Source organism: Rana temporaria, chromosome 13 (genome assembly GCF_905171775.1).
Source record: "Rana temporaria chromosome 13, aRanTem1.1, whole genome shotgun sequence".
In the NCBI taxonomy this organism is placed as follows: domain Eukaryota; kingdom Metazoa; phylum Chordata; class Amphibia; order Anura; family Ranidae; genus Rana; species Rana temporaria.
Genome location: NC_053501.1, coordinates 116,394,321 through 116,538,499, shown reverse-complemented (window position 1 = coordinate 116,538,499; position 144,179 = coordinate 116,394,321). Strand labels below are relative to the sequence as shown.

Below are 144,179 nucleotides of genomic sequence, written 5' to 3'. Positions count from 1 at the left end.
AGTCGTTCGCGAATAGGGCTGGACGTAATTTACGTTCACGTCGAAACCAATACGTCGTTACGCCGTACTTGGAAGCAATGCACACTGGGATATGTACACGGACGGCGCATGCGCCGTTCGTAAATCACGTCAATCACGTCAGGTCATCACATATTAACATAAAACACGCCCCCTTACGCGCGCTTACGCCGGCCCCATTTACGCTACGCCGCCGCGACTTACGGAGCAAGTGTTTCGTGAATACTGCACTTGCTCCTGTAAGTTGCGGAGGCGTAGCATAAATACACTACGCCGCCGTAAATTATAGCGTAGCTACCTGAATCTACCCCACTATTAGTAGTATTCATTAAAATGTGCGCTTTGTCATTCAGGCTTTTAACTCTATGCTGCCATCTAATGGTGATTTAATAGAAATGCCATGAGTTTTACTTTCTCTGCTGGAGCTGGAAACGTGATACTTATTAGTTTATTTTTTATGGGGTACCTGATTTTGACATCCATTACACTAACACATGGTAGTGTTTATACAGAGCTCCACATCAGTGACCAGTGGCGCCAGGTGCTCAATAATGTGGGGGTGGCAAGCAAACCCCCCTGTGGGAGACACCCACTCAGCCCCCTCCTCTGTGGTAGACAGACACCAGCAATTAAAGGAATACTAAAGGCAAAAATGTTTTTTTCTTAAAATAACAAACATGTTATACTTACCTCCACTGTGCAGCTCGTTTTGCACAGAGTGGCCCCGAATCCTGTCTTCTGGGGTCCCTCTGCAGCCGTCTCGGCTCCTACTTGCAAAAGCTTTCCACCTTCATGCAAGCGAGCTTGCATGGTGGAAAGCTTTTGCGGGTGCGCTCCCGTGATACAGCGGTGGGCATAGCCGCCGACTGTATCTCTCGGCCCCACCCCCCGGCGCGCCGCGTCATCCGCTGTGATTGACAGCCTAGCCAATCAACGGCCAGGCTGGGAACCGAAGAGGATCACGAGGATGCGCGCGGGACTTTCGAGGGGTAAGGTAAGTAAAACGGGGGTTCGGGGGGGGGGGGGGCAGTACCGTCGGATGTTTTTTCACCTTAATGCATAGGATGCATTAAGGTGAAAAAACATTTACCTTTACAACCCCTTTAAACCCCCCCTTCGGGAGACGATCAAGCACCCACACAGCCCCCCTCTGTGGGAGACTGACATTTGGCAATAAAACCCCCCCTGCGGGAGACAGACGATGGTGATCAAGCACCCACCCAGCCCCCCCCCCACGGGAGATGGACACCGGCAATCAAACCACCCCTGCGGGAGACAGACGATGGTGACCAAACACCCACCCAGACTTCTCTCCCGTGGTAGACAGACACAGGCAATCAAACCCCCCCCGCGGGAGACGAACGACAGCAATTAAGCACCCACATAGCTCCCCCTCTGTGGGAGATAGATACTGGCAATCAAACCCCCCCGAGGGAGACAGATGATGGTGATCAAACCCCCCCCTGTGGGAGACGGACAACGGCAATCAAACCCCCCTGCGGGAGACAGACGACTGCGATCAAACCCACCCTGTGGGAAATGGACAACGGCAAATCAATCACCCACCCAGCCCCCCCTCTGTGAGATACGGACACTGGCAATCAAACCCCCCCATGGGAGACGGATGATGGCGATCAAGCCCCCACCCAGCCCCCCCTCTGTGGGAGACGGACACTGGCAATCAAACCCCCCCATGGGAGACGGATTGATGGCGATCAAGCCCCCACCCAGCCCCCCCTCTGTGGGAGACGGACACCGGCAATCAAACCCCCCCATGGGAGACGGACAATGACGATCAAGCCCCCACCCAGCCCCCCCTCTGTGGGTGACGGACACCGGCAATCAAACCCCCCCGTGGGAGACGGATGACGGTGATCAAGCCCCCCCTGCCGAAGATGGACCATGGCAATCAAGCCCCCACCCAGCCCCCCTCTGTGGAAGACGGACACCGGCAATCAAACCCCCCCTGTGTGAGATGGACGATGGCGATCAAGCACCACCCAGGCAGCCCCCCCTCCGCGGGAGACGGACACCAGCAACCAAACCACCTCCCCCCGGCGATTCCCTGCCCCCCTTTGCAATGTGAATGTGCCAATCAGATGCCTTACAGTTATGGAAAGACATTCTCCTCCCGGCCGAACAGGAACAGGAAGTGTATCCTGAGACACGATTGGCCAGGGAGTCCTAAGAGACCGGGGCTTCCTGATTGGTGTTTTTTTTTTTTAAGCACCGATTAGAGCCAGGGGCTCTAATAGGCTTAAAAATAGAGTGGGCTCAGGGCACAGAGAATGCAAACCGAGCCCACCAAGTTGTGTGAGAATATTGCTATTCTCATACTGAATCTCCTCTCCGGCCAATCAGGAAGTGGGTCTGAGACCCGTTTCCCGATTGGCCTGAATGGAGAAGCGTTCTGATTGGCCGCAGAGGAGGAAGGAGGAGACGGAAACCTGCCGAGCTAAAGGAGAAGCCCGGGGAGGAGAGCAGGGGGGTTGAAAAAATTCTCAGCTCAAAACACAGGCAGTCAATAATAAAAAGAAGAAAATGCCGGAGAGAATAAATGTTTGCCCCGAGGTGTATTCTACTGCCGGCATGTTCTGTAAAAAATAAAAGTGACAGTTGAGTGTTTGCTCTGGGAGCGGTTACATGGAAAGACAAAGAGCCGACTCCGGAGAGGACCCGGCGCAGTCACATGGATGAACGATGGGGGGGGGGCCCCGATAAGCAGCAGGAAAACAAAACACGCTCTTGTCATCAGCAGCCGTTTGCTCTGTGACGTCAACGTGCGAAAATCAACTGCAACCTAAAGGGCAACTCTACTCCCGATACATACAGTGACTAGAAAAAGTATTCATACCCCTGGAAAATTCTCCACATTTCGTCATGTGACAACCAAAAACGTAAATGTATTTTATTGGGATTTTATGTGAGAGACCAACACAGTGTGTCACATAATTGTGAAGTGGAAGGAAAACAAAGCTGGTAGAGACACCCCCAAAAAGACTTGCAGAGAAAGGGGGTTCTACCAAGTATTGACTCCGGGGGGCGCCATACAAATGTCCCTCCCCCCCATACTTTTCACATATTTATTTGTATCATTTATCATTTTCCTTCCACTTCACAATTATGTGACACTTTGTGTCTCTCACATAAAATCCCAATAAAATACATTTATGTTTTTTGGTTGTAACGTGACAACATGTGGAGAATTTCTGTCTCTCTCTTTTCACACTCTACCCCCCCCCCCTCTCTTTACTCTCTCCTCTTTTTCTCTCTTCTCACTTTAGTTTTCTTTTTGTCCCTCTTTCTCTCGCTCATGCTTTATCTTTCTCTCTCCTCCTCTCTTTTCTCTATCTTGCCTTCTCTCTCCCTCTTCCTTCTCTCTCCTCGCTTTCTCTTCTCTCTCCCCCTTTCTCATCTCCCCTATCTCTCCCTCCTCTATGTTTCTTCTCTCTCCCTCCCTTCTTTGTTCTCTCCCCATCCCTCTGTCTCTATCTCTTCCCCTCTCCCACCTCCTCCCCCCTGCTCTCCCTATCCATCCCCTCCCTCTATCTCCCCCCCTCTCTCTCCCCCCCTCCTCTCTTTTCTCTCTCTCTTTTCTCCCCCCTGCTATACCCTCCCTCTCTCAGTCTCCCCTCTCTCTTTCTCTCTCCCCTCTCACATTCTCTCTCTTTCCCTCTCTCCCCTCCCCTCTCACCCTGATCTCCCTATCCATTCTCTCCCTCTCTCTCTCCCCTCTCTGCCTTTCCCTCTCCCTCCCTTCTTCCTCTCTCTCCCCTCTCCCCTCTCCCTCTGTCTCCCCCTCTCTTTCTCTCTCCCCTCCCCTCCCCCTTCCTCTTCTCCCTCTGCTCTCCCTCTCTCTTTCCCCTCTCACCTCCAATCTCTCTCCCCTCTCTGCCTCCCCCTCTATCTTTTGCTCTCCCTTTCACCTCTTCTCTCTCTCCCCTCTCACCTCCTCTCTCTCCCTCTCCCCTCCTGCTCTCCCTATCAATCCTCCCCCCCTCTCTCCCCTCTCTCTCTCTCTCTCTCTCCCCTCTCACATTCTCTCTCTTTCCCTCTCCCCTCCCTTCTCTCCCCTCCCCTCTCACCCTGATCTCCCTATCCATTCTCTCCATCTATCACCTCTTCTCTGCCTTTCCCTCCCTTCTTCCTCTCTCTCCCCTCCCCCCTCCCTCTGTCTCCCCCCCTCTCTTTCTCTCTCCCCTTCACCTCCTCTCTCTCTCCCCCTTTTTCTCTCTCCCCTTCACCTCTTCTCTCTCTCTCTCTCTCCCTTCCTCTTCTCCCCCTGCTCTCCCTCTCTCACCTCCAATCTCTCTCCCCTCTCTTCCTCCCCCTCTATCTTTCGCTCTCCCCTTCACCTCTTCTCTCTCCCCTCCTGCTCTCCCTATCAATCCTCTCCCCTCCCTCTCTCCCCTCTCTGTCTCCCCCTCTTTCTTTCTCTCTCCCCCTTCACCTCTTCTTTCTCTCTCCCCTCCCCTGCTCTCCCTCTCCCTCCATTTTTCTTTCCCTACTCACCTCCTTTCTCCCTCCCTCTTTCACCCTCTCTCCCCCACCTCTCTCTCCCACAGTCTCCCTCCCACCTCTCCCCCTCTCTCCCCCTTTGGGGGTTACATAGCACACTGTACAGGACCTACACTCCCAGTGAACATGCAAGGTACTCCTGAAATGGGTTTGCAGTGTTGTAAAAATCCACTACCCTATTAACGCCCCCGTGAGGTGGTCTGAGGGCTCTGCAATTGCGGTTTGATTAAAGAAAAATTGCATTAGCTCAGCGATTGGATCTTCAAGGGGGAAGAATAATCTTCTTACTGGATTGCATCTTCCTGTCCAACACAATACAAGTATAGCCGGATAGTGGATCGGCATTGGCCCAAAAATGTTTTTTTTTTTTTGAAAAGCCTGTGGCGTGCAAAACACAGCCCAAAAACTCCACCTGGTGCAGGAAAAATGTGCACACACATAAAGAGGTGCAACAAAAAACTGTGACGGGTGCATCGTCAAACGGTCCTCCGAAGAGGACCCAGCTCTGATCCCCCGGGGCGTTAGGCTCCTGGCAGGGACTAGAGTAACTGTGGCCCATACAGCCGAAGCCATATGGACCCATCTTGTTCCAGGCAGCCGAAGCCACAAGGACCCAACATCCTCGGAGGGACTGCCGAAACAGAACCCTCCTCGGTGAGGCTCCCCCGAAGGGAGACCCCATGAGAGCTGGCGAACTTAGCCAGAAGGCCGGGTCCACCAACTCCCAAGACTTTCAGAGCAGGTCCGAGGACCTGCACCCTACTCATCACACATAAAGTGCAAGCACCAAACAAAAAAGTGACAAAACAGACAAACACGGGGAAAATAAAAAAAGAAAGTGGGGAGAAGGAAGATGGGAGAGTGAGGTAAAGTGACCAATGTGCTATACATTGGCCGGCCCTCCGGCCAGGAATCAAAAATTCCTCTGGTCCTAGCCAAAAGGCCTGGCCCTAGAGGCAGGTGTGAAAAGTGTGTTGTGGAGATCAGTGACCTGAAGGTGCCACACGATGAGTGCCCCTCAAACACTCGTGCAATGTATGGCACCCCTGGACTGCCACTCCAGGGGCACAATTTCCACAGGCTTTTCAACGGTCCCTAGCCCCCGGTCCAGACCGGCAGCACCCTTCCCAGCCAGGAAGGTGGGAGAAGAGGTCGGGGAAAGCCCACCTAAGCAGACTCTACCCACAACCCCTATCTCTCCCACCTAATCACGCTCTGGAAATACTACCCGCTCCTTCCCGGTTAAAGGAGGAGCAAGGGTTCCCTCCAGAACAACTGACTGGGGTAGATACCACCAAATCCAGGCCAACGGCCAGGGACCCGGCCTCTTGGCTTCGACCTCATGCCTCTCTGTCCCGATCAGAAGGCTTTCACCTCCACGCCAACAGGCCCTATCATTATTATTAGTGGGACCTATTCTTGGTGTCATTGGGAGGAATGGTTCCCCATCATTGGTATCATTTGGCGGAATTGTGCCCTAATATTGGTATCAGTGGGGCCCATTGTTGGTGTCATTGGGAGGAATTGTGCCCCATCATTGGGCGGAATTGTGCTCCAACATTGGTATCATTGGGGCCCATTGTTGGTGTCATTGGGAGGAATTGTGCCCCATCATTGGGAGGAATTGTGCCCCATCATTGGTATCAGTGGGCCCCATTGTTGGTGTCATTGGGAGGAATTGTGCCTCATCTTTGGTATCCTTGTGCCACATTGTTGGTGTCACTGGGAGGAATTGTACCCCATCATTGGGCAAAATTGTGCCCTATCATTGGTATCAGTGGGGCCTATTGTTGGTGTCATTGGGAGGAATTGTGCACCATCATTGGTATCAGTTGGTCCCATTGTTGGTGTCATTGGGAGGAATTGTGCCTCATCTTTGGTATCCTTGTGCCACATTGTTGGTGTCACTGGGAGGAATTGTACCCCATCATTGGGCAAAATTGTGCCCTATCATTGGTATCAGTGGGGCCTATTGTTGGTGTCATTGGGAGGAATTGTGCACCATCATTGGTATCAGTTGGTCCCATTGTTGGTGTCATTTGGAGGAATTTTACCCCATCTTTGGTATCATTGGGCTCTATTGTTGGTGTCATTGGGGGGAACTGCGCCCCACCTTTGTTATCCTTATGCCCCATTGTTGGTGTCATTGGGAGGACTTGTACCCCATCTTTGGTATCATTGGGCCTTATGGTTTCATTGGGAGGGATTGTGCCCAATCTTTGGTATAGTTGGGCCCCATTGTTGCTGTCATTGGGAGGGATTGTGCCCCATCTTTGGTATAGTTGGGCCCCATTGTTGTTGTCATTGGGAGGGATTGTGCCCCATCTTTGGTATCGTTGGGCCCCATTGTTGTGGGACAGGCAAACATACGCAGATTAAACATTCTTATTGGAGAAAGACGGACACAATATATATTTTTACAAAATATTTTTTTATAAACATAAATAGATTTACAAACTCTGTAACATCAAATTTACAAATAAAATGAACTCTGCGGACAGATTCTGTACAATATCTACAGAACAAGTTAGTGCGACACCCAGGGAGACCTTCATAGTTACACAATAGGTGAGGTTGGAAAGAAATGCTGAGTACGTTTTCTAACATCTTCTAAAGTTCTATAGAAGGAGGACAGGAAATTGGACCGTCATCCCAAGGAACCCACGTGACCCCAAACCACATTCTATATACAATATAAAATAATTCAACTCTGGTCTTGGTCATGGTCTGGGGGTCTCCAAACTTTTCAAACAAGGGGCCAGTTTACTGTCTCCATAGTTAAGGGGGGGGGGGGGGCTGTGACCAGTGTGAGTAAAACATGCCCCAATGCCAATGGAAGAAAACAAAGTCCAATGTTAGTGTCAGTGGGGAGAATTGTGTCCCATCGTTGGTGTCATTAGGAGGAATTGTGTCCCATCATTGGGAGGAATTGAGTCCCATCATTTGCGTCAGTGGAAGGAATAGTGCCCCGTCATTGGTATCAGTGGGAGGAATTGTGCCCATCATTGGTGTCAGTGTGTCCCATCCTCAGTGTCAGTGGGAGGAATTGTGCCCCATCATTGGCATCAGTGGGAGGAATTGTGTCCCATTATTGTTGCCATTGTGCCTATCATTGGTTTCATTGGGAGGAATTGCGTCCAATCATTGGTGCTATTGGGTGGAATTCTTTCCCATCATTGGTGTCATTGGGAGGAATTGAGCCTCATCATTAGCATCAGTGAGAGGATTTGTGTCCCATTAGGGGTTTAATTGTGCCTCATCATTGTTGTCATTGGGAGGAATAGTGTCCCATCATTGGGAGGAATTGTGTCCCATCATTGTGTCAGTGGGAGGAATTGTGCCCCATCATTGGCATCAGTGAGCGGAACTGTGCCCCATTATTGGTGTCATTGTGCCCCATAATTGAAGTCATTGGGGGGAATTGTGTCTTATCATTCATGTTATTGGGTAGAATTCTTTCCCCATCATTGGTGTCAGTAGGAGGCATTGTGCCTCATCATTGGCATCAGTGGGAGGAATTGTGTCCCATCATTAGCGTTAGTGGGAGGAATGGTGTCCCATTTTTTGTGTCATTGTGCCCCATTGTTGGGAGGAATTGTGTCCCATCATTGGTATCATTGGTAGGAATGGTGTTCCATTTTTAGTGTCATTGTGCCCCATCAGTGGGAGGAATTGTGTCCCATCATTGGCGTCATTGGAAGGAATTGTGCCCCATCGTTGGCATCGTTAGGAGGAAATGTGTCCCATCATTAGCGTTAGTGGGAGAAATGGTGTCCCATTTCTTAGTGTCATTGTGCCCCGTTCTCTGTGTTATTGGGAGGAATGGTGTCTCACTGTAGTCATTGGGCCCAATCGTTGGTGCCATTGGGAGAAATTGTGCCCCATCATTGGTATTGTTGTTGTCATTGTGCCTCACTGTTGATGTCCGTGGAAGGAATGATGTCTCATTGTAGTCATTGGGCTGCATTGTTAGTGTCATTGGGAGAAATTGTGTCCCAATAATTGGTGTCATCGGGAGAAATTGGGCCCCTTCATTGGTGTCAGTGAGGGGAATTATTCCCCATTGTTGGTATCAGTGGATGAAATAGTGCCCCGAAGGGTTGCAGTTTAGAGACCACCGATCTGGGTGATTAAGGGTCTAAAAGAGCCTTCACAGTAAGTGTAAGGGGGCAAACTTGCCTCCCTGGAGTAATATTTACATTATAGACATCATTAAGGAAAATAAAGACCCTTAAAATCGAAGAACAGGAATTGTAAGTCAGTTTTTTCTCCAGGTGCATTCACTTTGATGGTTGCCATTGCCCGCCCTACAATAGCCGTTACATTCACTAAAGATAAGTCAAGTTATCTTGCCCCATAACACTTAAACTGTCCCTTCCTAAGATGTTCTTGAGCTGGACCCAAAAGAAGGGTTGTCTGCTGCCCTCCTCGGGCCACTCCACGTAGGTCTTGGTCCTAAGCAATTTCCGTAGCCTATGGAATCTTTTCGGCAGGTCCTCCATACCAACGCTGTCCTTGACCACCAGGATGACATCTGCAAACGCGTGCCCAATGGCCCTTTGGTGGGCGAAGTACAACTCGTAGTTACACCACTCGCTGTTGATGAAGTTGTGGGACAGTATGAAGATTATCTTTCGGCTCTTCTCAATGTTCTCTATTATGTTATCGATAATCCATTTCCCTGGTTGGAAGTCCCTCTCGTGGATGCAGACTTTGTAGGGTGGGTTGGAGTCCTCCAGTTGAGGGAGAAGGACCCTTCTTACCCAATCGGCATCAAAGTAGCTATAAGATATGAAGGCGTGGTAGTCATAGTTTCTGATCTGGTCAGCCTTCCGGGCCCGATATCGACTTTTGATTATTTGACAAGTTGCTTTAATGTACCACAGGGCATTAAATCTCCAACCCAAGAGCATGCAGACAATGATAACAAAAGCCGTCACTGATGCAGATATGGCCACCACCAAGCCAACATTACATTCCAGTTTTCCAGGGCGGAAACTATCAATTCTGGTTTCCATTAAATTTTGGGGGTGATAGCAGTAATAATCGTCGGGCCAGTCAGTAAGAACCAAGGATCTATCCTCTAAAACGTCTGAAAAGAAGTCATAAAGGTCGCACATACAGTAGTAGGGATTGTTACCCGCCGTCAAGTTTTTCAGCTGGGGCAGGTTTTTAAAGGAACCCCTATCGATAATTCCAAAAGAGTTGCCTTCCAGTACCAACACTTGAATGCTGGGACTCCGCCAGTTGTATGGTATGGATTTGATTTTGTTGTTGCTAAGGTTTAGTTCCGTCAAATTCGTAGCCAGGTTAAAGTAACTCATATTCAGTTGCTCGAGCTGAGAATGGGACAGGTCTAAATATTCCACAGTTGTAGGTAGACACTGGAACACCTCGTACTGGAGCACATTGCCCCTTAAAATAACCACTTTGATGTTAGATGTCCACACGCAAAACTCGTCGAGTGTACCAAATTTGTTGGATGTAAAGTCAAGGTAGGTAAGTTTCGGCCACTGAGCCGTCAACAAAGAGATGGTCTTCAGACTGCGCATTGCATTGTAGCTAGCATTGAATATTTCAATATTGGGTAACACAGTGGTCTTGCACAACATGTTGTACAGGTAGGTGGCCAAGAGACGGTTGCCCGATATATTGAGCATGACCAAATTGGTCAACTGGGTCCAAATATTGCAAGGGAGTTGGTCGAAGTTCATGTTAATGACACTGATGTTGGCAACTTTGCCGAACCAGGGGAACGCCAAGTCAAATCCAAGAATATCTGGGTTGATGACGTCTTGGATCACAAGGTTTTCCAAATTTAGGTTGTCAATAGCGACATCTGATATATCGAGATATGGAGAACGGGCAAAGTCAAGAGAAGACAGGTAAAGGTTCTTCACAGAAGATATCTGGACATTCATCAAGAGCAGGTATAGAAGATTCTCATTAAATTTCCCTTTGTAGAAAGCCAGGTCTCGTAGATCAATAGAAGGTAGATAAGAAAATATATCTTTGTTGCCCACATAATAGGAAAACTCAAACAAGTTGATAAAATTGAGGCTCGTGAGAGATTTATTTGTCAAATCCTTCAACATATCGCTCAGCAGTGTTGCGTTGGTGTCCACAGCGATGTCAAGCCACAAATTCTTAGTGTTTAGAACAGAGAAGGCCCCAGGTTCGTAATAATCCAAGCTAGATTTGGAATTCAAAGAAAACCTATCAAGACTGATATTTTCAATAGAAGCAAAGTCATGTTTGAAGATGCCGGAGACCAGAGGACCTCCTATGGATAAATCTGTCAGATTCACCAGAGTGCCGAAGACGTCCCCGAGAGTGACGCGTTCGTAGAGGTTGTTGGACAAGTCAAGGATCTGCAGGTTTTTCAGATCGATCAAGGGAGAATTGGGAATCTCCGAGAGAAGGTTATTAAACAAACTAAAGTTCGACAAAAGTAAATTATACTGAAATGTCCCGTTCTCGATGTATGAAATATTATTGTATCTCAAGAGTAAGGTTTCAAGATTGGGGTATTTCATGAAGTCAGTGGCTCTCATCTCTGAAATTTTGTTATACGATAGATCCAGGTACTCCAGGCTCTCTGAAAGGTTTTGAGGGACTTGCTTGAGATCCTGTCCTTTGCAGGTGACCCTTTTCCCATCTGTGCTGATATTACAATCTGCCTGGCACCACCGTGTCAAAGTTCCAATCAGGACCATGAGGGTCATCAACCACCCAGTGACCTGGGACATATCTAGTCCTTCGACATCTTCCTTTTCTGAAAGGTAAGAATACAAATAGTTATCTGGGTGCCCCAAACTAAAAATTCAACCCCATAAACACTAGATTGGGAGATTTGTCCTACAAGCATTTTGTAATTTTCCCAAAATATGGCACAAAGTCTCACCGGGCATGCAATTGAATTGTTTGCAGAGAGTATGGCAGGGCTGAGTTCTACCCCAGGACAATGGAATGACAGCGCCAGGTAACTAGCATTTTCACCACCTCAAAAATATATCTAAAACCATAACTTTTTCTTTTGGATAGAGTGCTGTACGCTCACCCTAATTCCCCGCCCCCTGCACTCTGTACGCTCACCCAGTCCCCGACCCCCCTGAACTCTGTGCGCTCCCCTGAGCCCCCCCTGCACTGTGTACGCTCACCCAGTCCCCCTGCACTCTGTACGCTCACCCTAATCCCTGGCCCTCTGCACTCTGTGCGCTCACCCAGTCCCCCTCTGCACTCTGTGCACTCACCCAGTACCGCGGCCACCCTGTGCGCTCACTTGGTCCCTGGCCCCCCTGCACTCTGTACTCTCACCCAGTCCCCAACCCCCTTGCACTCTGTGCGCTCACCTGGCCCCTGGCCACCCTGCATGCTCACCTGGTCTCCGGCCCCCTTGCACTCTGTACGCTCACCCGGTCCCTGGCACCCCTGCACTCTGCGCTCACATGGTCCCTGCCCCCCTGCACTCTGTGCGCTCACATGGTCCCTGGCCCCCCTGCACTCTGTGCGCTCACATGGTCCCTGCCCCCCTGCACTCTGTGCGCTCACATGGTCCCTGGCCCCCCTGCACTCTGTGCGCTCACATGGTCCCTGGCCCCCCTGCACTCTGTGCGCTCACATGTTCCCTGGCCCCCCTGCACTCTGTGCGCTCACATGGTCCCCAGCCCCCCCTGCGCTCTGTGCACTCACCTGGGCCCCCGGCCACCCTGTGCGCTCACCTGATCCCCCAGCCCCCCTGCACTCTGTACGCTCACCCAGTCCCTGGCCACCCTGTGCACTCACCTGGTCCCCGGCCCCCTGCACTCTGTAGGCTCACCCAGTCTCCGGCCCCCCCTGCACTCTGTGCGCTCACCCGGACCCCCGGCCACCCTGCACACTCACCTGGTCTTCGGCCCCCGTGCACTCTGTGCGCTCACATGGTCCCTGGCCCCCTTGCTCTCTGTGCGCTCACATGATCCCTGACCCCCTTGCACTCTGTGCGCTCACATGGTCCCTGGCCCCCCTGCTCTCTGTGCGCTCACATGGTCCCTGGCCCTCTTGCACTCTGTGCGCTCACATGATCCCTGACCCCCCTGCACTCTGTGCGCTCACATGGTCCCTGGCCCCCTGCACTCTGTGCGCTCACCCAGTCCCTGGCCACCCTGTGCACTCACCTGGTCCCCGGCCCCCTGCAGTCTGTAGGCTCACCCAGTCCCCGGGCCCCCTGCACTCTGTGCGCTCAGCCGGACCCCCGGCCACCCTGCACACTCACCTGGTCTTCGGCCCCCCTGCACTCTGTACACTCATCCAATCCCTGGCCCCCCTGCACTCTGTGCGCTCACATGGTCCCTGGCCCCCCAGCTCTCTGTGCGCTCACATGGTCCCTGGCCCTCTTGCACTCTGTGCGCTCACATGATCCCTGACCCCCCCTGCACTCTGTGCGCTCACATGGTCCCTGGCCCCCCTGCTCTCTGTGCGCTCACATGGTCCCTGGCCCTCTTGCACTCTGTGCGCTCACATGATCCCTGACCCCCCTGCACTCTGTGCGCTCACATGGTCCCTGGCTCCCCTGCACTATGTGCGCTCACCCGGTCCCTGGCCAACCTGCACTCTGTGCGCTCACCCGGTCCCCAGCCCCCCTGCACTCTGTGCGCTCACCCGGTCCCCAGCCCCCCTGCACTCTGTGCACTCACCCGGGCCCCCGGCCACCCGGTGCGCTCACCTGATCCCCCATCCCCCCTGCACTCACCCAGTCCCTGGCCACCCTGTGCACTCACCTGGTCCCCGGCCCCCTGCACTCTGTAGGCTCACCCAGTCCCCGGCCCCCCTGCACTCTGTGCGCTCACCCGGACCCCCGGCCACCCTGCACACTCACCTGGTCTTCGGCCCCCCTGCACTCTGTACACTCATCCAATCCCTGGCCCCACTGCACTCTGTGCGCTCACATGGTCCCTGGCCCCCCTGCACTCTGTGCGCTCACATGGTCCCTGGCCCCCCTGCACTCTGTGCGCTCACCCGGTCCCTGGCCAACCTGAACTCTGTGCGCTCACCCGGTCTCTGGCCAACCTGCACTCTGTGTGCTCACCCGGTCCCTGGCCAACCTGCACTCTGTGCGCTTACCCGGTCCCTGGCCAACCTGCACTCTGTGCGCTCAACCCTAATCCCTGGCCCCCTGCACTCTGTGCACACAACCTCATCCCCGCCCCCTTTACTCTGTGCGCACAACCTAATCCACAACCCTCTGCACTCTGTGCGTGCAACCTAATACCCAACACCCCGCGTGCAACCTATTTCCCGACCCCCTGCACTCTGTGCGTGCAACCTAATCTATGCTTTACACTGTCTTGACCCCAGGGCTGCTGTTAGAAATCATGGGGCCCCGTACAGCCTACCTGATGGGGCCCCCTTTAATCCTGCCTTTAACCCCCCCCCCCAGGCCACTACCCTGCCCTCACCTCTGCAGATTTGTCACTGTTTACATATGCACACACGTTTATTATGGCTCATCAGTACAGGGGGACAGCAACGGTTTAAAAAAAAAAAAAAAAAAAATTATTTTATTTTATTAACAATAATTTTTTACACTGTGTCTTTCGTTTTTTTGTATCTCTTTTATTGCAGTGACAGTGACATGTCCCCTTTATGGAGAGATCTCGGGTCTATTAGACCCCATATCTGTCCTCTGGCCTCCAAAGCATCTGATCAAATGCAGATCGGTTTGATCACATGCTTGTTTAAGCCGGTCATTTCTACTGGTTTCTGATGTCACACAGTGGGAGGAACGACATCAATTCCACTCACTGTGTCCCAGGAACTGGATGCCGCTACTCACATCATTAACAGGACCCCTGATTGCATTGGAGAGCCCAGTAAAGGCAGTGGCAGGATGGTGGTGGAACCCCCTTCCACTGACTGCCTGTAAAAGTAATCCAGGGGCTTCTTAGCCACTAAGATTACTTTTACTTTGTGCAGAATCGCTGGGGCTAAAAAATTATATCTTGATCATTGCTGTAGCGATGATCAAGATATTACCCTTACAATCCAGCATTGTACCAGTATGTTGCTAGACAGGAAGTGGTTAAAGGGGAGTGGTTGGGGGGCACATGTTTACTGCCCCCCAATACAAGTGTAAAGCAGCATCTCACTTCATCTTCACCAGCATTATGAACAGGCAGCACAGTCAGCATGTGTTCTGTCGTGGATCTGTCAGTGTCAAATGGCTTTTGGGTTCTGACTTTGGCTGTACTGTGCGTTACAAACTTTAACCCAGTACAGCCATAACAAAGTAAGCACCCAACAGCAATATGACAGATCCATTACAGAGCACATGCTGAGTGTGCTCCCTGCATGAGTATCATAATGCTGATAATCACAAGTTGCCATGCTCTGTGTAAGGGATATACAGTGAGGAGTCTATCCTCTGTGCTCCACTCACTGTGTGTACTGCAGCCACGGTGTCCAAGTTCTTGCTCCCTTGCCAGCCACAGAGGAGCCTATGCCTCACATCAGTCTCGGCAAGTTGGTAAGTCGGCACATGAGGACGGGAGGTGGAGCGGAGGCATCGTAGCATTACTCCGTCAGTGAAGGCAGTGTGCATCGGCATCTGGGACTAATTAAAAAGCAGAGCAATGTGCGGTGCGGTCTTATGTACATCCGCCCGAAAAACAAAAAATAGTCCGACCACTGCGCTCACCTCCTGGGCCCCTCTGATGACCTGATGGGGCCAGGAAAATGTAATTACACCCCCCTTTCTTAAGCAAGTAGTAGCGGGGGACGGGGGTGAAGTTTAGAAAGCTATATTTTTTAATAGCCAGAAATTAACTGTCAAGTTGCCCGGGCCCCCCTGTGGAGCTGCTGGGGGCCGGGCCCGGTACAACAGGGCTGCCTGTACTGCCCTATCAGCGGCCCTGCTTGACCCATAGGTTCAACATTAATACATTCCTGTCTGGGTGTGGCAGAGTGTAAAGTAGATATTTTCTTTAAAAGACAGAATTGTAGCCGGGGATGCAGTAATTGTGTGTTTTAGTTAAAACACGTGGTAACGGCTGCCGTGTGTGTGAAAGGCTTAACCTGTCCTAGCGACAATCCGTCTACCGGTGATTAGAGGTGGAAAATCTCTGCACAAGGCGAGTCCGGAGGGTGTAATTGTCACAGTATGTATTCTACGAAGACGCAGGATTTATTTTCTTTAGATTTTCCACCCAGGTGAGCTTTTCCGGAAAGTGCAGCTTTGACTTAACCCTTTACAGTCTACTGCTGGTGTAATTAGCTTGATAATACTTTTCCCGCACTCTGAATACATTTCTACATCCTCAGGCAACGCAAGGGAATCATTCACACTTGGTCCCTGGTGGGCTATAATGGCGCTGATCAAGAAAACTGCTAAAGAAGCAACACAACATATCGTATGCTTTAATGATGTCCACTAAAAGAAACTTTGGTTGTGTAAAAGATTAAACAATTCTGGCCCCCTGTGGCCCTCTAACATTTATCCCCGACATCCCAAAGAAGGTGATCGAGAGTCTCACCTCACATCATTCATTATCAGGATTCCTTTGGTGTCAGAGGTGGGGTCATCATTAGGGAACCGCTGGGCTGCTCAGAGGATTATGGGTGGTGAAGGAAGGTTGGGCCATCTTGGTCTGCAGTACGGAACCTAAAAAGGAAGACAGTAGTGACCCGTGTCAGTTGGGTGGTGGTATTGATTAAATATATAGGAGACCTGATAACACCAGATCTCTACAATGTGTAAAATGTGAAATTTGACTTCTGTGGTCTCCATTAGATTGTAAGCTCCAGGAACTCAGCACAGGGATGGTGGGAACCCCTCATAATAGGCACAGCAGGGGTGTACAGACCAGGGAGCTCATCACAGGGATAGTGGGAACCCCTCATAATGAGCATAGCAGGTGTCCAGACCCGGGAACTCAGCACAGGGATGGTGGGAACCCCTCATAATGGGCACATCGGGTGTACAGACCCGAGAACTCAGCACAGGGATGGTGGGAACCCCTCATAATGGGCACAGCGGGTGTACAGACCCGGGAACTCAGTACAGGGATGGTGGGAACCTCTCATAATGGGCACAGCGGGTGTACAGACCTGGGAACTCAGCACAGGAATGGTGGGAACCCCTCATAATGGGTACAGCGGGTGTACAGACCCGGGAACTCAGCACAGGGATGGTGGGGACCCCTCATAATGAGCATAGCAGGTGTCCAGACCCGGGAACTCAGCACAGGGATGGTGGGAACCCCTCATAATGGGCACATCGGGTGTACAGACCCGAGAACTCAGCACAGGGATTGTGGAAACCCCTCATAATGGACACAGCGGGTGTACAGACCCGGGAACTCAGCACAGGGGTGGTGGGAACTCCTTATAATGGGCAGAGCAGGTCTACAGGTCAGGGAACTCAGCACAGGGATGGTGGGAACCCCTCATAATACAGAAATCTTTCAAGTCAATTATTTAGAGAGAATCCCAATGAAGATTAGGGATCAGGCTTGGCTTGCCTTTTATGTGGTGGTGCAGGACATTCTGGGTGAGGTTGGGAAGATTCGGGGTCTTGAGAAAGACGGGTGGCAGCAGGAGACCTGAATAAGGGCGTGGAGGAATATCAGGACTCTGTAGCTGCTGCCTGTTGATCTCGGGGTGTGCGGCTTTTCTTTATATTCTTGTTTCACTCCCCTAGATTTTCAGATCAAATATATTTTTGATAAAAGGCGACATGCATGGTGATGGTGATGTTCCTTAGGGTGTCCGCTCCGTGTGTCCGCGGGGATCCTCCGTCATCCCCGCTAAGCTGTCGGCGGATAGGGCGGTCCCCGCACACAGTGCAGAGACCGCCCTGTCTCTGCTCCGCTCTCCCCTATGGGGGATCGGATGCAGACGGACCGTCTGCATCCGATCCGTTCCCCCCAACGGAAGAAAAACAGGGTTTCTTCCGTTCACAAAAGCGGATCCCGACGGACGCGGACGCTAGCGGATGCTCCATCCGCTAACGGACGCGATCCCATAGGGATTCATTACAAGTCCGTTAACGGACTTGTAATGAACGGACGAACGGTCCGCTCGTGTGAAAGAACCCTAAGTCTGGCTCTCTCGTAGGGATTGTGTTGTACGCAATTTGGTTTGCACCGTTTTCTTTTTTCTTGTTCTTTCTGTTTTGTATAGTCATATTCAATTATTTTGTAAATATGCTTTATTTATTATGGTTTTATTGTATATAGTTGTTGTTTGTAAGATTTTTCAATAAACAAAACTAACCCCTCATAATGGGTACAGCAGGTGTACAGACCCGGAAACTCAGCACAGGGATGGTGGGATCCCTTCATAATGGGCACATCGGGTGTACAGACCCGGGAACTCAGCACAGGGATGGTGGGAACCCCTCATAATGGGCACAGCGGGGGGTACAGACCCGGGAACTCAGCACAGGGATGGTGGGAACCCCTCATAATGGGGCACAGCGGGGGGTACAGACCCGGGAACTCAGCACAGGGATGGTGGGAACCCCTCATAATGGGCACAGCGGGGGGTACAGACCCGGGAACTCAGCACAGGGATGGTGGGAACCCCTCATAATGGGTACAGCGGGTGTACAGACCCAGGAACTCAGCACAGGGATGGTGGGAACCCCTCATAATAGGTACAGCGGGTGTACAGACCCGGGAACTCGGCACAGGGATGGTGGGAACCCCTCATAATGGGCACAGCGGGTGTACAGACCCGGGAACTCAGCACAGGGATGGTGGGAACCCCTCATAATGGGCACAGCGGGTGTACAGACCCGGGAACTCAGCACAGGGATGGTGGGAACCCCTCATAATGGGCACAGCGGGTGTACAGACCCGGGAACTCAGCACAGGGATGGTGGGAACCCCTCATAATAGGTACAGCGGGTGTACAGACCCGGGAACTCGGCACAGGGATGGTGGGAACCCCTCATAATGGGCACAGCGGGTGTACAGACCCAGGAACTCAGCACAGGGATGGTGGGAACCCCTCATAATGGGCACAGAAGGTGTACAGACCCGGGAACTCAGCACAGGGATGGTGGGAACCCCTCATAATGGGCACAGCGGGTGTACAGACACGGGAGCTCAGCACAGGGATGGTGGGAACCCCTCATAATGGGCACAGCGGGTGTACAGACACGGGAGCTCAGCACAGGGATGGTGGGAACCCCTCATAATGGGCACAGCGGGTGTACAGACCCGGGAACTCAGCACAGGGATGGTGGGAGCCCCTCATAATGGGCACAGCGGGTGTACAGACACGGGAGCTCAGCACAGGGATGGTGGGAACCCCTCATAATGGGCACAGCGGGTGTACAGACCCGGGGACTCAGCACAGGGATGGTGGGAACCCCTCATAATGGACACAGCGGGTGTACAGACACGGGAACTCAGCACAGGGATGGTGGGAAGTCCTCATAATGGGCACAGCGGGTGTACAGACCCGGGAACTCAGCACAGGGATGGTGGGAGCCCCTCATAATGGGCACAGCGGGTGTACAGACCCGGGAACTCAGCATGTATAGCATAACATTTTTTTTAATAAAAATTCAAGGTATTTGGTGACCTTTTGAAGAGCGGCAGCAATTTCTGGGCAGAGCAACCAGGTTTGTGGCGGCTATCGCAGGCTCCATGGCTTCAGGGTCTGCTGAGCGTCTGTCACTTCTACAGCAAAACACAAACAGAACCTGAAGGTCCTGTTCTTCCAGAGAGATGACAATTGTCAACGCACCCCTCACCAGTCACAGTACAAAGACACACCAGGGGGCAAAATATCTCCTGTAACTGGTTAGGTCAGGAATCTGACACCATCCGCACCTTCCCCAGAGAGACATACCAGAGACTTCATTATCACATGAAGAGGGGACAGAGATGGGGGGTAGTAGAAGAGGATTGGTTATTGACCCCCCCAGCAGGAAGAGTCCATACATGGATCAAAATTCAGCAGGAACCAATTTTTGGTCCGCACTGGAAACGGATTACAGGTCCAAAAGTGTATTCTTCTACATGTCTTTGGTAAAAACACCAATAAGTGTATATTGATTGGTTGTAGTGAAATTGGTGAAAGTTATGGCATCTACAAATGATGGTACTGTACAGTGGCAGCCATTCATGCAGGGCACCGCCCCCCTAATCCATGCGCCTGAGCCCCTAATCCACATGCGGGGCACCGGACGCATGGATTCCAATTTGTTTTCTTTCGAAGCACAGGATTAGAGCCTGAGGCTCTTATAGGCTTCAAAAAGGGTGGGCTCGGGGTGCAGAGCCCTGCGCCCCGAGCCCACCCAGTTGGGTGACATTAGCAAATTAATATTCGCTAATGTCTTCCTGTTTATTCTCCCAGGCACCAATCAGGAAGCGGGTCCTGGGACCCGATTAGCCGGGAGCCCTAAGACCTGATTAGCCGCGAGTCCTATGACCCGATTGGCCGCGAGTCCGAAGACCTGATTGGCCTGCAAATCCGAAGACCCGATTGACCGCGAGTCCGAAGACCCGATTGACTGCGAGTCCGAGGACCCGATTGGCTGCGAGTCCGAAGACCCGATTGGCCGCGAGTCCGAAGACCCGATTGGCCGCGAGTCCGAAGACCCGATTGGCCGCGAGTCCGAAGGCCCGATTGGCCGCGAGTCCGAAGGCCCGATTGACCGCGAGTCCGAAGACCCGATTGGCCGCGAGTCCGAAGACCCGATTGGCCGCGAGTCCGAAAGACCCGATTGGCCGCGAGTCCGAAGACCCGATTGGCCGCGAGTCCGAAGACCCGATTGGCCGCGAGTCCGAAGACCCGATTGACCGCGAGTCCGAAGACCCGATTGACCGCGAGTCCGAAGACACCGAAGCCGCAACCTGGATAGGGTAGGTGCAGGGCTGGCGGGGGCCTGGTGGGCAATGAGCCAGTGGGGGGGCGCGGGCCGCCCCCTCAAGGAAATTGAGCACCAGCCGCCACTGGTACTGTATATACAGTATATATACAGATGTTTTTTTATTCTACTAATGGCGACGATCAGCAACTTATAGTGGGACTGTGATAGTGCAGAAGACAATCTGACACTAACTGAAGCTTGCTAGGGGGTACATTAAAGCAGAGCTCCACCCAAAATAGGAGAAGCTCCACCCATCTACCTCCACTGCCACATTTAGCACCTTATGGGAGGGAGAGGGGAGTGGGTACCCGGTTTTGACAAGTTCGGAAGTTCAGCCCCTCCCCCCGCGCGCAGCTGGCCCATTCAGAGAGCGCAGCGCGGTTCACGCATGCGCAGTAGGAAAGCGGCTGTGAAGCCGCAAGACTTCACTGTCGGTTTCCCTTAGCCAAGATGGCGGCGCCAGCACCCGAGAGCCAGTTCAAGAATCGGCTCAGATGAGGACACCGCAGGATCCCTGGACAGGTAAGTACCCTAATAGTAGCAGTCAGCAGCTACAGTATTTGTAGCTGCTGACTTATACATTTTTTGTTTGTTTTTTTGTTAGTAAACGCAGGGCTCCGTATTGCGATTCGCTAAGCCAATCAGCTGGTTCCCGGACCAGGCTGCAGTTTTACCCCCCTCCCAGCCACCGACCTATGCAAATTCCACACAGGGCTGTACACACGCTGCGCCCATCTTGCTTTCCTTTGCCGCTGCTGCGATTTTAGGTCGGCGCATGGAGTAGGGTTGGCGGCTTCGCCTGACAAACCTGCCCACTGGAGGTCGAAAGCCACAACACACGGCCCGTGGTTGCAGCGCTGTATGTTCGGTCCACATTTCACACTTGTACGACCTGAAAAAGTGGCGCGACTTGACGGATTTCCCTGCGTAATGTTGATGTTTATGGACCTCGAGTCGCAATCGAAGTGGGACCAAAATAGTGCAGGGACGACTTTGAAGTCGCACAGCCATGAACGGTACCCCTTGCTCAATGATGCCCCTTAATGTCTTTTTTTTGTATTAAAGGGGTTGTAAAGGGGGACGGCCCCCCAGCCCCCCCCCCCCATTTTACTTACCTGAGCCCGTTCACCTGCTGCATCGCCCCCGACGTCCTCTTCTCAATACAGTCTGGCTGTTGATTGGCGAGAGTGGATGTATTGAGAGCAGCACAGCCATTGGCTCGCGCTGCTGTCAATCACATCCAATCAATGCCGACGGGGGGGGGGGGCAAGTGATCACAGGAGCGCGCCCGCAAGAACTAACCCCCATGGGAGAGAGCTTCCGATGAACGGGGTTAGTTCTTGCAGGGGAGGAGCCGAGACAGCCGCCGAGGGACCCCAGAAGAGGAGGATCGGGGGCCACTGTGTGCAAAACGAGCTGCACAGTGGAGGTAAGAATGACATGTTTGTTATTTTTTTTTATTTTTAAAGGGAACCTTTAACCACTTCCCGCCCGGTCAATAGCAGATTGACGTCCGGGGAAGTGGTTCTGAAATCCTGACTGGACGTCTATTCACGTCCTGCAGGATTTCATGCCGCGCGCGCCGGCGATCGGTGATGCGGGGTGTCAGTCTGACACCCTGCATCTCCGATCTCGGTAAAGAGCCTCCGGCGGAGGCTCTTTACCACGTGATCAGCCGTGTCCAATCACGGCTGATCACGATGTAAACAGGAAGAGCCGTCGATCGGGTCTTCCTCACTCGCGTCTGACAGATGCGAGTGGAGGAGAGCCGATCGGCGGCTCTCCTGACAGGGGGGGGTTCACGCTGATTGTTTATCAGCGCAGCCCCCCCCTCTGATCGCCACACTGGACCACCAGGGAAGGGCAAAAAAAAAGGGGCAATAAAAAAAATAAAAAGTCAGTAAAAAAAAAAGGGCAGTAAAAAAGATGCCAATCAGTGCCCACAAATGGGCACTGACTGGCAACATGGAAACATCAGTGCCACCTCAGAGTGTCCATCAGTGCCACCCCACAATGCCCATCCATGCCCAGTGCCCACCTATCAGTGCCCATCTGTGCCACCCATAAGTACCCATCAGTGCCACCCATAAGTGCCACCCATGAGTGCCCATCAGTGCCGCCTATGAGTGCCCATCAGTGCCGCCTATGAGTGCCCATCAGTGCCGCCTATGAGTGCCCATCAGTGCAGCATATCAGCGCAGCCAATCAGTGCCATCTCATCGGTGCCCATCAGTGCCATCTCATCGGTGCCCATCAGTGCCGCCATATCAGTGCCCGTAATTGAAAGAGAAAACTTACTTATTTACAAAAAAATTAACAGAAAAAAATAAAAACGTTTTTTTTTTTCAACATTTTCTGTCTTTTTTTAGTTGTTGCGCAAAAAAAAAAATCGCAGAGGTGATCAAATACCACCAAAAGAAATCTCTATTTATGGGGAAAAAAGGACGCCAATTTTGTTTGGGTGCAGTGTCGCACGACCGCGCAATTGCCATTCAAAGTGCGACAGCGCTGAAAGCTGAAAATTGGCCTGGGCGGGAAGGTGCGTAAGTGCCCCCCGGTACGGAAGTGGTTAGTGTCCCTTTAAGGCCCCTTTCACACGTTTGCGACTTGGGACTGCAAAGTCGCACGAAAAAGTTGTACCCCACGATTTAAAAATCGGTTTCACATATCGATCCCAACGAGCATTCAATGTAGATGTATTTTTCAGAGGTGATTGATATGCGAAAGTGATTTTTATCTGTATCTATCAGAGAAGAATATCCAGGCATGCTCCTGAGGAAGCCGCAGGGCGAAACACGTAGAACATACAGTAAGTGTGGAGAAATTGTATAGAGGAAACGCATCTCTTTCTTTATATGCGATCGCTTTGTGTACTTTTTCTCCTCTTCTAACTTTGTAATAAAATGAACTTTTATACTATATGAGCTGTGATATCATTTCAATATTAAGTATCACCCGTAACGTCCCACGCTCCCCAATTGGGTTTCCTTTCATGTAAGGTGAGGAATGGCCTACACTAGGCTCCCTTTCCACTGGTGCGACTCTCCAAAGTCGCACAATTTAAAATGCGAATTTACACTCTCTGGATCACAGTCGCTTCAAAGTCGCACTGATTTTAACGGGTGCCATTGAAATCGATGGGCTGTGATTTGACACGCGACCCTTGTGTGTCTAAAGTCGCATGAAAAGTCGCACTAGTGGAAAACGAAGCCATAATGGTAAATTTGTATCCAATCGGGAAATTTCTCGCACTGTTGCTGAATCTATAAGAGATCCAATGGGCTGTGACTTGTTATGCGACTCTTGGGTGTCCAAAGTCGCACTGATTTTAACAAATGCCATTGAAATGGATGGGCTGTGATTTGACACGCGACTCTTGTGTGTCTAAAGTCGCATGAAAAGTCGCACTAGTGGAAAACGAAGCCTTCATGGTAAATTTGTATCCAATCGGGAAATTTCTCGCACTACAAAACCGTTGCTAAATCTATAAGAAATTCGATGGGCTGTGACTTGTCACGCGACACTTGTGTGTCTAAAGTCGCATGACAAGTCGCACTGATTTGAACGGGCGCCATTGAAATCGATGGGCTGTGTCTTGTCACGCAAACCTTGTGTGTCCAAAGTCGCATGACAAGTCACACTAGTGGAAAACAAAGCCATAATGGTAAATTTGTATCCAATCGGGAAATTTCTCGCACTGTTGCTAAATCTATAAGAGATTCAATGGGCTGTGACTTGTCGCGGGATTCTTGTGTGTCCAAAGTCGCACTGATTTGAACAAGTGCCATTGAAATCGATGGGCTGTGATTTGACACGCGACTCTTGTGTGTCTAAAGTCGCATGACAAATCGCACTAGTGGAAAACAAAGCCTTAATGGTAAATTTCATCGCACTTCATCGTCACGCGACTCTTGTGTGTCCAAAGTCGCACGACAAGTCGCACTTATTTGAACGGGTGCCATTGAAATCGATGGGCTGTGACTTGTCATGCGACTTTTGTGTGTCCAAAGTCGCACTGATTTTAACAAATGCCATTGAAATGGAAGGGCTGTGACTTGTCGCGGGATTCTTGTGTGTCCAAAGTCGCACTGATTTGAACAAGTGCCATTGAAATCGATGGGCTGTGATTTGACACGCGACTCTTGTGTGTCTAAAGTCGCATGACAAGTCGCACTAGTGGAAAACAAAGCCTTAATGGTAAATTTCATCGCACTTCATTGTCACGCGACTCTTGTGTGTCCAAAGTCGCACTGATTTGAACGAGTGCCATTGAAACCGATGGGCTGTAAATTGTCGTGGGACTCTTGTGTGTCCAAAGTCGCATGACAAGTCGCACTAGTGGAAAACGAAGCCTTAATGGTAAATTTCATCGAACTTCATTGTCACGCAACTCTTGTGTGTCCAAAGTCGCACGACAAGTCGCACTGATTTGAACGGGTGCCATTGAAATGGATGGGCTGTGACTTGTCACGCGACTCGTGTGTCTAAAGTCGCATGACAAGTCGCACTACTGAAAAACGAAGACTTAATGGTAAATTTGTATCTAATCGGGAAATTTCTCGCACTGTTGCTAAATCTATAAGAGATTCAATGGGCTGTGACTTGTCACGCGACTTTAGAGACACAAGAGTCGCATGAAAAGTCGCACTGATTTGAACGGGTGCCATTGAAATCGATGGGCTGTGATTTGACACGCGACTCTTGTGTGTCTAAAGTCGCATGACAAGTCGCACTAGTGGAAAACAAAGCCTTAATGGTAAATTTGTATCCAATCGGGAAATTTCTCGCACTGTTGCTAAATCTATAAGAGATTCAATGGGCTGTGACTTGTCATGCGACTCTTGGGTGTCCAAAGTCGCATGACAAGTCGCACTGATTTGAACGGGTGCCATTGAAATCGATGGGCTGCGACTTGTCACGCGACTCTTGTGTGTCCAAAGTCGCACTGATTTGAACGGGTGCCATTGAAATGGATGGGCTGTGATTTGACACGCGACTCTTGTGTGTCTAAAGTCGCATGACAAGTCGCACTAGTGGAAAACAAAGCCTTAATGGTAAATTTGGATCCAATCGGGAAATTTCTCGCACTACAAAACTGTTGCTAAACCTATAAGAGATTGATTGTAATGTGTGTGATATGCCGACAAAAAAACGTGACTTGCCCCTCGGAGGCCGATGTGGGTCGGCGCCGACACCGGTGCACCGGCCCCCCAAAACGGACATACCAGCCAATTGTGCTAAATGGGAATAAATTGTTAAAAATGATACAATGTTCTTTTTTTTTTCTCACAGCAGAGCGCAGATCCGAACGCTTACAGGTCGCAGGAGCTGCCAGATTTTATCACCGAATTGCACCAACACCGCGCATGCGATAATACAAAACTTGACTTACCTTCCCAGCAGAGCCAACGCCGGGCGCTCTTCTCTCCCCGAGCTCACCTTCCAGTCTGACGGGTGATAGTGGCTGAGCGAGCGAGGGAGAGGCGTGTCCCCATCCCTTTAACTCTTTCATCGGAGGATTAGTCACAGCGCAGCGCCAGACTCCACCACTGGGGAGCAGCACCGAGCTCATTTCACAAATTATCATACAATTCATTCCGAAACCAAAAACCAAAACAAAAGCTGCTAGGTTCACACTGCTGCGAATTAAAAAAAACATTGCGATTTTACCACAATTTCGCGGCTGTGTTTTTTCCCGCGAATTTGTCGCGATCGCGATTTCAGGGAATGCCAGTCTATAGAGCTGAATTCGCATCGTGCACCTTTTTTCCCCGCAGCTCATATTCGCAACGCATTCATGTGAATGGCGCTAATGTTAAACTTTGGCCCAGATTCAAAGAGAACTGCTCTCTATTTGCGGAGGCGCAGGGCAGCGATTTTGCCCTGCGCCCCCGCAAATATTTTGCGCTGCCCTCGATTCACGGAGCAGTAGCTCTGTAAATTGCGACGGCGCGCCGGCAAAATTGCCCGGCGTAAGCGCGCGCAATGTAAATGATCCCGCCGGGGGCGGGAATCATTTAAATTAGGCGCGCTCCCGCGCCGAGCGTAGAGCGCATGCTCCGTCGGGAAACTTTCCCGACGTGCATTGCGGCAAATGACGTCGCAAGGACGTCATTTGCTTCAAAGTGAACGTGAATGGCGTCCAACGCCATTCACAAATCACTTACGCAAACAACGTAAAATTTGAACGTCGCGACGCGGGAAGGGCGGTATACTTTAGCATTGGCTGCCCCTACTATTAGAAGGGGCAGATTTACGCTAAAGACGCCGTACGCTGATCACAATGGGAGCGCCCCCTAGCGGCCAACGCAAGAATGCAGCGTAAAATCAGCGTGGCATAAGAGCCTTATGCCACGCAGATTTTAGGCTGCAGTCGGCGTTACGATGTTCCTGAATCAGGAGCATTCGTAATGCCGGCGCAAGTAAGCAATTGCGCTGTGTAACCTATGGTTACGCAGGCGCAATTGCTTACTGAATCTGGGCCTATGTCATTTAACCACTTAAGGCAGGGCTTGACAAATTTGCTTGGAATCTAGGAGCCAGCTACAAATTTTAGGAGCCAGGAACGCGCTCCGTCCTGCCGAGCTCGCGTGCAGAAGCGAACGCATACATGAGTAGCGCCCGCCTATCGCCACGATTGGGAAGGAGATGGAAACAGGCAGGGGAAGCTCCATTAGCATCGCTGGTTGTCTTGTCATACCAAACAGTCACCAAAAGAGGGCGCCAGATTCCAGAAGGAACCATAGGACTGCAGAAGGCCGCAAACGTGATCGCGAGGGGGGGTGCGCACAGAGCCCAGCTGTGTCACCCCAGGCGCCAGGTCACCAATTCTAGTCGCAATTGCGACCTGGCGCCCGGGGGATTGTCGAGCCCTGCATTAAGGTGATAAACCTTCGTGCTGCAGCTGCCCCCCCAGAGCCCCCCCCTTTTACTTACCACTCCCAGGCTTTCCAGGGACGGGGACAAGCACATCAGCTGCAGCCGGTGTCTCGGGTCCTGATTAGATAGATTGATAGCAGCACAGCCAATGGCTCCCGCTGCTGTCAATCAAATCCAATAATGCGGGGGGGGGGGGCGGGGCAGAGTCCTGCTGTCTGTGTAAATAGACGCAGCAACAAGACGCGGGAGCCTGCCCGCACGAGTGTCCCGAGGGAGAGCGGCTCTCCAACAGGGCACTTGAAAAGAGACGGAGCTAGACGCGCCGCTGAGGGACCCCAGAAGAGGAGGATCTGGGCCACTCTGTGCAAAACCAACTGCACAGGGGAGGTAAGTATGACATGTTTGTTTAAAAAAAAATCTGAGATACGCTACGCCGCCGTACCTTGCCTGGCGGATCTTCGAATCCTCAAAGAATTTGCGCCTTAAGTTACGGCGGCGTAGTGTATTTATGGCGGCGGAATTCAAATTGGCGGGTAGGGTGGCGTGATTCATTTAAATGAAGCGCGTCCCCGCGCCGATCGAACTGCGCATGCTCCGTTTCTAAATTTCCCGCCGTGCTTTGCGCGAAATGACGCCTTGAACTTAGACGTGGGCTACGTCCTTTCCTATTCACGGACGACTTACGCAAAAAAAAAAAAACATTGAAATTTCGACGCGGGAACGACGGCCATACTTTAACATGGCAGGTCTATCTATACGCCGCAAAATAGCAGCTTTAACTACAAGCCGGGAAAAGCCGACTAGAGACGACGTAAGAGAATGCGACGGCCGCGCGTACCTTCGTGGATCGACGGAAAAAAGCTAATTTGCATACCCGACGCGGAAAACGACGCAAACTCCACCCAGCGGGCGCCAAAGTATTGCATCCTAAGATCCGAAGGCGTACGCCTGTCGGATCGAAGCCAGAAGCCGTCGTATCTTTGGTTTGAGGATTCAAACTAAAGATATGACGCGGCAAATTTGAAAGTACGCCGGCGTATCAGGAGATACACCGGCGTACTCTCACTGTGAATCTGGCCCATTGTTTCTATTAAAGATTAAGGGGCAGATCCACAGACATCTGCGCCGGGCGCAGCGAATCTAAGATACGCTACGCCGTCGTAACTTATCTTTTTTAATTTGAATCCTGGTCCTGCGCCCCCGTACCTCAGGCCAAATGCGGTACTGCAGGCCTATTTTCGGCTCTGCTCAGCTCCTGTGCCCCCGTACCTCAGGCCAAATGCGGTACTGCAGGCCTATTTTCGGCTCTGCTCAGCTCCTGTGCCCCCGTACCTCAGGCCAAATGAGGTACTGCAGGCCTAATTTCGGCACTGCTCGGCTCCTGCGCCCCCGTACCTCAGGCCAAATGCGGTACTGCAGGCCTTTTTAGCTTGAATTCTGTTCTTCTTGCGAGTCAACACTCGCAACCCGAGTCAGATTTTTTTTTTTTTAAAGTTGCTCGCAAATCAAAACGCTCTCAAACCAAGTTACTCTTAAACCGAGGTTCCACTGTACCTGAAATAAATAAATCAGTGAGGAGGGTGAGCTTTACTTATTGTAGAACTAGAGATGTGACTCAGCAGGGGGGGGGGGGGGGGTCTGGACAGCCGCACTCCAATAAAAACGTCTTTATTGTGCAAAATAACAAAAGTACAAACCACAGCAGGGCACAGGATAAAATAGCTGACGCGTTTCACACTGTTCCTTGCTGTGGTTTGTGCTACATGCTTAGCCTGCGCCTGCCGCTTCCACCTGGAGGAGGAGTGCCATTTCCACACATCCACCCGGAGCGGTGATCCCTTCCCCTTCAGCAGGGGGTGTGTGTCAGATCTCTGCAGAGAGACCACTGCTTCCCCACAGAGAGCAAGAGCCCTTCTCTGCAGCATGCTGGCCGGGGACAGGCATGTGCGGGTTGTTTTGTTCTGAATTGAAATACGGACACAATTTTTCATTATTCGGAGTTCCAGACGCATCCGAATGTCCTAAAGACAATAGGAACTAATTTGAACAAATGCAAAATAACAAAATAAAATTTCGGTTGAAATTCAAATTTGAAAAGCTTTTGACTCAAATTGGAATATTTTTTTTTAAAAGTTTTCGATTTTGAATTTTGAACTGTTTTTGAATCTAATTCTAATTTCCGAAGAGAAAATATATAATAGAAAATAAAGGAATAGAAATGAAAAGAATATAATATATAATAGAAAATAATAAAAATTTGAAAAAATAGAATAGAAAATAAAAATAAAATAGAAAAGAATAGAGTAAAAAATAAGAAAGTAGAAATTATATATATATATATATATATATATATATATATATATATATATATATATATATATATATATATATATATATATATATATATATATATATATATATGATAAAAAAAAGAATATAACCAGCTTCTGAAATTGAAATAGAACATAAAATGATAGACTAAAAAAAGAGTAGAATAGAAAAAAATTGAATAGAAAATAATGATATAGAATTGAAAAGAATATAATATAATGGAAAATAATAAAATTAGAAAAAATAGAATAGAAAATAAAAATAAAATAAAATAAAATAGAAAAGAATAGAGTAAAAAAGAAAATATAAAATAATAAAAAAAGAATATAACCAGGTCCGGAAATTGAAATAGAACATAAAATAATAGACTAAAAAAGAGTAGAATAGAAAAAAAATTGAATAGAAAATAATGGAATAGAATTTAAAAGAATATAATAGAAAATAATAAAATTAGGAAAAATAGAATAGAAAATAAAAATAAAATAGAAAATAATAGAGTAAAAAAGAAAAAAATAGAACAGATATATATAAAAAAATATAATGAAAAAGAATATAACCAGCTTCTGAAATTGAAATAGAACAGAAAATAATAGACTAAAAAAGAGTAGAATATAAAAAAATAATAGAAAATAATAAAATAGAAAATAATAAAATTTGAAAAAATTGAATAGAAAATAATAAAATAAAATAGAAAACAATGTAGTAAAAAGGAAGCAGAAAATAGAAAAGATATATATAAAAAAAGAATATAACCAGCTTCTGAAATTGAAATAGAAAAAAATTGAAACAGAACAGAAAATAGACTAAAAAAGTAGAATAGAATAAAATAGAATAGAATGAAATAGGTTATAACCTCCTTCCGAAATTCTAATAGAATAAATTCAAATTTGAATAGAATAGAAAATAAAAGAATAGAATATAACCATTTCCCAAAATTTGAATAGAATAAATTTGAATAGAATACATTAGAATATAAATTAATAGAATAGAACAAAATAAAAGGAATATAGCCATCCTCCAAAATTCCAATCTTAACCACTTGCCGCCCGCCAATGACATATTGACGTCGGCAAAGTGGTTGTAGAATCCTGACTGGACGTCATATGACGTCCTCAGGATTCTGAGCATCGCGGCGATCGTTGTTGCAGGGTGTCAGTCTGACACCCCGCAACACCGATCTCAGTAAAGAGTCTCTCACGGAGACTCTTTACCACGTGATCAGCCGCGTCCAATCACGGCAGATCACAATGTAAATAGGAAAAGCCGGTAATCGGCTTTTCCTCACTCGCATCTGTCAGACGCGAGTAGAGGAGAGCCGATCGGCTGCTCCTGTGACAGGGGGGGGTTTGTGCTGATCGATTATCAGCACAGCCCCCCCCCTGAGGATGCCCACTGGACCACCAGGGATGGCCATATAGACCACCAGGGATAAAAATAAGAAAAAAGGATGCCACCCTAGACCACCAGGGATGAGGAGGACACAAAAAATGGATGCCAATCAGTGCCGCAATGGATGCCAATCAGTGGGCATCACTGATTGGCAGGCATTGTTTGGCACTGATTGGCATCCATTAGTACAACACATACAATAGTGCCCATCTATGCCTATCCATGCCACCTATCAGTGCCAATCCATGCCGCCTATCAGTGCCCATCCGTGCCGCCTATCCGTGCCCATCCGTGCCGCCTATCCGTGCCCATCTGTGCCACCTATCCAAGCCCATCCATGCCGCATATCCGTGCCGCCTATCAGTGCCCATCCGTGCCGCATATTAGTGACCATCAATGCCACCACATCAGTGCCACCTCATCGGTGCCCATCAATGCCGCCTTATCAGTGCCTGTCAGTGCAGTACCATCAGTGCCCATCAGTGAAGGAGAAAACGTACTTATTTACAATGTTTTATAACAGAAACAAAAAAAAAAAAAACGTTTTTTCCCCTAAATTTTCGGAAATTTTTTTTGCAGAAAATAAATATCCCAGAGGTGATCAAATACCACCAAAAGAAAGCTCTATTTGTGGGTACAAAATGATAAAAATTTAGTTTGGGTACAGTGTAGCATGACCGCGCAATTGTCATTCAAAGTGCAACAGCGCTGAAAGCTAAAAATTGGTCTGGGCGGGAAGGTGTATAAGTGCCCAGTATGGAAGGGGTTAAAATAGAATAGAATAGAATATAACAATATAACCGTTTTCTGAAATTTGTATTTCAAATGAAAATCGATTTAAATGCAATTAGAATTTCCTGAATTTGGTCAAATTGGGTTCAATTCGACAGAATTTGGAAAAATGTTATCGATTCGAATTCAAAATAAATAAAAATAATCCCAAAAAGGAATGAAACGATTTGAATAAACGTAACAAAACAAATTTATGTAAATAACGAATCGAAACAAAACAAATGTTTCCGCTCTGCACATGTCTCAGGCTCCTCCCCTTGGGGGTGTGGCTTCTTTCTACAGACAATAATGGGTAAGTGTTTGGACACGCCCCCTGGAATGTACTTATCGGATATAAAGTGATATGACACCCAAACCCAGAGATGTCAGATATTGCAGATTACCGATCATTAGATGTGGCGGCTGCATTCCTTTTCTTTTTTTAGGATTTTTTTTTTCACCTGGTGATCTGACCAGTAACACCCATCCTGTATTAGAGCGCCCCCCCCACTCTGGAGGAAGGAGTACAGGGGGCACCTTTGGACAGCAGCATTGTCAGTCTGGGGGGGAGGGGAGGGTTGGACGGACTAGCAGATTTCAATACACTAACAAACTGAAACCAAACTCCATCTCACACTTTATAATCAGTTACAGCAACTTCTTATATTTTGGGATAAAGGATTTACATCAATAAATAAAATCTGATCATTGTAAGCACCCCTGTCAGTGGTCAATGGTTTGTCTCATTACAGGGGGTGGTAAACCCACAGCTAAATCACCACATTTTACCACCCCCCTCCTTCCCAACCAGAAGTGTGGGCGGGGCCTCGGGCTCCAATCACATCGGAGGGTTTCGTAAATGTGGAAAATTTAGATTTTTTTCTGTATATTTATAAAAGACGCTAAAATCGCACATCGTATTTGTGGTTCTATTCATTGTTAATGGCGCCCCGAATGCGGCAATCAGACGCACATTTTGTCGTGTGTAAAAATACACAAAAGTGACGGCGGCAGAAACCTCCATGAGCGACTTTCCCACATGAAGGGCGCCCCATTGAAATGAATGAAGTGTGGGGTGCGGGGGATGGGAAAAGGTGTGCGGGGGATGGGGGCTGTGAGAGGATTTCTACCTCAGAAGGATGAGGTGTCCGGTCTTATCTGTGCTTTCTGTATATTCATCAATAATGGAGAAGAAAACTCCATTCATTTTATAAATGTCACTGTCTCTAGCTATGGGGGGCGCCGTCCCTGGAGGGGACATTTCTATGGAAGATGAAGGAGAAGATTTCCCTCCAATGACCTCTGACCTGACACAAGATGGAGGACGGCTCCTTACTCTGAGGTGTCACTGAGAAACCCTTCCCCCTCACACACAGAGACGGAAGTAGAGTTCCCCCTTCTAGTGTTGTGTGGAATGTGTCCCCCCCTCTTCCCGCCTCTTATTACTGATTTTCCCTCCATTACTGTCCAGTGTAGATTGAGGTGTATTCCCTGTCAGGGAGCCACACACACACTCTATACCCGTCACCACAGCTGTGCGCCCACATTTCTCCCCCCCCCCATACGTTTTTCTAGTCAGGTAGTTGTGTGTTATACAAAAACAGTACAGTACTTAACTGTGGGGGGGGGGGGGGGGGGGGGGTGTGGCAGGCGCAACACTATAAAGTGCCTCATGCGCTGTGGCATTAGAAGAATTGTATTATCTCTGACTTTTCAGTCCAACAAGACTGTCTATTACTCTGAAATTCCTCTATTGCCGTTCTATGGAAGCAGTAGGTTTAACCACTTGACACCCGCACGCCGTCATATGACGTCCAAAACGGGGACCTGTTATCCTGGGTGGACGTCATATGACGTGATGGGCTTTGCGGGGGGATATCTCAATGATGCCTGCACCCGGAGGCATCATTGAGATATCATTTTTTAGCGGCGGCGATCCTGCGCACCGTAAGAACGATCATAGCGGCGGTTCCGCCGCTAGATCGTTCTTACAGGCGGCGGGAGGGGACATTCCCCCCCTCCCGCCGCCATCCGGTGCTTCTCCGGGCTCTCCCGTCCCACCGGGGGCCCGGAGAGATGATCGCCGTCCGCCGGATGTTTGCCATAGAGAAGACTGGTGACCATCTGGTCACCAGTCATCTCTATGACCGTCGGAGGCCCGGGCGCGATGTGATGACGTCACGCCCGGGTCCCGGTAAGTAAACAAACCGCAATTGCGGCTAGTTTGAATGAGATCTGTGAATTTTTTTTCACGATCTCATTCCTTCCAGCCTGCAGGAGAGATGTGGGGTCTTATTGACCCCACATCTCTCCTTAAAGAGGACCTGTCACACACATTCCTATTACAAGGGATGTTTACATTCCTTGTAATAGGAATAAAAGCGATTGAAAAAAAAAAAAAGTGTAAAAAAAGTGTAAAAAAAAAAAGAAATAAGTAAAATAAAAAAGAAAAAATAATAATAAAAAAATTAAAATGCCCCTGTCCCCAGTAGCTCGCGCTCAGAAGCGTACGCACACGTAAGTCCCGCCCACGTATGTAAACGTCGTTCAAACCACACATGTGAGGTGTCGCCGCGTGCGTTAGAGCGTGTGCAACAATTCTAGCACTAGACCTCCTCTGTAACTCTAAACTGGCAACCTGTAAAAATGTTAAAGTGTCGCCTATGGAGATTTTTAAGTAACGAAGTTTGGCGCCATTCCATGAGTGTACGCAATTTTAAAGCGTGACATGTTAGGTATCTAGTTACTCGGCGTAACATCATCTTTCATATTTTACCAAAAAATTGGCCTAACGTTACCGTTTTGTTATTTTTTAATTTATGAAACCATTTTTTTTTTACAAAAAAAAGCCGTTTGAAAAATTATTGCGCAAATACGGTGCAAGATAAAAAGTTGCAATGACCGCCATTTTATTCCCTAGGGTGTCTGCTAAAAAAACATATATAATGTTTGGGGGTTCTGAGTAATTTTCTAGCAAAAGAATGATGATTTGTACATGTAGGAAAGAAGTGCCAGAATAGGCCCGGGAAGGAGGTGGGTTTTAAAGCCCGGTATTGAAGTGGTTAAAGAGCTCACCAAATGCTTAAAAATAACTTCTTTATTAACTTCACTTTTCTTCATAGATAACACTGCTGCTTTGCAGCAGACAGTCCATGTACAAACGCGTGTTGAATAAGTATCACAAAATGGCGGTTCAAATATTCAATCTTGTCATTCAACATAAAATGGTGGATATATTTCTTTCTTCAGTATTTATACTCTCTCTCTCTGTAAGTTATCAAAGCATTCTTGGATTTCTCTGAAAGTTATAACTGTGGTTTGCAGTGTTGCTTTAGTTCGGTAATGAGTTTGGTGCAGTTAGCTTGTTAGAGTGGATGGATGGATGTGACTTAGTTCGGTGGAACGAATGACTGAATGCAGTTAGGGCGGTTAGATGACTGTTTGATGGCTTAGTTCGGTGGAACTACAAGTGAACACACAACTAGATCAGTATTCAGTTCTGATCACACTATGTACAATAAGAACATACAGTATATATAACTGACACATTCCTATTTAGGCCCTTGCTTCCATAAAACTGAACTCTGTATGTCTGCTCTGCTCTCTTTCTCCATGTGGAATGAATGCAGCACATGTACAGTATTAGGAACCTCCCAGACAGAATGGATGCAAAGGTGTCTGTGATAGGTCAAGACTACTGATGAGTCACAAGAGCTTAACTCTATGCTTTCTGGCATGAAATCTACTGTGTAATTTGAGCTTACCTTCACTGTCACACAAATAAACGATTCTTAAAGGCATATTTTTTCTTTTGCCTCTGTGAACACAACATACAACTATTATATGACATTCAAGCATACAATCACAGTGAATAACTCTGCTTTTGTCTCTCACATATAAACATGTGCATTACATTTAGGTTTTTAGCAGGTTTAGCTGTATATACATGTAGGTTATATTAGCTACCTAGGACAGGTTCTAGCTGGCCAGCTACAGTGATTGGGGCCCTAACTATGTGACCCCTCTGAGGTGTGATTGTGGCCCCCTCTGAGGTGTGATTGGGGTCCTAACTTTGTGGCCCTTAGGGTGACCTCATTTTCAAACTGCCATTCAGGGACACCCCTCAGCATGCACCGGTCGGTGATATCACAAGGGGCGGTGCCACCACGTGACATTGCTGGGTGGCCCCGCCCCTTACCTATTTAAGCATTTGTTTGATGTATGTTGGCCCAACATTGCAGGTGGCCACTTAGAGCCACAGGGCCGGATTCAGAAAAGAGATACGACGGCGTATCTCCTGATATGCCGTCGTATCTCTGAGTGCGGGAGGTCGTATCTATGCGCCTGATTCAGAGAATCAGTTACGCATAGATATCCCTAAGATCCGACAGGTGTAAGTGTCTTACACCGTCGTATCTTAGGCTGCAATTTCAGGCTGGCCGCTAGGTGGCGCTTCTGTATGTTTACGCGAGGAATATGCTAATTAGGTAGATACGGCGATTCAGAAACGTACGTCCCGCCGGCGCATTTTTTTACGTTGTTTACGTTCGGCTTTTTTTGGCATATAGTTACCCCTGCTATATGAGGCGTAGCTAATGTTAAGTATGGCCGTCGTTCCCGCGCCGAGTTTTGAAATTTTTACGTCGTTTGCGTACACGTCGATTCCAATACATCCTTGCGGCGTACTTTGGCGCAATGCACACTGGGATATTTTACGGACAGCGCATGCGCCGTTAAAAAAAAAAACGTAAAAACCGCGGGGTCAAGGCAAATTTAAATACAACACGCCCCCAACATCCCCATTTGAATTACGCGGCCTTACGCCGCAACACATACGTTACGCCGCCGTAAATAAGGGCGCAAGTTCTTTCTGAATACAGAACTTGCACCCAAAGTTACAGCGGCGTAACGTATCGGAGATACGTTACACCAGCAGAAAGATGCGCGCATCTTTCTGAATCTGGCCCACAGAGTGTAATTGTTCTTACAATGTTGAGCCAACAAACATACATGAATCAAATGCTTTTTATATCCAAGGCACTAAAGTTGTATATAAAACCCCCGTACTTTATACTACAAAGGGAATGCAAATAACACGAGAGATCGGGAGTAAAAACTGGACATACAGTGAGTACGGAAAGTATTCAGACCCCCTTAAATTTTCCACTCTTTGTTATATTGCAGCCATTTGCTAAAATCATTTAAGTTCATTTTTTTCCTCATTTACCACTTCATCCCGGACCATTATGCAGCTAAAGGACCTGGCCCCTTTTTGCGATTCGGCACTGCGTCGCTTTAACAGACAATTGCGCGGTCGTGCGACGTGGCTCCCAAACAAAATTGGCGTCCTTTTTTTCCCACAAATAGAACTTTCTTTTGGTGGTATTTGATCACCTCTGCGGTTTTTATTTTTTGAGCTATAAACAAAAATTGAGCGACAAATTTGAAAAAAATGCAATATTTTTAACTTTTTGGTATAATAAATATCCCCAAAAAAGATATAAAAATTTTTTTTTTTCCTCAGTTTAGGCCGATACGTATTCTTCTACATATTTTTGTCAAAAAAAATCGCGATAAGCGAATATCGATTGGTTTGCGCAAACTTTAAAGCGTTTACAAAATAGGGGATAGTTTTATGGCATTTTTTTTATTTTTATTTTTTTACTACTAATGGTGGTGATCAGCGATTTTTTTTCGTGACTGCGACATTATGGTGGACACATCGGACAATTTTGACACATTTTTGGGACCATTGTCATTTTCACAGCAAAAAATGCATTTAAAATGCACTGATTACTGTGAAAATGACAATTGCAGCTTGGGAGTTAACCACTTACCCCCCGGACCATATTGCTGCCCAAAGACCAGAGTACTTTTTGCGATTCGGGACTGCGTCGCTTTAACAGACAATTGCGCGGTCACGCGACGTGGCTCCCAAACAAAATTGGCGTCCTTTTTTTCCCACAAATAGAGCTTTCTTTTGGTGGTATTTGATCACCTCTGCGTTTTTTATTTTTTGCGCTATAAACAAAAATAGAACGACAATTTTGAAAAAAATGAATATTTTTTACTTTTTGCTGTAATAAATATCCCCCAAAAATATATAGAAAAACATTTTTTTTCCTCAGTTTAGGCCGATACGTATTCTTCTACATATTTTTCGTTAAAAAAAATCGCAATAAGCGTTTATTGATTGGTTTGCGCAAAAGTTATAGCGTTTACAAAATAGGGGGTATTTTTATGGCATTTTTATTAATATTTTTTTTACTAGTAATGGCGGCGATCAGCGATTTTTTTTTCGGTATTGCGACATTATGGCGGACACTTCGGACATTTTTGACACATTTTTGGGACCATTGGCATTTTTATAGCGATCAGTGCTATAAAAATGCATTAGATTACTATAAAAATGCCACTGGCAGTGAAGGGGTTAACACTAGGGGGCGGGGAAGGGGTTAAGTATGCCTGGGTGTGTTCTTACTGTGGGGGGGGGTGGCCTCACTAGGGGAAACACTGATCTTCTGTTCATACATTGTATGAACAGAAAATCAGCATTTCCCCTGCTGTCAGGAACGAGAGCTGTGTGTTTACACACACAGCTCCCGTTCCCCGCTCTGTACCGAGCGATCGCGTGTGCCCGGCGGCGATCGCGCCCGCCGGGCACACGCACGGGAGTCGGGGGCGAGCGGGGGGCGCGCGCGCGCACCTCCGGCGGCGCGCGTGCGCCCCTAGTGGCGGCTAATAGGCAGGACGTCCATTTACGTGGTCTCGCCTAGGAGAGCCACCTTGTGGACGTATTTCGACGGTGCGGCGACGGCAAGTGGTTAACCACAAGGGGGCGCTGAAGGAGTTATGTATGACCTCATATGTGTTTCTAACTGTAGGGGGGTGTGGCTGTAGGTGTGACGACATCGATTGTGATTCCCTATATAAGGGAACACGCCATCGATGACGGCGCCACAGTGAAGAACAGGGAAGCTGTGTTTACACACAGATCTCCCCATTCTTCAGCTCCGGGGACCGATCGCGGGACTCCAGTGGCGATCAGGTCCACGAGTCCCGTGGTCACGGAGCTTCGGACCGGGTCGCGAGCACGCGCCCCCGACCCCACGTGCCATTCTGCCGACGTATATCGGCGTGAAGGGGTCCTTAAGTGGTTAACTGACAATTGCGTGGTCATGCGACGTTGCTCCCAAACAAAATTGGTGTCCTTTTTTTCCCACAAATAGAGCTTTCTTTTGGTGGTATTTGATCACCTGTGCGGTTTTTATTTTTTGCGCTATAAACAAAAATAGAGCAACAATTTTGAAAAAAAATGCGATATTTTTAACTTTTTGGTATAATAAATATCCCCAAAAAAGATATGAAAATTTTTTTTTTCTCAGTTTAGGCTGATACGTATTCTTCTACATATTTTTGTTAAAAAAAAATCGTGATAAGCGTTTATCGATTGGTTTGCGCAAACTATATAGCGTTTACAAAATAGGGTATAGTTTTATGGCATTGTTATTAATATTTTTTTTTATCTACTAGTAATGGCGGCGATCAGCGATTTTTTTCCGTGACTGCGACATTATGGCGGACAGATCGGACAATTTTGACACATTTTTGGGACCATTTTCACAGCGAAAAGTGCTATAAAAATGTGCTGTTTACTGTGAAAATGACAATTGCAGTGAAGGGGTTAACCACTAGGGGGCGCTGTAGGGGTTAAGTGTGACCTCATATGTGTTTCTAACTGTAGGGGGGGCGTGGCTGGACATGTGACGTCATTGATTGTCTTTCCCTATATCAGGGAACAGACGATCACTGACATTGCCACAATCAAGAACAGGTAAGGTGTGTTTACACTCACCTCTCTCCGTTCTTCAGCTCCTGTGACCGATCGCGGGACACAAAATTACATTTTTAGGTGCAAATTTCAGTATTTAGGCTACAAACAAGTATGCTAGGCAAATAGATAGGGACACCGATTGGTCACCTCCCCCAGTCAGTCCCCTCCCCCCACAGTTAGAATCACTCCCTAGGACACACATTTAACCCCTTGATCGCCCCCATAGTGTTAACTCCTTCCCTGCCAGTCACATTTATACAGTAATCGGTGCATATTTAATCCCATGTTCGCTGTATAAATGTGAATGGTCCCAAAATAGTGTCAAAAGTGTCCAATCTGTCCGCCGCAATATCGCAGTCCTGACCAAAATCGCAGATAGCCGCCATTACTAGTAAAAAAAATAATAATAAAAATTTCATAACTCTATCCCCTATTTTGTAGGCGCTATAATTTTTGCACAAACCAATCAATATACGCTTATTTTACCAAAAATATGTAGAAGAATACGTATCGGCCTAAACTGAGAATTTTTTTTTTAATTGGGATATTTATTATAGCAAAAAGTAAAAAATATTGTTTTTTTTCAAACTTGTCCCCTATTTCGTAAACGCTATAAATTGTGCGCAAACCAATCGATAAACGCTTATTGCGTTTTTTTTTTTTTTTTACCATAAATATGTATCGACCTAAACTGAGGAAAAATAATGTTTTTTTTATATATATTTTTGGGGATATTTATTTTAGCAAAAAGTAAAAAATTTTGTTTTTTTTCAAAATTTACGCTTTTTTTTTTGTTTATAGCGCAAAAAATAAAAACCGCAGAGATGTTCAAATACCACCAAAAAAAGCTCTACTTGTGGGAAAAAAATGATCAACATTTCATTTGGGTACAGCGTTGTATGACCGCGTAATTGTCATTGAAAACGTGACAGTGCTAGCCCCCCATGCACACCTCCCACTTCTAATTATGGGGGACTTTAATGCTACTCTGGATGCAATGGACTCCTCCAATGTGGGTAGGTTGGGCTCGGCTGATCTAGTGGCCTGGGCTTCGGTTGCTGGGCTGTCTGAGATGTGGCGGGCGAAGAACCCCACTGCCAGGTGTTTTTCCCATCTCTCGCGGACGCATCGATCATCAGCCAGGATAGATTTTGCTTTTGGTAGTCCACTGGTGCTATCCTGTGTGAGAGACATTACTTACCTGGCGGGGGGGGGTTGTCTGACGATAATCCTCTTTCTGTCTCCCTGGCTCTCTCTTCCGAGAGGGAGTCCAGGGGGTGGAAACTTTCACCTGGTTGGCTTCAAAACGACACAATAAATGCTCATCTGATGGAAAGGGTTCTGGATTATTGGGATACCAACCCTACAACTGCCGATCCTCCTATAGTTCGGGACGCCTTTAAGGCGGTAGTGAGGGGGGGAATGTATTTCTGCAATTAAGAAAGAGAGGAGGGAACAACAAGCGGAGGTCCAGTTGTTGCAGGACAGAGAGAGGGAGTGCGCGGACAATAACGCCAGCAACTTGTCAGCCTCCTCGTATACGGCCTTGCTAGAGGCCCAAAAGGAAGCTCACTCTGCACTTTAACAATCTGGCACATACAGAAGCGAGACACAGGGCCGATACGTAATTTGCAGAGGGTGATAAGAACGGGAAGCTCCTTGCGAATTTAGTAGCTGACTCTTGGCAACTTGCGAGTATCCCAGTTATTCGACGTAGGGATGGAAGTCTGGCTAGTGACCCCAGTGATATACTTGCTGAGTTTCAGGACTTTTTTTCTGCCTTATATGCACCCATTCCTTCCTATGACAAATCGGCACTGGAGGCATTGTTGGGGGGTCTCTCCATTCCGAGGCTCTCTGATGAGGACCGGGGGGTCTTGGAGGCTGAGATCACTAATGGCGGCAATTTTTGCCTTTCCCCCACATAAGGCTCTGGGTCCCGACGGTTTTCCGGCGGATTTTTATAAGGCGTATGCGGATCAGATAGCACCCAGACTTACTGCCCTGCTCTCCTATTGTGTACAAAATCAGCAATTGCCTCAATCTATGTTAGATGCATATATGATTTTGCTTCTCAAGCCGGGTAAAGATCCTCTAGAATGCGCATCATATAGGCCGATCGCTCTGCTCAATATGGAATTAAAAATCCTTACGAAGGTTCTGGCCAAGAGACTGGCAGGCGTTATCTCCTCTCTGGTGAACATAGACCAGACGGGGTTCATGCCGGGTAAGTCTACTGACACCAATCTTAGAAGACTGTTCACGCACATGCAGATTCCAAATTTTGCCTCTCCCACTAGGATAGTGGTGTCCATAGACATCGAGAAGGCTTTTGACTCTATTGACTGGCAATACATGCAGGCAGTCTTGGAGAAAATGGGTTTTAGCCCAACTTTTCGAAAGTGGATCTTGATGCTCTACAGTAACCCCAGAACGGCGGTTCGCATAGGACCTCACACTTCTCCTTTTTTCCACATAGGTAGGGGTACTCGGCAGGGCTGTCCTCTGTCACCCTTCTTATTTGCGTTCATGATGGAACCTATTGCGGTTGCATTGAGAGCGGCTGGGGATGTGAGAGCGATCAGGGTAGGGTCCATAGATGAGTGTCTGGCACTATATGCGGATGACATGTTGCTATTTTTGCAAGACCCCAAGGAATCATTAGAGGCAGCGCTGTGCATTTTAAATACATTTTCACAGTTTTCCGGGTTGAGAGTCAATTGGACCAAATCGTCCATCTTGCCGCTGGACGCCGGGGCCAGGGACGTTGCGGACCCGGCCTTGCCGTTGCAGTGGGTTACGCAGCTTACGTATCTCGGGGTCAAGATTACGGCGAGGGTGGGGGACTATATGCCCCTGAATCTGGCACCACTCCTGCTTTTCTTCAAACAAAAGATACAGGCCTGGCAGAAACTTCCTTTATCGCTTATAGGTCGGATTAATTTGCTTAAAATGAAAATTCTCCCAGTCATACTGTACTTTTTAAGGGATGCTCACATCTGGATCCCCAAATCCTTTTTTAAGAAGCTTGATGGGCTCACGAGCACCTTCTTGTGGGCTCCCAAGCAGCCCAGGATAGGATTGAAGATCTTACAGGATCCCTGGGGAGAGGGGGGGCTGGCTTTGCCAGACTGGAGAAAATATTATTTGGCTGGACAATTGGTTTTCGTTCATCGGTGGTTAACGTCGGACGAGGGGGATTCGGCCACGGTGTTGGAAGCGGCGCATTTGGGTTCGTACGAAACTCTGCGGCTGGCCATTCATAGGGGAGTCAAGATGGACCTTCCACTTAATGTTTCTATGAGGGCCTCGATTAAGGCGTGGGGGGAGGCGGTTGCACTAGCAAACCCCAGTTATAGGGGATTGTCTCCATCCACCCCACTGTGGATGAATCCTAAATTGTCGCACTTCTACTCTTTTGAAGACCCTATGGGCTGGGCAATAAGGGGTATCAAGACACTCAAAGATGTCACGATGGATGGGGAGTTGCTAACTTTTGACCAACTTAAAGCTAGACATGATCTGCCAAACACTCAGTTTTTTCGCTATATTCAATTGCAGCATGCGTTCAAATCTCAATTTAAATCAATGTCCATAGCGTCGGTTCCCTCGGATTTGGAGGATTTACTTTCCACAGAAGATCTTCCCAAGACTCTTTCGGTTTCATATAAAAAGCTGTTCGCCACTGTAACGGCTACCCACTGGTAGTGAGGGGGTATCAGCCGTTGGAGACGTCCTTTTCCCTGGCAAGTTGCGATATGCAAGTACAGCTGGTATAACCCCATCCACGAGATCCAGAGAGAGAGAGAGAGAGAGAGAGTCCCCTTTCAAGAACGAGACGAGGCTGCGCGTTGAAGGGTCAAAATAGACTGATTTTTAATGGCACATTCACCTAGTACTGTATATATCTGGTTACAAGCTGTTACAGGAACAATGAAAATCTCCGCCCCCTCCTCACACAGGGAAGATTCAATATAGATACTTTGAAATAATGACATCCCCTTGAGCTAATCAGTCTCTAGACGGTTCGGCTCTGAGCTATGTTTAACATGACCCGATCAGACACATTCCTTTATCAATAGAATTCAATTAACCTTTAGAACAATACACACTCACAGATCATCCCATCAGCATACACCTGACAGGAGACTGCTAACTTGAACAATACACAAGAGAGAGTCAATTAGCTGAAGAAGGGACATTAGAATTTAGCAGTTAAAGAGTCACTCTACAATTAACCCTTTGTATGCCTCACTGTAGGATTATTATGGATGTACAGGCAGAATACATAGGTCCGTTACACTGCTCCCCTTTTGTGGAACACTCCGGCAGACCCGGATTGATCCTTTTCGGGTCAACTTGGGGGTGTCCGGTCTGCTGTTAGGGAAAAAGTTCAGTTTGCCTGGACAGTCCGTCGGCATTCCCATTGGCTTTGCCCTTTGGCTTACCAGGTCGGTAGCTGATGGTGAAGGTGAATAATGCAATTCAGTTCTGGAACAGTCACTTGCTTTGCTCTCTCAATGGCTCCCAAAACCTGTTGCTGATGCTCTTGGGACAGATAAGGCACCACCTGGATGCAAATCCCATTTAATCTTTTTTTTTTTTTTTAAGTGTATTTTGTGCGTGTACTCGAGAGAGAGGAGCCGGACTGCAGGAGTAGGAGTAGGCAGGCCTCCCCCAGAGGCAATCTGCCACCTTTCTCCATGCCCCGGGTGGCAATGGCGGGTGTGAGAGGGGGTCCTCCCACACAGCCCGCCCTACCTGCTCTGCTTTGAAGCCCAACGGGGCAGAGGGACTCCCTACAAGGGAGTGAGAGGATCTAGCCCACTCAACCAGCCCCGTTAGTCCTTCGCCTCTCTTTTTAGAGACCGCGTGGTCAAAGCGCGTACATGTTAACTCAATTTCGAGTGCGTGTGGGTGTGGTGGTTTTTGTGGGAGGGGGGTGGGCGTACTAAACGCAGGCTTACCTCGCATAGCACACCCACCGGGGAGCCGGGCTGAGACCACCAAACTCAATTCACATGTAGCCGAGACCAGGATCCGAACCCCTGGCTGCAGAGGTGAATGGCTTGTCAGTGCAGTGCCAATCGCGTTGAGCCACCGCAGCTCCCATTTAATCTTTTGACAATTTCAGCCTGTTTGTGCATTTCAATGTTCAAGCCACGGAACATCTCCTAATACATGACATAGTGTCGTTGCATCTCTGATTTCTCACTGGCCAACTTGTCACATTCCCATTTTAGACTGTGATATTGTGCCGGATCTACAGTACATGTCGGGGAAGGTAGTCTTACCCGGGTCTCACCAGCAACGCGGGTGGTCACGGGACAAGCAGCAGCAGGTGTAGGTAAATAAGCCGAAGTCAGAGGGCCAATGTCGTTGCCCAGCACAACCTCGGCAGGTAGGTTGTCCATGATACCAACTGTGGTCTTTCCTGACCCGGCTCCCCAGTCTAAGTGCACCCGGGCGGTGGGTACGCGAAATACAGCACCCCCTGTGACCCGGACGGCAACTGTGCGAGTGGACACGTTCTCTGGCTTTACCAGATGTTTTTGAATCAAAGTGATAGTAGTCCCGGTATCTCTTAAGCCTTGTGCTACTTGTCCATTCACCCGTACCTCCTGACGGTGATGCTGACGGTTATCTGGAGAGGCAGCTTGTATTGGGTCAGCCTCATAGAAAAATTCCCAGAAATTCCTCAGGGCCCACCTCGGTCTCTAGGCAGTGGGCCGCAGAGGGACGTGATGGAGTGACCTCTGTGTTGGGTGTTGTGCCTCTCCAGTTGTTATTTGTAGCTCTCAAAGGGCAATAACGAGCAATATGTCCCGTGTTGCTGCAGTGATGGCACGTCACCCTAGATGAATCCCGGGGATAGTTGTTAGGCCCCTGAGGACTTGGTGGTCCTGGTGGGACTGGCGCCCGAAACTCTGGGCGTGGGGTGACGGTTGGAGTACGCGGTTCTACCTTATGAGCCAGCCGTGTAGTACCCTGGCTTACTTTCCTTGTCTCCGCGTACTCATCTGCTAGCCGAGCCGCCTTGTTTAAGTTAGCGGGACGGCGATCTCGTACCCAGTCTTGTATGTCTGCGGCCAGGTCTTGGAAGAAATGTTCCATTAGGAACAGCTGCAATACTTCCTCCCCGGTGTTGGCCTTGCTCCCTTGGACCCAAAGGGATGCCACCCTTTGTAACCGGTTGGCCCATTCCATGTGGGAGTCCACAGCCTTCTTCTTGGACTCCCGGAAGCGACGGCGGTAGGCTTCTGGAGTTACGGCGTATCGGGTTAGCAGCGCCTTTTTAACTTGCTGATATCGTAAAATATCCTCTGGAGCAAGAGCCCGAAAGGCATCATTGGCTTTGCCCGACAATTTCCCAGACAAAATAGTGACACATTGGTCAGGTGGTACCTGGTGTAGTGAGCACTGCCTCTCAAAGTCCGCCAAATATCCATCGATTTCCTCCTCACTTTCTACAAAAGCTTTAAATGCAGTGAACAGTATTTTCTTTCCTGTAGCAGCGGGTGGGGGAGTAGGAACTGCCTGTGTAATGGGCTGTCTCGCTCTTACCAGTTCCAGTTCTTGGCCCCTCTTCGTTCGTATCTCCTCCCTTGCTTCCCGGAACAGCTGGTTTATTAGTTCCACGGACGTTTCTGGATACAAGGATAATCTCCGCTGTACAATCCCAGTAATTACATCTTCCTCGCTGACAGGTGCAAGGGGCTCAGTTCCTTCCATGGATCCATCCATTTCGTCCAGCTCCAGCAGGTCAGCTATCAGCTCCCTCCGTGGTCTGTTACTGGCACTCCTACCACGACTCTCCAATAGATCTTTTAGTGTGGATCTTTTCAGCCTGGCGTACTGAGACTCCATTCAGCACTTGCTGTCTGGATAAAAGGACCATCCCGCTGCTGCCAACCAATGTAACGGCTACCCACTGGTAGTGAGGGGGTAACAGCCGTTGGAGACGTCCTTTTCCCTGGCAAGTTGCGATATGCAAGTACAGCTGGTATAACCCCATCCACGAGATCCAGAGAGAGAGAGAAAGTCCCCTTTCAAGAACGAGACGAGGCTGCGTGTTGAAGGGTCAAAATAGACTGATTTTTAAATGGCACATTCACCTAGTATATGACTGGTTACAATCTGTTACAGGAACAATGAAAATCTCCGCCCCCTCCTCACACAGGGGAGCTTCAATATAGATACTTTGAAATAATGACATCCCCTTGAGCTAATCAGTCTCTAGACGGTTCGGCTCCGAGCTATGTTTAACATGACCTGATCAGACACATTCCTTTATCAATAGAATTCAATAAACCTTTAGAACAATACACACTCACAGATCATCCCATCAGCATACACCTGACAGGAGACTGCTAACTTGAACAATACACAAAAGAGAGTCAATTAGCTGAAGAAGGGACATTAGAATTTAGCAGTTAAAGAGTCACTCTACAATTAACCCTTTGTATGCCTCACTGTAGGATTATTATGGATGTACAGGCAGAATACATAGGTCCATTACAGCCACCAGTCCAGGGGCGGTTGCCAGGTGCAGAGACAGGTGGGTGGCTGAGGTACCTGATGTTCAGGGGGGAGGACTGGGATGAAATGTGGACACATCCGTTCCAACATCTGGTGGCAGCCAGGGATAGGTTAATCCATTTTAAATTTCTGCATAGAATCTATTATACGCCAGCCAGGCTGGCGGCTATATACCCATCGGTGCCTGCTGAATGCTGGAGATGCGCTTTTGCTCCTGCAGCGGCGGAATATGTGTTTTGGAGTTGCCCTCGGATCAAGCAGTTTTGGTCGGAGGTCACCTCTTGTATTTCAGCAGCTTTGTTGATTCCTATCCTGATGACGATTAGAATATGTTTACTGGGGTTGGTGGAGGATGTTGTGCCGTCCAGGGCTCATCGGACCCTGCTTAACATCCTTTTGTTCTATGGAAGGAAGGCCATTCTGTTAAAATGGCGCAGGCTGGGGGCACCTGATTTGTGCTTTTGGAAGGGCCTAGTTAATTCAATGATGCCATATTATAAGGCGACGTACCTTTCCAGGGGTTGTGGAAAAAATTTGACAGGGTATGGCAGGCTTCGTACAACTATGACCTGACTGTTGGATAGGGCCTGATGGCGGATGTGGGCTTCCTCATAACTTTCAACACCTTAGATAAAGGGTAAGGCCGGGTGATGTGGGGTGCCATGCTTGAATCCCGGGGAGGAATGGGAGGTGGGGCATCTGGCGATTTTCCGGTGGTTTATGGGAGGGAGAGTGGGAGCTGAGCAAAAGGGTGGGAGGGGGAGGGTTATTTTTTAATTATCTTAATGTTTTTTTTCTGTACGGTACAGGTTGTGTACTTAGGCCATGTTGGCCTGTCACCGGCCCAGTGTTGTGCTGGGTCGGCTGCCTTTATTGTTTCTGTTTTGTTATGTATATTGTCAAAATTAATAAAAAGAAATTTACAAAAAAAAAAAAGCGTGACAGTGCTGAAAGCTCTTGCGGGTGCACTCCCGTGATTCAGCGGCAGCCATAGCTGTCAACTGTATCACTCGGCCCCGCCCCCGGCGCGCCGCGTCATTGGATGTGATTGACAGCAACGCCAGCCAATGGCTGCACTGCTTTCAAACCATCCAGTGTAGCCAATCAACGGCCAGGCTCAGAACCGAGGAGGATGATGGGGACGAGCCCGGGACTTTCGAGGGGTCAGGTAAGTAAAACGGGGGTTGGGGGCGGGGGGCGGTACTGTCAGATGTTTTTTCACCTTAATGCATAGGATGCATTAAAGTGGAGGTCCGGTTTAAAAAAAATTAAGTCAGCAGCTACTAACACTGTAGCTGCCCACTTTTAATAAGGAGACTTACCTGTCCAGGATGCCCGCGATGACGGCAGCCGAAGCCGAGCAAACGCTCGGGTCTCGGCTGACGTGACGCGACGTGAATGGATGATGTCCATGCAGGGTCCCAGAAGACACCGCTCCCCCATTCCCTAGGAGGCAGCCGAGGAGCCGAAGAAAGAAGACGGACCACGGATCAGGAAGTGGCAGATTAGGACGATCTGCCTAGCAACAGGCACTTCAGGTATGTATAAAAAAAAAAATATATTTTTTGCAGCATTTTAGATTTTTTTTTTTTTCTTGGTGGAGCGCCGCTTTAAGGTGAAAAACATTTACCTTTACAACCCTTTTAATGACAGTTTTGTTCACAGATCGCAGTGCAAACTCACACAGGAATCGGATCGCATAGGTGAGAACACCCATGCGATCCGATTCTAGTGCGGGGGGAAAAAAAAAGTCCCTGCTCTATTTTCTGTGCGAATCCAATGCGAGTTCAGCCGTACAACTGTAGTGTTGAACTCGCATTGTTCAGACATCACATGTGATCGGCACCTGCAGCGCGGGTCCTAATCACATGCGATCTCTGAGATCGCAGCAGTGTGAACCCGGGCTTACACTCACAAGGTACGATATCTGTAGATGGGAGGATCTCGGTGAAAACTGAAAGTGAAACTTTCCCAGTCACATTCCCTTCCCTCACCCCTCCCATAATGTCACATTCCCTCCCCTCACCCCTCCCAGAATTCTCCATTTTGTTTGTGTAGAGAGATTTCAGATCATCTCACAGACCGGTAAGGTAAGATTACCGTATCTAATATACAGAGTGCTAATAGTGAATGTTAGGATGGGGGATGCAGATCTGTGATGAAGGATTGTATGGAGGACGATCTGTCACTCTTCATGTCTGCCATTAATAAACTTCCATCAGATACTTTCCTTACACTGTGTATTCCTCATCTAATCTCCCCTTGAGGCCTCCCACACACTGGACATTTTTGGATGTTTTTACAGTGGCTGTTTTTGGCTTTAGACGTTTTATTCTACAGTCAGTGTGCAAGGCCTAATGACCCGTGTTTTTCATGTAGCATTACCCCCGGAGGAGCTGCTGGTTTGTTTTGGGTGGCACATTTATCTCATGGCTCTTCCGAATTCCTAGGGGTGAATGGTGCATATAGCAGTAGTAAAAGAATGTCCGCAACAAGTGTCTTTTTTGTGCTCTTTATTACCCAGCCGGGTAAAAACAATGAACTGGTGATGAAAGGGATAGAGTTTGTAAGAACAAGGAGAACAGCAGATTCAGGCATATTTGGAACTGTCCTGTTCCCATATGTAACACTTTCAGCACCACTCATGCCTAAGTGGGTTTAGTGTACCCGGACAGGCTTCTCTCACTGACCTGGCAGCCAGAGTATAACTCGAACCTTTGTAGGATAAAGTCCCTGCCACAGACCCACCTGAATGAACTTGAGGAAAAGTCTCTGCCACAGACCCTCCTTGGATGGACTTCAGGGAGACACCTCTGCCACAGGCCCTCTCTGATTTGTAGTTATGGAGGCAATCCTCCTTAGGTGAATTACGCCTGGATCTCCTTCTTAATGTCGCCCAGGTACCGTCTGACAGGTGATAAATCCTTCAGTGTCCGGCTACCTTGATCCCCGGTGGTTTGTCGAAATCCTATTGGACCGCCAGCCTCTCATTGGCGCTCCTCAGACGGACTCCCCACCAAACAGCACTGCCGATTGGGATCCTCAAAAGGTGGGAACCCAGTCGCTCACTGGGTCCCCGTCGCTGCTCAAATGTTCCGGACCAATATGGTCCCGGAACCAGGAACACTGCGTGGCACGCACCGGCCATGTAGGCCATAGCGCCGTGATGTGGCCACCCTAAAGGTGGGTGCCACACTGGACGAAGAAAACCCAGAATTAATGGCATCTGCCCCATAAATACCCTCCCCCAGCATGCCCAGGAAAGCTACACCCTCCTGATTGGCTGCTGGGGAAGAGCACCCAAACCTTGACTCCACTGCTGCCATCTACCGCACAGGGGTGGGAAAGACACCCCGGTACAACAGAATAAGCCCACAGCACAACCAAGCTGAGACAGAGACCCTGTTTTAAGCATAACAATTTGGATCAGAGTTTAACTACACTCTGATCTCCCTCTACATTTAAATAGCACCGGTAATTTAAAGTAACCAGGTGCTATATTCATGCCGAAATTTTTTTTTTTAGGGCTGTTACTGATTACAATTTTCGCGTTCGATTAATCGATTTTTCTTTTAATCGATTAATCGACTAATTTCGATTAATTATAACGCACATACAGATCCAACTACTTTTAACTGATCTCCTTGCATTGCAACTCTGCATTAGTCAGTGGTAAATGTGGTACACACTATATACAATCACCTAACACTAATTAGTTTCCACAATCCATAACTTAACTTCACAGTTCACACTAATACGTTTTAAATTCAAACGGTAGCACTGATATAAGTAATTTTTTCTTATTAAACTTTAAGAAAAACATAGCAAGTTAGTTTAAAGCGGATGTGCGCTCAAAAAAAATTATTAAAAGCCAGCAGCTACAAATACTGCAGCTGCTGACTTTTAATATTAGGACACTTACCTGTCCTGGAGTCCAGCGGCGTCCGCAGCAGAGGACGAGCGATCGCTCGTCACCCTGCTGCTCCCCCCTCCATCCACAGTGAGGGAACCAGGAAGTAAAGCGCTCCGGCTTCACTGCCCGGTTCCCTACGGCGCATGCGCGAGTCGCGCTGCGCCCGCCGTTTGGCTCACACGCTGTGTGCTGGGAGCCGAGTGTTCCCAGCACACAACGGGGGACAGACGGGAAGTCAGGAAAAACCCGTCTTTTGCCCGTGACGTGTGCCTGGAAGTGGGTGCAAATACCTGTCTTTAGACAGGTATCTGCACCCCCTCCCCCCTGAAAGGTGTCAAATGTGACACCGGAGGGGGGGAGGGTGCCGATCAGCGCGACTTCACTTTAGGGTGGAGATCCGCTTTAACTTTAAATTATAAAACATATCTAGTATATTGACTGTCAGTCACTTTATAGTAGGTATCACTTTAGCCAGTCACACAGGCATACCAGAGTGTTTACATTTTCTGGAAGCAGACATGATCGCATTTTATTAACAATATACCCTGAAGAACTGAACAGTCTTTCACACGGAACAGATGTTGCTGATACACAAAGAATTGTCTGAACAAAACTGCTTAGGACAGGAAAACAATGGTTATTTTTGCCCCCCTCCCCAGATGCATCCTGCTGCTCCACAGATGCAAAGGTACCTCAATCCAATGGGTGCAGTTTGCTCGCATCCAGCAGGGTAAGTCTCACTATCCAAGCTGTCTGGTAACGTCAAGAATTTTGATCGATCAAAAGAATTTTGATTGATCAAAAATATTAAAGATTAATCAAGGAATTAATCTTTAATTTCCCCAGCCCTAATTTTTTTAGATTGGTCGTGAAAAACGGTCATGTGTATGCTCCATAGCATTTTTCTCAATGAAAAAAAAACTGTCGTTCTTTTTAACGTCGTGAAAAACGCCGTGTGTATGCTTTTACGAGGGGAAAAAACGTGCTTGCTCAGAATCAAGTATGAGATGGGAGCTCTCGTTTTGGTAAAACTAGCGTTCGTAATGGAGATAGAACATTCGTCACGCTGTAACAGACTGAAAAGCACGAAGACTGAAAAGCGCAAATCGCCTCTCACCAAACTTTATCAGCAAATGCAGCCCAAAGGGTGGCACCATTCGAATGGAACTTCCTCTTTATAGTGCCGTCGTACGCGTTGTAAGTCACCGTACTTTGCTCCAGCGTTTTAATAAGTCGTGTGTAGGTGGCCTGAGACATCATGTACACTGCTGATGGTAAACGGACATTTAGGAGCAGCTGCCCCTGAACTCTCCTCTGTTATCCTATCAGGGTCGTTTAGGCCTCATGCACACTGGACGTTTTTACAGGAGAGTCAGGACGCTCTCTAGGTTGCGGATAGAGAAAGGAGCTGTGTGTTAGTAGGCGTCCTGACTCTCCCGTAGTCCAAGGGAGGGGGCGAGCACGATACTCCACACCAGGGAGAAAGCCTTGCATTACTGTGTGGAGTTACAGACAGAAGAACAGGAAGTGAGGATTTCTCAGAAGAAATAAAGACATTTTAAAGCAAAATGGAAGGATGAGGTAAGTGAAGGAGGACTGCACTAAGGGAAAGGAAGCTATTTAGGAAAAAAATTTGTACCTTTACAACCCCTTTAAGGAGTTTTTCAGTGTATCCCTACTCAATACAATTTACTCTATATCCCCGGCGCCCTCCACCGTTTGTTCTGAATATATTTATTTTAACCTGGTCACTGTGTGTCCTCTGTGGCCGAGAATTCTCTGCAAGTGGTCACTTCCGGCTAGCTTGGCGTGTCTTCCGCACTTTGTGACGGATTCGTACAGTGTATATGCCCTGATGAAGCTATAAGGTGAAACATGTCGGGATAATATATATATGAATATGAAACCTCTGTTTAAGCTGGACACTTGCCTTATGACCACCTTTGAATAAACCGGCTTTGCTCTGTTTTTAACGTTATTCTCATAAAATGTATACAATTTTAAATACATGGTTCTCATTATTAAATGTATCTCTGTGTCTAGGTGTTCCATGACATGACTGGGATCCGGCTGTAGAAGAACTAACACAGAGAAAAAAGATGGCGGAGATACCCATCATTTATGGTAATCGGAGATCAGTCACTGTTTGTCTTTTATTTATATGATCAGTTTTATGGAACATAATTTTATGAAGCATCAAATACTGAATACACCTATTCATCCATTTATGAACATGTAATATATTTCCTGCAAGGCAATATATATATATATATATATATATATATATATATATATATATATATATATATATACACATATATATATATATATATTAGGGCTGTTACTGATCAAAATGTTTGTTTTCGATTAATCGTTTTTTTTTTAATCGATTAATCGACTAATTTTAATTATAACGCACATACAGATCCAACTACTTTTAGCTGCTCTCCTTGCATGCAGGCTGATCCCCAGTGCAGCTACCAACCACTGGAAAAATGGATAGCAGGATACAAAAAACACACACAAAGCAGCGCTCGATGGGAATAGCATTAAAACTTTTATAGTCTTCAAGTAGGTAACCAAATAAATATTGCACTGGAGATAAAATCGATGTAGCTACATAAACTGTAAAAATGGTGCGAGTAATACCAAACGGTACCAAAAGCAGTCAAAAAAACATGTAGCTAAGTATGATACTGGTATAAAAATGTGTGTAACGATACCACTGCTGAATCCAGATGAGAGAGGTTAACATCAGTCCGTCGGCATGTAGATGTCCCATGAAGGGAACTATCACAACTCCCAGTGGATGGTTGTAGAATCCCAGGTTGATAGAGGGAAGTGATAGAGGGAAGTGTAACAGCCCTTGCGTGTGGCAGATAGTAAGGTCCCGCCGGCATGCAGATATGAAGGCACAGCAAAGGAGCCCTTCAGATGGACACGGCAAGCCCCGCCGGTGTCCATGATGTTACTGGATCTCCGACGGAACTCCCTGAAGGCCCAGAAGCCAGCGGAGAGGTGAGTACCAATCAAAAGAATTTTGATCGATCAAAAAAATTAAAGATTAATCGATTAATTAAAAGTTAATTTGTACAGCCATAATATATATATATATATATATATATATATATATTAGTTTGCATAGATTGTATCTACAGGGGTGTAATGAAGTTTAAAAAAGATTTGAAGCCAGTATAGAACAGGCCGGGACTTTAAATATGTCTGAGAACTAAACCGATACTAGAACTTGTATAAAAAGTATGCAACATTTTATTACATTAACCACTTGAGACCCGGAGCATTTGGCTGGCCAAAGACCAGGCCACTCTTTGCGATTCGGTACTGCGTCGCTTTAACTGACAATTGCGCGGTCGTGCGACGTGGCTCCCAAACAAAATTGACGTCCTTTTTTCCCCACAAATAGAGCTTTCTTTTGGTGGTATTTGATCCCCTCTGTGGTTTTTATTTTTTGCGCTATAAACAAAAATAGAGCGACAATTTTGAAAAAATAAATATATTTTTTATTTTTTGCTATAATAAATATCCCCCAAAAAAGATGTCATCAGTTGTACTTGCATGGATGTTTAATTCCATGCAACAGGTTGATCAATGTTAAAATTGTACTATTATACTAATGTTTAAATATGTTCATTTTATAGATGTATGTATGCTTTAGATGGCATTCAGCCTATGAAGAAGGACCTAGGTGTCTGAAACATGTCAGGCATCATCTCCTACAGCTACGTGCAATAACCCTTCACACCAGAGGGCATTTATATTCATGCCTGTATTTTTTGTACTGCAATTGATTTTACAATTTTTTTTCTACTGTACAGATTATCAAATGTTTCTAATAAACAATTGTAGCACTACCCTCGAAGGAGCTGCTGGTTTGTTTTAGGTCTACACTCTGGTGGTCAACCCCTGAAGTGGATCAAAACACTCCCTTTGCACAAATGGTAAAATGGGAGTTGTGGGCCCCAGTAAATAGTTGGGGAACACAATATCCCTTTACACTACACCAAAATATAAAGGTTAGGGGTTACCTTAACTTGAATGGATCCTGCAGTATGACAGATAGACTGTACACAGATTTCAACGTAACCAAAGGGGGTACTTTACTTGTATGATAAAGCAAAGAAAGGGTAAAACAGTAATAATTTGCTCTCAGAGCGCTGCAGAGTCAGTAACAGTAATAACACATAGGTGTAGGTTAAACTACAATACTTAGATAGACCTGTGTGAGCACACAGAAAGGGGATTCCCTCAATAAAGTATCTATACTGAGGTACCTCCTTGCCAAGCCCCACACAGCTATCTCTCTATAATAATATACAATGCAATAGAATCAGTACTCAATTAGAGAATATAAACTGGATATCCGTACTCTATGATAACTAAATAAGTAGTCTTTAAATAGTCTTCCTAACTAACGTGGTTTGGTTGATCAGACCAAACCACAGTTCAAATTATCCCAAGAGTCCGTGCACTGATTCATAGGCATGCGTTGGCGCGCAAGGGGTAATTTGTAATCCAATGTGGTAAGAAATCAGATGGCAAAAGAGCCCAAACAGTAAAACCTTGCTGGCCAAGGTAAACGACCCACCCTCCAAAAACACAGTGGAGGGGGAAGACACATCAGGTGGATGAGGAGGAGGCCAGAGAAGAAGAAGGGGGGCGCTGGAGGCAGCAGACATGGAGGACAGTCGGGGATGATCGGTGCAGCAGGGACAGCTGTGAACACGGCGATCCCCCATACATAGCTTTTCAGGTGAAAGTCGCGGGAGGGAGAGAAGAAGCGGCTGATGAAAACCATGCGAGGGGGATCGCGGTGTTCACAGCTGTCCCATTGCACCGATCATCCCCGACTGTCACTGGACATTCAGAAGTGACAAGGGGCCGCGAGCACGTTCTGCTTCTTCACAGAACGCGCACGGCAGTGTCACCAGGCGCGAGGCTCGTCCTCGCAACGAGGGCAGTGTAGTGGTGGGCGGAGCAGTCCTCTGACGTCACAACTCCGCCCACCGAGCGCAGAGAACTAAAACGCCCAGTCATGATAAAACCATACTAATATTTTCAATACAGATTAAAATGATATCAACATTCTTGACTTCTGCTTTAACCTGATCTATAAAATATTTCCATTACATTTCCAGATATTCAGGAAAAGCACAAACAACATCTGATGGAGAAGACGGAGACTCTAGAGGAGCATAGACCCCCAGGATCTACCCTGGAACCACAAAGATTCCTCATCGATGAGCGTTATGTGAACCTGGTTGTAGTCTCCACCGATCAGTTCAAGGAACGTCCTCAGAATGAACTGATACAGACTGGGGTAAATCATGAGGAATGCTTGAAGGACATGCAAACTGGACTGGAACATATTTCCCCCAACAAGCTGTTCCGAAGGAACCCCCAGTCACATTGTGTACCACATGCAGTAATGGTGAGCGGGGTGCCAGGAATAGGGAAGACCACAATGATGCAGAAGTTTGTCTATGACTGGGTGACCGGAAAACACTACCAGAGATTTGCCTTTCTCTTCTTCTTCAGATTCCGGGACCTTAATAGACGTGGAGAGGTCAGTTTGGAGGAGGTGATTCTTCATCAATATCCATATCTGGAGGGTCAGATTGGAGATATTTTACAAGATCCAGAGAGACTTTTGTTTATATTTGATGGATTAGATGAAAGTGTTCACCAAATGGATTTCAGATCAAGTAGACTGTCCAATCCAAAACAGAGATCACATTTTGGTGAGATTGTGGACAGTTTGGTGAGGCAGAGTCTTCTTAAGGGTTGCTCTGTACTGATAACCAGCCGTCCAACCAGACTGGCATCAGTGGATACCGGTGTTTTCCAGAGAATAGCTGAGATCATGGGATTTCTCCATGAAGACAGACTGACCTTCTTTAATAATTTCTTTGGAGATGAGGAATTGTCAGAGAAGGCTTTTCATTATGTGCAGGAGAATGACACGCTGTACACTTTCTGTTATATCCCATCATACTGCTGGATCATCTGTACAGTGTTATCAATGTGCTTCAGAGCCCAACCAACAATCACTGATCAGCTGATGACATCATTACCCAAAACAGTGACACAACTCTTTGTGACATTTGCCTCCAACATTCTGGCCAATCACAGCCAGAATAAAGATGGTGGTCACACTGCCCGTGAACTGCTGACATCTATTGGGTGGATGGCAGAACATGGAGTCATGAGTCACATGATTGTATTTGATGAGCGTCATCTGGAGTCATTCAATGTGAGAAATGATAATCATCTCTTCTCATCTTTCATGATGGAATCTGGTCAGCCTCCTGATGTAGATTACACCTTCTTACATCTCACTCTTCAGGAGTTTTTTGCTGCTTTAGTCCATTTTATTAACTATAATCCTGAGAGATTACAGGAAACACTTGATAAAGCTGAATCTTACAAAGATGGCCGGGCTGAAATATTCCTCCGTTTCCTCTGCGGTTTTTCAGACTCTTCTACTAGATGCATGTTAAAGTCTCATGTGGGAGAATGGTCTACTCAGGCTGCCAGACATGTAATCACCTGGATCCAGAAGAAAATACCAGAACAAACACCTGACAAATATATAACAGGCAGCACAGAGCTTCTTAATGTATTCTACTATCTCTATGAGAGCAGGAATAAGGCTCTGGTGTCACAATGTATTGTATCAAACAAAGTTGACTTTTCTGAGGTCCCCCTCAGCCCTCTGGACTGCTCTGTGCTGTCTTTTATTCTTCAATCCTGCAGAGAGATAGAAGAAGTAAATCTAGATTCATGTAATATTCAGAATGAAGGATTGAGTAAACTTATACCGGCTCTACACAACATCAAGAGCTTGAGGTAAATATTAAATCTGATTAATCACATTTCTGTAATAAATTGGTAATTTCAGGTGTTTTTTTCCAGAAAAATTACAAATTATTAGTGCGATTTATTTTCTTTTATATGCAGACTGTACACATCTATTTATCTGAATATATCAGATAAGATGTAAACCCTCACATATGCCCAGTGAAGTGAACTGCATCAGATGATGCACAAAGATTAAACAAATCCTCCTACATAAGTTTTGTAACGGAACATCCCACACTCCGCTTGAGTGCTTCCGTCATATACTGCTTCCTATCAGTCTGGATATAGATATTGGATATTCCAGCTGCTCTCAACACACAATGAGACGAGACTTATTGTGTGCTGAACATGGAGTGGTATATGACGGAAGCACTCAAGCAGAGTGTGGGATGTTCCGTTACATTGGTGGCAGCAGTGGGATACTTCCTGCAGTCGGGGACATCCACTTGGATCCAAGGTTCGGATAGCAGGAGAGGAGAGTTACAGATACCAGCCACCATGGAAGAGGAATTCGGAAGGAGGTTGCGAGAGAAGCAGATACAGCACAGAGGACCAGTATCAGAGCAGGTCCTGCTGGGACGATTTTATTTTATTCGCTGAGAACTCTGGAAGGAAGCGCTAGCCCGTGAGCAGCGACACCAGGGAAAAGTTCTCCCCTCCAACCGGGAAAGGTACTGGTCCTAGTATGGATTGCGGGTGCTGTTGTTGAAAGAAAAACCGCACAAGGAACAGACAGCTGAATTAAGCAGGCTGGTCTGGGCAGAGATGCGGCTGGATGAGAGCTACAGAGCTCTTCGGTGGCATGTATCCCACTGCTGCCACCAATGTAATGGAACATCCCACATTCCGCTTGAGTGCTTCCGTCATATACTGCTTCCTATCAGTCTGAATATACCGTATTTTTCGCTCCATAAGACGCACCTGACCATAATGCCGCGTACACACGATCATTTTTCGGCATGAAAAAAAACATTTTAAAAACGTCATTTAAAATGATCGTGTGTTGGCTTCACATCGAGCATGCTGCATTTTTTACCGTCGTTTTAAAAAATTAAATTTTTCGGGTTGTAAAAAATGATCGTGTGTGGGCTAAAACAACATTTTAAACCAGCGCATGCTCAGAAGCAAGTTATGAGACGGGAGCTTGAATGTAACTTCCCCTTTAGAGTGCCGTCATACGTGTTATACGTCATCGCGCTTTGCTCATCATTTTTTTAAAACGATGGTGTGTGGGCAACATCGTTTTTAATGATGAAGTTGGAAAAACTTTGTTTTTTCTACATGCTGAGAAACAAAGTTTTTTTCATGCCGAAAAACGATCGTGTGTACGCGGCATAAGACGCACCTAGGTTTTAGAGGAGGAAAACACAAAAAAAAATATTCTGAACCAAATGGTGTACTAAAATATTTTCCAGTGCCCATGGAATGCAGAGTGACCATTGCCCATAGTAAATGCAGAGTGACCATTGCCCATAGTAAATGCAGAGGGTCTATTGCCCATAGATAAGTGCAGAGAGCCCATAGATAAATGCAGAGTGCCCATAGATAAATGCAGAGTGCCCATGCCCACAGTAAACGCAGAGTGAGAGTTGCCACAAATGCAGCCTTACCTTACATTGCTATTCCACCTAGCAGAAGACAGAGCAGCCCGAGCGGCCGAATGCTCTGTTTTCTTTCTTAGGAACCAGCCGGAAGATCGCCCGGTGAACAGGGGGGTTTGGAAAGTCTGTCCCCCGCTCTCCTGCCTCTCTTCCAGAGGTTCCGGCGGGAGGAAATGCGAGCGGTGGCAGGGGGCGGAGCCAGCGGCGGGATGGGGCAGTGCCTGTCATACAGTATATTCGGACTATAAGACGCAGGGACATTCCCCCCATATTTCTGGGGGGGAAAAGTGCATCTTATAGTCCAAAAAATACAGTAAATATTGGATATTCCAGCTGCTCTTCATGTTTAGCACACAAACAAGTCTCATCTCGTTGTGTGTTGAGGGCAGCTGGAATATCTGATATCTATATCCAGACTGATGGGAAGTGGTATATGACGGAAGCACTCAAGCGGAGTGTCGGACGTTCCGTTAAAAGTTTTACATGTATATCTGCTGTCTCCAGCTTTATACACTGTTTAGAAAGTGAACGTCATGTTAGATTTTTTTTTCTTCCATTTCCAGCACTGGTTGTGGAGTCTGGGCATACACTGTGTGTGAGATGAGTGGAGGAAAGGCAAACACCCCCTCCACATAGGCAGAGGAAGATGGAAACATGCAGAGCTGTTCTGTAAATAGACAAGCTCTCTGCTAATCAATTTATAGCACCCACCTGACACAAATTTCCAGCTGCTTTTATCTCCTGTGTTAAAGAGCTTGTCAGAAGTTATCATGCTGATAACAGAGGAACAAAGCAGCAGAAAGACACTGGACACGGGGCTTTGAAGAGAGATAAGTAAACACTACAGATATATGTGCCCAGGTTAATTTTCAGGAATGGGGTTTACATCCACTTTAAAGTAGAACTAAAAGCAAAACATAAAAAAAAAAAAATTTGGATAGAGAAGGAAGGTTAAAAGGTGGAAATACCACCAGCAACCCTATCCATCTAATGCTGACAGCTATGTACTATAATTTGGGCCTACAACGCCCTCTGGACGCAACATGTGGTAGGTCGTTGTAACCAAAAGAGAAATACATTTCTTATGAAATTTTGAATCTTACCCAGAAAGTAGAGATGAATGAAGTTGGGTTTTTACCTTTTGATTGCTAGAAAACCAAACAGGGTAAGTGCATGTTAACAGTGGGTGCGAATCAATATATGTGAATAAACCAGTGTGCTTTAGGTTACTTTCACACTGCTCTGTATCAAAAATGTTCAAAAAATGCATATGAGTTTTTGCTGCATTTTTGCAGTGGTTTTCCTGTATTGTTACATTTAACATAACGCATGATATGTTTTTGCCACGTTTGTGTTGTGTTTTCCCCATATCCCTTCCCACTATCCCAATGCAATTTCCAGTGTGACTATGCAATGCTACTTGCCTGCACATTAGATGTGACTTTTATGCAACTTCAATGCTACTTTAGAAGTTTTCAAGCCTGGGTTCACAAATTGCATGGCAAGGGAAATCGCATTATATTCAATGATGCCCCTCTGATCATCTCTGCAAAGTTCTGCTAATCGCTCCTGGAAGGACACTTGGCTTTTCTCCAGTTGAGTGACCCGGAGCCCCAGTGAGCTCACCTCCGATTCCTCCTTGCTGACGCAATCGTCTAGTGTGTGAACTTCGGCCCGGAGTTTGTGAAAGTCCTGTCTGTGCTTTTCCTCCATCCGAAGCACCAGGGCCTCTATGTCGGTATTCTTCGGAAGTGCCCGCAGCAGGGTCCTAATGTCTGCGTCGGTCTGCAGAGGCCTCCAAACCGCTCAGGCTGCTAGGTGAAGGCATGTTTGGAGCCTGGCTCTGCGACGCGGCCATGGATGTGGAAGGTAAGTCCTCCCATTGCGTGTCTCTGCGGGGGATGTCGCCGTACGAGCTGGGTACTGGAAGAACCAGCTGATCGATGCCACTGGACTAGCTTTGGCAGATCCCCTGGTCCTTCTCCTTCTCCGGTATGTCATGGCAAGCTATTCAGAGTTTCGTAGTGTCATACCAGCCATTTTAGGCAGGTCGGGAGCTCTAGCCGTGAGCTTCTTCACTCTGCCATGTCCAAGCCACGCCCCAGGGACTTTTATTTATTTTTACTGGTAATGGCAATGATCTGCAATTTTTAGCTGGACTGTAACATTGCGGCGGACAAATCTGACCCCAAATTACACTTTTTCTGGGACCAGTGATGTTATTACATTGGAGAAACATGGGATATACTGCACTACTAAACACATTAAAATTAAAATGCTGCAGCTCATAATGTAAGACCATACATTAAAACAAATACAAAAAAGAAAAAGTAGAGCTGCGCAACACAAAAAATGATAAAGTGAATTACCATGATTGCCAAAGCTGACAAATGTTGTAAATTCACAGGTTTCCTCTGCCCAGACTACTTCCCCTGACATGTCCTTGGGATGGTCTGAGCTGTGACCTGTCATATGGGGTGCTGTGCACAGGACACTATATTGCAGTGTTGCCAACCTACCAGATTGAAATTTACTGACAAACCACCCACAATTTACTTGCACAGCCAAGTTTTTACTGGCATTTACAAAAGTTAAAAAAGTACTGATTTACATGTAAATTTTAGTATTTAGGCTACAAACAAGTATGATTTAGGATTGATAATAATGCAAAGAACATATTTCTTATTTTATTTTCGATATAGTAAGTAAGTAGCTTAGGGACAGGACTCGGGAGGGTAAGAAACTAGATTGGGTCAGGCACACACACATGAAGCTGACTCTCACAGTGACAATGACAGCAGTGTGCAGCAGCACAGATCACCGACATGACATGTCCCCTCCTGAGTCACAGCGACAGTCACTCTCCACACCAGGTGATCCCTCCAGTCCACTTCAGTCTAAACAGCACTGATGTTTCACTCCTAACCTGCCTTGCTCCCGACCCGCACACGAGGTTCTGGCCGCTCTGCTTGGCTCCCTTGCACCATGACATCACAGGACATGCTCAGGCACCACCTCCGCCAGAGCCGCCCAAACACACTGTAGGAGGCATTCGGATGGTCTCGGATGGCTCCGGACCTAGCCAAGCGTCACAGCCATATTTTTCTTTTTACTGGCAGGAGAAAATTGCCTGTTTTTTACTGGACTGCAAGCCAGCCTTGCTGATCAACGTTGTTTGTTAAAAATTGTGTGTTTGAAGTTCCTGCTTGCCGTGTGCTACGTTTATCTCTGTGTACTGATCTTGGCTTGTCCCCGACTATTCCTGTTCGTGTGTGACCCTGACCTTTGTTTATCCTTGTCTGCTTGTCGCCCTGACCTTGGCTTACCCCTCACCATCTCTTGTATCCTGAGTGGCTGCTTCCCCTCTCTCCTCTATGCACTACAGAGCGTGAGCTAAGGGACTCTGGGGGGCCGCGACCTGTATTCAGTTGCAGCTAAGTCCATCCTCACCACTAGAGGCTCTGGTGAATACCTGCTGGATCTTGGACTCCGCACCCTGGGGAATCTTGGGCTCGAGCTTCCTGTGGGATCCCTGTTTGTGCTCCAGTGGACCTGCCTTCCATGTCCACTCTATGTTCCATCCGCAGCAGTCTGCCATAGGGTTCACTACCTTGTGGTGCACTCCTGACTCCAACGTGGTGTATCGGTCATCTGGCCACAGGTGACCTGACATTGTTGTTCTGTGTTACGATGTTGACTTGAATGTACATCAGCCACTACTGCTGTTCTTTTCTAACAATTTGCTTAATACCATTGTGTATGTTTTTTTTCTTTAACCACTTCCCGACCCCCGCATGTAGATATACGTCGGCAGAATGGCACGCACAGGCACATCAACATACCTGTACGTGCCTGCCTAGACGTGGGTCGGGGGTTCCGATTGGGACCCCCCCCGCTACACGCGGCGGTCGGGTTCCCTCGGGGAGCGATCCGGGACGACGGCGCGGCTATTTGTTTATAGCCGCTCCGTCGCGATTGCTCCCCGGAGCTGAAGAACGGGGAGAGCTGTATGTAAACACGGCTTCCCCGTGCTTCACTATGGCGCTGCATCGATCGAGTGATCCCTTATATAGGGAGACTCGATCGATGACGTCATTCCTACAGCCACACCCCCCTACAGTTGTAAACACACACTAGGTGAACACTAAATCCTACAGCGCCCCCTGTGGTTAACTCCCAAACTGCAACTGTAATTTTCACAATAAAGAATGCAATTTAAATGCATTTTTTGCTGTGAAAATGACAATGGTCCCAAAAATGTGTCAAAATTGTCCGAAGTTTCCGCCATAATGTCGCAGTCACGAAAAAAAAACGCTGATCGCTGCCATTAGTAGTAAAAAAAAAAAAAAATCATAAAAATGCAATAAAACTATCCCCTATTTTGTAAACGCTATAAATTTTGCGCAAACCAACCGATAAACGCTTATTGCGATTTTTTTTTACCAAAAATAGGTAGAAGAATACGTATTGGCCTAAACTGAGGGGAAAAAAAATTATATACGTTTTTGGGGGATATTTATTATAGCAAAAAGTAAAAAATATTGCATTTTTTTCAAAATTGTCGCTCTATTTTTGTTTATAGCGCAAAAAATAAAAACCACAGAGATGATCAAATACCACCAAAAGAAAGCTCTATTTGTGGGGAAAAAAGGACGCCAATTTTGTTTGGGAGCCACGTCGCACGACCGCGCAATTGTCTGTTAAAGCGACGCAGTGCCGAATTGTAAAAACCCCTTGGGTCATGTAGCAGCATATTGGTCCGGTCCTTAAGTGGTTAATATATATATTTTTTTCAATCATTTTATTGGTTTATCAAAAATTGCATGGAAGAACAAACATTTGAAACAAGATATGAAAAACAAAATACACCTTTTTATATATTTTGTTGCTAATTTACCATTCGATGACAAGTGTATAATACTATTTGGGCCGGTAAAGACTAACCAAGGAGGAATTTTTTCCTATTTTTCAGTGCGAGTGTGTATGGTCCAATCCCCATACAGGAATAATGAATGGATCACACCACCTCATCCACTTCTCATGTCACATTTAGTAATCGGGATCCACAAATAGAGAAAACCTCCAATAGTGTAGATGATCGATCGTGTTTTATAAAGTGATCTCATATAAATGATTCCAATAAAGAGAAATGAGTTTCATTCATGTAGAGAAGAGTTCCATTCATTCCTGGGGGAGAAATTCATTTTCTTCTGGTAACATTCTTCTCTTCTACAGATTGTCCGATAATCACCTGACAGACAGTTCCTGCTCCCACCTGGCATCTGGAATAAGAAATAACCAGACACTGAGGACACTGGACCTGTCTGAGAAAAATCTGGAGGGTCCTCATTTCAGGGATCTGATGGAAGCTCTGACAACAAGCCGGATAGAGGAATTACAGTGAGTATAACAGGACTGACTGAGACAATAATATTCTGGGACAATTTTATATCTAAACCACATAAATAATATAGAAATATGAGAATGTCATCAAATTCCATCTTTAGGCTCCATAAGAATCCATGCACACTGGGCTTAAAAAAATGCCAGTTCCCTTGGCAGAAAAAAAAAACATTCATATAGAGAGTTTATTGTACAAAGTTTAGATGAATTTAGGAAAGTTTTGCATTTTTTCTGCCAGAGAGCTCCAATCGGAAACGCAAAACAGAAGCGTTTTTTCCTGCCTCTAAACATGGAGTTCAAAATATGTCTGTAATCGTCCCAATGTGTATAGACACATAGGAGAACATGGAGCTGCAATTTTTAAGCCAGTGTGCATGGAGCCTAAATATCCAATCCTGCCTTTATACACACACACACAAACTTTAATGACATCCCAGTCTTAGTCCTTTGGGTTCAATATTGAGTTTGCCCACCCTTTGCTGCTTTAACAGCTTCAACTCTTCTGGGAAGGCCGTCCACAAGGTTTAGGAGTGTGTCTATGAAAAACACGATTGTTAGGTCAGGCACTGATGTTGGATGAGAAGACCTTTGCCTCGCAATCTCCACTCTAATTCATCCCAAAGGTGTTCTATTGGGTTGAGGTCAGGACTCTGTGCAGGCCTGTCAAGCTCCTCCATACCAAACTCACTCATCCATGTCTTTATGGACCTTGCTTTGTCCACTGGTGTGCAGTCATGTTGGAACAGGAAGGGGCTGTCCCCAAACTGTTCCCACAAAGTTGGGAGCGTGAAATTGTCCAAAATGTCTTGGTATGCTGATGCCTTAAGAGTTCCCTTCACTGGAACTAAGGGGCCAAGCACAACCCCTGAAAAACAACCCCACACCATAATCCCCCCTCCACCAAATGATTTGGGGCAGTGCACAAAGCAAGGTCCAAAAAAGACATGGATGAACAAGTTTGGGGTGGAGGAACTTGACTGGCCTGACCTGAACTCAACCCGATAGAACACCTTTGAGATGAATTAGAGAGGAGACTGTATGCCAGACTCTCTCATCCAACAACAGTGCCTGACCTCACAAATGTGCTTATGAAAGAATGGTCCAACATTCCCATAGACACCCTCCTAAACCCTGTGGACGGCCTTCCCAGAAGAGTTGAAGCTGTTATAGCTGCAAAGGGCGGGGCCAACTAAATATTGAACTTTACGGACTAAAGGCCCTTACACATGATATGAAAATCGGAAGTAAAATTTCATCCAAACGAACGAACTGCCGATTTTTTTGATCTTTAGTATAATGCTTTCAAAAGACGATTCAAATTTTTTGTCCGGCAAAAGCTGGATGTGCAGACTGCAAAAATGTTATCGTACGTGAGCTCAACATCTGATTTTCATTTAATAAGTATGGTTTTTATCCGAAAAAAATCATAAGAGGAAGACTACCAATGCTCAGAAACAAAAGAATACATACAAAACTATTTCACACATTACATCACTTCTGAAGTTGTATTTTGTCGGACGAGAATTTTCGTATGGTGAGTAACCTCTTCACTTTTGATATGAGACTAGCATGCCACAGAAAATGGTCGAACGGTCATCCGAAAATCTGATCGTGTGTACGAGGCTTAAAGCAAAACTCCGGCCAAATTTATTTCCCATGTCTTTGTTGCTGATCTCCTACCGTCACCAAATTTGCCATCCATGTTCTTCTGAGCTCTGTAGTTCCTCTGTAATAGGCTGCTGAACTTGCTGCTGAAAAAAACGTTATTACCTGCTGTCATCCTGTTTGTAAGACCGCTGACTACTATCCCTCGCCTCAGCTCAGCCAGCGGTCTGACACGCCCCCTTGTAGTCCTCTGAGAGCCAAGCAGGGAGTTCCATTTCCTGTAGTGGGTGGAGAGGGTCTCCCATGGAGGAGGTGTCCTCCTTATTGTTTCTCCTCCCTCCTCATCCTCCCTGCCTGAAGATAATAACCTGGAGGTCTGACATTCCGTGGCACAGTCTGTTCTCATCAGAAGCCGGCTTGAGCAGAGTGGCGCTGCTGGAAGGATATAAACAAGTGTGTCTGGGCCTTGCTTGTGGGGACAAACCTTTTGGTAAGTGACCTGTTTGCTCACTGGTGTGTGGAAGGGTGATTGAAGTTGCTGCAAAGTGGTGCCAGCTGATTAGCATTGATTTAAACCATCTGGATGAATCTGGTATTTCTGTTATAGTGGAGGTCCACACAAAAAGTGAACCTCTGCTTTTCGGAACCCTCACCCCCCTCCGGTGCCACATTTGGCACCTTTCAGTGAGGAGGGGAGTGCAGATACCTGTATAATACCGGTATTTGCACCCACTTCTGGGAATAGACTCCCGCTGTAACGTCACACCAATAACTTTGCACTAAGTACAACTATAGTTGCTTCTTTCCCAGTCAACTCTCTTCCTTCTTTCTGAATAGCCTCTCACTTCCTGCAGCCTTGCTCCCCACGGTGGTTGCGGAGGTCGCCACCTAGTGGTACTTCCTGGTTCGCTCCTGTGCGGCCTATTTAAACTCCCAGCACTGACAGGATGGTGTTCCTCTATTGCTGACAGTACGCCACTATCAGCTGGGCTTCCAGACTCACCTCTACTAAGCTCCAGCTTCCTGAACTGGACCACCAGGACACCACGCACGGCACAGCCCTCTCAGCAACCAGGTCCAGGCTCCCAGGACGCTCATCCATGCCCAGCTATCTGCAACCGCAAGTACTCTGCTATAGAAGTCAATTACTATGCTCTGCTCTCCATGCTTATCGCTTTGCTTTCAAGCCTGTGCTCATTGCTAAAGTACTAAGGAGTTTCACTCAAGTTTGAACTGCAGCTCACATGTTATGCTCACTGCTATAGATATCAAATTACCTGCTTTGCTTCTAAGCCTGTGTTCATTACTGACCCCTAGTGTGCAGTCCCAGTACTGCGGCTACACTTATTCCTATACCTGTGCTATACCATTAATACCAAGATTTACTTTAATGTTGCTTATGCTGGAATAAGCACTATTTACTTTACTGAGGCTGTGATGATAGAACCCAAACTCTTAACTGAGTTAAGAGTGAAACCTGGGTTCGAAACTGAGAAGTCTCCGCAGTTGCGATCCATAAACCTGAATCTAGTTTGGCATATTTTTACACCCGCTGGAGTAACGCTCCTTCGCGTCACCCCTAGCTGTCTTCTGGGAAACACACTGGTCCCAGGAGACAGCGGGAACCAGTGACGACGCGCCACGCGACTCATGCATGCGCAGTAGGGAACTGGGCAGTGAAGCCACAACACCTCACTTCCTGATTCCCTCACCGCGAATGGCGGCGGGGGCAGCCGAGAGACGAGCGATTGCTCAGCTTCGGCTGCCGACATCGCTGGCACCCTGGACAGGTAAGTGTCCATTTATTAAAAGTTAGAAGCTGCCGTATTTGTAGCTACTGGCTTTTAATAATTTTTTTTTTATTGGTGGGACCTCCGCTTTAACCACTTAAGACCCGGACCTTTAGGCAGCTCAAAGACCCGGCCAGTTTTTGCGATTTGGCACTGTGTCGATTTAACTGACAATTGCGCGGTCGTGCGACGTGGTTCCCAAACTAAATTTTTAAAAGTAGGGGGGTGTAGTGGCGCTTACTGGTACTAAAAATGTTTAAACATATAAATAACAGTACTGCTAGAGGCAATAATAGAACCAATTATAGAACAACTTCTATTGAGAGAATCCACCAATTGCTGTATATTTAAATATGTATTACTCCAAATAAAACCCGCACATCATGAATCAATTAATGTGGAGGGTGATGGGAGTGAAATAATAATAATAAAAGGTTACCTGTTAAGGTAAACGTGCGGCCCGGAGCACAGTACTTGATGGAATGAACAATGAACAGTATCTATATATAGTCATACACAGATATGACCATTGCAGCAAAAATATTCATAGGATAAATAATAACGTGTTGAATAAACAATAAATAGTGTAACATGCTACATCAATTAAAGTGCAATGTGCAAAAATAATGCTGTAAAGTCCAGTGAAAGCAGTTTATACAAAAAATTCCAATTAAACTGTCCAAAAGAAACATGCATGAGTGCAAAAAATCCAATCCAAAAAATTATTTTGCAGTGAAAAATTGTGTCTCATAAAATAATATATGTATATGTATCGTGCATAAAATGTCTCCGCTCTGCAGCCGCGAGCGGTAATGTCACCACCAGCTCTCCGCTCGCGGCCGCAGAGCGGAGACATTCTATGCACGATACATGCTGATGACACATCGATATATGCTGACGACACATTTATTTGCGAGCAGCATCTTTGGGGCAGGTTATGAGCGTTATAAATAGCGATCCCAAACGCCCCTGCCCATTGAAATGAATGAGCAGCACTTCCTAAGCGTTTTGAAAGCGCCGCAACACTGGTCTTTCTTTTTTAAAGGTCCAGTTGTCACCGACCCACTAGCGCACGAAAAGCGCCACAAAAATAACCAGCGCTTTAGCACTGTTTTAGCAGTGATCGGAGATGGAAGTAGTGGTGAATGGAGTTGTAAGAAATCCACCTTTTCATTTAAGAACTTTCTCTTGATGTTTGCAATTTTTTAAGATGACTTTGTTGCTGTTCATGTTTATGGAATTTTGTACATTATATGTTATATAGATTGAAGTAGCTGTAAATAGGTTGCAAGAGATCTGCCCTTCCTCACATGTATGAAAGTGTATTTTTGTAGTGAATGTAATTTTTATATCTGATCACTATTGGTGGAGTTATCACAATATTCAAACAATATAAATGTGAAAATATAATAAAAGTGAGACTCCTCATCACAAATCTCCCTATAAGTGTATATATAACAATGGTATGGAGAATATTTCACTGATAACTAATGAAGAGAATTTATTATCGGCATATATAAAATTAGTGCAGCAATATTAGTACAAATTTTCAAAAAAGGTCCAAATAAAGAAATGTAAAAAATAAAATCTTCTCCACACCATAAGATGAAATCCTCCACCATGATGTTCAAAGGAAATCCCAACGTACAATGGTGTCACTTTTAGTCAAAGTTTCCACAACATGAGTGAGACTTCTGTGACCATCAAAGTGAATCCCCACAACTGAATCCAAGACTTAGCAGAAGGTTGGAGGTGAAAGCCTATTGGTCAGTGTGAATGTGTATGGTCCAATCCCCATACAGGAATAATGAATGGATCACACCACCTCATCCACTTCTCATGTCACATTTAGTAATTGGGATCCACAAAAAGAGAAAACCTCCAATAGTGTAGATGATCGATCGTGTTTTATAAAGTAATCTCATATAAATGATTCCAAAAAAGAGAAATGAGTTCCATTCATGTAGAGCAGTGGTTCTCAACCTGGGGGTCGAATGACTATTTGCCAGGGGTCACCAAATCCTGGGCTGTTCCTGAAGCCCGCACTGCTTTCCCAGCCTTTTCATGACCACCCAGCAGGGCTCTACCTGGAGCCTGTGGCCGGCCGCCCAGCTGGGCTTGTCCTGGAGCATGCGGCCCGCCCACTCAGACTCTTTGCTGCCGCCCATTCAGTTCATGGCATGACTGGGGGGAAAAAACTAGAGGTCAGCTGACTGGTGAGGAATGTGAAGTGGGAGGGGCTAGAGGAGACCCTATATCCTGATTTTGGCATAGGTGTCACTTGGAGACACCACAGAGCTGAAGACACCTTGAAGCTGGAGACACAGTGAGTAACACTACCTGTGATTAGAGTTGCCATTAAAAGTCCCAGCTACAGTTCTCAGATCAGCAGATTACCTTGATCAAGAGCACCTAAATTGGCTGATCAGAACTCCCCCCAGCACTGCGATTGATCCCACCACACACCATCATCCCATTCCCCCCACCAATGAGTAAGAAAAGAAAAAAAATAGAAAATATATGGCAGGGAGAGGAAAAGAGGTGGAGGAACAAAGGGAAAGGGGGAGAAAGAATAAGAAATATGGCAAGAAAGAGGGATGGGGGGGGGGGGGGGGAAAAAAAAATTGAATAAAGAGAAATAAAATGGAAAGAAAGGAGAACAGAGTGGTACATCCTAAAATGTACCATAAGGGGTTTAAATACTGTAGAAGGGACTCGGGGGGATGGAGATTTCCGTGGGTTAGGGCTGCAAATTACTTGTCTTGCATTGGGTGCTGACAAACCACGCTACAAAAATTGTACTGTTGGGGGTCCCCACAACTTGGGAAATTTTATCAAGGGGTCACGGCACTATCAAGGGTGAGAACCACTGATGTAGAGAATAGTTCCATTCATTCCTGGGGGAGAAATTCATTTTCTTCTGGTAACATTCTTCTCTTCTTCTACAGATTGTATGATAATCAGCTGAAAGACAGTTCCTCCCCCCACCTGGCATCTGGAATAAGAAATAACCAGACACTGAGGATACTGAACCTGGGTGGGAACAATCTGGAGGGTCCTCATTTCAGGGATCTGATGGAAGCTCTGACAACAAGCCAGATAGAGAAATTACAGTGAGTATAACACAACCTTGCCGCTGAGACAATAATATTCTGGGACAGTTTTATATCTAACACCCAGTGACTGAATTGTGGACAAGTGCACCACCACCACACAGATATCCTGCTTACCAAATAGCAAGCCAAGCTCATGGCTGAGAAAACCAGTCCTCAGCGTGCTAACTCCCATATTGCTGCTACCACCCCACGGAACATACGGAGTCTATGGTCATTCACCCGGGAGTCTTACCAACACTTGTACAGCAGCTGTGATATTTCTGCAAAGTAAAGGCCCTGGCTGGGTTTAGCCATTCGCATGCTTTGGCTCACTATTTGGTAAGCAGGATATATGTGCGGTGGTGGTGCACTTGTCCACGATTCAGTCACTGGGTGTTTTTGTCCTTGCATTTTGATGTATTTGTTTTTTTATTCTAAGTTCAACCATATGTGTTAACATCTAAGTTAGATGATAACACGCTATGGTCTTCCTTTTTTGTTTTTGGATCAAACAATATACAATCCTACAGAGCCCATGATGTCCAGGAGTCTATCATTTAGTTTTGTTGGGTTCATCATCACCCATCTGTGACCGCTGAGGTCACCTACAAGGATAAAGGCCTGGGCTGGGTTTAAGCCATCTGCTTACCATCTGGTAAGCAGGTTCTCTATATGGTGATGGTTCACCTGCTTATGATCCAATCACTGGGTGTTGCATCAATAAGTTAAACATCTGTACAAGACTGTGTTTAGCAAAATCATTGGACATTCAATTAGCGCAATTTTTCTTTTCTATTGTTTTTATGTTCTATCCCACATTTAATTGCTGCTGTCAGGACTGGTCCATCCATTTATTTGATATTTAATCTGATGCCCCGTACACACGTCGGGTTTCCCGTCGGAAAAACTGCGATGAGAGCTTTTCGTCAGGAATCCCGAACGTGTGTATGCTCCATCTGACTTTTTGAGTGGCTTCCATGACTCCACGGACTAGTAAAGAATTTATCTTAGCTACGGTGTAATCTCTTCTCAAAACAAACAGACCTTCTCACTTACACTCTTAGGCCCCGTACACACGGTCGGACCAAACCGATGAGACTGGCCCGTCGGACCGTTTTCATCGGTTCACCTCTGAAGTGGCCGTACGGCCTGATATGTGTACACACCATCAGTCCAAAATCCGATCAGGTCAGAACGCGGTGACGTCAAACACACCACGTGCTGAATAAAACGAAGTTCAATGCTTCCAAGCATGCGTCGACTTGATTCTGAGCATGTGCGGGTTTTGAACCGATGCTTTTCTGTACTAACCATCGGTTTGGTCCGATGGGGCAGCGGTCAATCGGTTCGGTTTTGAAGCATGTTTAGAAATTTTGGACCGAAGGAAACCAGACCGATGGCCTATACACACGGTCGGTTTGGTCCGATGAAAATTAACTTCGGTTCATTCTCATCGGACCAAGCCGACCGTGTGTACGGGGCCTTAAGCATGCACAGACAAAAAGTCATATTATGCACAGCTTGATAAATCACCAAGACTTATGTTAAATTTAGGATGAATCCATTTTATACATCTATCATAATAAAACTATTGTACAAACTTAGCTTTAGCTTTATAAAGACAGACAAAACTGCATGTCTTTTTTAATATTTGGAATATACCGTAATTATTTCATACTGCAGTTAAAAATAATATAACTCCAAATTGCTTTGCCATATATATTTAAATGGTTTTAGTTATGTGTATGCAAAAACAATTCAATTACCAAAAAGGTAAAACTAAAAGATTTATACTTTACCAGGTTCTGTCTGTCTGAGAAGCTTCCCTTGAGGTGATGAGTCCCATAAGACTCTTTCTAACCCCCTACATGTTTGCGTTTAAAGATCTCCTCTTTCAGCCCGAGAGAGATCCCTTTAGCTCTCCTTTCTCCAGAGCTCGCTCTTTCTTCCTTCAGCTCGCATTCCCCCCGAGAGAGATGCTCTGAGCTTTGTGTAACACCTTTTTAACATACCCAAGATGTGTGTGTGTGTGTCACAGCTATGTAATTGATGATGTCATATAATGCTATGTTTTTTAGGTTACCAGGACAACCAAGTAGACACCATCTTGAATAATTAAGTATTTTTACCACCAGAGGGCAGTAGCGTATTAGAAATAATTTCTAATATTTCCATTTGAGTCAAAGACAATTTACGATACCCTGTGATTTAAGCTTCATAAAACATTAGTTGTCAAAAACTGTCAAAACATGTGTCAAGTTATTCAGACACTGTGGCTCTTTCTTCAAATGTATGTATTGGGAAAATAAACCTCACGTAATTAGCTAAGGGTTGTAAAGCAGGCCATACACGGTCGAATTTCAAAAAATGTTCTTTTCAAAATCAGAAAGTTCATTTTTTTGTGATCTGATGCCACCATTCATTTTCGAAGTTCGGCCGACCAAGCCTTCATGTTGCTATATAATTTTCGTGGCCGGGAATATTCTTTTCTCTCCATGAATTTTCTTTTCTTGCACATGTACAGAGCACATTGGGCTCCACAATCCTTAAATGGAAGACGTTTGGGATGACCAGAACCCTTCCTAGAGCTGGCCGTCCGGCCAAACTGAGCTATCGGGGAGAAGAGCCTTGGTGAGAGAGGTAAAGAAGAACCCAAAGATTACTGTGGCTGAGCTCCAGAGATGCAGTCGGGAGATGGGAGAAAGTTGTAGAAAGTCAACCATCACTGCAGCCCTCCACCAGTCTGGGCTTTATGGCAGAGTGGCCTGACAGAAGCCTCTCCTCAGTGCAAGACGCATGAAAGCCCGCATGGAGTTTGCTAAAAAAAAAACTGCAGGACTCCAAGATGGTGAGAAATAAGATTCTCTGGTCTGATGAGACCAAGATAGAACTTTTTGGCCTAATTCTAAGCGCTGTGTGGAGAAAACCAGGCACTGCTCATCACCTGTCCAATACAGTCCCAACAGTAAAGCATGGTGGTGGCAGCATCATGCTGTGGGGGTGTTTTTCAGCTGCAGGGACAGGGCAACTGATTGCAATTGAGGAAAAGATGAATGTGGCCAAGTACAGGGATATCCTGGACGAAAACCTTCTCCAGAGTGGACCTCAGACTGGGCTGAAGGTTTACTTCCAACAAGACAATGACCCTAAGCACACAGCTAAAATAATGGAGTGGCTTCACAACAACTCCAGTGACTGTTCTTGAATGGCCCAGCCAGTGCCCTGACTTAAACCTTTGCAGTGTGAAAGGGGTCTTACTGCACAAGTCACTGTATGGCGATTGGAGGTGAAAGTAGTGGTGAATGGGTTGTAGGAAATCCACTTTTTCACATGTATGAACTCTCTTGATGTTTGTACTTTTTATAAGATGACTTTGTTGCTCTTCATGCTTATGTATTTGTTGCAAATTATATGTTATATAGATAGAAGTAGCTGTGAATAGGTTGCAGGAGATCTGCCCTTCCTTACATGTATGAAAGTGTATTTTTGTAGTGAATGTAATTGTTCTATCTGATCACTATTGGTGGAGTTATCACATCTAGTATAATATAGAAGACTGCAGCACTAGTATAGAACATTCACACAATATAAATGTGAAAATATAACAATAAAAGTGAGACTCCTCTTCACAAACCACCCTATAAGTGTATATATAACAATGGTATGGAGAATATTTCACTGATAACTAATGAAGAGAATTTATAATCATCATATATAAAATTAGTGCAGCAATATTCTTACAAATTTTCAAAAAAGGTCCAAATAAAGAACGGTAATAATAAAATCTTCTCCACACCATAAGATCAAATCCTCCACCATGATGTTTAAAGGGAATCCCAAAGTACAATGGTGTCACTTTTAGTCAATGAAGTTTCCACAACATGAGTGAGACTTCTGTGACCATCAAAGTGAATCCCCACAACTGAATCCAAGACTTAGCAGAAGGTAGGAGGTGAAAGCCTATTGGTCAGTGTGAGTGTGTATGGTCCAATCCCCATACAGGAATAATGAATGGATCACACCACCTCATCCACTTCTCATGTCACATTTAGTAATTGGGATCCACAAAAAGAGAAAACCTCCAATAGTGTAGAAGATCGATCATGTTTTATAAAGTGATCTCATATAAATGATTCCAATAAATAGAAATTAGTTCCATTCATGTAGAGAATAGTTCCATTCATTCCTGGGGGAGAAATTCATTTTATTCTTGTAACATTCTTCTCTTCTTCTACAGATTGAACAATGATCACCTGACAGACAGTTCCTGCCCCCACCTGGCATCTGGAATAAGAAATAACCAGACACTGAGCAGGCTGGGCCTGTCTGAGAACAATCTGGAGGGTCCTCATTTCAGGGATCTGATGGAAGCTCTGACAACAAGCCGGATAGAAGAATTGGTGTGAGTATAACAGGACTGACTGAGACAATAATATTCTGGGACAGTTTTATATGTAAACCACATAAATAATATAGAAATATGAGAATGAGGAGGCGCATGCGTGGCAGCTCCCAAGATGGCCACTGGCACTTACAGAGCGCTCCCCCAGTCCTCTCACCGGGTTATTAGAGCAGGTGAACCCCTGAAACCCGTGGATGTCAGTACTGCAAGCCAGGAGAGATCTGTCACGCCAGATGTCAACGGCTCCTGGCCCCTTCAGCTATGTTAAGATGGCAGCGGCTCCATGAGGCTCTCTCACTACAGAAGTCACAGAGGACTCCATCGCGGACCAGGACTTGATCCCTCCACCACCCCCAAGTACAGACTATCCTCCTCTGCCCCTGGCCACATCGCCTGCTTTCACTGAATCTTTGCTGGGTAGGATGGGCTGTGGCATCCCCACTACCCCAATGATGGATCCTCACACAGGCCTGCTTCTGACTGTTAGTGAAGCAAATGACGCTACTCCCACCCCCACTAACTTCCCCTCTATGATGGCAGCTTTTGCACAGATGCTCTCTAAAAGCTTAGCATTGAATGCAGCACAGATCACCTCATCCATCCATGCTGACCTACAGCAAATAGTGATGAGGATGGACACAATAGAGTAAAAAGTTGTGGTGCGGATTAACCAGAACTCTGCCAGGCTGCAAGATGTACAGGATCAACTGATAACAGATTTTGCAAAGATCGATGACCTCGAGAACAGATTGAGACGCTATAACGTTAGGATTAAGGGGCTCCCAGAATCTGAGAGAGGTGCAAGCAGCCGTGAAATCACTCATAAAAGGCCTTATTCCAGATATTGCTGAGCACCGCCTTGAGCTGGATAGAGCTCACAGAGCCCTCCAACCTCCATGCACAGATGGTCTCCCCTGAGACATCATTGTGAAACCTTACTATTATTCAGTTAAGGAGGAGGTGAGAAGGAAGTCCAGGATCTCTGACAACCTCACTTTGCATGGACACAAAATTCAGATTTTCACCGACCTTTCCCCATATACAGTTCAGAAAAAACGCCCATGTTAGCACTGACTCATCTCTTGCATTGACTCAGTGGATGTTTAACCTTCCTTCATTGCAGGCTTGGGGCATTTGACTTGGACATGGGGATAGGGTGGGAATTACTAGCCCCTTCTCTCCTCTGGGAGCCTACACAGTTGGCAATCGGCCTGTTATAGGCATCCTCTAATGTTTGTCATTCATCCCTCGTTGGGGACTTAAGTTCATATCACATGATGGCTGATAGAGTGGTATTGAGGCTGTAACGTTTCTTGTTCGTGTTTTTCTCTAACCTATTCCTCTGCATAGCCAGTATAGTCAACAACTCAGGCTGGACAGAGGAATACTCATACATTGCTCAGGGATTTCTTCCAAGTTCTGAGCTACTGATATTAGATCACACCCCGAACAGTGTCTGCTTGCCCCCTGATTCTCCAGCCCTTTGGGCGGGGACTATGGGGCACCAGCAGGGTCTGGGAAGGGCACTCAGTGACGTAGTTTGAATAAGTTATTTTTCACATCGGGGCGCTCTGTTTTATAGACATCATAGGCTCCTTGAACGCCTTAAGTTAAGTTTGTTGTATGGTGGTGGGACCGTGGTGGACCCAGTGCATCTCAATAGGAACCGGAAGCATTGTTGGTGCTCCTAGGTTCCAACCCAGTTTCCCTGCAGTAAGGGCATTCCAGACCTCTAAGGTTTAGGGGTAGGAGATGGCTAGTCCATCCCGCCCCAGGTGTGGGAGGGGGTCTGGGGCCCCACCGGGTTCAGAGTTGTTGGTATTTCTTTACGACTGTAAGAATTTTGTATCAGGTTTATAATAATGTTACCCCCTTCTCTTTCTTCTTCTCCTTTTTCACCCATTTTCTTTTTCTCCTTGCCAACGTTCATTGGAGTGCTCACAGGTTTCATGGCTGTCTCTGGCCTCCCGTCCCAGGTCAGCACTACTTCTGCTCTCCGGGCTTCCTTGTGTGTACCTCTCCCACAGAAAAGGTAAGCTACAGATCTCTCGCATAGGTATGGATCAGAGGAGATGAAACTAATGCACATCATTCCACACCCTCCCTCAAAATTATCTCTCATAACACTCAGGGCCTTAACTCCCCCATCAAACGCAGGAAACTCTTCCAGCTCTACCACACCATGCATGCAGACATTCTCTTGCTACAAGAGACCCACTTCCCGTCCACATTCAAACCCACATTCCTTCATCAGCGTTACCCTCATTTTTTTAGCATCAGCGGACAACAAAACAAAAGGGGTGGCCATCTGTTTTGCTAAACACATTAATCTCTCTCAACTGGAGACTATAGTTGACCCCCAGGGACGCTACGTTCTGGTATCTGGCCACATTGATGGGGAGCTATACACTTTTGTTTCTTACTATACCCCCAAAAAGGGGCAGAGACTCTTTTTTGACTCCTTGCTACACAAACTGCAAGCACATCTTAAGGGGACGGTATTTAATCGGCAGAGACTCTAACACCACCTTCAACTTCTCTCTTGACAAATCTGTTCAGGGGGAATATCAAAACCCAAGCGCCCTTCCAAACAGAGTGCTAAAATAGCTAAACTGCTTAATTCCGCAGGATTGATTGACATTTGGAGAGAGAGGTCAACCCGCAAACGAGGACTATACCCACTTTTCAGCCCCTCACAACTCCTATGCCAGGATAGACCACATTTTCTCTCGCTTCTCAACGATCCCTCTAATCAGATGGTCCGAGATTGTAGATTCCCCCCTTTCAGACCACTCCATGGTTACTCTGATCACGCAAAGATCCTCAGGGTCTAAAGTTCCCCCTCGCTGGAGTTTGCAGGAGTCCCTTTTGAGCGATCCGATACAATGCTCCTTACTAGAGGAAGCCATTAAAGAATATTTTCTTATTAATGCGACAAGTGAGGTATCTCCATCTACCATCTGGGCAGCGCATAAGTCGGTCATTAGGGGGAAACTCATACAGATGTTGTCAAAACTTAGGGCAGAACACAGGGCAGACACACTAAAGCTTACGACGGACTTTCGCTCATTAGCTAAAGCACACAAGCGCCACCCCACTCCCAAATCTCTAGCAAGCCTTGAAAAAGCCCGGGCTCTCCTTAACTTGACTCTGATGACAGCTGCTGAACAGCACCTCAGGTCTACTCCCAAAAGAGGCAGGATTGGTTTAAGACTGGCTGTGAAGCTGAGTCCTAAACAATACTCTCTAGCATTCCCAAAAATTAGGGTGGCATTGGGGGATCCATGTCAGTCAGCATGTGAAATAGCGCATATTTCCCGTACATAGAACTGTCCCTGCACAAAGTGTCATTTCTGAAAGAAAAAAAGGCATTTAAAACCGGCTTTGCGGTTCTAATGAATTGTCGGCTCTGGCAATTACAGAGATGATTCATTCATAAAGAAAAAAAAATGTATGGGGTTCCCCCAAATTAAATTACCAGGCCCTTCAGGTCTGGAATGGATATTAAGGGGAACCCCGCCGTTAAAAAAAAAAAAAAAAAGAAGACGTAGGGTTCCCCGCAAATATCCATACCAGGCCCTTCAGGTCTGGTGTGGGTTTTAAGGGGAACTCCACCCCAAATTAAAAAAAAAATGGCATGGAGTCCCCCTAAAAAAACACACCAGACCCTTATCCGAGCACGTTAACCTGGCCGGCCGCAGAAAAGAGGGGGGGACAGAGTGCGGCCCCCCCTCTCCTGAATTGCACCAGGCCACATGCCCTCAACATGGGGAGGATGTCCCCATGTTGATGGGGACAAGGGCCTCATCCCCACAACCCTTGCCCGGTGGTTGTGGGGGTCTGCGGGCGGGGGGCTTATCAGAATCTGGAAGATCCCTTTAACAAAGGGGACCCCCAGATCCTGCCCCCCCTATGTGAATTGGTAATGGGGTTCACTGTACCCCTACCATTTCACGAAGGAAGTGTAAAGAGTTTAAAAAAAACACACTGACACCGTAGAAAAAATCCTTTATTAATAAAATAAAAAAAATCCAGCGATGTGAATCCACTCTCGGCCCGGCCCGCTCCAACGTTGTCTTCTATCCTGCGATGGATGATCTCTCCAGCGTCGGATGATCAGCGAACACGGCGAACAACGAACAATTCTTTATGAATGAATCATCTCTGTAATTGCCAGAGCAGACAATTCATTAGAGCCGCAAAGCCATTTTAAATGCCTTTTTTTCTTTCAGAAATGACACTTTGTGCAGGGACAGTTCTATGTACGGGAAACATGCGCTATTTCACATGCTAACTTTACACCCCCCCTAGGTACGAAATTTAAAGTAATATTACACTTTTATTGTTTCACTTTTAGCATTATTAAATTCACTGCTCCTGAAAAAACGGCCGTTTTTAAAACTTTTTTTTTGCATTGATACATGTTTCCTGGGAAAGGACCCATGTCCCAAAACACTTTTTAGGACAATAAATTGCATATTAGCCTTTAAAATTAACACTTTAGATTTCTCCCATAGACTTTAAAAGGGTGTTCCGCGGCTTTTCGAATTTGCCGCGAACACCCCTAATTGTTCGTTGTTCGCCGAACAGGCAATGTTGCATTGATACAGGAAACATGTATCAATGCAAAAAAAAAGTTTTAAAAACTCGAAGCTCATCCCTAATCTCAGTAATACCCAAACCGGGCAAGGACACAAGCAAGGTAGGTAACTATCGTCCTATCTCGCTTATTAATAACGATAATAAAATCATGACCAAAATCCTTGCAAATAGAGTGGCAAGTTTCATCTCGTCATACATCCACGATGATCAGGTGGGCTTCATCCCTGGGAGACACTGCGCCCAGACCAGATTAGAAGGACCATTAACGTTATTACACTTCTCAAATCTCAGTGGGATGGGGGACCCCCTCAAAAGTTTTTTTTACTCTCGATAGACCTCCACAAGGCCTTTGATTCAGTAGATTGGGTATACCTGTCTGATATCCTGGGGAGATGGGGCTTTGGCCCGAATTTCCAAAACCTAATCAAATCGCTTTATTCCAACCCCACTACGCAGGAACACCTGATAGGCGGATACTCTGACTCCTTCTCCATAGGCAGGGGAACCAGACAGGGATGCCCACTCTCCCCCTCCTCTTTGCGATGGCCATCAAAACATTGGCCATAGCACTGAGATCGAATCCTGACATTAAGGGGGTGACTTGTGGGACCAAACTTCCACCCCTATGGTACATAAGATATTACGAGTTTTTAGTGAGGTTTCTGGCTTGCGGGTTAATATGAACAAATCAATAGCATTAAACATAACTGTCCCTCCGGATCTGCTTAAACAACTTTCAAGTAACGGCAATTCCATACCTAGGAATCAAACCAAACGCCAGACATCAATAACCTTTTTCAAGCAAACTACCACCCTATGTTACATAAATCCATAAATCCACCGTCTTTTGTACTTATTTCGCTCTCTCACAATCCTGATTAGGAAACAATTCCTCGGTAAATTCCAGTCGGATAAAGTTTGCGTTGTTTGGGGTAATAAAGTATATAGATGCCCCACAGGAATCCTTTCCGCCTGAAATCACAGGGCAGCCTGGGTCTTCCAAATCTATGAGGGTACTATCAGGCAGCACAAGTTACGCAAATTTCAATGGTTTTCTCTAGGGGCCCGAAACCTGATTGGCTCTCAATGAAAAGACAAGCTATCCCCTTGAATACCAATGATTACCTTCTTTGGTGCGACCCCAAACATAGGCCAGCTATAATGTCCCCCACTCTCCCTCACTCCATTGCCCTTTGCTCCAAGTTTTATGTACAACGCACCTTGATATCCTCCCTGAAGCCACTAGCACATTTATTTCATAATGCTGAATTCTCACAGGGGCTGAACATTGAGGTGTTTCGATGGTGGACAGATGGGGCCGCTGCCGGATTGGTCACTTCCTCTCTCCCGCGGGTCCACTTTCCTTATCACACTGCAGGAAGAAACTAGAAATGCTCGATTGGGAACTATTTCGATTCTGCCAAATCTCTCATTTCCTACACTCCATCTGGACCAACAAAACAGTACCCCCCACAATAACCCACTATGAACATTTGTGCTCAAACACAGCGGATCAGAGGGGAGGTATTTCATTGATATGTACAGCTCTAGCGACTAATTTAGATAAGCCAACCAATGCTTGGGCCTGGGAGGACACGTGCAGCACGTGGACCACCGCGGACTGGTTCCACTCATCAAATCGAGCTTACAAAAGGTATTCTCAACATTTCCCTCATTAAAGCAAGTCTAAAAGTATTGATTAGGTGGTATTTTTGTTCCTTCCAGGCTGGCAAGGATCAATCCAGGGACCTCGCCACTATGTTTTAGGGGATGTGAGCTGGAGGGCTCTATGCTCCACATATGGTGGTCCTGTCCTCGCATTAGATCCTTCTGGTAGAAAGTCTTCTGTACCATTAGCTTCTTGACAAAGGTGACGGTGACTCCTAACCCCAGCATAGCACTACTAAATCATTTTATCCCTGACCTAACTAAACACTCCCAGGCACTTTTTTTTTTTCATTTTATTAGGAGCCAAAATAACAATAGCCAAGGCCTGGAATAAAACCACGGTTTCCTTCCAAGGGTTCAGGAGAAAAGTCTCTTGGATAATGGTTCAAGAACAAATAGTAGCACAGTTGACTGACCAAATTGAGAGATTTAATGCCAGGTGGGAACTTTGGGCTACGTCCTGCAATATATCTCTCCTTTCTGGAGTTCCGCCTGGAATCTCGAACACTCCTATCCCTTCTTGAACATATCTCCTCACATCTCTTTTCTCCTCTCCCACATTTTTCCTCTTTCCTTTCAGGGACACCCTGGTCCCATTTTCCCTTCACGTTAGGCAAGACCTATCGCCTCCCCTGAAGGGGGTTTAGTAGTAGTTGTAAGATAGACTGTCTGGGTTTGGTCTCCTGTTATATTGCACAGTTGATAGTATGCCTCCCTAGCGCCGATCATGGTTCTGGTGGGCTCCGTTTGAGCCTTTACCGGGGGGCCAATGGCCAGCGTGGGTTAGGGGTGGGATGCAGGCTCCTGGGGGGCACAGCGCATATCCACTGGTTCCCAATGGCATGAGTGGAGCCCCTCGAGTAGACCGGCAGACACCCACAGGGAGATTTGTATGTTTCAATTTGTTAATATTCTCGTTTTAGTGAGACAGGTTTGGGGGCCAACCCCGCTTGGAGAGATAGAGGGTCCTTGAGATTTTACCTGCCTGTAGGGTACCCAGACAGTCCTGACCTTACCTCTTGAGTTAGCTAATTACTATTCTATGTTCTGAAGTTTCCCATATGCATTTATTGTTATACCTGCATTGCTTCTGATACTGGGAATTTTGGCTACTTACACTGTTATGCACTATTACCTCTGTTATATACGTAATCTTTTTCTTCCAATAAAAATATTTAAACTTAAAATTTAATAAAATGATCTAAACGAAAAAATATTCCATCTTTAGGCTCCATGCACAATGGGCTTAAAAAAACTGAAAGCTCCAATCAGAAACGCGATGACACACGCAGAGCATGAAATGCATAGAAGAGAGGCTTGACACACAAACTGACAGGAGCCGTTCACTTCTGCCGGGTAGTTGGAACGCATCCTGCTAGTCATGCAGTCATGTAGAGAATAGTTCCATTCATTCCTGGGGGAGAAATTCATTTTCTTCTGGTAACATTCTTCTCTTCTTCTACAGATTGTCCTATTGTCACCTGACAGACAGTTCCTGCCCCCACCTGGCATCTGGAATAAGAAATAACCAGACACTGAGGAGACTAAACCTGTCTACTAACAATCTGGGGGGTCCTCATTTCAGGGATCTGATGGAAGCTCTGACAACAAGCCGGATAGAGGAATTAGCGTGAGTGTAACAGGACTGACTGAGACAATAATATTCTGATACAGTTTTATATCTAAACCACATAAATAATATAGAAATATGAGAATGTCATCAAATTCCATCTTTAGGCTCCATGCACACTGGGCTTAAAAAAGTCTGTTCTCTCAAGAGTAAAAAATTCTCATATAGAGCATTTTTTGTACAAAGTTTAGACGAGTTTAGGAGTTTTACTTTTTTTCTGCCTCCAAGCTTTAATCAGAAACACGAACCAGAAGGGTTTTTTTCTGCCTATAATTGTTAAACTCAAAATATGCCTCTTAACGTCCCAATGTGTATGGACATATAGAACATGGAGCTGCTAATACAGGCAGAACACAAAACTCCTGTAGAAGCAACATTTTTTAAGCTAGTGTGCATGGAGCCTAAATATCTAATCCTGGACTGTTACACTTTATTACCAAAAGTATTGGGACACCTGCCTTTACACACATGTAGAGAATAGTTCCATTCATTCCTGGGGGAGAAATTCATTTTCTTCTGGTAACATTCTTCTCTTCATCTACAGATTGTCCCGTAATCACCTGACAGACAGTTCCTGCCCCCACCTGGCATCTGTAATAAGAAATAACCGGATACTGAGGACACTCAACCTAGGTGGGAACAATCTGGAGGGTCCTCATTTCAGGGATCTGATGGAAGCTCTGACAACAAGCCGGATAGAGGAATTAGTGTGAGTATAACAGGACTGACTGAGACAATAATATTCTGGGACAGTTTTTTTATATCTAAACCACATAAATAATATAGAAATATGAGAATGTCATCAAATTCCATATTTAGGCTCCATACACACTGGGCTTAAAAAAAATTAATTTCCCTTGGCAGAAAAAAAAACTTTCATATAGAGAGTTTATTATACAAAGTTTAGGAGAGTTTTGCATTTTTTCTGCCAGAAAGCTCCAATCAGAAATGCGAATCCGAAGAGGGTTTTTTTCCTGCCTCTTAGGCCTCATGTACACAGGGCGTTTAAAAACCTCTTCTGAACACTGGAAGCTGACAGCTGATAAAGTGACAGTGAAAAACATCCATTTAACAGCTTTTACATAATGAGTTTAACAGCAGTTGAGGTTAGAAACTTTTTTAACCACTTAAGACCCGGACCAAAATGCAGGTAAAGGACCAGGCCCCTTTTTTGCGATTCGGCACGGCGTCACTTAAACTGACAATTGCGCGGTCATGCGACGTGGCTCCCAAACAAAATTGGCGTCCTTTTTTTCCCCACAAATAGAGCTTTCTTTTGGTGGTATTTGATCACCTCTGCTGTTTTTATTTTTTGTGCTATAAACAAAAATAAAAACGACAATTTAAAAAAAAAATGCAATAATTTTTTACTTGTTGCTATAATAGATATCCCCCAAAAATATATAAAAAAAACTTGTTTTCCTCAGTTTAGGCCGATACATATTCTAACTATTTTTCGTAAAAAACAAAATCGCAATAAGCGTTTATCGATTGGTTTGCGCAAAATTTATAGCGTTTACAAAAAAGGGGATAGTTTTATTGCATTTTTATTATTTTTTATTTTTTTTTTACTACTAATGGCGGCGATCAGTGATTTTTTTCGTGACTGCGACATTATGGCGGACACATGGGACAATTTTGATAGATTTTTGGGACCATTGTCATTTTCACAGCAATGACCGCGACCCCCGGCTGGGCTTTTAACAATCACGTACAGGTACACGATTGTGCCCAGCCGTGCCATTCTGCCGACGTATATCGGCGTTAGGCGGTCTTTAAGTGGTTAAAGAGAACCTCAGGAGACCCTCCCAAAATGTCCACAATGCAGGAAATACATGTAAATTATTAACTATTTCAGCCATTCTGTGAGAGAAGAGAGCAGTGTGCTTTAACTGAAAATGAACAAAACGCAGCGCTAATGAAATGATAGTGCACACACCACTATACAAAGCAAGGGGGATATGTGTCCGGTAAGTGATGTAGATATGTGCAAACAAAAAGTACAAGTAAATATATATAAATAATGTAAAAAAAAGAAATCGCACGATTCAAAAAATTGCATCACATTAAGGTACATAAGTGCATAGACATGCATAATAAATAATAGTGTTAAACAGTCCAATCCTTAAAAATGACACACAAGTCCATATAAAAAGTATTTTAAAGTGCTTCAGTGTGGATAAAAAATGAATAAAAAATCCCACAGTGCTTTAGTGCATGTAATCAATAGCAGAAATCCAAGGGTGATGTATAATACAGTTCATACAGCAACACACGGTCCAGTGAGTGATCCAAAAGTCATGCCAAAGTGTAGTCACACAGGTGCTCCCCTATGGTAATGGACGCTCACCTTGGAGCGTGCGACCTTGCAACTAAGCTTGGTTTGTGAACGCTTATGAACCACACCTGGGTTCTAATGGATAATCCTGGGTTCCTGGTTCATTGGCAGGCAGCTCCAGATCATATAAGAAAAAAGCCGGATGGTGCAATTAACGTTTTAACAATATTTATTTAGATAAAAAGAGACATCCCTTTTCGGGGTACTCGCATACTGCAGGTGCGACAGTGCACCACTCTATAACAGGCTTGTAGCGAGATGTACAGATTGGCATATGGTAAACAGTCCTCTCAGCCTAACACAGGGATCAGCAAGTATTCTCACTTGGTGTACTGTGTCCTCTGCACAGTGTGCACCTAAAGCTACGTGAATACAATTGCTGTTGTTGTCATATTAATACCACAGGCAGTGGCTGACCAGAAAGTATTCTCACTGCGCCCACCAAGAGTAACTGTGAGGGCTTTCAGTGTTGTGGCACCAGTGCCTAAGGACCAATTTTTCTGCCCCTGTTCAACAGGGGCATGTGATTACAATTATTGATCTAATATTTCACAGCAGGGCCCATTCCTGTGCCCACCAAGAGTAACTGTGAGGACTTACAATGTTTGTGGCACCAGCACCAACAAAGGCCCAATTGTTCTACCACTGTTCAACAATGGCATGCAATTACAATTCTTGATACAATAGTTCACACAGCAGGGCGTTCCAGCGCCCACCAAGACTAACTGTGAGGGCTTACAGTGTTGTGGCAACACCAACACCTAGGGCCCAAATTTATGCAGAGTATATACGGCAGGCCCCTACTTTCAAACATCCAACTTACAAACGACTCCTACTTGCAAACGGAAGGAGACAACAGGAAGTGAGAGGAAATCTACCCCTAGGAAGGGAGAGTCTCTTCTGTAAGAAGTGTCTCCTGTCCACTGATGCTTTATCACCAATCCTTGTTTCACTAAAAAACACAACATTTTCAAAAATCATTTGTCATTGGGACAGAAAGTGAGGTGAAATCTTCTGAACAGATGCGCACAGACAGCAAAACAAATGTTACAGGGGTGATAACCCTTCTCTGTTTTCAGAAAAGCTTAAAAATAGATTTTATGGCTGGAGTTACACTTTAAAAAAAGTACCAGTTCAAAATTACAAACAGATTCTACTTAAGAACAAACCCACAGTATCTGTCTTGTTTGCACCGCCTGTATACTGCTGTTCAAAGTATATAGGGCCAAAGGGGCTGGTAATGACCTGGGGGGGAGGGGGGGGGGACCCATACTATTTTTCTCAATGATTTTCATCCATATTGCAGGGACCAGACATTACATTAAAGCGGATGTTCCGCCCAAAAAAAATATTAAAAGCCAGCAGCTACAAATACTGCAGCTGCTGACTTTTAATATTAGGACACTTACCTGTCCTGGAGTCCAGCGGCGTCCGCAGCAGAGGACGAGCGATCGCTCGTCACCCTGCTGCTCCCCCCTCCATCCACGCTGAGGGAACCAGGAAGTGAAGCGCTCCGGCTTCACTGCCCGGTTCCCTATGGCGCATGCGCGAGTCGCGCTGCGCCCGCCGATTGGCTCCCGCTGTGTGCTGGGAGCCGAGTGTTTCCAGCACACAACGGGGGGGTGACGGGATGTGACGCAATGCCCGTCTTTTGCCCGTGAATGCCGGGCCGGAAGTGGGTGCAAATACCTGTCTTTAGACAGGTATCTGCACCCCCCTGAAAGGTGTCAAATGTGACACCGGAGGGGGGAGGGTGCCGATCAGCGCGACTTCACTTTAGGGTGGAGAACCGCTTTAAATCCGCAAGCAGTTTTAAATTACTTTTTTCTTATAGTAATATAATTTTGTGCAGGCACAGTTCTAAACACAGGAAACACACACCACTTCACAGGCATACTATAGACACCCAGCATGTACGATATTTAAATGAATTTTTCAATTTTTTTTCACTTTAAGCATCATTAAAATCCCTGTCCCCCAATCTCTCTCTCACAGTCCCATTCTCTCTCTCCCAGTCTCTGTCACTCTCTCCCTCTTCCTCTCTCCCCCTCTATCTCTTTCCCAGTCTCTCTCTCTCTCCCAGTCTCTCTCTCTCTCCCAGTCTCTCTCTCTCTCCCAGTCTCTCTCTCTCTCCCAGTCTCTCTCTCTCTCTCTCTCCCACTCTCCCAGTCTCTCTCTCTCTCTCTCTCTCTCTCCCAGTCTCTCTTTCGTAGTTGGCCCCGCCCTTTGCAGCTATACCAGCTTCAACTCTTCTGGGAAGGCCGTCCACAAGGTTTAGGAGGGTGTCTATGGGAATGTTTGACCATCCTTCCAGAAGAGCATTTGTGAGGTCAGGCACCGATGTTGGATGAGAAGGCCTGGCTTAAAGTCTCCACTCTAATTCATCCCAAAGGTGTTCCATCGGGTTGAGGTCAGGACTCTGTGCAAGCTAGTCAAGTTCCTCCACCCCAAAATTGCTCATCCATGTCTTTATAAAGCTTGCTTTGTGCACTGGTGTTTAGTCATGTTGAGAACAGGAAGGGCCGTTCCCACAAAGTTGGGAGCATGAAATTGTCCAAAATGTCTTGGTATGCTGACGCCTTAAGAGTTCCCTTCACTGGAACTAAGGGGCCAAGCCCAACCCCTGAAAAACAACCCCCACACCATAATCCCCCCTCCCCCAAACACATAATCAAAAGTACCGTAACAGTCGTACAATCATACTAGCATTTGTACATGAATTCTAGCATAGAAAATGTAACACTTAGTATAGCTGGATTCAGTAGTGGAGTTTTTTCTTTTTCTAATTTTTTTTCTTTTTTCCCCCTTTTCTTCCCCTTTCCAATCAACTTTATTGTAACAGAGTGCATACATGTCATTTCATACATCTAAAGTGTCAATCATAATATGAGGGTGTAAAGCAGGGGTCCTCAAACTTTTTAAACAGGGGGCCGGTTCACTGTCCCTCAGACCGTTAGAGGGCCGGACTATAAAAAAACTATGAACAATTTATTTTGAAGTGAAAAAAACAAAATGGGAACAAATACAATATTTAAAATGAATGACAAGTAAAGTTAAACCAACAAACTTAACAGTATTTCAATGGGAACTATGGGCCTTCTTTTGGCTAATGAGATGGTCAATGTCCGGTTCCATATTTGTCACTGCTAGTCGTAACAAGTGATGCAAGTGTGCGTCAGTTAGTCTAGATCTGGTTGGAGATTTCAAATGTTTCATTCTGGAAAAAGTCTGTTCACAGACATAAGTGCTGCCAAAGATAGTTGCCATTTTAAGTGCATGGTTCCTGAGATTAGGATATGTCTCAGAGGGGAGAGATGCATAGAAATTAGGAAGGCTGCTTGACTTGAATGCGTCTTTCAGAGAGTCACAAGTCTGCAGTTCAGCCAATTCCATTTGGTAAATTGTAGCCACATTTTCAATGTCAATAGAAAATGGGTTACGGAAAAGCTGTATGTCCTGTTCATGGAGATGAAGATCTTTAAATCTACATTGGAACTCCTTTTGCAACTTTTCCAGTGAATCCACACATGTTTTGTTTGGGAATGCAACCATTGGTTTTTCCGCTAACAGGTTTTGAGTTGTGGGGAGATGGCAGAAGTTTTCCTCCTTCACTTGTTTGATGAGGAGGCCTAATTTAACTTCAAATGCTTTCACATGTGATTGCATATCACATATGAGCTTCCCCTTTCCTTGAAGTTGCACATTGAAACTGTTGAGTAGCTCCGTTACATCTGTCAGAAAGGCAAGGTGCCATTTCCATTCTGCATCATTGAGCTCTGGTACTTCTTTGTTTTTTGAAAGCAGAAAAGCTGTAATCTGTGGAAGTAAGTCATAGAAACGTTTCAAAACTCTCCCTCGACTCAGCCAACGGACTTCTGTGTGGTACAGAACATCTCCATAGGCAACATTTAGCTCAGACAGAAATTCCTGAAATTGTCTGTGGTTTAGTGCATGAGCTCTAATGAAGTTAACACAAGATACCACAATTTTCATAACAGAGTCCCACTTCAGTGATTTACTACACAGCGCTTGTTGGTGGATGAGGCAGTGTATGGCTATTGGATGAGAATGGTTGCGTTTGTCCATCTCTTGATTAATGCGAGCAATTACTCCTTTCTTAGACCCCACCATGCTAGGAGCACCATCAGTTGTCACACTGGCTAGTTTAGCCCAGTCCAGCTCCAAACCATTCACAGTTTGGTAAACCTTTTCAAAGATATCCTCTCCTGTAGTTGTTCCTTTGATGCTTTGCAGTGCAGCAAGCTCTTCTGTGACTTCGAAATAGTCATTCGTCCCACGAATAAAAATTAGAAGTTGTGCAGAATCACGAACATCATTGCTTTCGTCGAGTGCCAATGAAAAATAGGAAAGATTTTTTGCAGAGTTTTGCAAATGCAGATGCAAATTGTCTCCCATTTCTTCAATCCTTCGTGTAATTGTAGGTCCTGAAAGACTCACTGTACTAAATAAATCGGCCTTCTCTGGACACATCTCTTTGGCAACAGAAAGAAGGCATTCTTTAACAAATTCTCCCTCCACGAATGGTCTGCCAGTGCACGCTATTAGCTTGGCAACTTGAAAACTTGCTCGCATGGATGAAATATTTAGCTGCTTCTGCTTCACAAAAGTATTTTGCTGAGTTGTCAATGTATTTTTCAGTTTTAATATTTTATCTTTTCTCACGTCTCCGACCAAACAATCATATTTATCTTTATGTTGAGTTTGATAGTGTCGACGCAAATTGTATTCTTTGAACACAGACACTGCATTCTGGCATATCAGACACACAGCTCTTTCCTTGTACTGCATGAAAAAGTAATCAGAAGTCCACTGTTCTTTGAATATCCTACACTCCGAGTCAACTTTTCTTTTTCTCGACATCATTCTTTCCTAGGGATTCCAAATTGCTATTAGTAAAATACACATTATATATATATATATATATATATATATATATATATATATATATATATACACATATACATACATACACATATACACACACACACACACACCGCTACAAAACAAATATACCAGCACTAACTTTCTTTGACCATCAATGCTTGCTAGCGCAGCCCAATCAGTGCCCGCCTCACCATCATTGAAAGCTCCCCCCCACTGTCATTTCAAGCCATCATTTCAAGCCCTCCCCCCTCACCATTACAAGCCACTCATGATCATTGCAACCCTCCCCCTTCATCATTATAAGCCCCCCCTCACAATCATTAATTGCAAACCGATCATGATCATTGCAAGCCCCACCACCTCACCATCATCACCCCCTCATTGCAAGCCCCCCTTGCCATCATCATTGTAAGCCCCTCATTGCAACCCCCCCCACAATCATTAATTGCAAGCCGATCAAGAACAATGCAAGCCCCCCAATCATCATTACATCATCATCATCATCATCATCATCATCATCATCATCAAAAAATCATCATCATTACAAAATCATCAGCTCCATCATCATCATCATCATCATCATCATCATCATCATCATCATCATCATCATCATCATCATCATCATTACAAAATCATCAGCTCCACCATCATCATCATCATTACAAAATCATCAGCTCCACCATCATCATCATTACAAAATCATCAGCTCCGCCATCATCATTACAAAATCATCAGCTCCACCATCATCATCATCATTACAAAATCATCAGCTCCACCATCATCATCATCATTACAAAATCATCAGCTCCACCATCATCATCATTACAAAATCATCAGCTCCGCCATCATCATTACAAAATCATCAGCTCCGCCATCATCATCATTACAAAATCATCAGCTCCGCCATCATCATCATTACAAAATCATCAGCTCCGCCATCATCATCATTACAAAATCATCAGCTCCGCCATCATCATTACAAAATCATCAGCTCCGCCATCATCATTACAAAATCATCAGCTCCACCATCATCATTATTACAAAATCATCAGCTCCGCCATCATCATCATCATTACAAAATCATCAGCTCCACTATCATCATCATCATTACAAAATCATCAGCTCCGCCATCATCATTACAAAATCATCAGCTCCGCCATCATCATTACAAAATCATCAGCTCCACCATCATCATTATTACAAAATCATCAGCTCCACCATCATCATCATTACAAAATCATCAGCTCCACCATCATCATCATTACAAAATCATCAGCTCCGCCATCATCATCATTACAAAATCATTAGCGCCGCCATCATCATCATTACAAAATCATCAGCTCCGCCATCATCATCATTACAAAATCATCAGCTCCGCCATCATCATCATTACAAAATCATCAGCTCCGCCATCATCATCATTACAAAATCATCAGCTCCGCCATCATCATCATTACAAAATCATTAGCGCCGCCATCATCATCATTACAAAATCATCAGCTCCGCCATCATCATCATTAAAAAATCACGCGGGCCGTAGTTTGAGGACCCCTGGTTTAAACCCCCCCCCCCCCCACCATCATTATCGTAAGCCAGGCCCCCCCCCCTTCATCATCATTAAAAAAATCATCCGCTCCCCTCACCATCGTAAGCCAGGCCCCCACCATCATCATCATCATCATCATCATTAAAAACCCATCAGCTCCCCTCACCATCGCAAGCCAGCCCCCACCATCATCATTAAAAAAATCATCCGCTCCCCTCACCATCGTAAGCCAGGCCCCCACCATCATCATCATCATCATTAAAAACCCATCAGCTCCCCTCACCATCGCAAGCCAGCCCCCCCACCCCCATCATTATTAAAATAATCTTTGGCTCCCCTCACAATCGCAAGCCAGCCACCCCCCACCATCATCATCATTGTTATTAAAATAATCTTTAGCTCCCCTCACAATATAGCCACCCCCCCCCCATCATCATTAAAAATAAACTTTAGCTCCCCTCACAATCGCAAGTCACCCCCCCTCCCCCCATCATCATCATTAAAAATAAACTTTAGCTCCCCTCACAATCGCAAGTCACCCCCCCCCCCCCCCCATCATCATCATTAAAAATAAACTTTAGCTCCCCTCACAATCGCAAGTCACCCCCCCTCCCCCCATCATCATCATTATCATCATTAAAAATAAACTTTAGCTCCCCTCACAATCGCAAGTCACCCCCCCTCCCCCCATCATCATCATTATCATCATTAAAAATAAACTTTAGCTCCCCTCACAATCGCAAGTCACCCCCCCTCCCCCCATCATCATCATTAAAAATAAACTTTAGCTCCCCTCACAATCGCAAGTCACCCCCCCTCCCCCCATCATCATCATTATCATCATTAAAAAAAAACTTTAGCTCCCCTCACAATCGCAAGTCACCCCCCCTCCCCCCCAATCATCATCATCATTATCATTAAAAATAAACTTTAGCTCCCCTCACAATCGCAAGTCACCCCCCCCCCCCCCCATCATCATCATTAAAAATAAACTTTAGCTCCCCTCACAATCGCAAGTCACCCCCCCTCCCCCCATCATCATCATTATCATCATTAAAAAAAAACTTTAGCTCCCCTCACAATCGCAAGTCACCCCCCCCCCCCCCCCAATCATCATCATCATTATCATTAAAAATAAACTTTAGCTCCCCTCACAATCGCAAGTCACCCCCCCTCCCCCCATCATCATCATTATCATCATTAAAAAAAAAACTTTAGCTCCCCTCACAATCGCAAGTCACCCCCCCTCCCCCCCAATCATCATCATCATTATCATTAAAAATAAACTTTAGCTCCCCTCACAATCGCAAGTCACTACCCCCCCCCCATCATCATCATCATTATTAAAAATAAGCCAGCCCCCCCCCCCATTGTAAGCACCTCACAGCCTCCTTACTGTTTTGTGCTGTGTCAGTCTGGCTGTCACGATGCTCCCCCACTGTTCCGGCGCGCTGTGTTAAATGTCCCGCCCTCCTCCTCCTAGACTAGCTTGTGTGACAGACAGCACGCTGGCTCTATCACACGAGCTAGTCTTCTAGGAGGAGGAGGGCGGGACATTTAACACAGCGCGCCGGAACTGTTAACGCTGTGTTTCACGGAGATCTCCGTGACACAGCGGGATTGCTGTGTAACCGGCCGGCATTGCCTGTCAGGGACGGGCGGGCCGGTTTAAAGTCCCCCGCGGGCCGCATGTGGCCCGCGGGCCGTAGTTTGAGGACCCCTGGTGTAAAGCATTCAGAATACCAACAGTTCAAAACCGGTGTCATGATCAACAAACAAACAAATATTTGTGTAATGAACAGAAGAAACAAAAAGAGCAGTATCTGGTGCTGACCATGCAGGTCCTCCAGACCTGCAACAGTGCGCCCAGCCGGGTGTAGGCCACCCATCTGGCAACATAGACCCGTGGCGCCTTACGTACAATTATCAGAGTCCTGCAGCCAATGGTCCCAAATGTTATCATATTTGGTCGGCATTCCCTGTTAAAGGAGTTGTAAAGGAAAACATTTTTTGGCCTAAAATTAATGTCTGCAAGGTAGACAGACAGAATAGTGTAATGATTCTGTTAAAAACTAGTAAATACCTATCAAATTCCTTCATCTATATTACCTCCGGCATTCTAGTTTCTGTTCTCTCATTCACTTCCTGGTTTGCATCATTCGTTCATGTAAGAACTACATTTCCCAGTATGAATTGCGGCACGCCCAGTAATTCACACCTCCTTGAGGTCTCTAACACTTAGAGAGCGTCCTGCCGCACAGATGTAGTTCCCAGGAGGGGGTGAGCACGTCACTGACCATCGCAGTAAAGCCTCCCTTCACAGTGGTCAGTAAAAGCAGACTAGCAGGAAGTGAACAGAACAGAGTAGAAATAGAGCAACTTCAGAGCAAAAACGAACAATGAGGAAGTGAAAAGAGGAATGTCTGCAGGTAAAGGATGCTTATTATGAAAACATTTTTTTTCTTTTACAACCCCTTTAATGTACATAATCTTTTTGTATGGGAGATTATTATTGACCTCCACCTTCCACTCCACAAGCCTAGGGGGTACGGGTCGCATTCAGTTCCGAGCAATAACCTTCCGCACCGAGAACAAGGTCTCATGCAGAAATGTCTTCGTATATTTGTCTATAGTATCCGGAAGCACCCCAAGTAGGCACCGTTTCGGGTCCAGCGTGAACGGAGAGCCCATGTGATCGTGCAGAAATGTTACAGCTTGTGCCCACAGACCCTGCACTTTGGGACATGACCAGATTAAATGAAAGAACGTACCCACCTCCCTCCCACACATCTGACAGAGTGTAGATTGGGTGCTTCTATATCTGGCAACCCGGAGGGGGGTGAGATATGCCTGATGGACAATATAGATTTGAGTCAATCTGTCGGAGAGCTTGGGTGAGACAGCCTTGCAGGATTCCAAAGCCTCTTCCCATTCCTCATCCTTCAGGGGGCCCAACACTCTCCCCCAGTGAGGTTTGAGTTTATACGCCAATTTGGTTGAAACGGGGGCAATCGGCATACCGTAGAAGGCCAACATTAATTTGCGGGGGTCAGTACTTTTAAATATAGCTATAAGTGGATTAGGGGCAGACTGCTGGGTGGACTCCAAAAACTGAGCCGGGACCGCGTGTCTTACCTGCAAGAATTGAAAGAGCATGTGTCTGGGGAGTGAAAATTCTTCGCTAAGCGTGGTGAAAGGTTTGAGGGTTCCGTCGGCGAACAGTTGGTGCAAGTAGAGAATACCATGATTAGACCAGCGGTCTGCATCAAGTAGGTGCAGAAATTCTGACAGTTTTATTGTGCCATAACGGAGTATAATCATTGTAGATTGGTATCCCTAGCTTAGTAGAAGCCAAGTCCCATATGCGTCTGTAATGATACAGCAGGGTCTGTCTGTCGTCCCCCAGTCCCACAACACTAGAGCCCATAGCCAGCGCGTAGATTGGGTCCTCAGTGCGTCAAGTCCTTCTCGGGCAAAGCAGCTGGAGAAATGGCTCCTTGTCCGTCTTGTCGATATGGTACAGTTGGGATAATTGTGAGGTGATATAGTAGAGATTAAAATCAGGGAGGGCGGTGCCTCCCAGGTCTGTGGGGTTTTTAAGCACCTGCCAAGCCAATTTTATGTCTGTTGTTTCCCCATACAAAAGGTTAGAGAAGGGCCTCAAAGGATTTAAAAGGTTTCAGGGGTAAGTACACCGGGGAGTGCCAGAGAACACGAGGACCATTTTAATGGACGTTCACCCTGCCCCAAACCCCCAGTGGCAGACAGGCCCAGGTCCGTAGTTTGGATTTAACATGGAAAACTAGGGGGTCTAGATTTAAATGTATATAATCCGTCGGTGCTCGGGATATGCAGATCCCTAAATATTTGATGGTACTTACTCGTTGTAATGGCAAACTGTCCTGAAATTGAGTCAGTGGGAAGCTGTCAAGAGGAAGAATCTGGGACTTACCCCAGTTGATTTTTAGCCCGGAAAAAGTCCCAAACTGTTCGATTGTCTGGAGGGCCGTGTGTAGAGAGGGGCCAGAGTTTGCCAGGTATAGTAGTGTGTCATCCGCATACATGCTGATGTTTTCAGTCAGAGTGCCACAACTCAGTCCCCTGATCTCCGGGTTAGCTCGAATGGACATGGCTAAGGGTTCCGCAGCCAAGGCGTATAGTAGTGGTGAAAGAGGGCAGCCCTGTCTCGTGCCTCTGCTGAGGTCAAACATTCGAGACGGCCAGCCATTGGCCATTACCCTGGCCGTGGGTGCCTGATACAGCAGTTGGACCCACTTGACGAATCGTGGTCCAAAGCCATATCCCTCCAAGCAGCTCCAGATATACCCCCACTCCACCAAATCAAACGCCTTTGCCGTATCTAGTGTCACCACCACCCGTGACCCAACTTCAGTATATGTAGCTTGCAAGTTTATGTACAGTTTGCATAGATTAAAGGAAGTGTTACGGCCCGGCATGAAGCCTGCTTGATCTGCGTGTATGAGGGACAGAATGACGGTTTAGTCTAAGGGACAGCACCTTGGCCAGTATTTTTATATCAATTTGTAGTAGAGAAATGGGGCGGTAGGACTAGAAGTAGCTCGAGTCCTTTCCAGGTTTGGGGATAAGGACTATAGTCGCTTCCCGCATAGAGGGGGCAGTGTAAAGGTTTCAAATAGGTGATTAAATAGTGCAAGCAGTTTGGGAGTTAGTAGTGCACTAAATTTAGAGTAAAATTCCACAGGGAGACCGTCAGACCCCGGGGATTTGGATCTAGCGAAACTGGCAATTGCAGTATCTATTTATTTCGTGGTAGGGGGTGCCTCAAGTGAGTCTACCTGATCCTTCGTCAATTGGGGAAAGGTGATGCTGCGAAGGAAAGCAGTCTGCAAGTCCGTCGGGTCAGTCACTGTCGTTTTATATAGATCTGCAAAAAAGTCCCTGAATTTAGAGGTTACACTACTTGGGTCTGTAATCTGTCTTCCCTCTGGGCCATGAAGGGTAATGACAACTGGGGGCCTGTTCTCACTATGCACAAGGTATGCTAGGAGCTTGCCTGCCTTTTCCCCATATTCAAAGAGTTTTTGTTTAGTATAAAAGAGCTTTTGACGAGCCTTTGTAAACTGTAGTTGAGTTACCACTCTGGTCTGCATTTTAAACTGGGCCACTGCTGCCGCGGTGGGATTGGCAGCATATTCTCTTTCAGTGGAGTCTAGCTCCGTCACCGCCCTGTCAAACGCACCAGCGGAGTCAGTTTTGATTTTGTTTATGCGTGATATCCGGGTAGTACGGGCGTACATTTTAAATTAATCCCAGACTGCAGCAACAGAGGCCGTGTGGTCATTTTCCAGAAAATATTGCCTCCATTGGGTGATGAGCTCATCATCCTCTGGCAGCAGCGTGAGCCAGAACGGGTTCAGCCGACATGGCATCTGCGGCTTCTCAATAGGGATACTAAGGGTGGCACAATATGGACTGTGGTTAGACAGTAACCTAGGCAAAATGCCATTTCCAGGACCCGCGGTGCCAGGGTGTGAGACACAAGAATAAAATCTATGCGGGACGTGGAATTGTGAGCAGGGGAGAAGCAGGAGTAGGCTCGAGTATGTGGGAAGTTGTCGCCACGTGTCTATAAAGGTGGAGATGAGTTTAGAGAATTTAGTCGCAGCAGCACTACCACCTGATGTCTGTGTCGTTTGAAGTCTGTCAAGGGCCGGACATAGTGTAGTGGTGAAATCGCCTAAACATATTGCCTGTACTGAGGGGTTGCAAGACATAAAAGGTAAAGCCTTCCAGAACCACTTCTGTGCTAAATGGAGGAGTTATGTAGTAAGCCATGAGAAGGAACGGTTCACCGTATAACTTAGCATGGAGAAATACATATCGGCTGTTGGGGTCAGTGAGGAGCTCACAGAGTTCAAAATGTACAGATTTGGCAATTAATACAGAAACACCCCTGGCAGAAGCCGTGTGAGTGGAGTGATACGCCCACCCAACCCAAGGACGGCGAAGGGCCATTTGAAGTCTGCCCTCGACATGCGTCTCAACCAGCACCACCAGGTCTGCACGTTGTTTTATAAGTAATGCAAGGGCAGCCGAGCGTTTAATTTTCTCGCGCAGGCCCCGAACATTCCACGTGAGGAATTTTATAGTTGCCATAGTGCTGTACATGGATTATAACCTCGCCTCAAGAAGACACGTATCCTGAGGTCTAGTGAAAAATATAGAATGTAACAGATCTGAAATGCATTAAACACTGTATTCAACATGTAAAATTCTTCCCTGATCGTTTTCTGAGACACTGTATGCACACTTAAAGATTGGAAAATAACTGTTTAACAATCCCCTCCCCCCTCCCCGCCTTACACCCACCCCAACTTGTGCAGCCATGATCCCTTAACAACTCTGTACCGCCATCTTGGAAAAACAGCTTCACATGTAAGGAGAAAATGAGGAACAGTCTTAGCAACTGGGTCAAGTAGTGGTTCCGAGTCCGCCACCATAGGCAATGATGAGGATGGGGCCTAGTTGTGTGCCCCAGCCAGTTAGCATGAGAAAAAAAGCAGGAAGACCCACTTTCTCTGTTCATCCGCATAGTCCTGGTTCCCAGCGGTTAGTGGGGCGTAAATTCGCTGCACTGTGCATGCAGCTTGTAGGACTAACGTGCCCTCGTAGCTCCATGTAACAAATAAGTTTAGGGGTATGAAAAAGACCCCCATGGGGGGTGATAAAATGTAGCAAGTCGACCCAAGATATACAGAGAGGAAAAAAAAGGGGGGCAAATAGGCCAGTTCTCTGAATAACATAACAGTGGCAGCGTGTATAGCAGAGGTAGAGGATTTTACCTGCCCCCCTGGCCTGGCCAAGGTATATCAACGTGGACCCAACAATGTGTGACCTAGGGTAGCAATGCAATAAGGATGATTTAAGGCAGGTCAAGTAGCAGTAAAAACAAGAAACAAAAGTATCTCGCTGTGTGGCTCACCTGGTGAACGGTCATTCAGCTCCTCCATGTTAAGGCCTGTGCTTCAGCCAGGAGATGTCCTCCTCGGGATCCTCAAAGAACGATACGCGTCCATCATGCTCCACCCTCAGGTGTGCAGGGAAAAGCATAGAATACTTCAGGCGACGGCTGCGTAGCCTGCGTTTGGCCTCCATGAAGTTCTGACAGCGTTTCTGTATCTCGGCCGAGAAGTCAGGGAATATTGCCACTTTGATGTTTCCTACTGGGATGTTGCCCTTCTCTCTCGCCAGCCTCAGCGCAGCATCCCGGTCTTTATAGTTTAAAAGTTTTGCGATGAAGGTAAGGAGGCTTAGCAGGCATCCTGTGAGCCCTCTCTACCGCCAGCATGAGGGAGAAGTCCTCCCGGACATATGTGGTTAGCAGGAGCTGCTCCAGGAACGACGTCGGGTCCTTCCCTTCCATTCCCTCCGGGAGACCAATGAATCGGAGATTGCTTCTCCTCAGGCGATTCACAGTGTCATCTTGCTTGGCGATAAACTGGTTAATCTGCCTCTGCATATGGTCAGATCCGGCCTGTAATGGCGGCAGGACGTTCTCCACTGTGCTGATGCGAGTTTCCATTTCTGTGACCCGGTCGCGAAGTTTCTGAAAATCCTGCCTAATCAAAGAAATGTCTACCTTGACCTCTTTAATCTGGGCAGTGAGGGAGGTCCTGCAGAGAGTAATCGCCTCCAAAAGTTTATCCGTGTCTCCCTGCCCATGCTCACCTCCCGTCTTCTCAGCGCTGCCATCTTCCTCAGTCTCCTCTCCCTCATTTTGGCGGTACTGTGTGAGCTTTACTGCGGTAGATTTTTGGCGGGGACATGATAGCGGGTGTGATGGGTGACTACCAGCTTCAGTAGGCTAGGAAGGGCGGAAAGCAGGCCTCCATGCCGGTAAGAGGAACAGGGCCCAGTGCTGGATCAGGGGTACCAGAATGGCCACAGACCTTCGTGTACATGCCAAAGCTGCAGTCTCACCTAAAAGCAGCCTCCGTGCGGGAGGATCGCCGCTCCGCTCGGGCCACCGGATGGCTGGAGGTCAGGTGTGGAGTGAGGAGGCTCCCCAGGCCGGCAACAGGGACGGGGCCTAGTACTGAGGCAGGGAGGAGGAGTACCAAGATGGCCGTGGACCTCCGTGAGTAGGCTGAAGCCGTGGTCTTGCCTGGATGCGGCCGCCATGCGGGGGGAATGCTGCTCCGCTTGGAGTACCTGGTTGCTGAGGATCAGCGGAGGCCTGTTGTGGTGTGAGGAATGTCTCTTGTCTGGTGGCAGAGACTGGGCCTAGCGCTGGGTGAGGAGGAGTGCCAAGATGACCACGGACATCTGTGGATAGGCCGAAGCCGCAGACTTTCCTCATTGCAGCCGCCGTGCGGGAGGGCCTCCGCTCAGGCCGCCGGATGTCTGGAGGGCAGGGGAGGCCAGGCAGAATATGAAGGGGGACCCCAGGCAGGTGGCAGATGTGAAAGGGAGGATCAGCAGAGTCCAGGATTAATAAGAGAAGAGGAGTAATGGACGGAGCCTAGGGTGCACACGTCCTACTCCATGCTGTGTCAGGCCATGCCCCTCCACGCCAAATTTTAAATAAAAAAACGGCATAGGTTCCCCTCCAAGAGCATGCCAGGCCCTTAGGTCTGGTATGGATTTTAAGGGGAACCACCTACGCCAAAAAACGGCTTGGGGGTCCCCCCAAAATCCATACCAGACCCTTATCAGAGCACGCAGCCCAGCCGGTCAGGAAAGGGGGCGGGGACGAGCGAGCGCCCCCCTCCTGAACCGTAACAGGCCGCATGCCCTCAACATGGGGGGTGGGTGCTTTGGGGCAGGGGGGGCCCTGCGGCCCCCACCCCAAAGCACCTTGTCCCCATGTTGATAAGGACAAGGGCCTCTTCCCGACAACCCTGGCTGTTTGTTGTTGGGGTCTGCGGGCGGGGGGCTTATCGGAATCCGGGAGCCCCCTTTAACCACTTCAATACCGGCCCATTGTCATATGATGTCCACAAAGGACCTCTACCGATCCGGGTGGACGTCATATGACGTCCTGGGCTTTGTGGGGGGATATCTGAATGATGCCTGCAGCTAGAGGCATCATTCAGATATCCTTCTCTTCTGCACAACGTAAGAACGATCATAGCGGCGGTTCCGCCGCTAGATCGTTCTTACAGGCGGCGGGAGGGGACATCCCCCCTCCCGCCGCCATCCGGTGCTTCTCCGGGCTCTCCTGTGCCATCGGGGGCCCGGAGAACGAATCGTCCGGTGCTGGCAGGAAGCATAGAGATGACTGGTGATGGTCACCAGTCATCTCTATGACCGTCGGAGGACCCGGGCGCGATGTGATGACGTCACGCCCGGGTCCCCGTAAGTAAACAAAGCCGCAATTGCGGCTGCTAAGCAACAGTAATCATGAGATCGGTGAATTTTTTTTCACCGATTTCATGCTTTCCAGCCTGGAGGAGAGATGTGGGGTCTTATTGACCCCGCATCTCTCCATAAAGAGTACCTGTCACACACATTCCTATTACAAGGGATGTTTACATTAAAAAAAAAAAAAAAAAAAAGTGTAAATAAATAAATATGTAAAAAAAAAAAAAATACATTTTTTTTTTAACGCCCCTGTCCCCAGTAACTTGCGCGCAGAAGCGAACGCACACGCAAGTCCCGCTGACATATGTAAACGCTGTTTAAAACACATATGTGAGGTATCGCTGCGTGCGTTAGAGTGCCAGCAACAATGCTAGCACTAGATCTCCTCTGTAAATCTAAACTGGTAACTTGTAAAAAAATTCAAAGCGTTGCCTATGGAGATTTTTAAGTACCAAAGTTTGGCGCCATTCCATGTGTGCGCAATTTTAAAGCGTGACATGTTAGGTATCTATTTACTCGGTGTAACATCATCTTTCATATTTTAAAAAAAATTGGGCTAACTTTACTGTTTTGTTATTTTTTTTAATTCATGAAACAATTTTTTTCCAAAAAAAAGGCGTTTGAAAAATTATTGCACAAATACCGTGCAAGATAAAACGTTTCAACGACCGTCGTTTTATTCCCTAGGGTGTCTGCTAAAAAAAAAACATATAATGTTTGGGGGTTCTGCGTAATTTTCTAGCAAAAAAATTTGGATTTGCACATGTAGGAGAGAAGTGCCAGAATAGGCCTGGTATGGATGTGTGTATAAAAGCCCTGTATGGAAGTGGTTAATAAGGGGCCCCCAGATCCCAGCCCCCCACCCTATGTGAATGAGTATGTGGTACATCGTACCCCTACCCATTCACCTGGAGGAAAAAAGTGTCAATAAAAAAAACACACTAGACAGGTTTTCAAAGTAATTTATTCGGCAGCTCTGGGGGCCTTCTTCCATTTTTGGGGGTCTTCTTCTGACTTCTCCACTCTCCGGTGCCTTTTGCCGGGCTCCTCACCCCTTATGGCGTCACAGTCCCATCATGCCCCGTCCTCGCTCGTCCCCACCCTCTTTCCTAAACGCCCAGGCTGCGTGCTTAGATAAGGGTCTGGTATGGATTTTGGGTGTTTTTGGCATGGGGGTTCCACTTAAAATCCATACCAGACCTAAGGGCCTGCTATGCTCTTGGAGGGGAACCCATGCCGTTTTTTTTATTTAAAATTTGGCGTGGAATTCCCCCTCATGATTCATACCAAACACTGTGCCTGGTATTGGCCAAGTCGGATCCCTGACAATGTCCCCTCCATAGAGAGGGGACATTGTCGCTTCTTTTTTGCGCTGGCTGCAATAGGAAAAACAAATTTTCCTATTGCAGTGAGCGTGAGGTGTACAGTACCCTGTCACAGAGAACAAGCGTGATTCCCGAGCTGGAAACACATTCTCGCGGGCTGTTACTGTATATTTAAAGGGTCACTAAAGGAAAACATTTTTTTTGCTGAAATGACTGTTTACAGGGTATAGAGACATAATAGTTAACTGATTCCTTTTAAAAATAGATAAACAATCATATAATGTACCTACAGTTTAGTTTCGTTTTTGCTGTTGTTTCCTGGTTCTCTGATGTACAGACACAAAGAGCCAATAGAGGGCAGTGAAGGTTTGGAAAACGAAACTGGATTGGTGCTGAGGAGTTTTAGACACACAGCAATCACACCTGAGTGAGTGAGAAACTTGTAAAGCGCAACGCATGCGAACTGAATCGCCTCTGGGCGCTGTATCCATTTCAATGAGTAAGGAACCCCTGGACCTCAGAAGAGATGGGTTTTAATCTTTCTCCTGAAGGCCAAGTGATCCGACTCCTGTCGGATGGTGGTTGGTAGTGCATTCCACAGCCGAGGTCCCTGGACTATGCACTATGGAGGCTTTTTCTTTTCTATGTAATGTGATTGCGGCCATTGTCTGGACACCTCGGGTGATATTGGAGATACTACCTGGAGGTCTGACATTCCGTGGCACAGTCTGTTTTCATCGGAAGCCGGCTTGAACTTTCTCTTGATGTTTGATTTCTTTTTTAAGATGACTTTGTTGCTCTTCTTGTTTATGTATTTGTTGCACATTATTAGGCAGATTCAGAAAGACTTAGGCTAGCGTATCTACTGATACGCCAGCCTAAGTCTGAATCTGCGCCGACGCAAATTTAAGCGTATTCTGGTAACCAGATACGCTTAAATTAGGCTAAGATACGAGCGGCGTAAGTGTCTTACACCGTCGTATCTTAAAGTGTATATTTTAGGCTGGCCGCTAGGTGGCGCTTCCATTGCGGTCGGCGTAGAATATGTAAATTACTAGATACGCTGATTCACGAACGTACGCCTGGCTGACGCAGTACAGATACGCCGTTTACGTAAGGCATTTTCAGGCGTATAGTTATTCCATCAAATAGCTGGACTAGTAATGTTAAGTATGGCCGTCGTTCCCGCGTCGAAATTTGAAAATTTTACGTCGTTTGCGTAAGTCGTCCATGAATAGGGCTGGACGTAATTTACGTCCACGTCGAAACCAATAGGTCCGTGCGGCGTACTTAGCCGCAATGCACACTGGGATATGTACATGGACGGCGCATGCACCATTCTTAAAAAACGTCAATCACGTCAGGTCACACTTCATATACATAAAACACGCCCCCCACATCCTCATTTGAATTAGGCGCACTTACGCCGGCCCCATTTACGCTACACCGCCGTAACTTAGCAGGCAAGTACTTAGTGAATACAGTACTTGCCTTGCAAACTTACGGCGGCGTAGTGCAAATACGATATGCTACGCCGCCGCAACTATGCGCCGCCGTACCTGAATTCAGCTATTTATGTTATACAGACTGAAGTAGCTGTGAATAGGTTTTGGAGGAGATCTGCCCTTCCTCACATGTATGAAAGTGTATTTTTGTAGTGAATGTAATTGTTATATCTGATCACTATTGGAGGCGTCATCTAGTATAATATGGAAGACTGCAACACTAGTATATAACATTCACACAATATAAATGTGAAAGTATAAAAATAAAAGTGAGACTCCTGAATGGATCACACCACCTCATCCACTTCTCATGTCACATTTAGTAATTGGGATCCACAAAAAGAGAAAACTTCCAATACAGGGAGTGCAGAATTATTAGGCAAATTAGTATTTTGACCACATCATCCTCTTTATGCATGTTGTCTTACTCCAAGCTGTATAGGCTCGAAAGCCTACTACCAATTAAGCATATTAGGTGATGTGCATCTCTGTAATGAGAAGGTGTGTGGTCTAATGACATCAACACCCTATATCAGGTGTGCATAATTATTAGTCAACTTCCTTTCCTTTGGCAAAATGGGTCAAAAGAAGGACTTGACAGGCTCAGAAAAGTCAAAAATAGTGAGATATCTTGCAGAGGGATGCAGCACTCTTAAAATTGCAAAGCTTCTGAAGCGTGATCATCGAACAATCAAGCGTTTCCTTCAAAATAGTCAACAGGGTCGCAAGAAGCGTGTGGAAAAACCAAGGTGCAAAATAACTGCCCATGAACTGAGAAAAGTCAAGCGTGCAGCTGCCAAGATGCCACTTGCCACCAGTTTGGCCATATTTCAGAGCTGCAACATCACTGGAGTGCCCAAAAGCACAAGGTGTGCAATACTCAGAGACATGGCCAAGGTAAGAAAGGCTGAAAGACGACCACCACTGAACAAGACACACAAGCTGAAACGTCAAGACTGGGCCAAGAAATATCTCAAGACTGATTTTTCTAAAGTTTTATGGACTGATGAAATGAGAGTGAGTCTTGATGGGCCAGATGGATGGGCCTGTGGCTGGATTGGTAAAGGGCAGAGAGCTCCAGTCCGACTCAGACGCCAGCAAGGTGGAGGTGGAGTACTGGTTTGGGCTGGTATCATCAAAGATGAGCTTGTGGGGCCTTTTCGGGTTGAGGATGGAGTCAAGCTCAACTCCCAGTCCTACTGCCAGTTTCTGGAAGACACCTTCTTCAAGCAGTGGTACAGGAAGAAGTCTGCATCCTTCAAGAAAAACATGATTTTCATGCAGGACAATGCTCCATCACATGCGTCCAAGTACTCCACAGCGTGGCTGGCAAGAAAGGGTATAAAAGAAGAAAAACTAATGACATGGCCTCTTTGTTCACCTGATATGAACCCCATTGAGAACCTGTGGTCCATCATCAAATGTGAGATTTACAAGGAGGGAAAACAGTACACCTCTCTGAACAGTGTCTGGGAGGCTGCGGTTGCTGCTGCACGCAATGTTGATGGTGAACAGATCAAAACACTGACAGAATCCATGGATGTCAGGCTTTTGAGTGTCCTTGCAAAGAAAGGTGGCTATATTGGTCACTGATTTGTTTTTGAATGTCAGAAATGTATATTTGTGAATGTTGAGATGTTATATTGGTTTCACTGGTAAAAATAAATAATTGAAATGGGTATATATATTTTTTTTGTTAAGTTGCCTAATAATTATGCACAGTAATAGTCACCTGCACACACAGATATCCCCCTAAAATAGCTAAAACTAAAAACAAACTAAAAACTACTTCCAAAAATATTCAGCTTTGATATTAATGAGTTTTTTGGGTTCATTGAGAACATGGTTGTTGTTCAATAATAAAATGAATCCTCAAAAATACAACTTGCCTAATAATTCTGCACTCCCTGTAGTGTAGATGATTGATCGTGTTTTATAAAGTGATCTCATATAAATGATTCCAATAAAGAGAAATGAGTTCCATTCATGTGCAGTGGTTCTCAACCAAAAATGATGATTTTCCAGGGGTCACCGAATCCTGGTCTGGTCCTGAAGCCTGCACCACTCTCCCAGCCTTTTTGCGGGCCACTCAGAAGGCCTATTCCTGGAGCCTGCGGCCGCCGAGCTAGGCTGTTCCTGTAGCCCACAGCCGCCCACTCAGCCTCTTTGCTGGCGCCCATTCAGTTCACGGCATGTTTGGGGGGCAGAGACTAGAGGTCAGCTGACTGGTGAGGAATGTGATGTGGGAGGGGATGAAGGAGACCCCATCTCCAGATTTTGGCATAGGTGTCACTGCTACGAGATACCATGAAGCCGGAGACACAGTGAGTAACACTACCTGTGAATATAGTTGCCATTAAAAGGACTCAGGTAGCGCTAAATGTCTGTGGGTTAGGGGCGCAAATTACTTGTCTTGCCTTGGGTGCTGACAACCCACGCTACGAAAATAATTTTACTGTTAGGGGTCCCCACAACTTGGGAAATTTTATCAAGGGGTCACGGCACTAGAAGGTTGAGAACCACTGATGTAGAGAGTAGAGAATAGTTCCATTCATTCCTGGGGGAGAAATTAATTTTCTTCTGGTAACATTCTTCGCTTCTTCTACAGATTGTCCTCTACTCACCTGACAGACAGTTCTTGCCCCCACCTGGCATCTGGAATAAGAAATAACCAGACACTGAGGACACTGGACCTGTATGATAACAATCTGGAGGGTCCTCATTTCAGGGATCTGATGGAAGCTCTGACAACAAGCCGGATAGAGGAATTACAGTGAGTATAACAGGACTGACTGAGACAATAATATTCTGGGACAGTTTTATATCTAAACCACATAAATAATATAGAAATATGAGTGTCAAATTCCATCTTTAGGCTCCATACACACTGGGCTTATAAAAAAAAAATGCCAGTTTCCTTGGTAGAAAAAAACATTCATATAGAGAGTTTATTGTACAAAGTTTGGACAAGTTTAGGAGAGTTTTTTGCTGCCAGAAAGCTCCAATCAGAAAAGTGAACCAGAAGGTTTTTTTTCTGCCTCTAAACGTTGAGTTCAAAATATATCTGTAATCGTCCCAATGTGTATGGACAGATAGGAACATGGAACTAGACTGTTACACTCTATTACCAAAAGTATTAGGACACCTGCCATTACACACACACATGAACTTTAATGGCATCCCAGTCTTAGTCCGTAGTAGGGGTGCAACGGATCAAAAAACTCACGGTTCGGATCGTTCCTCGGATCAGGAGTCACGGATCGGATCATTTTTCGGATCGGCAAAAAAAAAAAAAAATCTCCCCCACTGTAATATCCACATCTCCTCCCCCCCCCAACTATAGTACCCCCTCGGTGCAGACACCCCCCCTCCTCTTAGTACAGAGACCCCCCCCTCCTCTTAGTACAGAGACCCCCCCCTCTTAGTACAGAGACCCCCCCCCCCCTCCTCTCAGTACAGTGACCCCCTTCTCCGTACAGTGACCCCCTTCTCCGTACAGTGACCCCCTTCTCCGTGCAGTGACCCTTCTCCGTGCAGTGACCCCCTTCTCCGTGCAGTGACCCCCTTTTGAGTACAGTGCAGTGAACCCCTTTTGAGTTACAGTGCAGTGACCCCCTTTTGAGTTACAGTGCAGTGACCCCCTTCTGAGTTACAGTGCAGTGACCACCACCCCCCCCAGCAAGTACCGACACTGTCTCGAGCGGCGTGTCCCACGAGTGCGGGCTCCTCCTCTGTGGGTGTAAACAGAGGAGGGCCTCCGCCGGGTGTACCAAGATGGCCGCGGCTCCGGAGCTAGGCCGAAGCCGCGGCCTTTCCTAATGTTACGGCGGCGGCTCCGGAGCTAGGCCGAAGTCGCAGCCTTTCCTAGCGTTATGGTCGCGACTCCGGAGGTAGGCCGAAGCCGCCGCCGTAACATTAGGAAAGGCCGCGGCTTCGGCCTAGCTCCGGAGCCGTGGCAATCCGCGGATCACAGCGTGTTCCGATCCGAAGGGGGTGACCCGTTCGGATCACGGATCAACTGTGATCCGTTGCACCCCTAGTCCGTAGGGTTCAATATTGAGTTGACCCACCCTATAACAGCTTCAAATCATCTGGGAGGGCTGTCTGCAAGGTCAAACGGCCCCCATCAAAATTGCCCCATCATACTGCCACCATCAAAATTGCCCCCAAAATTTCTTCTGGTAACATTCTTCTCTTCCTCTACAGATTGTATGATAATCACCTGACAGACAGTTCCTGCCCCCAACTGGCATCTGGAATAAGAAATAACCAGACACTGAGTACACTGATCCTGATTGGGAACAATCTGGAGGGTCCTCATTTCAGGGATCTGATGGAAGCTCTGACAACAAGCCATCTAGAGGAATTCGTGTGAGTATAACAGGACAGTTTTTTTATATCTAAACCACATAAATAATATAGAAATATGAGAATGTCATCAAATTCCATCTTTGGGCGCCATAAGGCTCCATGCACACTGGGCTTAAAAAAAAAATGCCAGTTCCCTTGGCAGAAAAAACTTTCATATAGAGAGATTATTGTACAAAGTAGAGTTTTGCGTTTTTCCTGCCAGAAAGCTCCAATCAGAAACACGATGATACTCGCAGAGTGTGAAATGCATAAAAGAGAGAGGCTTGACACACAAACTGACAGGAGCCATCTAGTTAGAACGCACACCGCTAGTCACAGCGGTCCAGGACTGATTCTACAGACCCTCGAGCTGCCTTTGTGCCGTTTGTATCATATTGGATATATGTAAGTGCAGCTTTCTTTTAAATACAACTTTATTACACTATACCTGCCTTCTGTGGCTCTTTGTGGCGGAGCCAATTCCACAGAGTCATGTGATGGGAGAAGGAGACAGAGGAATATTGTGGAGGATATATGATACTGGAGAGATTGTTTTTATATATCCCGGCTTATTCGATCGTGATCGTATTTATCCATGTATGGAGGAGAGAGAGATATGTGGATTCTGATGGAGACTGACCTATGAATCAAGCAGTTTTCTATAGACCTAAAAATTAACGCGCATTCTATAGTCGCTCCGGGGGAAACACTATTGGTTTGGAGTATTGGAGCTCATATTTCAGGAGCGCGGTGTTGGAGAATATATTGAAGAGTAATTTATCATAGAAATTTATGGACTTTTATGTATATTGATGAATTGTGCACTTTTTGATTACACACATTTTATTTAATTTATTGATTTACTTATACAGCTTTTATTAATTCTCTATAATATTTAAGTTTTTTCCTTTGCCCAGATAGCGCCCTTTATACACACTTTTTCAGAAATGCGTACCAGAAGTTTTTTTTTTCCTGCCTCAAAATATGTCTGTAATCATCCCAATGTGTATGGACACATAGGAGAACATGGAGCTGCTTCTACAGGCAGAACACAAAACTCCTGTAGTAGCAGTGATTTTTAAGCCAGTGTTCATGGAGCCTAAATATCCAATCCTGGACTGTTACACTCTATTACCTATTACGCCCCGTACACACGACCATTTTTCATGTCATGGAAAAAAGAAAAACGTTTTTTTTTTTACGTGATTCTTGTCAAGCCTGCCTTGCATACACACGATCGTGAAAAATAAAATGCTCGAACAAAGCGTGATTACGTACAACACATGCGACGGCACTATAAAGGGGAAGTTCCATTTGATTGGCACTACCCTTTGGGCTGATAATGCAAATTTCCCTTCTCATAACTTGCTTCTGAGCATGTGCGGTTTTTCCCCCCCGTCGTTAAACCCTACACACGACCGCTTTTCATGACGTGTGATAACTCCACCAATTGTGATCAATAATGAAAAATTTGATTCACAACAAAAATTACACTTTCATATATGTGAGGAAGGGCAGATCTCCTCCAACCTGTTCACAGCTGCTTCAGTCTGTATAACATATAATGTACAAAATACAATATCCCCGAGGTGTCCAGACAATGGCTGCCATCACATTACATAGAAAAGAAGAAGCCTCCATGTCACTGCCTGGACCCCATCATACACGGCTGCAGTCCGGAGCGGTGTGTGCTCCGAGTTCTGTGTATACTCATGTATATGATGGAAGTGTACAATCTGTGAATATATATATATACACACACACACACACACACACACACACACACACACAGTATATATATATATATATATATATAGATATAGATTATGCACTATGGAGGCTTCTTCTTTTCTATGTAATGTGATGGCGGCCATTGTCTGGACACCTCGGGTGATATTGGAGATACTACCTGGAGGTCTGACATTCCGGGGCACAGTCTGTTCTCATCGGAAGCCGGCTTGAGCGGAGTGGCGCTGCTGGAAGGATATAAACAAGCGTGTCTGGGCCTTGCTTGTGGGGACAAACCTTTTGGTAAGTGATCTGTTTGCTCACTGGTGTGGGGGAGGTTGATTGAGGTTGCTGCAAAGAGGTGGCAGCTGATCAGCATTGATATAAACCATCTGGATGAATTTCTGGTATTTGTTAGACCCCTTTCACACTGAGGCAGTTTTCAGACATTTTAGCACTAGAAATAGCGCCTGAAAAATGCCTCCCATGCATTTGCATGAGAGCTTTCACACTGGGGCGGTGCTAGAAAAAGTCCTGCAAGCAGCATCTTTGGGGTGGGTTATGAGCATTATAAATAGCGTTCCTAAAAAAGCCCCTGCCCATTGAAATGAATGGGCAGCACTTCCAAAGCGCTGCAACACTGGTCTTTTTTCATTTTTTTAAGGTCCTGTTGTCATTAACGCACCAAAAGCACCACAAAAACAACTGGCGCTTTAGCGGCTCTGCAGTGTGAAAGGTCTTACTGCATAAGTCACTGTATGGTGATTGGAGGTGGAAGTAGTGGCGAATGGGTTGTAGGAAATCCGCTTTTTCACATTTATGAACTTTTCTCTTGACGTTTGATTTTTTTTTAGGATAACTTTGTTGCTCTTCGTGTTTATGTCTTTTTGCACATTATATGTTATATAGATAGAAGTAGCTGTGAATAGGTTGGAGGAGATCTGCCCTTCCTCACATGTATGAAAGTGTATTTTTGTAGTGAATGTAATTGTTCTATCTGATCACTATTGGTGGCGTTATCACATCTAGTATAATATGGAAGACTGCAGCACTAGTATATAACATTCACACAATATAAATGTGAAAATATAAACAATAAAAGTGAGACTCCTCATCACAAACCTCCCTATAAGTGTATATACAACAATGGTATGGAGAATATTTCACTGATAACTAATGAATAGAATTTATAATCGGCATATATAAAATGAGTGCAGCAATATTGGTACAAATTTTCAAAAAAGGTCCAAATAAAGAACGGCAATAATAAAATTTTCTCCACACCATAAGATGAAATCCTCCACCATGATGTTCAAAGGAAATCCCAAAGAAAAATGGTGTCACTTTTAGTCAATGAAGTTTCCACAACATGAGTGAGACTTCTGTGACCATCAAAGTGAATCCCCACAACTGAATCCAAGACTTAGCAGAAGGTTGGAGGTGAAAGCCTAGAGGTCCGTGTGAGTGTGTATGGTCCAATCCCCATACAAGAATAATGAATGGATCCACACCACCTCATCCACTTCTCATGTCACATTTAGTAATTGGGATCCACAAAAAGAGAAAACCTCCAATAGTGTAGATCAGGGATATGCAATTAGCGAACCTCCAGCTGTTGCAGAACTACAAGTCCTACAAGGCATAGCAAGACTGACAGCCACAAGCATGACTCCCAGAGGCATGATGGGACTTGTAGTTTTGCAACAGCTGGAGGTCCACTAATTGCATATCCCTGGTGTAGATGATCGATCGTGTTTTATAAAGTGATCTCATATAAATGATTCCAATAAAGAGAAATGAGTTCCATTCATGTAGAGAAGAGTTCCATTCATTCCTGGGAGAGAAATTCATTTTCTTCTGGTAACATTCTTCTCTTCTTCTACAGATTGTATAATAATCAGCTGACAGACAGTTCCTGCCCCCACCTGGCATCTGGAATAAGAAATAACCAGACACTGAGGATACTGGACCTGTCTGAGAACAGTCTGGAGGGTCCTCATTTCAGGGATCTGATGAAAGCTCTGACAACAAGCCAGATAGAGGAATTACGGTGAGTATAACAGGACTGAGTGAGACAATAATATTCTGGGACAGTTTTATATCTAAACCACATACCGTATTTATCGGCGTATAACACGCACTTTTTTCCCCTTGTATGCCCCAGTGGAAGTCTAAGCAGACGAAACCGTCTGCTCCTCGTTCCCCTGCGCAACTTTTTAATTTGTGGATGTTTTGTTCCATTGGAGTCATTTTTAATACTTTTTTACACTATGAGGAGGTGTTTCTTCCTTTCCTTTTTTTCGCCTATGCCTTGAGTTCATCATGTTCCACCAAGTTTGAAGATTGGTGGTTCCATCACGTCAAGTCTCATTGCAAAAGGATCTTCATCCGGTTAGGAAGCAAAGATTTTGTTCGATCAATTGGTCTGATCATACATGCTCATTAGATCCACCGCCGTACGGTGATTTGGGTCCACCAGATCTGGTAAGAGTATCCAATTTATTCTGTTGATCCGGTGACGAATTTATTCTCGGGCTTGAATAATCTACACTGATGTTGAAGGAACCACTCTCCATAAAATAATCTGATGTTTTATATATCATCACTTTTAAAGGACAGTTTTGGTTCTCGTTTATGGACACTTGCACTATATTATTTTATCATGAGATTAATATGAGCATAATATGTTATATTTTGGTTATTGAGTTTGACACATTAGGTTGTGATGACCTCTCTTTCTTGTGATTGTTTTTTTTTTTCACTTTATTTAAGAACTCCCATTACATTGGTATTTCCTTCATTCTATGGTGGCATTGCACTTTATTTATATTTTTTTGTTACATTATCCTTTGTTGTGTTGGCAGCCACTGTAGACACTTTTGTTTGGAGGAGCGCAGTATTTTATTATTTATACTAGCTCGGTATGCCTTTCTCTTGCAGGATTTGTTTTTTCCCCCCGTTTTTCGGGGGGGGGGGGGGGTTTACTTCCTCTTTAAGAGTTCCCTTCACTGGAACATAGGCCAAGCCCAACCCCTGAAAAACAACCCCACACCATAATCCCCCCTCCACCAAATGATTTGGGGCAGTGCACAAAGCAAGGTCCATAAGGACATGGATGAGGAACTTGACTGGCCTGCAAAGAATCTTGACCTCAACCTGAAAGAACACCTTTGGGATGAATTAGAGTGGAGACTGCGAGCCAGGCCTTCTTATCAGTGCCCTGACCTCACAAATGAGCTTCTGGAAGAACGGTCAAACATTCCCATAGACACCCTCCTAAACCATATGGACAGCCTTCCCAGAAGAGTTAAAGCTGTTATAGCTGCAAAGGGTGGGCCAACTTAATATTGAACCCTACAGACTAAAGGTCCATACACACGATATGAAAATCAGGAGTAAAACTTTGTCAGACGAAAGCTGGACGATTTTCAGATCGTTAGTATGGTGCTTTCGACAGCCGATCCCAATTTTTATTTTTTTTTGTCCGACAAAAGCTGGACGTGCAGACTATAAAAATATTATCGTATGTGAACTTGGCGTCTGATTTTCATTTAAAAATCTCTAAAAAGTCTCCAAAGGGCCTATTTACTGTCCTTCAGAATTTAGGGGGGCCAAAATGTGGTCAGCAAGGGGGTATAAAATGTCCTGAGCCTAGCATCAGTGAGAGTAAACATGGCCTCCACTGTGCTGGTGGTCAGTAGGAAGAGTACTGCCCCATCATTGGTATTAGTGGGAGAAATAGTTCCTCATATCATTGGAGGAATAATGTCCCATGGGTCGGGTGAAGACTAGCAAAGGGCCATAGTTTGGAGACACCTGATGTAGAGAATAGTTCCATTCATTCCTGGGGGAGAAATTCATTTTTTTCTGGTAACATTCTTCTCTTCTTCTACAGATTGTCCTCTAATCACCTGACAGACAGTTCCTGCCCCCACCTGGCATCTGGAATAAGAAATAACCAGAAACTGAGGACACTGATCCTGACTGATAACAATCTGGACGGTCCTCATTTCAGGGATCTGATGGAAGCTCTGACAACAAGCCGCATAGAGGAATTACTGTGAGTATAACAGGACTGACCGAGACAATAATATTCTGGGATAGTTTTATATCTAAACCACATAAATAATATAGAAATATGAGAATGTTGTCAAATTCCAATCTTTAGACTCCATACACACTGGGATTACAAAAATGCCAGTTTCCTTGGCAGAAAAAAAAAAACTTACATATAGAGAGAGTTTATTGTACAAAGTTTAAATGCGTTTAGGAGAATTTTGCGTTTTTTCTGCCAGAAAGCTCCCATCAGAAACACAAACTTTTCAACCTTGTCTACTATAAAACTTTGAATGTTTCACCCATTTTCACAAATGTCATATTGTGTTAAATCCCCACGAGACCTAACTCCATGCAGTAAAGAAATCTACTCTTGCAGTGGGGCCCCTCGGTTCAAAAAGCAGAGTGGTAGAGGAATATAGAATGATATTTACCTTATTCTACACTCTGACAGGATTCAGAGGTTTCCTTTTCTATTTGATGCTCCAGCTTATGAGTGGTCCCTCACCTACAATGTAGGACTATTAGCTCTGCATTGTACTTTATTACATCATTGTGTGACTGTCTGCCAGAGGCAAATCCACAGCTCTGCAAAAGACTCATCCCGCATCGGGAGGGGGTGGCTAGCCGTGGCTGAAGCCCCAAATGTGACCCCGTAAAGCCCAGAGTCTCACGATGGCAGGACTGCATTATTAGCCCTGAGCCAGTGGCGAGCGACAGGATCAATCTGATCCCGAGCGCCGCCGAATGTAGCCAAGTCCCATAGCAGGTCCCGCCTTCTGGAGCCTGCGCAACACCTATGATGGACGTCCCACTGGTCCAATTCCGCGACCGTGGGACGTCCATGATAGGCGCTGCACTGGCTCCAGAAGGCAGGAATTACAATACTGCTGCCGCGCCACATCCCTGCTCGGGTGGCTCTCCTCAAGGCTCCTCGGCTCTCCTCCCCTCCAGCCAGGCTTCTCGGCTTTCTGACGGAATGACTGCCTGCTGCTGTGACACACCGCTCAGCTGAGATGAGTCAGAACCGTCAGACAGTGTAATAAGGTGTATGTAAATGTCAGTGTATGTAGGTAACTACCATCAGTGCAGGTAGGTTAGTGTATGTAGGTCAGGTAGGTCATGTGCTAGCCACAAAAAAAAGCCTGCGTCACATACAAACTGCCCCCCGGTTGCCGGCCTTGGACTTCGAGCTGATGCCCCTGGTCTTTTTGCCACCTAGAAACGCCCCTGCTCATCCCTCTTATACAATGACAGTCCGGTTCTGGCCCCTATAGTCTGTTTACATTCTCTGTGGATCCTATCATTGTCAGCAAGCCAGGAGTGGGGAAATGTGTCCAGGAAGGTTGGTTCTTGGATGGAGACATTGTTCTATGCAGTCATTATGTTGACAACAAACATAACAAGAGGAGCGAAGAGTGGAGTGCGGCTGATACATTCTTTCATATATCTGCCAAAGTGCTTGAGACACAAGGCTTTGGGGGATCAGTGACACAGATGAAGGGATTCTGCCAAAGTGAGACATGAGGGAAGTAGTATTCCATTAATAGAAAACACAACCACATTTTTACATTAGGCTCCATTCACACCCAAGCGATCCAAATCTGAGGCGAAGTCAAAGCAATCGTGCCCATGATTCGATATTGCGGCAAATCGTGGGATGCTTGTGCGATACCGGTACATCTTAAGGGCACCCCTGTCGTGGCACAATTTTCACACGATAAATGTTGCTGTAATCACAGCAAATCGTGATGCTGTCGCTCAAAGGAAACTCTGCTTTTTTTTGAGCAACAAGCATCATGCATTGCAACTTGCCGCAATTGCAGTGCAATTTATCATGTGGCAAAATCGTGCCATGACTGGGGTGCCATTAAGAAGTATTGGCAAGTGTCCAGGGGTCAAGTCCTGGGGGAAAAAGTGTGGGAAATCCCACGCAAGATCCACTTCCCCACCAAAAAAAATAAATGATACGCTCATATGCATAATCACTAAACCGCATTATTTTATTTTTATTTTTTTTCAATCCACTGTACCGAGTTATCGCGGGATATAGAAAGAACTTTAAGCAAGTTCTTTCTAAATCCTGTGATAACTTGCTGCAGACCTCCGCAATGTCTCCTGGAAACAATGACAAAAGCTCCCAGGAGACATTGCGGCATCGAGGAAGTGACGGAATACCTGCACACTACCCGATGAATCCATATACAGGAAGCGGCCAGTAACAAAGGATTACTAAGGTTCACCTGCCCGACAGTGACTCGAGCTGGGCATCGCCGCTTAGTGAAGGATTGGCTCGGGCGGCTCGACTGCTCTAGTCCTGCAAAGGGAACTGTGTTCCTGCTGTGAAAAAAGTGCAGGAACTCCGTTCCCACGCGTTCCCGCAGGACTTGAGCCCTGCAAGTGTCCCATGATTTGCCGCAATTTCAAATCGCGGACAGAATCTGTGATTCTGACCCAGATTTGGATCGCTCAGGTGTGAATGGAGCCTTAATATAGACCGGTAAGCAGTCCACAAAAAATCCTGGTATATGATGTATATAAATTATAATATGCTGTGCTAACACTTAAAGAACTTTCTGTAAAAACTGCAGCGAATGGATATAAACTGTGAGAGAAATTCACACTCTGGAACAAGTTAAAGGGGTTGTAAAGGTATATTTTTTTACCTTAACGAATTCTATGCATTAAGGTGAAAAAACATTAGATGACATATCTAACATAGATTGTACAATCAGATTGTAATGTGTGTGGTGAGTATTAGATATCCTGGAGGATGCTGGGAAATAGTGTGAGAGAATTCTGCTGAGATCTGATGACTGTTTATATTCTCTCTTCTAGGATCAGAGAGAACTCCTTGTCAGAGGAAACAAGAAGAGAACTAGAAAATCTGGAAAAGGTCCGACCAGAAATGAAGATTTATATGATGTGACCTCAAAGGAGGAGACTCAGCTTCGGCTGTGAATGGAGGAGGGGGGAGAGGAGATTGGTGTGAATGGAGGAGGGGACATTGCTGTGGAGGGGACATTGCTTTAAATGGAGGAGGGGACATTGCTGTGAATAGAGGAGGGGGGAGGATGAGATAGCAGAAAACCCGACCCAAGAGGAGAAAAATCCTCACAGATGAACTAATACACAGGACAGGATGGGGGATTCTGTTTTGTAATGAAGGAGATAAAAAATAAAATTTTTGTACTCACTGTAAAATCCATTTCTCTTTCATGGACGGACACAGCAGCAATTGACCTTAGGTTATTATCCTTCCTTTCAGGAGATGACTAGGCAGAAAAACACTGTTAAAACACTTCTCTCAGTATAGCACCTCCCAGGTGGTGGGTCCCCGGGTACATTCCTTTCTCTGCATCATGCAGCCCCAGTTCGTAAACAAGAAAGTACAAACAAAGGAGGGGAGGGTGCTGTGTTCGTCCATGAACTCAGAGAAAGGGATTTTATGGCGAGTACAAAAATCCTATTTTCTCTTCCGTTCATGGACGGACACAGCAGCAATTGACCTTAGGGACGTCCCCAAGCAGTGTCAATTTTTTTTCGAGGGGTGGGAAAACACAGCAAACCAAACTTCACTCCAAACAAACCAGAGTTCCTCAACGGAGGAACTTCAACCTTAAACAGCTGCCTGTAAAACCTTGCAGCCAAAGGAGGCATCCGAAGATGCACTCACATCCACCTTGTAAAACTTAGAAGGTGTGGATTGATGACCAGGTCGCTGCCTTACACACCTGTAAAACAGGACGCTTGATGGCGGAAAGCCCAAGAGGCACCAATCGCCCTGGTCGAATGCGCCGTAACCTGAAAAGGAGGCGCCCGCCCCTTTAGGGCATAGGCCTGGAGCACGACCTGTCTGATCCACCTAGAAATGGTGGCCGACGAGACCGCCAGACCTTTCTTAGGACCAGTCACTGACACAAACAGTGAGTCCGACTTCCGAAACGGAGCCGTAGCAGACAAGTACACCCGTAGGGCCCGAACCACGTCCAAGGAATGCAAAGTGGCCTTCTTCGGCCGAGGACATAAGGATGGCAAAACAATGTCCTCATTAATGTGAAAAGCTGAAACAACCTTTGAAAGGAATGACGGCTGCGGCCATAGCACCACCTTATCCTTGTGGATGACCAAGAAAGGTGCCTTGCAGGACAAGGCCGCCAGTTCAGATACCCGTCTGACTGAAGTAATTGCCACCAGAAAAAACACCTTCTGGGACAGAGTCAACAAAGGAATCTTTCAAATGTCCTCAAAACTGAGCCTCTTGAAGCACCGAAAGGACTAAATTCAAGTCCCATGGAGGCAGTGGAGGACACACAGGAGGGGCCACATGCCGAAACCCCCTGCACAAACGTACGCACCAGGGAGTGCGCGCCACGATCGCTGAAAGTAAACAGCCAGGTTCAAAATCTAACCCTTAACCGTACTCAAGCAGAATCCAGGACATCACGTATGTACGAGGGTGCCATTTCATCTTTTCACACATAGAGATGTAGGCCCTCCACGTACGATGGTAAATCTTTCGTGACGTAGACTTCCGTGCTCGTAGCATGGTAGGGATCACCGAGTCCGACAGGCCTCGGTCCTTCAGCACCTGGCTCTCAACAGCCACGCCATTAAAGCCAGCGACTGTAAAGCAGGGTGAAAGATAGGACCCTGCGACAGAAGGTCTACTCTCAGAGGTAGACGCCAAGGGACGTCTGCCACCAGATGCACCAGGTCCGTGTACCATGGACAGCGCGGCCAATCCGGAGCGATCAGGATTGTTGGTATCCCCTCGGCTTCCACTCTGCGCAGCAAGCGAGGAAGAAGCTTCAGAGGGGGAAGGCGTAGATTAGGCGATAGTGACCCCATGGCGTCACTAACGTGTCTGATGCGTCCGCCCACGGGTCTCTTAACCTGGCCTCGAACCGTGACACCTTCCAATTGAGACGGGGCACCAGAAGGTCCACGTCTGGAGTGCCCCATCTCTGGCACAGACTCTGAAACACATCCGAGTGTAGCGACTAGAGTTGAGCGGACACCTAGAGTGCGCCCCCCCCCCTCTCCTGAACCGCACCAGGCCACATGCCTTCAACATGGGGAGGATGTCCCCATGTTGATGGGGACAAGGGTCTCATCCCCACAACCCTTGCCCGGTGGTTGTGGGGGTATGCGGGCGGGAGGTTTATCAGAATCTGGTTGTCCTGATCCTGCGACGGCTGCGGGTGATCTCCAGCGATGAGAAGATCCTGCGTCGGGTGATCTCCAGCAATGAGAAGATCCTGCGTCGGGTGATCTCCGCTCCAGCGATGAGAAGATCCATCCATCCAGCGCAGCAGCATCCCCGACCTCCTCTCACCGCTGGACACAGCCCAGCGAATGACGCGACTGCAGCTGTGACATTACTTTTATAGAGGAGGCAGGGCCACCCGTCACGTGACCCCACACCCTCTGACGTACCCTCTCCTACGTCACTGGGTAAGCCCCGGCTTCCCTCTTCCTGGGCTTACCCAGTGACGTAGCAGAGGGTACTTCAGAGGGGGCAGGGTCACGTGACGGGTGGCTCTGCCTCCTCTATATAAGAAATGTCACAGCTGCAGCGCGTCATTCGCTGGGCTGTGCCCAGCGGTGATAGGAGGTCCGGGATGCTGCTGCGCTGGATGGATGGATCTTCTCATCGCCGGAGCGGAGATCACCCGACGCAGGATCTTCTCATCGCTGGAGATCACCCGCAGCCATCGCAGGATCAGGACAACGCAGGAAGCCGGGAACAAGTGGATTATCACCGCTGGAGTTTTTTTTTTTTATTAATAAAGGACTTTATTCTACAGTGTCAGTGTGTTTTTTTTTTTACAAGACTTTACACTTCCTTCGTGAAATGGTAGGGGTACAGAGTACCCCATTACCATTTCACACAGGGAGGGGGTCATGATCTGGGGGTCCCCTTTGTTAAAGGGGTCTTCCAGATTCTGATAAACCTCCCGCCCGCATACCCCCACAACCACCGGGCAAGGGTTGTGGGGATGAGACCCTTGTCCCTATCAACATGGGGACATCCTCCCCATGTTGAGGGCATGTGGCCTGGTGCGGTTCAGGAGAGGGGGGGGCCGCACTCTGTCCCCCCCTCTTTTCTGCGGCCGGCCAGGTCAACGTGCTCGGATAATGGGTCTGGTTATGGATATTTAGGGGGAACCGCACGTCATTTTTGGTTTTAAATTGACGGCGGAGTTCCCCTGAATATCCATACCAGACCTGAAGGGTCTGGTTATTGAATTTGCGGGGACCTCCACGCATTTTTTTTCTAAAAGTCTGTGTCCCATTGACTACAATGGGGTTTGGAGTTCGGGTTCGGGTTCCCGAACCCAAACTTTTTTTTTTAAAGTTCGGGTTCGGACCCGAACATCCAGGTGTCCGCTCAACTCTAATTATAATTATGCTTAAAGTGCAACAATAAAAATAAACAATTCCTCTAAATATAGTACCTGGGGGGTCCCCTTAGTCTGCATGTAAAGTGGCACATCTGTACCATGTATAGAACATGCTGCAGCAAAAAACAAATTTCTAAAGAAAAAAAAAACAGGTCAAATTACATTTAAATTGACTCACAGTTGCAATTGATGGCACCCGGCTATTGAAAAAAAATAAGAAAAAATGTAGTGGCCCCCCCAGTCCATAGCAGACCCCTTGGTCTCTACCCACCCCAAAGCACCTTGTCCCCATCTTACTCTGGCTGTGGTGGAATGCAGGCAGAGGGGTTATCAGAATCTGGAAGCCCCCAAAGGACCTTGAATGGACTTGGGGAGGGGGACCCCAAGCCATTTTTTTTTCTTTTTTTTATAATGGGAGCTTTTTTTTATTCAGCTGTCAGCTAGGAAGCCCATTGACAGCTGATGACTCATCAGTTAATAAGGACGCTGGCTTCCCAGCCCCGCTCCTTAACAAACAGCTTTTACTGCATCCTGGTTGGGCGCAGTGCATTGCAGGGCATTTGGCGTGGCAAACACCCTGAGCTGGGAAACAGACAGTTTTCATCATCGGCTCATCGGGTAGCTGTGTCAGTTTCATTCTGGGACACTGTATTGTCCTGGAATGAAGGTGCCCGGGACCGGGGACATGCCTACAAAATGCGGGACTGTCCCTGGCAATCCGGGACTCGTGGTCAACCTAGCGGTATGGGTGGTGGTGATACCGATGTCGGTACTGGTAGCCTGTGTGGCGGTACCGATGGAGTTGGGCCTGTGACAGATGATTGACAGATGGGCTGATTGATAGATGGGCTGGGCTGTGTGACAGGTCCTCTTTATTGGTGGGGGGGGGGGTGTGTGTTGTGCACAGTACAATACAATGGACAAAACTACACTGATCTCACTTACTGATCCTTGCTCTCTCCTCACAATCAGTGTGTGAGGAGAGAGCAGGGATCAGATAGTAACTGCTTGTGTTTGTTTACATTTGTGACCGGCTGTGATTGGACACAGCCGGTCACGTGGTAAACAGCCAATTTCATTGGCTGTTTACCCTGATCGGGGAAGCGATGTCTCCAAGGGACACCCTTGAGATCTGTGTGTTTTTCCCGCACTGCCTGCAAATCGCACCACCCTTGAGATCTGTGTGCTTTTCCCGCATGGCCTGCAAATTCGCACTACCTTTGAGATCTGTGTACTTTTCCCGCACTGCCTGCAAATCGCACACCCCCTTGAGATCTGTGTGCTTTTCCCGCACTGCATGCAAATCGCACCGCCCTTGAGATCTGTGCTTTTCCCGCACTGCCTACAAATCGCACCACCCTTGAGATCTGTGCTTTCCCCGCACTGCATGCAAATCGCACCACCCTTGAGATCTGTGCTTTTCCCGCACTGCATGCAAATCGCACACCCCCTTGAGATCTGTGTGCTTTTCCCGCACTGCCTGCAAATCGCACCACCCTTGAGATCTGTGCTTTTCCCGCACTGCATGCAAATCGCACACCCCCTTGAGATCTGTGTGCTTTTCCCGCACTGCGTGCAAATCGCACTACCCTTGAGATCTGTGTGCTTTTCCCGCACTGCATGCAAATCGCACCACCCTTGAGATCTGTGCTTTTCCCGCACTGCCTGCAAATCGCACCACCCTTGAGATCTGTGTACTTTTCCTGCACTGCATGCAAATCGCACCACCCTTGAGATCTGTGTGCTTTTCCCGCACTGCCTGCAAATCGCACCACCCTTGAGATCTGTGTGCTTTTCCCGCACTGCCTGCAAATTGCACCACCCTTGAGATCTGTGTGTTTTTCCCACACTGCCTGCAAATCGCACACCATCCCTTGAGATCTGTGCTTTTCCCGCACTGCCTGCAAATCGCACACCATCCCTTGAGATCTGTGTGCTTTTCCCCGCACTGCCTGCAAATCGCACACCATCCCTTGAGATCTGTGTGCTTTTCCCCGCACTGCCTGCAAATCGCACCACCCTTGAGATCTGTGTGCTTTTCCCGCACTGCCTGCAAATCGCACCACCCTTGAGATCTGTGCTTTCCCCGCACTGCCTGCAAATCGCACCACCCTTGAGATCTGTGCTTTCCCCGCACTGCATGCAAATCGCACCACCCTTGAGATCTGTGCTTTCCCCGCACTGCATGCAAATCGCACCACCCTTGAGATCTGTGTGCTTTTCCCACACTGCCTGCAAATCGCACCATTCTTGAGATCGGTGTGCTTTTCCCACACTGCCTGCAAATTGCACCACCCTTGAGATCTGTGTGCTTTTCCCGCACTGCAGGCAAATCGCACCACCCTTGAGATCTGTGTGCATCTCCCACACCACCTGCAAATCGCACCACCCTTGAGATCTGTGTGCTTTTCCCGCACTGCATGCAAATCGCACCGCCCTTGAGATCTGTGCTTTTCCCGCACTGCCTGCAAATCGCACCCCCTTGAGATCTGTGTGCTTTTCCCGCACTGCCTGCAAATCCCACCACCCTTGAGATCTGTGTGCTTTTCCCGCACTGCATGCAAATCGCACACCATTCTTGAGATTTGCTGCAAGTGTCAAAACAAAGTTAGCACCCCAAATGTGCTTTTTCTGCACTGCCTGCAAATTGCACCACCCTTGAGATCTGTGTGCTTTTCCTACACTGCCTGCAAATCGCACACCATCCCTTGAGATGTGTGCTTTTCCCGCACTGCCTGCAAATCGCACACCATCCCTTGAGATCTGTGTGCTTTTCCCGCACTGCCTGCAAATCGCACACCATCCCTTGAGATGTGTGCTTTTCCCGCACTGCCTGCAAATCGCACCACCCGTGAGATCTGTGCTTTCCCCGCACTGCATGCAAATCGCACCACCCTTGAGATCTGTGTGCTTTTCCCGCACTGCCTGCAAATCGCACCACCCTTGAGATCTGTGTGCTTTTTCCGAACTGCATGCAAATCGCACCACCCTTGAGATCTGTGTGCTTTTCCCGCACCGCCTGCAAATCGCACCACCCTTGATCTGTGTGCTTTTCCCGCACCGCCTGCAAATCGCACCACCCTTGATCTGTGTGCTTTTCCCGCACTGCCTGCAAATCGCACCAACTTTGAGATCCGTGTGCTTTTCCCGCACTGCATACAAATCGCACCACCCTTGAGATCTGTGTGCTTTTCCCGCACCGCCTGCAAATCGCACCACCCTTGAGATCTGTGTGTTTTTCTTTAATTTTAATGACATCCCAGTCTTAGTCCGGAGGGTTCAATATTGAGTTGGCTCCGCCCTTTGCAGCTATAACAGCTTCATCTCTTCTGGGAAGGCCGTCCACAAGGTTTAAGAGGGCGTCTATGGGAATGTTTGACCATTCTTCCAGAAGAGCATTTGTGAGGTCAGGCACTGATGTTGGATGAGAAGGTCTGGCTCACAATCTCCGCTCTAATTCATCTTAAAGGTGTTCTAATCGGGTTGAGGTCAGGACTCTGTGCAGACCAGTCAAGTTCCTCCACCCCAAACTCGCTCATCCATGTCTTTATGGACCTTGCTTTGTGCACTGGTCCAAATCATTTGGTGGGGGGAGGGGAGATTATTATGTGCGGGGAGGAGAGCTTATGGTGTGGGGGAGGGGAATTATGGTGTAGGAGGGGAGAGGGGGGATTATGGTGTGGGAGGGGAGGGGGGATTATGGTGTGGGAGGGGGGGCATTATGGTGTGGGGTTGTTCCTCAGGGGTTGGGCTTGGCTCTTTAGTTCCAGTGAAGGGAACTCTTAAGGCGTCACAATACCAAGACATTTTGGATAATTTTATGTTCCCAACTTTGTGGGAGGAGTTTGGGGACGGCCCCTTCCTGATCCAACATGACTGCACACCAGAGCACAATGCAAGGTCCATAAAGACATGGAGGGGCGAGTCCTGTGCTGTAATCACTGGGAGTGACATCACGGCTCCGCCCACTCACACGACGTGAAGTCTGAACCCGGACAGAAGAGCGGGTGAAGATGGAAGGCCTGTCAGTGGTGACAGCACGGAGGGCTTCATTCTAAGGGGAGTCTCACATAATGTGCTATCATGTGATGCATACTAGCCCATTGCGCCTTGCAAGTCATTCACTTGGAAGACCAGTCTGCTGCTGCTCCTCCTCCTCCCCCAGCTCTTATGCAGCCAATCACAGAAGGGATGTGATGACTTATAAGTTATAAATAAAAGATATTTAGAAAGTTTTTTTTAGATCTTTACAAAAATGTTTTGCATTTAATTTCTATTTTTAATCGGAATGAATTGTTTTACAATCACTAGAAGTTCTGCTTCCCATCGATGCGACTTTCATATCATGTGACTTCCCTTTCCTAGCAGCCGGTCAGTGCGATTCCCGGGGCTACTTGTCTGATATCTGCGCCAGTTCATGCCTGATGTCTCTGGGAGTCGCACCTGAAATCGCCAAAAATAGTCCAGGAACCTTTTGTTTCCTAATTGGCGTGGGTGTGAGAAGTCCGAGTCGCACCGATCCGAACGGTTCCATTGCTGACAATAGGATGCGACTTGTCATGCGATTTGGAACTGTCTAATTGCAGGACAAGTCGCACCGGTGTGATCGGGGGGCTTAGGCTTCAGTCACATGTATGCATGCTGCTTTTCAGCGTCTCTGCCGCGCTTTCCGCGTTTTTTTTACCGCAATTTGCATTTTTCGTTGTTTATCTATTTGTAATTTGTTGTTGGGCAGATTTACAAAACGCAAATCGTGGCAAAAGGCGGTAAAATCGCACGACGCGCTTCTCTGCCGCTTCTCCATTGAAGTCTACTGAACCAAAAAACACAGAAAAGCATTTAGAAAAGTCGCTGAGGCCGAGTCGCACTGCATGTGGTGCGAATTCACAGCGAATTCCCCGCCAATCCGCATCCAAGCCTCGGATCACACTGATTGGAGCCTCACACAAGGATTTATCCCGGGATCACACACATGTGATGTCAGAGATCGCATGCGATTCGCATCGCTGTACAGATCACATGCGATGTCTGTGCGATGCGACTTCAGCCACACATTTGTATTTCTGAACTCGCGTTGGAATCGCACTAAAATGCTGCAGGAACCTTTTCCCCCCCGCACTGGAATCGCATCGCATAGTGTGAACAGCGATTTCTGTCCGATATCACAGGTCACACTGCGACCCGATCCGGGGGGTGCGCTATCTTTGTATTGACACCCGCAGCGGTTGGCAGAGGGCGGGGTGACCTGCCAGCGGGGAGATGCGATTCGGGAACCGGCGCTGGAATCGCACTCATTCCCGCATCACATATGTGTGTGACCCCCGGGCTTAGGAAATAACACAAAAAGCATTTATAGTGTGTCAGCGTGCGACAAATCGCACATGTGGTGTGACTCCGCCCCCGACTACCATCCGCACCACTGCTTGTATTCCACATAAAGGAGACGCACTGAACACGCCGACCCCGCCCCTTTCATCCCATCCAGAGACCAACGTTCCCTCCGTCTCTTCCCGGGACACCGAGGAGCAAAGGAGCGGATAATACACATGTGCAACTCCATCGCTACTAATCCCTTCTCTATGGAGTCCCACAAACTCCTCCCACTTTTTATTTCACTAATTCCACATAATACATTATAGGGATTGGAGTCACCTTTCTAATGTGTCTGTTAGTAATAGCATGAGTAGTAGGAGGAGGAGGAGTATTATGAGTAGTAGTAATATTATGAGTAATAGCATGAGTAGCAGTAATAGGAGTTATACCATTAGTAGTAGTATGAGGAGTAGTATTAGGAGTAAGAGCATGAGTAGTAGTAGTACAAGTAGTAGTAGTATGAGGAGTAGTATTATGAGTAGTAGTAGTGTGAGTGAGTAGTATTAGTTGTATTATGAGTAATAGCATGAGTAGTAGTAGTATGGGTAATACCATTAGTAGTAGTAGTATTATTATGAGTAGCAGTAATATTAGTAGTAGTAGCATTATGGGTAGTAGTATTAAGAGTACTAGTAGTTTCAGTAGTAGTAAAAGTAGGAGGAGGAGTAGCCATACGAGTAGTATTATTATGAGTAAGAGCACGAGTAATAGTATGAGTAGTAGTGTGAGTAATAACGTGAGTAGAAGTAGTATGAGGAGAAGTATTATGAGGAGAAGTATTAGGAGTAGTAGTATGTGGAGTAATATGAGTAATGGCATGAGTAGTAGTAGCATGAGTAATAGCATGAGGAGGAGTAGTAGTAATATGAGTAATAGCATCAGTAGTAGTATGAGGTGTAGTAATAGCATGAGTAGTAGTATGAGGCGTAGTAGTAGCATGAGTAGTAGTATGAGGAGTAGTAGTAGCATGAAGGGGGCTCTCTTCCCCTGGCCTCTCTTCTCCCGAACGAGGCCGAGAGGAAAAAGAAGGCAGTCGCCTCCCTTCCCCCGAACGAGGCCGAGAGTAAAACCCGAACGAGGCCGAGAGTAAAAAGAACGCTGTCGCCTCCCTTCCCCCGAACGAGGCCGAGAGGAAAAAGAACGTGGTCGCCTCCCATCCCCCGAACGAGGCCGAGAGGATAAAGAAGGCAGAAGAACGTCCTGATGTCAATGAAAGGCCGACACCACTTCTGGCAGAAAGGATGGAACAGGTCGTAGAATGAGCCTGTTGTGGTGAAGGAACAAGTACAGTTCCTGCATGAAAGGGCCGCCGACTCCGACTCCCTCCTAGCCGAGGGGAATATATTCTCTGTTCTCACTTCGTCATGATGGGGTGCAGAGCGCAGATTAATGGGAAAAACTATTTAACCCCTTCCATACCGGGACCTTATGCACCTTCCCGACCAGACCAATTTTCAGCTTTCAGCGCCCTCACACTTTGAATGACAATTACTCAGTCATGCTACACTGTATCCAAACCACATTTTTATCATTTTATTCTCACAAATAGAGCTTTCTTTTGGTGGTATTTAATCGCCACTGGGTTTTTCATTTTTTTGCGCTATAAGCAAAAGAACAGCGAAAATTAAAAAAATTTAAAAAAATTGTGCCAAAATTTATACTGCTCCATATCTTTGGTACAATAACCCAAATTAGTGAATATTATTTGTTCTTTGTGAAAGTTATAGATCTACAAACTATGGTGCCAATCACTGAAAATTGATCACATCTGATCACACCTGATGTACTGAAGAAGGACAATCTCATTTCTTGAGACAACAACAAGCCAGGAAAGTACAAATCCCCCCAAATTACCCCTTTTTGGAAAGTAGACAGTCCAAGGTACTTACTAAGACAGGGCTCGACAAAATCCGGGCTGTAACGGATCATGGACTATGCTGCCGGGACAGTTATAATCTTCATGAGGACTACAAGGAACTGCATGGCTTGCCACAATTGGATGTACCACATAGTATTCTGAGCTCAAAGGGTTAATTGGACAAGTCTCTTTCATTGCTCTTTCATTACCTCTCTTTTGTGGAGGTAAACAGCCCCCCTGTGAGGTGTCTGCTGAGGGGGATTATGTGTGAGTGATAATTGTTTTAAAGGTCAATTGAATTCTATTGTCTGATCAAGTTAAGGAGCCAAAACGGCTAGCAGCTGATTGGCTCAAGGGAGTGTCATTGTTTCAAAGTGTGTGTATTGAAGTCCCCCCTGGGGGGGGGGGGGGGGGAGTGTCATTTGTTTCTGTACAGTTGTAACCAGATATAAGGAGGAAAAATGTGGCAAATAAAGGCAGTCTGTTTGACTCTGCAAACGTAGCTCGTCTCGTTTCTTGGAAGGGCGTTCGATGGGATATACCGGCGGTACCTGCATATCACAGCTTGCCAGGGAAAAGGACGTCTCCAACGGCTGAGACCCTCACTCAACTTGGGTAGCCGTTACATTGGTTGGCAGCGGTGGGATGGTCCTTTTATCCAAAGAGCAAGTGCTGAATGGAGTCGCAGTACGCCAGGCTGAAAAGATCCACACTAAAAGATTTATTAGAGAGTCGTGGTAGGAGCGCCAGCAACAGACCACGGAGGGAGCTGATAGCTGACTGTCATGGTCTTACCTCTCTCCTGTCTCCTTCGTTTGACATGTGCTGGCGGCCATCTTGGTTTCTAGGTCTCTTGTAGCCTCCCACCCTGCGGCTCCTCCTTCCCCCTGGGAGGAGCTGGATACCTGGCTCACATATATAGGAGGTCTGTGACTTCAGTTCCTTGCTTGGTCCTCCTGTGTGCACATGCTTCTAAGACTGCTGCTGCTTCTGGTTCTGATCCTGGCTTCGTCTGACTTCTCTGCTGGTTCCTGATCCTGGCCTCGTCTGACTTCCCTGCTGGTTCCTGATCCTGGCTTCGTCTGACTTCCCTGCTGGTTCCTGATCCTGGCTTCGTCTGACTACCCTTCTGGTTCCTGACCTCTGGTTTCACCATCCGTTGGACTTTTGCTTTACAGCTTGATTTTCAATAAAGCCTTCTTATTTTCACTTATCTCTTGTTGTACGTCTGGTTCATGGTTCCGTAACATTAGGACCAAGCCATGAATTTTGACGGTACAGAGCCATCCTCGCTACCCACGCTGGTTGCCAGACTTGTTCAGCTGGAGTCCCTGATGAGTCAGTTCGCCGTGGCGTTGCAGACCCTGCTTGAACGCACGGCTCATTTCGCTCCCGTTGCCGATGGGTCGGTCGTCGCTCCTGGGCCCGCTCCTACGGCCGATCCGACTGTTGCGCCAGAGTCTACCTCGACACCTGTTGTTGCGCCTGCGGTGTTTCGGGGTATGTCCGGTTCTGCCCCCCTTCCACAGCGATTTGGGGGAGAGCCAACTCAGTGCCGAGGTTTCCTTAACCAAGTGGGCATTTATTTCGAGTTGCTGCCACATGCCTTTCCCACTGAGAGATCAAAGGTGGGGTTCTTGATCTCGCTGCTCTCGGACAAGGCCTTGGCCTGGGCCAGTCCTTTATGGGAGAACAACAATCCGGTGGTTGCCGAGTTTTCCGGTTTTGTTGCTTCTCTTCGGAAGGTATTCGATGTGCCGGCTCGCGCCGCCTCTGCTGCGAAGCTCCTTATGTCCGTCAGACAGGGTTCACGATCCGTAGCCGAATACGCCATTGAGTTTCGTACCCTGGCAGCAGAGGTAGGTTGGAATAATGAGGCCCTGGTCGCTGCTTTCTCTCATGGTCTCTCGGATGCCTTGAAGGATGAGGTTGCAGCTAAGGATCTACCAGTGGAGCTCGAGGCTCTTATTTCTTTCCTGATTTTGATTGACACCAGACTCAGGGAGAGACCTTCCTTTAAGGTGAGCCTGCGGAGGCCTCCTAACAGTTTGGCGCCTACGTTTGCTGTCCCACCCGTGCCTCCCTCTCCTCCCACACCTCCTGGTGTTGACTTGTCTGGGGGTGAACCCTCGCAGCTGGGGTTTGCTCGCTTGTCCGAGGGGAAGAGGGTACTCCGGAGACGCGAGGGCCGATGCATGTACTGTGGTCTCGATGGGCATTTTCGGTTGGCATGTCCAAACCGTCCGGGAAACGCTCGCACCTGAGATCCTGTCGGGGGCAGATCTTGGGTGGAGTCTCCTCGTCCCCGGTTTCCCGTGTTGATAAACCACTGATCACTGTTGTCCTCTCCTGGGTCGGGGGCTCGGTGACGACCCAGGCGTTGGTGGACTCTGGTGCTGGTGGTTTTTTCATTGATAGTGAGTTCGCTGCCGCCAATTCCATTCCTCTACAGGCTCGAGGTGCCCCGCTGGCTCTAGAGGCGATAGACGGCAGACCCCTCCAACCGTCACACGTGACTCATGAAACCCTTCCAGTGGGGGTAGCCATTGGTGCCGCTCACAGAGAGTCGGTCTGCTTCCAAGTTATTTCGTCTCCACACTACTCGGTGGTCTTGGGGTACCCCTGGCTCCAGAAGCATAATCCGACTTTTGACTGGAGATCGGCCGAGATCCTCTCATGGTCACCACAGTGTGGGGCTAAGTGCATTCATGGGTCTGTCAAGTTGCTGTGTACTTCCTCGGACTCTCTGTTGCCTCCTGAATACGAGGAGTACCGGGATGTATTCGATAAGGTACGCGCAGTTGCCCTACCTCCGCACCGCCCATATGATTGTGCCATTGAGTTACAACCTGGTGCCGTTCCTCCTCGCGGCAAGGTCTATCCACTGTCGGTTGCGGAGAATGAGGCCATGGAGGAGTACGTGATGGAGGCGCTGTCCCGTGGTCACATTCGCAAATCCTCGTCCCCGGCAGGGGCTGGATTTTTCTTTGTGAAAAAGAAGGGCGGTGAGTTGAGGCCTTGTATCGATTACAGGGGTCTCAATCGCATCACGATCAAGAACGCTTACCCGATACCCTTGATTTCCGAGCTGTTCGATCGCCTTAAAGGGGCCACGGTCTTTCCAAACTCGACCTGAGGGCGGCATATAACCTGGTAAGGATCAAGGCGGGCGATGAGTGGAAGACCGCCTTTAACACCAGGACCGGTCATTATGAATCCTTGGTTATGCCCTTTGGGTTGTGCAATGCGCCCGCAGTCTTTCAGGAATTCATCAACGATGTTTTCCGTGACCTGTTGCAGCAGTGTGTGGTGGTCTATTTGGATGACATCTTGGTATATTCTGAATCCAGGGAGGCCCACATTCTGGATGTCAAACGAGTGTTGCAACGGTTACGAGAGAACAAGCTGTTCGGTAAGCTTGAGAAATGCGAATTTCACCGATCCCAGGTAACCTTCCTAGGTTACATCATTTCCGCTGAGGGGTTCTCCATGGATCCTGAGAAGGTTTCGGCTGTCTTACAGTGGCCTCAGCCCAGTGGTCTTCGTTCCTTGCAGCGTTTTTTGGGCTTCGCCAATTATTATCGGAAGTTCATCAGGGACTTCTCCATGCTGGCCAAGCCTCTCACGGATCTGACCAGGAAGGGCAGTAATTCCCAGGTCTGGCCGCTCGAGGCCATCCAAGCTTTTGAGGCCCTAAAATCCGCCTTTGTGTCGGCTCCGATTCTGTCTCATCCCAACCCTGGGTTGCCCTTTGTCCTCGAGGTGGACGCGTCCGAGACGGGAGTAGGCGCCCTTCTGTCTCAGTGTAGGACACCAGAGGGTCCGCTGCTTCCTTGTGGGTTTTACTCCCGGAAACTGTCACCCGCGGAGTGCAACTATCAGATTGGTGACAGGGAGTTATTGGCCATAGTGCAGGCTCTCAAAGAGTGGAGGCACTTGCTCGAGGGCTCGGTGGTTCCGGTTCTCATCCTGACGGACCACAAGAATCTGACCTACCTTTCTGAGGCCAAGAGATTGACACCACGTCAGGCCAGATGGGCTCTGTTCTTGTCACGTTTTAATTACGTGGTCTCCTACCTACCTGGTTCCAAGAACATCAGGGCGGATGCCTTATCACGGCAGTACTCCGAGCTGTCCAGGGAGGAATCTATACCGACTTCGGTCATACCTCCGAATCAGATCCTGGCCGCCATTCGCACCAGCCTGACCTCTCCCCTTGGTGTGCAGATTTTGGCGGCTCAGTCTGGTGCTCCCTCTGGGACACCCAACGGCAGATGTTTTGTGCCTGAGGAGTTGCGCACTCGGTTGTTGCGAACCTACCATAACTCCAAGACCGCGGGGCATCCTGGTAAGAATCAGCTGTCCTGGGCTGTTTCACGTCTGTTCTGGTGGCCTTCCCTACGTTCCGACATCGCCGCATATGTAGCGGCATGCTCCGTTTGTGCCCAAAGTAAGTCCCCTCGGCACCTTCCGTTGGGTCTGCTGCAACCCATAGCCACCGGGGAGCGCCCATGGTCACACCTGGGGATGGATTTCATTGTGGACCTCCCTGCATCCCGAGGCCATACGGTCATTCTCATGATTGTGGATCGGTTTTCCAAAATGTGCCACTGTGTTCCTCTCAAGAAGTTACCCTCTGCACAGGAGTTGGCCACGATTTTTGCCCGGGAGGTCTTCCGGTTGCACGGTTTGCCCAAGGAGATAGTGTCGGATCGGGGGAGTCAGTTTGTGTCCAGGTTCTGGCGCGCCTTTTGCTCCCAGTTGGGGATTCATCTCTCCTTCTCCTCGGCCTACCACCCTCAGTCCAATGGGGCCGCAGAACGATCCAATCAGGCCTTGGAGCAATTCCTTCGTTGCTATGTCTCCGATCACCAGGACAATTGGGTTGACCTCCTGCCTTGGGCTGAGTTTGCCAGGAACACGGCTGTGAACTCTTCCTCTGGGACGTCTCCCTTCATGGCCAATTATGGGTTCCAACCTGCCGTGTTACCGGAGGCATTCTCTCCCCAGGATATTCCGGCTGTGGAGGATCACCTTTCTGCTCTACGTGCTTCTTGGGTACAGATCCAGAGGTCCCTTGAGGTCTCTGCGCAGCGCCAGAAACTCCAGGCTGATCGCAGACGAGCGCCTGCTCCTTCCTACCAGGTCGGAGACCGTGTATGGTTGTCCACCCGCAACCTCAACCTTCGAGTGCCCACTCCCAAGCTGGCTCCTCGCTTTGTTGGTCCCTTCCGAGTGCTTCGCAGGGTAAACCCGGTAGCCTATGCCCTTGCGCTTCCACCTGGCATGCGGATCTCCAACGTGTTTCATGTCTCCCTGTTGAAGCCACTGGTGTGCAATCGCTTCACTTCCTCGGTTCCTCGGCCTCGTCCGGTCCAAGTGGGCAATCACGAGGAGTATGAGGTGAGCAATATCCTGGACTCACGCCTGGTCCGCGGTCGGGTGCAGTTTTTGGTCCACTGGCGTGGTTATGGTCCTGAGGAGCGTTCCTGGGTTCCCTCCGCAGATGTCCATGCTCCTGCCTTGCTCCGAGCCTTCCACGCACGCTTCCCTCAGAAACCGTTTTTTGCACCGCGGAGGAGGGGCCCTTGAGGGGGAGGTACTGTCATGGTCTTACCTCTCTCCTGTCTCCTTCGTTTGACATGTGCTGGCGGCCATCTTGGTTTCTAGGTCTCTTGTAGCCTCCCACCCTGCGGCTCCTCCTTCCCCCTGGGAGGAGCTGGATACCTGGCTCACATATATAGGAGGTCTGTGACTTCAGTTCCTTGCTTGGTCCTCCTGTGTGCACATGCTTCTAAGACTGCTGCTGCTTCTGGTTCTGATCCTGGCTTCGTCTGACTTCTCTGCTGGTTCCTGATCCTGGCCTCGTCTGACTTCCCTGCTGGTTCCTGATCCTGGCTTCGTCTGACTTCCCTGCTGGTTCCTGATCCTGGCTTCGTCTGACTACCCTTCTGGTTCCTGACCTCTGGTTTCACCATCCGTTGGACTTTTGCTTTACAGCTTGATTTTCAATAAAGCCTTCTTATTTTCACTTATCTCTTGTTGTACGTCTGGTTCATGGTTCCGTAACACTGACCTGCTGGAGCTGGACGAAATGGATGGATCTATGGAAGGAACGGAGCCCCTTGCACCTGTCAGCAAAGAAGATGTAATTACTGGGATTGTACAGCGGAGATTATCCTTGTATCCAGAAACGTCAGTGGAACTTATCAACCAGCTGTTCCGGGAAGCAAGGGAAGAGATACAAACAAAGAGGGGACAAGAACTGGAACTGGTAAGAGCGAGACAGCCCATTACACCTGCAGTTCCTACCCCCCCACCTGCTGCTACAGGAAAGAAAATACCGTTCACTGCATTTAAAGCTTTTGTAGAAAGTGAGGAGGAAATCGATGGATATTTGGCGGACTTTGAGAGGCAGTGCTCACTACACCAGGTACCACCAGACCAATGGGTCACTATTTTGTCGGGGAAATTGTCGGGCAAAGCCAATGAAGCCTTTCGGGCTCTTGCTCCAGAGGATATTTTACAATACCAGCAAGTTAAAAAGGCGCTGCTAACCCGATACGCCGTAACTCCAGAAGCCTACCGCCGGCGCTTCCGGGAGTCCAAGAAGATGGCTGTGGACTCCCACATGGAATGGGCCAACCAGTTACAAAGGGTGGCATCCCTTTGGGTCCAAGGGTGCAAGGCCAACACCGGGGAGGAAGTATTGCAGCTGTTCCTAATGGAACATTTCTTTCAAGACCTGGCCGCAGACATACAAGACTGGGTACGAGATCGCCGTCCCGCTAACTTAAACGAGGCGGCTCGGCTAGCAGATGAGTACGCGGAGACAAGGAAAGTAAGCCAGGGTACTATGCGGCTGGCTCAGAAGGTAGAACCGCGTACTCCAACCGTCACCCCACGCCCAGAGTTTCGGGCTCCAGTCCCACCACGTCCTCAGGGGCCTAGCAACTACCCCCGGGATTCGCCTAGGGTGACGTGCCATCACTGCAGCGACACTGGACATATTGCTCGTTATTGCCCTTTGAGAGCTACAAATAACAATTGGAGACGCACAACACCCAACACAGAGGTCACTCCATCACGTCCCTCTGCGGCCCACTGCCTGGAGACCGAGGGGGGCCCGGAGGAATGTCTGGGAATTTGGTATGAGGCAGACCCAATACAAGCGGCCTCTCCGGATAACCGTCAGCATCACCGTCAGGAGGTACGAGTGAATGGACAAGTAGCACAAGGCCTAAGAGATTCCGGGACTACTATCACTCTGATTCAAAAACATCTGGTAAAGCCAGAGAACGTGTCCACTCGCACAGTTGCCGTCCGGGTCGCAGGGGGTGTTGTATTTCGCGTACCCACCACCCGGGTGCACTTAGACTGGGGAGCCGGGTCAGGAAAGACCACAGTTGGTATCATGGACAACCTACCTGCCGAGGTGGTGCTGGGCAACGACATTGGCCCTCTGACTTCGGCTTATTTACCTACACATGCTGCTGCTTGTGCCGTGACCACCCGCGTTGCTGGAATCAACCCACTTGCTGCTGAGAACCGGGTAAGACTACCTTCCCCGACATGTACTGTAGATCCGGCACAATATCACAGTCTAAAATGGGAATGTGACAAGTTGGCCAGTGAGAAATCAGAGATGCAACGACACTATGTCACGTATTATGAGATGTCCCGTGGCTTGAACATTGAAATGCACAAACAGGCGGAAATTGTCAAAAGATTAAATGGGATTTGCATCCAGGTGGTGCCGCATCTGTCCCAAGAGCATCAGCAACAGGTTTTGGGAGCCATTGAGAGAGCAAAGCAAGTGACTGTTCCAGAATTGAATTCTATTATTCACCGTCACCATCAGCTACCGATCTGGTAAGCCAATGGGAAGGCCGACGGACTGTCCAGGCAAACGGAACTTTTACCCTAACAGCAGACCGGACATCCCCAAGTTGATCCGAAAAGGATCAATCCGGGTCTGCCGGAGTGTTCCACAAAAGGGGGGCAGTGTAACGGATCATGGACTATGCTGCCGGGACAGTTATAATCTTCATGAGGACTACAAGGAACTGCATGGCTTGCCACAATTGGATGTACCACATAGTATTCTGAGCTCAAAGGGTTAATTGGACAAGTCTCTTTCATTGCTCTTTCATTACCTCTCTTTTGTGGAGGTAAACAGCCCCCCTGTGAGGTGTCTGCTGAGGGGGATTATGTGTGAGTGATAAATGTTTTAAAGGTTAATTGAATTCTATTGTCTGATCAAGTTAAGGAGCCAAAACGGCTAGCAGCTGATTGGCTCAAGGGAGTGTCATTGTTTCAAAGTGTGTGTATTGAAGTCCCCCCTGGGGGGGGGGGGGGAGTGTCATTTGTTTCTGTACAGTTGTAACCAGATATAAGGAGGAAAAATGTGGCAAATAAAGGCAGTCTGTTTGACTCTGCAAATGTAGCTCGTCTCGTTTCTTGGAAGGGCGTTCGATGGGATATACCGGCGGTACCTGCATATCACAGCTTGCCAGGGAAAAGGACGTCTCCAACGGCTGAGACCCTCACTCAACTTGGGTAGCCGTTACACGGGCGCCCGGTCGCAATTGCGACAAGAAATTGTGACCTGGCGCCCGCGCTCGCCGGTAATTGAGGCCGCGGCTGTGCGGCCTACAAGGCTGCAAAGCCACGGCCTCAAATACCAGCCGTCGCGCGGTGGGGGCGCAGGATCCTGTGTCTCCATGCGCCGCCACGCGATCACGGCGGGCCGACGGCCAGTAATTGAGGCCGTGGCTTTGCAGCCTTGTGAAGGCCCAAGCTTCCTTCTGTGACCTGTGAAGAGGCATGGCGAGTTCTTTAACCACTTCAATACCGGGCTTTAAAACCCACCTCCTTCCCGGGCCTATTCTGGCACTTCTCTCCTACATGTACAAATCATCATTCTTTTGCTAGAAAATTACTCAGAACCCCCAAACATTATATATGTTTTTTTAGCAGACACCCTAGGCGGTCATTGCAACTTTTTATCTTGCACCGTATTTGCGCAATAAATTTTTCAAACGGCTTTTTTTTGTAAAAAAAATGGTTTCATAAATTAAAAAATAACAAAACAGTAACGTTAGCCCAATTTTTTGGTAAAATATGAAAGATGATGTTACGCCGAGTAACTAGATACCTAACATGTCACGCTTTAAAATTGCGTACACTCATGGAATGGCGCCAAACTTCGTTACTTAAAAATCTCCATAGGCGACACTTTAAAATTTTTACAAGTTGCCAGTTTAGAGTTACAGAGGAGGTCTAGTGCTAGAATTGTTGCACACGCTCTAACGCACGTGGCGACACCTCACATGTGTGGTTTGAACGACGTTTACATACGTAAGCGTACGCTTCTGAGCGCGAGCTACCGGGGACAGGGGCATTTTAATTTTTTTATTATTATTTTTTATTTTACTTATTTCTTTATTTTTTACACTTTTTTTTACACTTTTTTTTTTTCAATCGCTTTTATTCCTATTACAAGGAATGTAAACATCCCTTGTAATAGGAATGTGTGTGACAGGTCCTCTTTAAGGAGAGATGCGGGGTCAATAAGACCCCACATCTGTCCTCCAGGCTGGAAAGAATGAGATCGTGAAAAAAAATTCACAGATCTCATTCAAACTAGACGCAATTGCGGTTTGTTTACTTACGGGGACCCGGGCGTGACGTCATCACATCGCGCCCGGGCCTCCGACGGTCATAGAGATGACTGGTGACCATCTGGTCACCAGTCTTCTCTATGGCAAACATCCGGCGGACGGCGATCATCTCTCCGGGCCCCCGGTGGGACGGGAGAGCCCGGAGAAGCACCGGATGGCGGCGGGAGGGGGGATGTCCCCTCCCGCCGCCTGTAAGAACGATCTAGCGGCGGAACCGCCGCTATGATCGTTCTTACGGTGCGCAGGATCGCCGCCGCTAAAAAAATTATATCTCAATGATGCCTCCGGGTGCAGGCATCATTGAGATATCCCCCCGCAAAGCCCAGGACGCCATATGACGTCCACCCGGGATAACAGGTCCCCGTTTTGGACGTCATATGACGGCGTGCGGGTGTCAAGTGGTTAAAGTTAATATTAGTATTTTTTTCCGCACAATTCTTAGAAAAATATTTTTATTTTTTTTACACAAACTGGTCATATTAACAGGTTATTTCTCTCACACAGCATATGCATAATTGCAACTACACCCCAAAATACATTCTGCTCCTCCTCCTGAGTATGGCGATACCACATGTGTGAGACTTTTACACAGCGTGGCCACATACAGAGGCCCAACATTGAAGTAGCACCTTCAGGCGTTCTACAAGCATAAATTGCACATATCCTTTCTCAACCACCTATTACACTCTTGAAGGCCCTGGAGCACCAGGACAATGGAATTCTCCACAAAATGACCCCATTTTGGAAAGCACACACCCCAATGTATAATCTATGAAGCATTATGAGTCTTTTGAACGGTTCATTTTTTTCCAGAAGGTTTTGGAAAATTTGGAAAAAAAAATTAAATGCATTTTTTTTTTTACACAAAGTTGTCCATTTATAAGATATTTCTATAACAAAGCATGTACATAGCAAAAATGACACCCCAAAATGCATTCCGCTACTCCTCCTGAGTATGGCGATACCAAATGTATGGCACTTTTACACAGCCTGGCCACATACAGAGGCCCAACATCCAAGTAGCACTTCCAGGCATTCTAGCAGCATTAATTGCACACATCATTTTCTGACTACCGATCACATTTTCTGACTACCGATCACATTTTTGAAGGCCCTTCATATATCTAACACATAGCAGGTACATACCAAATAACAAAAGATTACCTGTGGTTTTAGAAGTGCAGTGGTCCACAGAGGAGAGCATCGGTCCAGGCAGCAGGCAGGGATGAGGTTAGCGACAACAAAAGCAATCATCCAGGCAGCAGGCAGGAATACTGTCAGCACAGCCAGAGCACAGGTCCAGGTAGCAGGCAGAGGTGTCCCGGCAGAAATACTGTGCAAAGTCAGTAGAGGCAGCAGGCAGATTTATGGTCAACACAGCCAAAGTATTGGTCCAAGCAGCAGGAAGAAACATGGTCCATAATGTCATGGGTCATTACAGGCAGTAATATGGTCAGCACAGCCAAAGTATTGGTCCAGGCAGCAAGAAGGACCATCAAGCTTAGGGCCAGGGGGACAGGGGTAGAGGCTTCTCCCACCCAAATCGCTTTGAAGCCTCCGGGCAACCAGACCCTGTTCTGGGAGCACAGAAAATGAAAAACTGATTTTCTCTGCTATTCTGAAGCCCCTCCTCACATATGTGAGACCCCTTTGGACTAAAAGTAGATGGCCAAAAGATCAGCCCAAGTGGCAGGCAAAAACATGGTCGATTAACAGGCCAAGGTCGGTGCACGTTGAAGTCAGAAACATGGTTTAAATCGGCAAGCAAAGACATCATTGGCAAACAGGCCAGGGTCAGTTAATTAACATGGAAGGTAGTAACATGGTAGCAGGCAAATGTGGAAATGGCAGTCTGTTAATAATAAGGGGAACCAATATTGGATGGATGTATGATACTTTTTGAAGCACTGTCCGATGCACAGGCCAGGTTGGGGGGGACAATCGCGACAGTAATGTTGTAATATGTTGGCTGATTTATGTGGGATATACACACACACACACACACACACACACACACACACACACACACACACACACACACATATATATATATATTATTATTTTAAGTCCAAAATTGACTAGGCCAGATTTCAGTTGACATTTGGTACCTGTTAAGATAATTACATGTTATACATCAAAAGAGGCTTGTCGATTGTCAATATGCAAAGGTCCAGGATAAGTCTATTTTACACATCAAACCTGTAAATTACATGTTACACATCAAAAGACTCTTGTCGATTGTCAATAGGCAAAGAGACAGGATGAGTCTATTTTACACATCAAACCATTACTCAGGCCACATGTAATCTAATTACATATCAGAGGAAGCTTATTAGTATGCAAGAATACAAAATTAGGAATAGGTGATGATTGAAGCCGTCTCCAGCTGGAGTCATTATCTGTCACTCTGAAAGACAGGATGTAGATCAAAGACGGCCAATCAAATTGCTCAGCTATTCAGTGGATAGGGAATATAATTCTGGAGATCAATCTTGTCACTCTGTATGAATATGGAACAGGTCTAGAAGTGATCAGAATATTCTCTGTGTATTCTCTGGGTATGGCACAGGTCTAGAGCTGATCTAGTCAGATGGGACTTTGAATTACTTTGTTGGATTTGTATCAGCTGTGGAATTTGGACTTTATTCTATATTGGAAGTCAAATAAATGCACTCTCTGGAGAGCCTGGTGTGTTGCTGCGGAACAACATAATTTATAGTCATCATACTAACACATAAATATCAATTATCTAACTGGACTCCAATATATATGACTTCACTACAAGTAATAGGTGATGTCTCTTCTTACTCCTCCTCTGCTGCATGCACAGCATTTTTTTTGGCATCTTCTTCCAGATTCTGTGGAGGGGATGCTAAAGGGAAAGTGTCGTTCGTGAAGTCGACTCACACTATGAGAGCGAATGCTTCCTGGGGCGGGATCTTGTTGGTAAATGAGGGCTTCGATGATATCTTCGATATACTTGAGGTAGGGGATTTGTGGGTTTTGATTTGCTTTTTGGTAGCAGACAAACAAATTAAAAAGGGCCATGTGAAACACAACTTTCTTGTGCCAATAACGGGACTTTCTGGTTGATAAGTAGGGCTGTAGCATCTGGTCTTTTAAATCCACCCCCTCCCCCCCCCCCATGTACAAATTGTAGTCGTGAACACATTCAGGCTTCACAATAGGGCCGCGTCTTCTTTGGATCTCCACCACGGTGTCATTGTGGATGGTAGAGAGGATGTGGACATCTTTCTTGTCCCTCCACTTCATGGCCAACACCTCCTCGTTCCTCATGAATGACGATTCTCCAGATTTCAATTTTTTGGTCAACAAATTGTGTGGGAATCCCTTTCGTGTTTTTTTTAAGGTACTGCAGGCCGGGGTTTGCTTGCTGTAAAGGTGACGAAAAAAGGGGCAGGCTGGTATAATAATTATCGACATATAAATGGTATCCTTTTCCGAACAGGGGGTATGCCAACTCCCAGACAATTTTCCCACTGGTTCCAATAGATTTAAATTCTTCCAATGTTAGACGCCGCCACTGGCAAATGCGGGCGTAGGAAGAATTGGGGTTGGCAGCAATAAATTGGGATGCATACATATTAGTTTGATCCACTATATTCTGCAGAAAATCTTGTGGGAAAAATAAACAAAAATAATCAAATTGAGAAAAATTTGTGGTGTCGGGCTGCACACCTGGCTGTGCGGTGAAAGGGGGGATGATAGCGGATCCTGAGTTGCCAGGCAACCATAAGGTGTTTGCCAGGGCATCGGGAAGGTAGGGCTGGGGCAGGATTCTTCGGGTTGGGCGTGTATTTTCATTACTTGTACTAGGCTCCTCTTCCTGGGGTATGGTGCTGCTGGTGGTGGGCAGAGCTCCTGATCTTGGTCCTGATCGCATTCTTTTGGGAGGGACGGTTTCCTCCAGGGACTCGGAATCTGAGACACTATTCTCCACTGGCTCGTATTCTGAACCAGAATCGGATGAGGAGCTCCCCGCTGTTATCATCTGACAAGGTAATAATGGCATATACCTCCTCAGGTGTATAAAGCCTTTGGGACATTATGGCATTACTTATTGGTGGGCCTGTGTAATGGTACTGCTGGTGGTAGTGGTGGCGGCCTGTGTGGTGGTACCGATGGAGGTATTAGTGGCAGGCCTGTGTGGCGGTACCGATAGCGGTACGGGTGGTGGTGGTACCGATGGCGGTATGGGTGGTACCGATGGTGGTACTGGTAGCCTGTGTGGCGGCAACGATGGAGGTGGGCCTGTGACAGATGGGCTGGGCTGTGTGACAGGTCCTCTTTATTGGTGGGGGGTGTGTTGTGCACAGTACAATACAATGGACAAAACTACACTGATCTCACTTACTGATCCCTGCTCTCTCCTCACAAATCGGTGTGTGAGGAGAGCGGGGATCAGATAGTAACTGCTTGTGTTTACATTTGTGACCGGGTGTGATTGGACACAGCCAGTCACGTGGTAAACAGCCAATTTCATTGGCCTTTTACCCTGATCGGGGAAGCGAAGTGTCCAAGGGACACGCGCCTTCCCTGATTATCGCTCTGCAAGCCTCTGGCCGAGTTTGTTGTGACGTGTGATTGGCTGTGACTTTGACACAGCCGATCACGTGGTAAACAGCCAATGAAATTGGCTGTTTACCATGATCGGGGAATTGCTGTGTCCAAGGGACACACGCTGTCCCCGATCACCGCGCTAGGCATTATCCTGCAGGACGTCAATAGACGTCCAGTCAGGATAATGCAACCACTTCCCGGATGTCAATTTACTATTTACTATTGAGAAGAAATGTGTCATTATGGGGTGCTGAGTGTTGAGTAATGAGAACAAAATTAAGAATGATAAATTCAAATTAAAATAGAGTAAATAATACATGAAAAAAATTACATTCAATTAAATGAGGGGACATTTTTCATTATGGGGGGCTGAGTGTGGAATTAATAAGAAAACAAATAAAGAATGATAAACTTAAAGAAATAATGAGAAGAAAGGCGTCATTATGGGGAGCTGAGTGAAGATGAATGAGAAATAAAATGATATTAAACAATTGCAGGAAAGGGGGTGTGAATACTTTATCCTCGCATTGTATGTAGAAATCATTGCTATCAGTTACTTATCTGGCAGTCAGAAATTTTACGTTATTTTTATAAGGAACCCCCACCAACCTCCGGAGGGGCCCCGGGGAGACAGACGGCTCTAGAAGAGGATCCCACCAATCCTAAGAGTCCATTCATTTCCATTCATCTGTAAGGAAGAAGAGTGACAACAATCAGATAATGAGGAAGGAAATGACAATTTTTAGGATCTAATAAATAAAAGGCACAAAGTTCTCCAATCAGATCTCTAAAGTGATAAAATCTCCCCCTGTGACCCCCCAATACATATAAAATAATAATACCTTTATAATACAATGGGAACACAAAGGAAATAAAATCCATAAAATAAATAAAACACAACATGACAGAAATGGAATCCATAAAATAAAGAAATGATTTCCTCACTGGCACTGAAGTGTGTGATCGGATGCGAGATTACTCCGAGGATCGGATGCGAGATTACTCCGAGGATCGGATGCGAGATTACTCCGAGGATCGGATGCGAGATTACTCCGAGGATCGGATGGGAGATTACTCCGAGGATCGGATGTGATCGGATGGGAGATTACTCTGAGGATCGGATGGGAGATTACTCTGAGGATCGGATGGGAGATTACTCTGAGGATCGGATGGGAGATTACTCTGAGGATCGGATGGGAGATTACTCTGAGGATCGGATGGGAGATTACTCTGAGGATCGGATGTGATCGGATGGAAGATTACTCTGAGGATCGGATGGGAGATTACTCTGAGGATCGGATGGGAGATTACTCTGAGGATCGGATGGGAGATTACTCTGAGGATCGGATGGGAGATTACTCTGAGGATCGGATGGGAGATTACTCTGAGGATCGGATGGGAGATTACTCTGAGGATCGGATGGGAGATTACTCTGAGGATCGGATTTGAT

The 144,179-nt window shown here is 46.8% G+C and overlaps 2 protein-coding genes across 6 annotated transcripts; one reads left to right on the top strand and one right to left on the bottom strand.

Moving 5' to 3' along the window:
• Positions 1-8,081: 8,081 nt before the first annotated feature.
• On the bottom strand, positions 8,082-25,865 carry LOC120920265 (toll-like receptor 2). Its single transcript, XM_040332244.1, has 3 exons — positions 25,791-25,865; positions 16,047-16,174; positions 8,082-11,311 (listed from the first exon to the last, which is right to left on the bottom strand). The coding sequence occupies exon 3, from the start codon at positions 11,283-11,285 to the stop codon at positions 8,865-8,867; it is 2,421 nt and encodes an 806-aa protein (XP_040188178.1). The 5' UTR covers positions 11,286-11,311; positions 16,047-16,174; positions 25,791-25,865; the 3' UTR covers positions 8,082-8,864.
• A 23,296-nt stretch (positions 25,866-49,161) lies between these two features.
• LOC120920264 (NACHT, LRR and PYD domains-containing protein 3-like) lies at positions 49,162-118,031 on the top strand. Of its 5 annotated transcripts, none has more exons than XM_040332239.1 (13): positions 49,162-49,231; positions 53,098-53,178; positions 56,211-57,921; positions 64,770-64,934; positions 71,281-71,445; positions 75,665-75,829; positions 83,565-83,729; positions 84,274-84,438; positions 107,302-107,466; positions 108,900-109,064; positions 112,657-112,821; positions 114,667-114,831; positions 117,666-118,031. In XM_040332239.1, the coding sequence occupies exons 2-13, from the start codon at positions 53,154-53,156 to the stop codon at positions 117,754-117,756; spliced, it is 3,312 nt and encodes a 1,103-aa protein (XP_040188173.1). In that variant the 5' UTR covers positions 49,162-49,231; positions 53,098-53,153; the 3' UTR covers positions 117,757-118,031. The 5 variants fall into 5 exon arrangements, with proteins under 5 accessions (XP_040188173.1, XP_040188176.1, XP_040188175.1 ...); XM_040332240.1 differs by having other exon boundaries at positions 49,214-49,231; positions 53,098-53,198; XM_040332242.1 differs by lacking the exon at positions 107,302-107,466.
• The last annotated feature ends 26,148 nt before the right edge of the window (positions 118,032-144,179 follow it).

Excerpts from the sequence above, each read along its gene's own strand:
- LOC120920265 (XM_040332244.1), bottom strand. The coding sequence starts at position 11,285 with ATGTCCCAGGTCACTGGGTGGTTGATGACCCTCATGGTCCTGATTGGA.
- LOC120920264 (XM_040332239.1), top strand. The coding sequence starts at position 53,154 with ATGGCGGAGATACCCATCATTTATG. Across the intron at positions 75,830-83,564 it reads AGCCGGATAGAAGAATTGGT|ATTGTCCTATTGTCACCTGA; the intron begins GTGAGTATAACA and ends CTTCTTCTACAG. Across the intron at positions 83,730-84,273 it reads AGCCGGATAGAGGAATTAGC|ATTGTCCCGTAATCACCTGA; the intron begins GTGAGTGTAACA and ends CTTCATCTACAG.